At 41.8% G+C, this 144,179-nt stretch overlaps 1 long non-coding RNA gene, 1 other non-coding gene and 1 pseudogene across 4 annotated transcripts; 2 read left to right on the forward strand and 1 right to left on the reverse strand.

Annotated features, from left to right (window-relative positions):
• Positions 1–40,480: 40,480 nt before the first annotated feature.
• LOC147343188 (cytochrome c oxidase subunit 6C pseudogene) lies at positions 40,481–40,891 on the forward strand (annotated as a pseudogene). The gene has a single exon (XR_015156554.1). The product of XR_015156554.1 is annotated as a cytochrome c oxidase subunit 6C pseudogene (transcript).
• A 7,588-nt stretch (positions 40,892–48,479) lies between these two features.
• On the forward strand, positions 48,480–96,197 carry LOC147343189 (uncharacterized). Of its 2 annotated transcripts, none has more exons than XR_015156555.1 (5): positions 48,480–48,552; positions 80,119–80,166; positions 80,745–80,852; positions 95,250–95,350; positions 96,095–96,197. It is a non-coding gene; the product is annotated as an uncharacterized LOC147343189 (long non-coding RNA). The 2 variants fall into 2 exon arrangements; XR_015156556.1 differs by having other exon boundaries at positions 95,250–95,306.
• A 12,613-nt stretch (positions 96,198–108,810) lies between these two features.
• Positions 108,811–108,912, reverse strand: LOC147343190 (U6 spliceosomal RNA). The gene has a single exon (XR_015157253.1). It is a non-coding gene; the product is annotated as a U6 spliceosomal RNA (small nuclear RNA).
• Positions 108,913–144,179: the final 35,267 nt, after the last annotated feature.

Below are 144,179 nucleotides of genomic sequence, written 5' to 3' on the forward strand. Positions count from 1 at the left end.
CAGCTATAGCACGGTCTGTCCAAGAGCTGTGATGCACCGAGGGTTTAATGTCCGTCACTTCAAATCTTTGTTGTGACGAGGCAGAACCTAGGAGATTACGCTCGCCTGACAACAGTGCTTCTTCTATGTGCTTGCCACTGGATTAAGTCCTGTACAGATTCTCTTTCAACCCTCACAGCAACTCCATGAAATTATTGATAATAAAACTAACTTGGATAAGTTAAAACATATACAAGTATGAATTTATGCAACAATTAAGTGGAGAAGCTGGCATTAAAATTCAGTGCTGCTTCTCTGAAGGAGAAAATAAAAGCTTATCTTCATCCCAATAAACCCTTTCAGCTCATTCATCTCTGCTCAAAGAGGGTATTAATATAACAGAAAACGGACACTATCCAATTCAGAAATGCATTTTGATACACAGAAACAGTGAAATAATACCACATGGAAATGAAGAGGCAAATGCAGGATGTGGTACATTATATGAGAAAACTGACCTTGTATAAACAAGTCAAGGGCACAGAGAAAGGAGGAAGAGAAGGAGGCTGTTACACAACGTGGATGGACCTAGAGATTCCCATACTTAGTGAAATAAGTCAGACAGAGAAGGAGAAATATCTTATGACATCGCTTAAATGTGGAATCTAAGAAGACTTGATATAAATGAACTTTTACAAAACAGATGCACAGACTTACAGAATGGACTTAATGGTTACAGGGGCTAGGGAGGGCAGATGGGAGGAGGGGTAGTGAGGGAGTTTGGGATGGACATGTACGAACTACTATATTTATAATGGATAACCAACCTACTGCATTGCACAGGGACCTCTACTCAATGTTATGTAGCAGTCTGGGTGGGAGGGGAGTTTGGGGGGAGAATGAATACATGTGTATTTATGGTTGTGTCACTCTGCGGTGCACTTCAAACTATCACAACGTTGCTAATTGGCTATACTCCAATATAGAATAAAAAGTCAAAAAAGAGAGAGAAAGAAGGTGGCTGCTCTAAATTAAGAGTTTAAGAAATGTAACCACCAATGTCAAGACTGGACCTTCTTTAGATTCTTATTTAGGCTATCTAAGAAATAGATATGATGGATAATATTCTTGAGGGTCCCTTGGACAGCAAGGAGATCCAACCAGTCCGTTCTAAAGGAGATCAGTCCTGGGTGTTCATTGGAAGGACTGATGCTAAAGCTGAAACTCCAATACTTTGGCCACCTCATGTGAAGAGTTGATTCATTGGAAAAGACTCTGATGCTGGGAAGGATTGGGGGCAGGAGGAAAAGGGGATGACAGAGGATGAGATAGCTGGATGGCATCACCGACTCGATGGACATGAGTTTGGGTGAACTCTGGGAGTTGGTGATGGACAGGGACGCCTGGCGTGCTGCGATTCATGGGGTCTCAAAGAGTCGGACACAACTGAGTGACTGAACTGAACTGAAGAAATAGCATGTTTAACACAATAGGGGCAATTTGAATATAAATGTCTATCATTTAGATGAAACAAAAGAATGATTGTTGACATAGTGTGAATCTCATTAAGATTATTTAAGAAAATATTCCTGTACATGAGAGATGCCAACTGAATTGTAGGAATGAAAGAATGATGCCTGGAACACTTTACAATGCTGCAGGATTTTTTCTAAAAAATGGAATAGGCAAAGCAAATGTGCCAGTCTTGATCATTAGTGAATCTATGTGAGAAATGTATGCGGGATTATTATTTTTGATACTTTTGTGTATGTTTTGAATCTTTTGCAATTAAAAATATTAGTGAGTTTTGTTTCCCGTGTTTCTTATCAGATCAGCCCTGTGATCTATGAACCTCTGGCAGTGTAGTGGTGAGTCTTCAGGACTGTAGGAATTAACCACGATGTATAATAATGTTTCTGGGGGAAATTTCTCTGCGTTGCTGCAGTTGTGAGCTTCTGGACAGCTCAGAATTAAGTTGTGATGGCTGTCCCAAGTAGCACTTAAACTAAGGAGTATTTGTAAGTAGGTTATGTATAAATAGCAGGCTTCCTATTTATAGATCTTAAAGGCCAAACGTGTTTGCAATTCCTTCTGACCTTGCCTTATTTCTCAATGCCAGCTGCATAACTACAACAAGAAATGCCCTCCCCACCTTTCCTGTGTATGTATATATTATATCTTAATTTACTGCTGTAACTTTCCACCAGCTATCAATATTTTAAGGTAACAAGCACAATTTACATTTAAAAGTTTATTTTTCCTTAAAATATGGATGTGTTTATCATGTCTTGAGCTGGAACTTCAAAAGGGAAATTTCACTCTGTAAGTAGGTGTATATGTATCAATCACAAAATGCTGAGTGCACGGTGACATTTCCAAATTTTAGATAAAAACATGGGAACCTCTAAGACCAGATCCCAACCAACTTCTCACCTTTATTTCTGCCATCCAAATTGAGCCATTTATAGTTACTCTTTTATACACAAAGTTTCCTATTCTCAATGCTGGATTTATGGTCTGCTTTCCTTCTGCCTGGAATATTCTCTCTCCTTCTCCACAAGCCTCAAACTTGAGCTCTCTTTAAGTCTAACTCAAATACCATGTCCTTTTTGAAATTCTTTTCTGGTGGTGCTGGCTGGATGTGGTCTTTCTTATCCCAAAGGCTGGATTTCTTTTGCCAACTCTTTCTGTCTTGGAGTGATCGTCTGACCCACATGAGTTGCTGACCCTCATTCCCCACATGCTGCTCCATAATGGTCTTTCTTTCAGTGAGCATAGAGCTTGTTTCTGTACATTGGACCTGGATATATTTGACATATGTCTAAATGGAGAATATAATTTTTTAAGGTTTTTAAAATAACTTTTATTTCTTAAAAGTTAACATGTCAATAGGAAACCAAAAAACACAAGAAGCAAAAAACAAAGTCATTCATACTCACAAGCAGTTGATGGTTTGATGTGTCCTTCTAGATCTCATCTGTGTATTTTCACAACCAAGCTTCTATTTTTATGTAACTAAATCATACAGTTATGTATCATGGTCTTTCACACATCACGAATATTTACCATTCCAAAGTCCCAAAGATACGAGAATTTTTATAAACAAGTATATACTGTATCTATATTACTTACTTGTGCAGAGGACAAAGTCTGGAAAATATCCTGAGCTAAAAACTTAAAAAGCAAATATTTAAAAGAAAGCTCCAATTCCTCTCAATTTGCAGTGTTCTTTTGTATGGAATAGTGTTTTCTAGACACCAAGGACAACTTCACAGAATGTGTGGACCTTTTCAAAGAGACCCTACTGCGTTCAATTTGCCTTAGATTTTGAAGTCATGGTTGACTGAATCCAAGGCCCTAGGTTTTAAATGAAAGTAAACAGGATTAAGCACTCTTCTCTCCATGCCAGTTTTATGATACCCAGGCTTCTCTGCAGGTTTCCTTTCTGTCGAGGCACCGGGTGTGAACCTTCTCTGAAGACTGCTCAGTGCCCGCCTGACAGCAGGAGGGCCAGGACTCCTGCTACAGCTGCTGCTGAGGCTGTAAATGATACCAAGCACGGGTGAGCTCTGCCTTCTTTGAAAGGACTACTCTTGATGTATGCAACGACCTAAGGAAACTGTAATCCAGCCCAGTTAGAAACAGGCTCCTTGTTCAGTTAGCTCAGATTTTCTTAAATTACTCCTCCCTTTCATGGAAATGTCAGTTTTCTCCTCTGTTTCTCCACTCCCCACCTTCAAAGCCTGGCATATCAGGGAAATACTACCTGCCATAAATACAAAGAATTCAATATATAAGTGTGGCTACTCAGCTTATCTTCCCCAGGCCCCACATAAAGGGGCATGGTCACACGTCACACCCATGGCTACAGTAAAAAAAAAAAAAAAAAAAAGGAAGGAAAAGAACAAATGTCTGCCAGGGCATGTAGAAATTAGAACCCTGTGCACGGTGCGTGGGATTGTAAAATGGTGCAACCATTATGGAAAAGGGTACGGCAGTATTATATGGACTGAATTGTGTCCTCCCAAAATTCATATGTTGTGGACATAACCCCCAAAGTCACTGCTTAAGACAGGACCTTTAAGAGGTAATTAATGTTAAATGATGTCATTAAGGAAGAGCCAAAATCCAATAGGATTGTTGTCTTTTTAAGGAAAAGAAGAGACACCAGAAGTGTGTACACACAGACAAAACCCCCCAAGAAGACACTGTGAGAAGATGGCCATTTGCAAGCCAAGGAGATAGGCCTCACTGTTACTGAGTTCAAGCTTGCTCTGGTCGCTGCATGATAGGCCAATAAATCCGAGAGATGAGGTGTTGAGGCAAGGGATATGATTTTACATGAAGAGCCATCTGACTGAGAAGATGGCAGACTAACGTCTTAAAATAACCATCTTGTCGGGGTCTGGATGCCAGGTTCTTTTATGGATCAGAGATGGAGGGGAGTGAGGAAACAAAGCAAAAAGCCCATTTAATATTTTGCAAATATCTCCTAGAATGGCAAGCCTCAGGCAGGGGGATGTGCTAGTAACTTAAGAATGTGACAGTCATTCACAGGTGGGCAGGGTCAGGGTATCTCCCTGCAAGCTAAACAAAGGCACTTTAGTTTAAGGGTCTTGCAGAGTAGGGCAGGGTTCCCTGATGCAGGCCATTGTGTATGCTTAATAACAAAAGTGAGAAAGCAAAACAAGGATTAAAGTGGACATGAGTTTGAACAAATTCTGGGAGATAGTGAAGGACAGGGAAGCCTGGAATGCTGCAGTCCATGGGGTCTCAAAGAGTTGGACACAACTGAGCAACTGAACTGAACTGAAAGTCACAGAAACAGATCCAATATGGTTCTTGATAAAGGAAAAATTGTCATATGGCAAGACGTATAAGGCCTCTCATCCTCCATGTCCCCACAGCATGCAGAGTTCACTTACTATGATGTATCATCCTAACCGCACCCCCAACCCTGACCCACACTGCACCTCCATGCTGCCTCCGTTCTTTCCCTTGTTTTCTTTGTCTCACTCAGAGCTCATTAGCTCTGCCAAGCCTTTAGATTTTTAGAGTAACTAACATTTAATTTGGGGTGCTTATGAATGATGACTATTATTATAGTTGCAGGAAGGGGGACCCTTTCCAGAGCCCAGGAATGGACTTTTGTCCAGAAATAAATTGTCCAAGGAGACACCCATGCTGACAAAGCAAGAGACTATTGGAAGTCTTACCCAATAGTCTGGAAGGGATGCCCAGGTGGAGTGCAGGAGGGTAAGGGAAACTAGGAGAATGGCTCTGCCACCTGGCTCACAATCTCAGGTTTTAATGTGATGGGATTAGTTTCTAGGTTGTCTTTGGCCAATCATTCTAATTCAGGGTCTTTCCTTTCCTTGCTCGTCTAAGATGGATGTCAGCAAAAAGGATTCTGGAAAGTAATAGGACACGTATGTGTCTACTTTTGACCTTTCCCAAATACTTCTGGTTGGTGGTGGCTTGTCAGTTCTGTGTTCCTTACTAGGACTTCCTGTTGTAAAATAACTCATGCAAATGGTTACTATGGTACCTGGCCAAGGTGGGCAGTTTCAGTGTGTTTCCCTAAGGTTATTATTATGACTATTAAAATAGTCTGCCAATGTATGAGAACTAAGAGACGTGGGCTGATCCCTGGGTTGGGAAGACTCCCCTGGAGGAGGGCACCCACCACATTCTCTAGGCAAGAATACTGGCAACCCACTCCAGTATTCTTGCCTAGAGAATCCCATGGACAGAGGACCCTGGTGGGCCAGGGTTGCAGAGTCGGACGCGACTGAAGCGACTTAGCATGTATGTTATACGTATGTCATTAAGAAAACTTTGGGCTTCCCTTGTGGCTCAGCTAGCAAAGAATCCGCCTGCAATGCAGGAGACCTGGGGCCAATCGCTGGGTTGGGAAGATCCCCTGGAGGAGGGAAAGGCTACCCACTCCAGTATTCTGGCCTGGGGAATTCCACTGACTGTATAGTCCATGAGGTCACAAAGAGTCGGACATGACTGAACGACTTGCACTTACACTTTCATGAAAACTTTGTTGTAAATTTGTTTTATAATTTATATTTCTCATGATCTTAGATTTTATGTTACAACTAACACCTAAAGCCTGATGACTTAAAGAGCATTAACTTAATCAATGTATACTTAGAGGGAAGGGGAAAGATATAATTTAGGATCTTTTTCTTTCTAAATGTTACCAACTCAACTATCAAATGCTTAGTTGAATAAAAATCCCAGTCTGAGTTTACATTGATTGATGCTTACTTGTATATAAACCAGGAAGCCTGAGTCCTTTTATATTGTCGTTTCTCTTAACAATTTAGTATATATTGATAGACGAAATTGTCCCAAAGACTTTCCCCAAATAGTAACTCTATTAGGTTTTAAGATATAAATGATAATCAATGCAAAAATCATTTAACTTGACACTTTTTGCATATTAAATGAGTATTAGTACTCTGGAAAGACATCCTGATAAAATCTAAATTTGTAAAGTGAACATATTCTTGAAACCTGGGGGTTGTAAACATATAAAGAACTTCACATTTTATAATTGACTTGTTCTCCTTTATTTTAAATACCCAGCTCCTTTCCTGTCATCTTCTATTGATCAGAGCTTGTGGGTTTCTGATCTGTGTGCAACATCACAGCCAGTGAAGTAGTTTGATCACTTTTTATTCTGAAATGAGGTCAGGTTCCATCATCACTTTGTAGGAGTGTTAGAAATAACAATAGTCTTTTGTTTGCTTGTTTGTTTTATACATATGTGGAATCAGTTCAGTTCAGTCATTCAGTCGTGTACAACTCTTTGCGACCCCATGAATGGCAGCACGCCAGTCCTCCCTGTCCATCACCAACTCCTGGAGTTCACTCAAACACACGTCCAACGAGTCAGTGATGCCATCCAGCCATCTCATGCTCTGTCGTCCCCTTCTCCTCCTGCCCCCAGTCCCTCCCAGCATCAGGGTCTTTGCCAAAGAGTCAACTCTTCCCATGACCTGGCCAAAGTACTGGAGTTTCAGCCTCAGTGTTACTTCCAATGAATACCCAGAACTGGTCTCCTTTAGGATGGACTGGTTGGATCTCCTTGCATCCAAGGGACTCTCAAGAGTCTTCCCCAGCATCACAGTTCAAAAGCATCAATTCTTCGGCGCTCAGCTTTCTTCACAGTCAAACTCTCACATCCATACATGACCACTGGAAAAACCATAGCCTTGACTAGACAGACCTTTGTTGGCAAAGTAATGTCTCTGCTTTTCAATATACTAACTAGGCTGGTCATAACTTTTCTTCCAAGGAGTAAGCATCTTTTAATTTCATGGTTGCAGTCACCATCTGCAGTGATTTAGGAGCCCAAAAAAATAAAGTCTGACACTGTTTCCACTGTTTCCCCATCTATTTCCCATGAAGCAATGGGACCAAAAGCTATAATCTTCGTTTTCTGAATGTTGAGCTTTAAGCCAACTTTTTCACTCTCCTCTTTCACTTTCATCAAGAGGCTTTTTAGTTCTTCTTCACTTTCTGCCATAAAGGTGGTGTCATCTGCATATCTGAGGTTATTGATATTTCTCCCAGCAATCTTGATTCCAGCTTGTGCTTCTTCCAGCCCAGCATTTCTCATGATGTACTCTGCATAGAAGTTAAAGAAGCAGGGTGACAATATACAGCCTTGACATACTCCTTTTCCTGTTTGAAACCAGTCTGTTGTTCCATGTCCAGTTCTAACTGTTGCTTCCTGACCTGCATACAGATTTCTCAAGAGGCACGTCAGGTGGTCTGGTATTCCCATCTCTTTCAGAATTTCCCACAGTTTATTGTGATCCACACAGTCAAAGGCTTTGGCATAGTCAATAAAGCAGAAATACATGTTTTTCTGGAACTCTCTTGCTTTTTCCATGATCCAGCGGATGTTGGCAATTTGATCTCTGGTTCCTCTGCTTTTTCTAAAACCAGCTTGAACATCTAGAAGTTCACAGTACACATATTGCTGAAGCCTGGCTTGGAGAATTTTGAGCATTAATTTACTAGCGTGTGAGATGAGTGCAATTGTGCATACTGTGAGCATTCTTTGGCATTGCCTTTCTTTGATATTGGAATGAAAACTGATCTTTTCCAATCCTGTGGCTGCTGCAGAGTTTTCCAAATGTGCTGGCATATTGAGTGCAGCACTTTCACAGCATCATCTTCCAGGATTTGAAATAGCTCAACTGGAATTCCATCACCTCCACTAGCTTTGTTCATAATGATTCTTTCTAAGGCCCACTTGACTTCACATTCCAGGATGTGTGGCTCTAGATGAGTGATCATCCCATCGTGATTATCTTGGTCTTGAAGATCTTTTTTGTACAGTTCTGTGTATTCCTGCCACCTCTTCTTAATATCTTCTGCTTCTCTTAGGTCCGTGTCATTTCTGTCCTTTATCGAGCCCATCTTTGCATGAAATGTTCCCTCGGTATCTCTAATTTTCTTGAAGAGATCTCTAGTCTTTCCCATTCTGTTGTTTTCCTCTATTTCTTTGCATTGATTGGTGAGGAAGGCTTTCTTATCATGCCTTGATATTTTTGGAATTCTGCATTCAGATGCTTATATCCTTCCTTTCTCCTTTGCTTTTCACTTCTCCTCTTTTCACAGCTCTTTGTAAGGCCTCCTCAGACAGCCATTTTGCTTTTTTGCATTTCTTTTTCTTGGGGATGGTCTTGATCCCTGTCTCCTGTACAATGCCACGAACCTCCGTCCATAGTTCATCAGGCACTCTATCTATCAGATATAGTCCCTTAAATCTATTTCTCACTTTCACTGTATAATCATAAGGGATTTGATTTAGGTCATACCTGAATGATCTAGAGGTTTTCCCTACTTTCTTTAATTTAAGTCTGAATCTGGCAAGAAGGAGTTCATAATCTGAGCCACAGTCAGCTCCTGGTCTTGTTTTTGTTGACAGTATAGAGCTTCTCCATCTTTGGCTGCAAAGAATATAATCAATCTGATTTGTATGTTGACCATCTGGTGATGTCCATGTGTAGTCTTCTCTTGTGTTGTTGAAAGAGGGTGTTTGCTATGACCTGTGTGTTCTCTTGGCAAAACTCTATTAGCCTTTGCTCTGCTTCATTCCGTATTCCAAGGCCAAATTATCCTGCGTTTCTTGACTTCCTGTTTTTTCATTCCAGTCCCCTATAATGAAAAGGACATCTTTTTGGGGTGTTAGTTCTAAAACATCTTGTAGGTCTTCATAGAACCATTCAACTTCAGCTTCTTCAGTGTTACTGGTTGGGGCATAGACTTGGATTACTGTGCTATTGAATGGTTTGCCTTGGAAACAAACAGAGATCGTTCTTTTGTTTTTGAGATTGCATCCACGTGCTGCATTTCGAACTCTTTTGTTGACCATGATGGCTACTCCATTTCTTCTAAGGGATTCCTGCCCACAGTAGTAGATATAATGGTCATCTGAGTTAAATTCACCCATGCCAGTCCATCTTAGTTCACTGATTCCTAGAATGCCGACGTTCACTCTTGCTGTCTCCTGTTTGACCACTTCAATTTGCCTTGATTCATGGACCAGCTGTGACAGACCACGCGGCAGAAGCGTGCCAGCTGGGATGGATTGCGAAGCAGAAGCATGTCGGCTGCGATGGACTTCGCAGGATCATGGCCAAGAGGAGCTACCCCACGTCTGAGGTCAGGGGCTACGGCCAGGAGGAGCTACCCCACGTCTGAGGTCAGGAATGGTGGCTGAAAAGAGCTACCCCACGTCCGAGGTCAGGGGCGGTGGGCGGGAGGAACTACCCAACACCCGAGGTCAGGGGCAGCGCCCGAGAGGAGCAACCCACATCCAAGGATTGGTAGCTGCGTGGGCACAGGAGGGCCTAGAGTAGCTACTCCACGTTCAATGTCAGGTGGGGCAGTGGTGAGGAGATACCCCTCATCCAAGGTAAGGAGCAGCGGCTGTGCTTTGCTGGAGCAGCCGTGAAGAGATACTCCAGGTCCAAGGAAAAAGAAACCCAAGTAAGACAGTAGGTGTTGTGAGAGGGTATCAGAGGGCAGACACACTGAGCCCATAATCACAGAAAACTAGTCAATCTACTCACATGGACAACAGCCTTGTCTAACTCAGTGAAACTAAGCCATGTCGTGTGGTGCCACCCAAGACGAGCGGGTCATGGTGGAGAGATCTGATAGAATGTGGTCCACTGGAGAAGGGAATAGCAAACCACTTCAGTATTCTTGCCTTGAGAACCCCATGAACAGTATGAAAAGGCAAAATGATAGGATACTGAAAGAGGAACTCCCTAGGTCAGTAGATGCCCAATATGCTACTGGAGATCAGTGGAGAAATAACTCCAGAAAGAATGAAAGGATGGAGCCAAGGCAAAAACAATACCCAGCTGTGGATGTGACTGGTGATAGAAGCAAGATCCGAAGTTGTAAAGAGCAATATTGCATAGGAACCTGGAATGTCAGGTCCATGATTCAAGGCAAATAGGAACTGGTCAAACAGGAGATAGCAAGAGTGAACGTCCATATTCTAGGAATCAGCAAACTAAAATGGACTGGCAGGGGTGAGTTTAACTCAGATGACCATTATATCTACTACTGTTGGCAGGAATCCCTTAGAAGAAATGGAGTAGCCATCACGGTCAACAAAAGAGTTCGAAATGCAGTACTTGGATGCAATCTCAAAAACAAAAGAATGATCTCTGTTTGTTTCCAAGGCAAACCATTCAATAGCACAGTAATCCAACCAAGTCTATGCCCCAACCAGTAATGCTGAAGAAGCTGAAGTTGAATGGTTCTATGAAGACCTACAAGACCTTTTAGAACTAACACCCATAAAAGATGTCCTTTTCATTATAGAGAACTGGAATGCAAAAATAGGAAGTCAAGAAACACCTGGAGTAACAGGCAAATTTGGCCTTGGAATATGGAATGAAGCAGGGCAAAGGCTAATAGAGTTTTGCCAAGAAAATGCACTGGTCATAGCAAACACCCTCTTCCAACAACACAAGAGAAGACTCTACACATGGACATCACCAGATGGTCAACACCGAAATCAGATTGATTATATTCTTTGCAGCCAAAGATGGAGAAGCTCTATACAGTCAACAAAACCAAGACCAGGAGCTGACTGTGGATCAGATCATGAACTCCTTCTTGCCAGATTCAGACTTAAATTAAAGAAAGTAGTGAAAATCACTAGACCATTCAGGTATGACCTAAATCAAATCCCTTATGATTATACAGTGAAAGTGAGAAATAGATTTAAGGGACTATATCTGATAGATAGAGTGCCTGATGAACTGTGGACGGAGATTCGTGGCATTGTACAGGAGACAGGGACCAAGACCATCCCCATGGAAAAGAAATGCAAAAAGCAAAATGGCTGTCTGAGGAGGCCTTACAAAGAGCTGTGAAAAGAGGAGAAGTGAAAAGCAAAGGAGAAAAGGAAAGATATAAGCATCTGAACGCAGAGTTCCAAAGAATAGCAAGGAGAGATAAGAAAGCCTTCCTCACTGATCAATGCAAAGAAATAGAGGAAAACAACAGAATGGGAAAGACTAGAGATCTCTTCAAGAAAATTAGAGATACCGAGGGAACATTTCATGCAAAGATGGGCTCGATAAAGGACAGAAATGGTATGGACCTAACAGAAGCAGAAGATATTAAGAAGAGGTGGCAGGAATACACAGAAGAACTGTATTAAAAAGATCATCACGACCAAGATAATCATGATGGTATGATCACTCACCTAGGGCCACACATCCTGGAATGTGAAGTCAAGTGGGCTTTAGAAAGAATCACTATGAACAAAGCTAGTGGAGGTGATGGAATTCCAGTTGAGCTATTTCAAATCCTGGAAGATGATGCTGTGAAAGTGCTGCACTCAATATGCCAGCACATTTGGAAAACTCAGCAATAGCCACGGGAGTGGAAAATGTCAGTTTTCATTCCAATATCAAAGAAAGGCAATGCCAAAGAATGCTCACAGTATGCACAATTGCACTCATCTCACACGCTAGTAAATTAATGCTCAAAATTCTCCAAGCCAGGCTTCAGCAATATGTGTACTGTGAACTTCCAGATGTTCAAGCTGGTTTTAGAAAGGCAGAGGAACCAGAGATCAAATTGCCAACATCCGCTGGATCATGGAAAAAGCAAGAGAGTTCCAGAAAAACATCTATTTCTGCTTTATTGACTATGCCAAAGCCTTTGACTGTGTGGATCACAATAAACTGTGGAAAATTCTGAAAGAGATGAGAATACCAGACCACCTGATCTGCCTCTTGAGAAACCTGTATGCAGGTCAGGATAGACAGTTAGAACTGAACATGGAACAACAGACTGGTTTCAAACAGGAAAAGGAGTATGTCAAGGCTGTATATTGTCACCCTGCTTCTTTAACTTCTATGCAGAGTACATCATGAGAAACGCTGGGCTGGAAAAAGCATAAGCTGGAATCAAGATTGCCAGGAGAAATATCAATAATCTCAGATATGCAGATGACACCACCCTTATGGTAGAAAGTGAAGAGGAACTGAAAAGCCTCTTGATGAAAGTGAAAGAGGAGAGTGAAAAAGTTGGCTTAAAGCTCAGCATTCAGAAAACTAAGATCATGGCATCTGGTCCCATCACTTCATGGGAAATAGATGGGGAAACAGTGGAAACAGTGTCAGACTTTATTTTTCTGGGCTGCAAAATCACTGCAGATGGTGACTGCAGCCATGAAATTAAAAGACACTTACTCCTTGGAAGAAAAGTTATGAGCAGCCTAGATAGCATATTGAAAAGCAGAGACATTACTTTGCCAACAAAGGTCCGTCTAGTCAAGGCTATGGTTTTTCCAGTGGTCATGCATGGATGTGAGAGTTTGACTGTGAAGAAAGCTGAGCGCTGAAGAATTGATGCTTTTGAACTGTGGTGCTGGAGGAGACTGTTGAGAGTCCTTTGGACTGCAAGGAGATCCAACCAGTCCATTCTAAAGGAGATCAGCCCTGGGATTTCTTTGGAAGGACTGATGCTAAAGCTGAAACTCCAGTACTTTGGCCACCTCATGCGAAGAGTTGACTCATTGGAAAAGACTCTGATGCTGGGAGGGATAGGGGGCAGGAGAAGAAGGGAACGACAGAAGATGAGATGGCTGGATGGCGTCACTGACTCGAAGGACGCGAGTCTGAGTGAACTCCGGGAGTTGGTGATGGTCAGGGAGGCCTGCCGTGCTGCGATTCATGGGGTCGCAAAGAGTTGGACATGACTGAGCGACTGACCTGAACTTAACTGAACTTAACACGACTGAGCGACTGACCTGAACATTATTGGCCAATATGTTCCTGTATTCTTGCCTGGAAAACCCCCCTAACAGAAGCCTGGCAGGCCACAGACTACAGGGTCACGGAGTTGGACACGACTGAAGTGACCCTGCCCACATAGACGCAAGTCTTTTTCTGCCTGTGGCAGCTCTGCCCCAGTTAGAGTTGAGCATGAATGTGGTGCAGCTGCTTGGCTTGCAGGGACCCTGGTGGCGCCAAGTGTGCAGGGACATGGACTGCCTCCACAGCAGGAGTTATGGCCCTATCATAGTCTTTTTTCGAGCCTCTTGTAGCTGGCAATCAGAAGACCTCTTTGGCCAGTCTTTCTCCGTAGCTCCACCCAATTTGGCACTTAGGGGGCTCCCTTGCCTGGGGTCCTTCTCTGTTGTTTGGTGCATCAGGCCCATAGAGGGCCTCCCCTGGGTGGGGTCCTACTCTGTAGTTCAGTGCGTAAGACGTTTGATGGGCCATCCTCTCTATTGTTCAGCTGCTTGAAGCTGGCATATGGAGAGAGAGAGGCTATGGTGGTAGCTCCACCCGCTACGGGTGACTCAGCAGTATCGCTTTGCTTCCATGGCTGCCTGGCTTTCCTCCTCCAGCATTTCCCACCACAATCTCCTCCCTCACATCCCTCAAACCGTGTTTCCACAGTCAGTAGCAGCCCTCACCCTGGGATTGCTCCACAATCTCTAAACTCCAGTTCCCAGCCACTGTGCCTTCCAGAGGACCTGTGTCCCTGTCCAAGGTATGTATGGCTGCTGCAAGGACTGTCTGATTCTCATTCCATTTAGGCTGCCACAGATCGGCTGTTTCAGTCCTAGCCTTAAATGTTTCTCCTCTGACTCAGAGAATTGCCCTGATGTGGGGGATCAGACCCCTGCTTCAGTTCCCCCACCCACCGAGGGCAGGTCCAGTCCTACTAACACTCCTGTTTTTTCCCCCTAGTTCCATCTTCCTACTGAGTTTTGCATGGTTCTATATATTCTTTCCGCTGGTCAGGTACTCCTGTCTGCTCTCAGCTGGTGTTCTGCATGCACTCCTGTGTCTGAAGGTGTATTCCTGATGTATATCCATGGAGAGATGTACTCCACATTCACCTACTCCTCTGCTATCTTCAGCAAACCCACTCTTAATCAGACTGTGATGTGTGATGAAAAGTGGACTTTCTAGACAACCTGGAATGACTAGCTCAGTGGTTGTACCAAGAAGAAGCCCCAGAACACTTCCCAAAGCCAAGCTTGCACCAGAAAAAGGTCATGTTCACTGTTTGTTGGTCAACTGCCGGTCTGATCCACTATAGCTTTCTGAATTCTGGTGAAACCATGACATCTGAGAAGTATGCTCAGTAAATCAATGAGATGCACTGAAAATGCAATGCCTGCAGCCAGCATTGGTCAACAGGAAGGGCCCAGTTCTTCTGCACAACAATGCCTGACTGCATATCGCACAACCAGTGCTTCAAAAGTTGAACGAAATGGGCTATGAAATTTTGCCTCATCTGCCATATTCACCTAACCTCTCACCAACCGACTACCACTTCTTCAGGCATCTCGACAACTTTTTTCAGGGAAAACGATTCCACAACCAGAAGAAGGCAGAAAATGTTTTCCAAAAGTTCATCGAATCCCAAAGGATGGATTTTCTTGCCACAGAAATAAACAAACTTACTTCTTGTTGGCAAAAATATGTTGATTGTAATGGTTCCTATTTTGATTAATAAAGATGTTTGAACTTAGTTATAATGGTTTAAAATTGATGGTCTGAAACTCCAATTACTTTTTCACCAACCTAATAGTTCCCTGTGTCCTATACAGTAGGTCTTTTTTTTTTAATATAAATTTATTTATTTTAATCGGAGGCTAATTACTTTACATTATTGTATTGGTTTTGCCATACATCAACATGAATCCGCCACGGGTGTACACGTGTTCCCCATCCTGAACCCCCCTCCCACCTCCCTCACCGTACCATCCCTCTGGGTCATCCCAGTGCACCAGCCCCAAGCATCCTGCATCCTGCATCAAACCTGGACTGGTAATTCGTTTCATATATGATATTATACATGTTTCAATGCCATTCTCCCAAATCATCACACCCTCTCCCTCTCCCACAGAGTCCAAAAGACCGTTCTATACATCTGTGTCTCTTTTGCTGTCTCGCATACAGGGTTGTCATTACCATCTTTCTAAATTCCATATATATGCGTTAGTATACTGTACTGGTGTTTTTCTTTCTGGCTTACTTCACTATGTATAATAGGCTCCAGTTTCATCCACCTCATTAGAACTGATTCAAATGTATTCTTTTTAATGGCTGAGTAGTACTCCATTGTGTGTATGTACCACAGCTTTCTTATCCATTCATCTGCTGATGGACATCTAGGTTGCTTCCATGTCCTGGCTATTATAAACAGTGCTGCAATGAACATCCATTTATGATAAAAACTCTCCAGAAAGCAGGAATAGAAGGAACATACCTCAACATAATAAAAGCTACATATGACAAACCCACAGCAAACATTATCCTCAACGGTGAAAAATTGAAAGCATTTCCTCTAAAGTCAGGAACAAGACAAGGGTGCCCACTTTCACCACTACTATTCAACATAGTTTTGGAAGTTTTGGCCACAGCAATCAGAGCAGAAAAAGATGTAAAAGGAATCCAAATTGGAAAAGAAGAAGTAAAACTCTCACTGTTTGTAGATGACATGATCCTCTACATAGAAAACCCTAAAGACTCCACCAGAAAATTACTAGAGCTAATCAATGAATATAGTCAAGTTGCAGGATATAAAATCAACACACAGAAATCCTTTGCGTTCCTATATACTAATAATGAGAATTTAGAAAGAGAAATTAAGGAAACAATCCCATTCACCATTGCAACAAAAAGCATAAAATACTTAGGAATATATCTACCTAAAGAAACTACAGTAGGTCTTTATTTATTTTGTAGATAGTAGTGTATATCTCTTAATCCCAAACTCCTAATTTACCTCTCTCTTCCTTTTTCCCTTTGAAAGAAAGTGAAAGCAAAAGTTGCTCAATCATGTTCAACTTTTTGCTACCCCATAAACTGTAGCCTGCCAGGCTCTTCTGTCCATGGAATTCTCCAGGTAGGAATACTAGAGTGGATAGCTGTCCTCTTCTCCAAGGGATCTTCCCAACCCAGGGATCAAACCCAGGTCTCCCGCATTGCAGGTAGATTCTTTACCAGCTGAGCTACGAGGGAAGCCATAAATTGGCTTTCTCTATCTATGAATCTGCTTCAGGTTTGTAAATAATATAATCTTTTAAAGAAATATGCCAGAATTATTATTCAAAAGGGCCTAATCAATTTACACTCTCACCAACTTCAGATAGTATCAGTATTTTTATTTTTTCAAAATTAGAGATACCAAGGGAACATTTCATGTGCAGATGGGCTCAATAAAGGACAGAAATGGTATGGACCTAACAGAAGCAGATTATATTAAGAAGAGGTGGCGGGAATACACAGAAGAACTATACAAAAAAGATCTTCATGACCAAGATAATCATGATGGTGTGAAGAACTATACAAAAAAGATCTTCATGACCAAGATAATCATGATGGTGTGATCACCCACCTAGAGCAAGACATCCTAGAATGTGAAGTCAAGTGGGCCTTAGAAAGTATCACCATGAACAAAGCTAATGGAGGTGATGGAATTCCAGTTGAGCTATTTCAAATCCTGAAAGAGGATGTTGTGAAAGTGCTGCACTCAATATGCCAGCAAATTTGGAAAACTCAGCAGTGGCCACACGACTGGAAAAAGTCAGTTTTCATTCCAATCCCAAAGAAAGGCAATGCCAAAGAATACTCAAACTACTGCACAATTGCACTCATCTCACACACTAGTAAAGTAATGCTCAAAGTTCTCCAAGCCAGGCTTCAGCAATATGTGAACCGTGAACTTCCTGATGTTCAAGCTGGTTTTAGAAAAGGCAGAGGAACCAGAGATCAAATGGCCAACATCTGCTGGATCATGGAAAAAGCAAGAGAGTTCCAGAAAAACATGTATTTCTGCTTTATTGACTATGCCAAAGCCTTTGACTGTGTGGATCACAATAAACTGTGGAAAATTCTGAAAGAGATGGGAATACCAGACCACCTGACCTGCCTCTTGAGAAACCTGTATGCAGGTCAGGAAGCAACAGTTAGAACTGGACATGGAACAACAGACTGGTTCCAAATAGGAAAAGGAGTTCATCAAGGCTGTATATTGTCACCCTGCTTCTTTAACTTCTATGCAGAGTACATCATGAGAAATGCTGGACTGGAAGAAGCACAAACTGGAATCAAGATTGCTGGGAGAAATATCAATAACCTCAGATATGCAGATGACACCACCATTATGGCAGAAAGTGAAAGGAACTAAAAAGCCTCTTGATGAAAGTGAAAGAGGAGAGTGAAAAAGTTGGCTTAAAGCTCAACATTCAGAAAACTAAGATCATGGCATCTGGTCCCATCACTTCATGGGAAATAGATGGGGAAACAGTGGAAACAGTGTCAGACTTTATTTTGGGGGCTCCAAAATCACTGCAGACGGTGACTGTAGCCATGAAACTAAAAGACGCTTACTCTTTGGAAGAAAAGTTATGACCAACCTAGATAGCATATTGGAAAGCAGAGACATTACTTTGCCAACAAAGGTCCGTCTAGTCAAGGCTATGGTTTTTCCAGTAGTCATGTATGGATGTGAGAGTTGGACTGTGAAGAAAACTGAGTGCTGAAGATGTTTTTGAACTGTAGTGTTGGAGAAGACTCTTGCAAGTCCCTGGGACTGCAGGGAGATCCAACCAGTCCATTCTGAAGGAGATCAGCCCTGGGATTTCTTTGGAAGGAATGATGCTAAAGCTGAAACTCCAGTACTTTGGCCACCTCATGCGAAGAGTTGACTCATTGGAAAAGACTCTGATGCTGGGAGGGATAGGGGGCAGGAGGAGAAGGGGATGACAGAGGATGAGATGACTGGATGGCATCACCCACTCGATGGACATGAGTCTGAGTGAACTCCGGGAGTTGGTGATGGACAGGGAGGCCTGGCGTGCTGCGATTCATGGGGTCGCAAAGAGTTGGACACGACTGAGCGACTTAACTAATAGATAAAAAATGGTATCCCGTTTGTTTCTAATTTGCATTTTTATGATTACTTAAGGAAGCTAACAACTTGTGGTTTGTTTATTATCTTTGTCTACCCTTTTGACTATCTTCCTGCAGGTTTTCTTTTTCCTATTAATTTATGGTTGTTTTTTATAAACATATATGTGTTTATGTGTATGTCTGCATGTGTGTGTTTGTAATATTTTCAGTTTGCAGATTATGTTTTAACTTTCTTTATAGTAAACTTTTATGGACATCTGTTCTCAATTAAAATATAATCACATTTATCATTCCTTATGTTTTTATTAGTGTTTTCTGTGTCATGTATAATAAATCTCTACTCTGAGGTCATAGATATTTTATGCTGTATTTTCTTTTTAAATGTTTTAAATTTTGACTTTTACACATGGTTATACCTAGAAGTGATTTTTGTGTTTAGCGTAAAATAGGGATCAAATTTTATTTCCTTATAGCTGGTTGTTCTAGTGCTGTTTATTTAAAAGTCTTTCTTTCCCCCCCAAACTTGTAATGCTATCTCTGACATATATCATTTTATTGCACTCGAAGTTCTGTTTCTTAATTTTCTACTCTGTTTTGTAATTTATTTTGATCTGTTGTGTTGGTACCAATACTGTCTTAATTACTAAAACTTCCTAAATTTTTTTTTACTATCTAATAGGGAAAATTACATTTTTTTTCTTCTTAATAGAATGCTTTCTTCAGATTTCCCTGGTGGTCCAGTGGCTAAGACTCCACACTCCCAATTCAGGGGGCCCAGGTTCAATCCTTGGTCAGGGAACTAGAGGCCATGTGGTGAACTAAGAGTTTATATGTCTCAACTAAGACTCAGTGCAGCTAAATAAATAAATAAATGCTTCTTTAAATGCTTTCTCTGATTTTGGGCTTCTCTCTTGCACAAATATTTCAGAGTGGATTTAAGTCCCTGGAAAAGCATTATGGAGATTTTTATTGGAGTCTCTGCACCAGCTTGGGAAGAAGTCATGACATCTCAACTTTACAGAATCTTTCCATTTAATAGCATGCATTATCTCTCCATTTATGTAGGCTTTCTTTAATGTCTCAATGATTGTCCATAAGAACCTTTCACAGCTTTTCTCAAATTTATTTCTAGGCCCCCTATTTATTTGTTTTTATTATAAATATTAACACTTTCTTTTAATAAATTGTGCTTTTAACTGTTGCTGATATGTAGAAATCCAACTGGTTTTTGAATATTGATTTTATATCCAACAAGACTTGCTAAACTCTCTTATGAATTCTAATAATTTATTTTTTATTACTATAAAATAATATCATCTACAAAATAATATTTTTGTTACTCCCTTTCTAAGCCTTGTACTTTTTACTTTTTCTTGTCTTACTGGATTTGATAAACCTCCAATAAAATGAGAGATAAATAGACAATTGTAGGTATATAACAATAGTTCTTACGAGATTATAGTCTTTTTAAAAAGGCAAAGATATTCCATCTGCCCACAAGCTAAGTAAAAAAAATAGTAATATTACAATACCATGAATGCATGTGTCTTCCCCCTTTTTACTTCCTCACAGTTCTCTCTTAACCTGGAATATTACTTCTCAGAGGCTATAAATTATAGAACCCTGTAGAGGGCAAAGTAGAGCTCCCCCATTGGGATTTGAGGTACCTGCAACAGATTTCCTGTCTAGAATCATGGGAGAGCCAAACATATTAATTTTTTTAACTGTCCTATAGAATTTTTTTTTCTTTTTTAAAAAAGTAAAATTAGAGATAAGTATTTTACCATGAAAACCTAGGAAAGATAATTCTCTAGAGATAGAAAATTGTCTGGCAGAGTAAGAGTCCAAGATTGCATTTTACTTGTGGTTCCAATATAGTTTTGCCTGGAGGCAGTGCTGACTCTCTGGTCCTTAGCTTTCTGGGGTACACACAGGACATAATAGCACACAAGATCATCTTACTTATGAATATGATGTGAAAACCAGTGACCTAAAGTTTGGAAAGGATTTCAATTCCCCAAGAAAGTGAGTATAAAAAAAAAAAATAGTGGTTATTATTACAGCAGTTATAATGATATATAATATGGCAAAGGCTATGCCATAGACTCGTGGATACTTACTAAATATTAATTGAATGAATTATTGAACAAATACAAGATTCACATTTAAAAAACAATCTATCACATCACCTTATTGTTTCCAAGGTTCAAAAGTATCACATTTATGTTGCTGTTTTTAAAATAGATGTGCTTTCACACAATCTGCTTAGCAAAATTTCTGAAATACTACCTTTGGGATTATGCTGTGAATTTGAGGGCCTTACCATTGGCTAAGCTAATAATAGCTGTTCTCCCTTTTTTAAAAAAAGTCTAAGTCTAAACACACTTCAGTATATTATCCTTTATGTATCCATTCTAGGCTCCAATTAATAACCAAGGAAAGCAACACTGGGTTTGTAGTCAGGATCCTGTCGCCATAGGTACTTGACCACATATGGGTAACAGAGTCAAGCCTGGCTCAGAGAAGATGAGAAATGCATGATACTGGAGAAGCCATGACAAGATTATCTAGCTGGTGTTCTGCAAGCTTATCAAATTTGGAAACTCTTGTTTATCATGTGGAAAGATGTACTATACCCCTAGTGACAGCAGTTGTTATTTCACTTAAGAGGTCATATCATGAAGCGCAGTGGAGTCCCTGAACATCATCAGCATCATCACCTGGAAACTTGCTGGAGACGCAAATATTCCAGTCCCATCTGAGATCTGCCACATCAAGAGTCATACGAGGGGCAGTCCTCTGTATGATACTGGTGCACCTCAGAGATGGGAACACTGACATGGTGATCAGTATTGTGGACTCTGAGGTAAGACTGCCTAAATTTAAACCCTAGCTCTACCAACTCACTGTCTGGTTACTTTTTATGCCTCAGTTTCCTCACCTAAAAGAACTGGAGTAATAATAGTATTAACAATAGGGTTGTGATGAATTAATTCACATGTGTGTGTGCTCAGTTCTTCCGTCATGTCTGACTCTATGACCCCATGGATTGTAGCCTGTCAGGCTCCTCCCTGCATGGGATTCTCCAGGCAAGAATACTGGAGTGGGTTGCCATTTCCTTCTCCGGAGGATCTTCCCAACCTAGGGATCGAACCTGAGTCTCTTGAGTCTCCTGCATTGGCAGACGGATTCTTTACCACTGAGCCAGGAAAGCCCCGTTAATTCACAAATAGTGTAAATTTAAAACAGTACTCACCTCATAATAAGCACTCCATGCTGCTGCTGCTGCTAAGTCGCTTCAGTTGTGTCCGACTCTGTGCGACCCCAGAGACGGCAGCCCACCAGGCTCCCCCATCCATGAGATTCTCCAGGCAAGAACGCTGGAGTGGGTTGCCATTTCCTTCTCCAATGCATGAAAGTGAAAAGTGAAAGTGAAGTCTCTCAGTCGTGTCCGACTCTTAGCGACCCCATGGACTGCAGCCCACCAGGCTCCTCCATCCACGGGATTTTCCAGGCAAAAGGACTCCATAGATGTAGGGCATTATAAGTTTTTGAGGAGAAGCACAGTACTTATAAGTCTACTCATCTGAAAATGCTTCTTGCTCTCTCTGTATCCCAGAGATCTGCATCTGGGAATCCTTGAGCAGAGTATCTCAACGAGGCATATTGGACTGAGGAGGAAGTAGCAGGGCTGTCTAGGTGGCCAGGCAGGGTCAGCACACAGTGAGTGAGGCAGCCAGGAGAGCATAGGCAGTCTCCAGGCGCAGGCACTGAGGGGGAGTTAGGGGTGCAAAGTGTTTAATATGACATCAAACATGTGAGAGGAAGGGGGCATGTCTATTCTGCTACCATTGCTAAAACAGAACACAAGAAACTGGGTGGCTTATGAACAGCAGACATTCATTTCTTATGGTTCTGGAGGCTGGAAGTCCAAGGTCAAGCTGCCAAAAGATTCATTGTCTGGTGAAAATCCCCTTCCTGGTTCATACATGGCTGTCATCTCCCTGTGTCTTCACGTGGTGGCAGAGGTGGGGGAGCTCTCTGGGGTCTCTTTTATGAGAACACTAATCCCATTCCTGAGGACTTTGCCTTCATGACCCAAAACTTCCCAAAGGCCCACCTCCTAAGACGACCCCGCTGGGAATGAGGTTTCAACATAAAAATGGAGAGAGGACACAAACAGTCCATAACAAAGGAAGCTGGCAGGGGCAGAGGAAGGTGTGAACTGTGATGCAGATCCAGTGAATCTTATTTAAATTAATTTTGATTGGAGTATAGTTGCTTTACAGTGTTGTATTAGTTTCTTCTGTACAGCAAAGTGAATCAGCTATACATATACATGTATCCTCTCTTTTTTGGATTTCCTTTGGCTGACTTGCCAGGGAGCTCCCCTCACAGTGTCTCTGGCTGGTCAAAATGGTCACTAAGGGCAGGATATCCTAGGAAAGCCATAGTCCTCGGGCCAGACAGGCTCTTTGACAGACTCTACATGAGCTGGCTGCTGGGCAGCAAGTCCTTCCTTCTAGGAACATCTGGACAACCCACTCCCTGTCCACCATGGTCAATATCTGGAGATTCAGAGTGAATGGAGAGACAGAACTGAGAACCAGGGATACAATGAGTAAAACTAGGTTCAACTCAAGTGCTTTTCTGCCTTCTAGCAACTAGACCATACATAGACCATTGTGTTCAGTTCTGGGAGCTATATGTAGGGGGGTTGGCATTCAAAAGCCAAGATACTTGCCCTGCTTTCCATCCTGGTACTCTTGAGGAACATCAGATAGTTCACTGAATGCAGATTACTGTGGCAGTGGTTCTCAACATCCTTTTGGAGAATGTGTCTCCTAAAAGGCCATTTCAGAATGCTAGGGGCATCTTCGGGGCTGGACAAGGCCCCTTGGATGATTCTAATATACCTCCAAAGAGCACCACCCCCCATTTGGGAATCCTGAGTCCAAAGAAACTCAGAAATCTGATCATATGAAAGAAGACTGAGAGAATTACAGTGTTTAGCTTTGAAAAAGAGAGTGGATCTCAGATGAAATGGATAAGATAGCAAGGCTTCTCGAAACTAAATATTGTATGGATTCTCTTATATAGAAAGAATAGTCAGGCATAGTATTGGTTAAAATTATTTTTACTATAATGTTGGCACATAAGCCATAAACCAAGTATGCAATTGCCTATGAAAGAAAGTGAAATTGTCAGTCACTCAGTTGTGTCTGAGGAGAAGGCAATGGCACCCCGCTCCAGTACTCTTGCCTGGAAAATCCCATGGAGGGAGGAGCCTGGTGGGCTGCAGTCCATGGGGTCGCTAAGAGTCGGACACAACTGAGCAACTTCACTTTCACTTTTCACCTTCATGCATTGGAGAAGGAAATGGCAACCCACTCCAGTGTTCTTGCCTGGAGAATCCCAGGGACGGGGAAGCCTGGTGGGCTGCTGTTTATGGGGTCACACAGAGTTGGACATGACTGAAGTGACTTAGCAGCAGCAGCAGTTGTATCTGACTCATTGCAACTCTATGGACTGTAGCCTATTAGGCTCCTCTGTCCATGGGATTCTCCAGGCAAGAATAATGGGGTGGGTAGCCATGCAATTACCTAAGAAATATATTAATAAATCAAAATGTTTACTTATTAAATACAGAAAGATCCAGTAAAAACCAACAAATCAACAAATAAATTGAGCAAACATTAATTTAACGTGGTGCTGATAGACTTTTAGTGGAACTACTAAAAGTCACGTTAGCAGTATGATTATATTGTGGTACTGATGCTGTAAAGGCGTTGTTTTTAAAGCTGGCATGCTAACATGTGCCATGAGATCATAGTTTTACCACCACTTCTTTTTATTCAAACTACTGCGAAACCTTTAATTATATACCATGCTGCAATGCCATCTGGCATTCATTTAGCTCAAATGCATCACTTCTGATTTGTCTGCTCTGGTTTCCTTTGCCTGTGGTACAGACCAATGGCTGATTCTTTTCTGAGTATCCCTTCTTTTACATAACTCTCATTGCCCACCTCTGCCCAAGGATAAGCAGCAAAGCTCAGTGACTCAGCCTTCAAAGGAGAGCCCATGTGATCTGGATTTCGATCCTAGTACTCGACTTTCTGGCCCTGTGGATGGAAAATGACCCAAGCAGGTTAGAGCCCTACCCAGTATCACTGTCGTTTAGTTGCTAAATCATTACCAACTCTTTTTCGACCCCATGGACTGTAGCCCACCAGGCTCCTCTGTCCCTGGGATTTCTAGGCAAGAATACCAGAGTGAGTAGCCATTCCCTTCTCCAGGCAATCTTCGTGACCCAGGGATCAAACCCACATCTCCTGCATTGGCAAGTGGAGTCTTTACCACCGAGCCACCAGGGAAGCCCCACCCTGGTATCATATATGGATTCTCAAGGGACAGGCTCTTTCCTTCTTCTGAGGTGGCTTCAGGTGGCTGTGATAAGTCTTCTGCTATTTTTTTTTAAATTATTGAACTATAATTGATTTACAATGTTGTGTTTAATTTCTGCTATACAGCAAAATGGCTCAGTTAAACACACCCACACAAACACACACACACTCTTAGCTGCAGTCATAAATCCAAAGGCAAATCCAGGCACATGGTTGTGTGCACTCATGCTAAATCACTCAGTCATGTCTGACTCTTTGTGATCCCGTGGACTGTAGCCCACTAGGCTCCTCTGTCCCTGGGATTATCCCAGCAAGGATCCTGGAATGGGTTGCATTTCCTTCTCCAGGGATCTTCCTGACCCAGGGGTCAAACCCATGTCTCCTGCATTGGCCAGGGATTTCTTTACCATTGAACCACCTGGGAAGCTGGTGATATTTAAGTTTAAGATGACCATTCAGATGGTCCAGAATATGCAGAGCTCACAAATATGGTTCTGATTACCTGCTGTGAAAGCATGAACAAACACCAACAAATACACATACACACAAAAGCCCTAAAGAGAGCTCAGAGCCCTACGACTATAACTATATGCCTGGTTTGAGAAATCCTGAGCTAGAAGGAAGAGAACACACTGTGCCTGGAGTTCTAATGAAAACATTCAGTCACACTCATCCAAATGTCAAGATAATCATGGTCCATGCACTTACACCTTGTCGCTTTTTTTTTTCCCCCCTTAGCTCATTTTCAAGTATAAATGCTTTCATTTTAGAGCATTCAGTTTAGGAGAATTCTGGTCGTATCAAGCTAGATAGATCTCAAAAGTTCACTTTATGAGATGGTAAAGTTATTTGCAACTGTAGGGGGATTTGGATTAGGAAAATACATTTTTTCTTTTTCAAGGGCAAGAAGACAAAAGTTATGTTCTGAAAGAAATGTCTCTGTGTTATAATTTTAGGATTTTAAAAGTTGCCTTGTGTCTGGGTAGGAAGTGCTTTCTAAGAATAAACTGCAGGTTTAAGCCAAAGTTGGACAAGACTGGCAGGAAATTAATAATCTGAAACTTTCCCTTTGACATAACCTTAAAATCAGTTTGGGGGAATTTTAGGTTAACACCAATGTACCTTTAATATTAGCCTGAAATCTAAAGTTCAGTTATTTGTGGAAACAAGATATTTCTAAGTATAAAGTTTACAAGAGTGGAAGCTATTAACCTAGTCAATCCTGGCCCAATTCTAACTTGAGGATATATTCGGAAGGAAAAGGTCAATGTAGTAGCAGTAAATGCAACTTGGAGTTAGAAAACCACAATTATATTCCTCTTTCACCTCACACGACTGTGGACAAGTCAATTAAATTATTAAGCTGATTATTTCAAAGTGGGGTTATTTATATGTCCTTGGGATGATGTTTTGGGGTGAGGAAGAACAATATCAGTATCTCTAGTTAGATCCAATTCCATTGCATCATTTGAAAGTTTAATATGTGTGCTGTGTTTTATAAAATACATTAACTTTAATAAGTAGAACATGAATATGATTCAGAAATATTATATACATACCCATTTTTATTAAGATTGTGAAATAAAAAAATATTTAGAGACTATAGTCCTAGCCTCAATTTCTTCCTTTGTAAATTAAGGGTGTTTCATTAAGGATCTTTAATATTTGGAAAACACACACACACATAGTCATATAATAGTATATTTATAAAATACACTTATATATTCTACTCTTTTTTCTTTTTAAAAAATTTTTGGCTGTATTGAGCCTCCACTGCTGTACGTGGGCCTTTTCTGGCTATGGTACCCAGGCTTCTCACTGCACTGGCTTCTCTTTTTGCGGAGCACGATCTCTAGGAATGCAGGCTCAGCAGTAGTGGCCCACGGGCTTAGCTGCCCTGTGCGTGTGGAATCGTCCTGGATCAGGACAAATCCATGTCCCCTGCATTGGCAGGCAGATTTCTTGACCACTGGACCGCCAGGGAAGCCTTACATTCTACTCTTTTCATTAGCAAGAGAACCAGGGATTCTGTGGTCATAATATAATGTACCACATAACCAAAGTTACTTTATGGTTCACCCACAACCGTATTCTCACCAGTAAAAACTGATTTTACTTCACGATTTTGTAGCTGACAAGAAATATAACTTTAAGATGAAGCTATTGATACTGAAATTAAAAAACAAGTGGAGCAGCATTGTTTTATATATATTTTTTCTCACTTGAAAGGCTAAAACCCAGGACTTCTTCATATGTCTGAACTTCCTAGATTTCAGTATTTTGAGAAAATAGTTTCCAAATGATGAAAAAAAATTAGCCCTTGTGGTTTCAGTTAAGCCTGGGCTTAAGGAAATATACTCATTTTTTGTGCTTTTGATAAATTCTGTAAACTAATTTAATTCTACTTCTTCCTACAATTTTAAACTTGAATTGAAAATCTTGATTGCCCAGACTTGCTTGTGTACCCTTATCCACACGGCAAGAGGCCCTGGTACAACAGACAACTTAGAAACATAAAGTTGACCTATAGCAAACACCCAATAAACTGTATATAGGTTAAAGGTGAAGCCATAAAAGTATTAGTATTTGACTATGCAAGAATTTGGCAGTTTTTTTTTAATATATTCTGACAAGTCCATTGGGAAAATGAGCAAAATACAAAACAATTCCCCAAAGAAGCAATAATAAGTGATATTTTATGATATATGAACATGTTCAATCTCATGGTAATTAAAGAAACAAAAATTAAAACAAGATTCCATATTTGCCAATATAAATGGCCAATTTTAAGAAGCTCTAACTTATCCAAAGTTGGTAAAGAAAGGGAGTAAAAGCTATCTCACATATCTCAGGCAAAAGTATCTGTGCTATATTGTTAATATCCCTTGATGAAACCTTAGAAATACCTAACACACTTTTATGTATATACCTTTGATTCAGCTACTTTGTCTTTAAAATTTTATTTTAATCAGGACATCATAAATGCACACAAAAATTTATCTACATGTATGTTCACACCAGTATATTGAATAAAATTAGCTACTGTTGATTCTTGGAGAAGGAAATGGCAACCCACTCCAGTGTTCTTGCCTGGAGAATCCCATGGACAGAGGAGCCTGGTGGGCTACAGTCCATGGGGTCACAAAGAGTTGGACACAACTAAGCGACTAAACAAACAAACAAACCATTCATTCAGGACTTACCATGTGCCCAAGTGTTATGCTAAGACTTTTATATACATCATCTCATTTGAGCCTTGTAAAAACTTCATGAGGTGCTCTGTATAACTTCCATTTGACAAGAGAACACTTAGTTTTCAAGGTTAAGTGAGTTAGCCAAGAATGCACTGGTAGTAAGTATGCAAATTCAAGCCATGAATCTCAAGAGCCTGACATAACAACAAAGAACAACCGGAACAGGGACTTCGCTAAAGGAATTCTGGCATATCCAGCAATGGATGACTAGGAAGCACTGACAAATGATAATGCAAAAAAGCAGTTGGGAACATTGGAAAAACATTCACAGTGTGTCCTAAATGTGTTACAATGTGAAAAAAGATGATTCAAAATAATATATACTCTGTAACCTTGTTGTGCTCATTCATGTTCTACTCTTTGGGGCCCCATGGACTGTAGCCTACCAGGCTCCTCGGCCTATGGAATTTTCCAGGCAAGAATACTGGAGTGGGCTGCCACTCCCTTCTGCAGGGGATCTTCCCTACGCAGGGATGGAACCCACGTCTCTTGTGTCTCCTGCATTGGCAGGTGGATTCTTTACCACTAGCACCCCCTGGGAAGTGTTGCTAAAATATGCAATAAAATGCTACTCCAGATGTGCTACTCCAAATGTTCTAGCTCCAAAAATGTTTATAGGGAATTTTACTATTTTCTGTACAGTTTTCTATATTTCACATTTGCTACAATTATACTTTGGTTTTTATAATTAGATACAGTGTTACTAAAAATAAGATGAATGAATTTGTAAATAAAGTACAAAAAGCATTTATTCCCATGGACTTTCTCCTGGGATACCTTCTAAAGTGGCACATACTAATGCAAAATGTGGAATGCTGAAGTTCAAAATCTTCATACCCAGACTTTTCTTCATATTTGACTTGTGCCTTTTTAAAGGGATATTCAAATCTTTCTTGGCTTCTTAAAAATGTGTATAATTTTTTGTTATTTGAAAAGAAATAGATACACATCCTAAAATTTTGACAGAAGGGGGCAAAATCAGGTTAGAAATTGTCCCTTCAATCTCACTACTGATCAATCTGTTTTCACTTCTCTGGTTGGTTACCTGCACAGCCCAGATAATATGCTCCTGTGTCTTTGAAGCATTTTACCACCTTCAAATAGGTGATAATTCTTTTGATTCTCTAATGTGAAAGATGAAGAAAATGGCTGATCCAAAATAACCTATGCTTTGTAATCTTAGTTTTTGTAAAATATACAACACAATTTTCATAAGTGCTGTCTCCAGATGTGGAAATTTACTTTTTCTTTGGATACTGCTCTCTATTTCCATTTTTTTCTATGATAACCAGGCCCAGACAGTTTTATAGGTATATTTCGAAACTGGAAAAACTATAGTTGATGTTGAAGAAGTTATTGTAAGTTATCTGAGCTAAACTGCATAAAAACACACAAAAACAAAACTAATTCCCCACCCCACCCCCCCATCTATCTATCTGGAACCAAAACTGCCACAAATTAAAATAGAAACACAATTACTGTAGAAATAAAATAAAATAGAAATACACAAAATAAAATAGAAACACAGTTCATCATATTGATATATCAAGTAGATTTAAAAAAACAGGATGTTGAATATTTCAACATATTAATATAACATTAATTATATATATTTGAGGTAAAAGCCTGAATATTTAATGACTGATGAACATTGGCTAATCAACACAGAAGCCAGTCCAATCAAAATGATGCCAGCCGGGACGTCTTCACCAGGTAGGCCAATTAGAATTCCGGTTTGAGTTTGGCTATAGGTCCCACTCCAGTGTTCTTGCCTGGAGAATTCCAGGGATGGGGGAGCCTGGTGGGCTGCCGTCTATGGGATCACACAGAGTTGGACACGACTTAGCAGTAGCAGCAGTTAGAGGGGCTTCCCTGGTGGCTCAGATGGTAAAGAATCTGCCTGCAATGCGGGAGACCTGAGTTTGACCCCTGGGTAGGGAAGGTCCCCTGGGGAAGAGCATGGCAACCCACTCCAGTATTCCTTCCTGGAGAATTTCATGGACAGAGGAGCCTGGTGGGTTACAGTCCACAGGGTCGCAAAGAGTTGGACACCACTGAGTGACTAAGCAGACATAGGTCTAGAGACAGTGAAAGGTGGTAGAGGCAGTCCTGAGGAAGTTTACCCCTCCTCTCCTCAAGGCAGCTGTCTCCAAGGCGGTCATTATGCATTCCTCAGGGAAAGAGAGCCTAACCTCTTTAAAGCATAATCATAACCTCCTACTGTTACTCATTAAGAAGACTTGGCAGAGTTTAGAGGTTCAAGAAGGATGGAAACCAGAGTGTAGCACCTGCTTTGGGTGCAAATTTTAAGAGGGCAGGAACAAGACAAGGGTGCCCACTTTCACCATTACTATTCAACATAGTTTTGGAAGTTTTGGCCACAGCAATCAGAGCAGAAAAAGAAATAAAAGGAGTCCAAATTGGAAAAGAAAAAGTAAAACTCTCACTATTTGCAGATGACATGATCCTCTACATAGAAAACCCTAAAGATTCCACCAGAAAATTACTAGAAATAATCAATGACTATAGTAAAGTTGCAGGATATAAAATCAACACACAGAAATCCCTTGCATTCCTATACACTAATAATGAGAAAACAGAAAGAGAAATTAAGGAAACAATTCCATTCACCATTGCAACGGAAAGAATAAAATACTTAGGAATATATCTACCTAAAGAAACTAAAGACCTATATATAGAAAACTATAAAACACTGGTGAAAGAAATCAAAGAGGACACTAATAGATGGAGAAATATACCATGTTCATGGATTGGAAGAATCAATATAGTGAAAATGAGTATACTACCCAAAGCAATTTATAGATTCAACGCAATCCCTATCAAGCTACCAACAGTATTCTTCACAGAGCTAGAACAAATAATTTCACAATTTGTATGGAAATACAAAAAACCTCGAATAGCCAAAGCGATCTTGAGAAAGAAGAATGGAACTGGAGGAATCAACCTACCTGACTTCAGGCTCTACTACAAAGCCACAGTTATCAAGACAGTATGGTACTGGCACAAAGACAGAAATATAGATCAATGGAACAAAATAGAAAGCCCAGAGATAAATCCATGCACATATGGACACCTTATCTTTGACAAAGGAGGCAAGAATATACAATAGATTAAAGACAATCTCTTTAACAAGTGGTGCTGGGAAATCTGGTCAACCACTTGTAAAAGAATGAAACTAGACCACTTTCTAACACCATACACAAAAATAAACTCAAAATGGATTAAAGATCTAAACATAAGACCAGAAACTATAAAACTCCTAGAGGAGAACATAGGCAAAACACTCTCTGACATACATCACAGCAGGATCCTCTATGACCCACCTCCCAGAATATTGGAAATAAAAGCAAAAATAAACAAATGGGACCTAATTAACCTTAAAAGCTTCTGCACATCAAAGGAAACTATTAGCAAGGTGAAAAGACAGCCTTCAGAATGGGAGAAAATAATAGCAAATGAAGCAACTGACAAACAACTAATCTCAAAAATATACAAGCAACTCCTACAGCTCAACTCCAGAAAAATAAATGACCCAATCAAAAAATGGGCCAAAGAACTAAATAGACATTTCTCCAAAGAAGACATACAGATGGCTAACAAACACATGAAAAGATGCTCAACATCACTCATTATCAGAGAAATGCAAATCAAAACCACTATGAGGTACCATTTCACACCAGTCAGAATGGCTGCGATCCAAAAGTCTACAAGTAATAAATGCTGGAGAGGGTGTGGAGAAAAGGGAACCCTCTTACACTGTTGGTGGGAATGCAAACTAGTACAGCCACTATGGAGAACAGTGTGGAGATTCCTTAAAAAACTGGAAATAGAACTGCCTTATGATCCAGCAATCCCACTGCTGGGCAAACCAGAAGGGAAAGAGACATGTGTACCCCAATGTTCATCGCAGCACTGTTTATAATAGCCAGGACATGGAAGCAACCTAGATGCCCATCAGCAGATGAATGGATAAGAAAGCTGTGGTACATATACACAATGGACTATTACTCAACCATTAAAAAGAATACATTTGAATCAGTTCTAATGAGGTGGATGAAACTGGAGCCTATTATACAGAGTGAAGTAAGCCAGAAGGAAAAACATAAATACAGTATACTAATGCATATATATGGAATTTAGAAAGATGGTAACAATAACCCGGTGTATGAGACAGCAAAAGAGACACTGATGTATAGAACAGTCTTATGGACTCTGTGGGAGAGGGAGAGGGTGGGAAGATTTGGGAGAATGGCATTGAAACATGTAAAATATCATGTATGAAACGAGATGCCAGTCCAGGTTCGATGTACGATACTGGATGCTTGGGGCTAGTGCACTGGGACGACCCAGAGGGATGGTATGGGGAGGGAGGAGGGAGGAGGGTTAAGGATGGGGAACACATGTATACCTGTGGTGGATTCATTTTGATATTTGGCAAAACTAATACAATTATGTAAAGTTTAAAAATAAAATAAAATTAAAAAAAAAAAAAGAAGAAGAAGGATGGAAACCAGAGTGTAGCACCTGCTTTGGGTGCAAATTTTAAGAGGGCACCAACAATTCAATAATAAAAATAAAGAACATTTTAATGTAATATTTAAAATACCAAAGCTGATGCAGAATATCTATGATGAATAAAATATCAAAAGTTTTAATAAAGACAGAATCAATATAAATGACTTCATCCTTTTGCTTTAAGCTTCAAAATAGCTCAGCATGGCACTAGATTCAAGGTCTCCAGGTGCATAAAATTGTCCGTATTATCCCAAACCAATATTCAGTATACCACATCTTCCCAAGCAATACTCTGACTTGGAAATAAGAGATCCTGCTAGATTAGGAAATAAATGTGAGTTGTAATTCAGCCACCTGATAGATTAGTCTTCAGGTTTGGTTTTCAGAAATGATAGACCACTGGCTATAGGAGAAGGGCTTCCTTTAGGGCACTCATGAAACATGCAGGGTCCCCACAGAGTCCTTAAAGCACAAAGTTAAAGCTCTGACATCATTATTTCCTTCCCCTAAGTTCTCCACAATACTTTGGACCAACCAAGCAACCCCATTATCCTCCTGTTTTCACCACAGTGCTCTATGGCAGCAATTACTTGGTGCTCAGAGTCTTATCTTTTCTAGGCACCTGATTTCCAGTCCAACAGCCAATAATTTACATAAGTGTTTTGTCACCCCATGCCATGGCCACCAATGTCCTCTTCCCATTGGAATAAGGGCCAATAATAACTTTAATTCAGATCAGAAGATGAATTCCACAGAACCCAGAATTAATTCCATTAACCCAGAGAACTCATCCTTAAAGTTCTTTTCTTCTGGAACTACATATATGCCAAGTTGCTTCAGTGGTGTCTGACTCTGTGTGACCCTATGCACTGTAGATTTTCAGCCAATAAAGGAAAATAATACAGAGAAATTAGTAATGAGAAAAAAATTAGCCTCTCCATCTGTGGGAGAGGTGTCTCCAGTCCTGGAAGGCTCAGTCAGATAACCTGAACTTTCAGCTATCATTCATGGATACTTCTACTGGTTTCTCATATTTTCTTTTTCCAAAATCACCTACCTATGTTTACCTGCTTGTGTTTTCTGATAGACTTTAAACAAACAGTTTTACATTTCAGTTCAGTTCAGTTCAGTCGCTCAGTCGTGTCCGACTCTGCGACCCCACGAATCGCAGCACGCCAGGCCTCCCTATCCATCACCAACCCCCAGAGTTCACTTAGACTCACGTCCATCGAGTCAGTAATGCCATCCAGCCATCTCATCCTCTGTTGTCCCCTTCTCCTCCTGCCCCCAATCCCTCCCAGCATCAGAGTCTTTTCCAGTGAGTCAACTCTTCACATGAGGTGGCCAAAGTACTGGAGTTTCAGCTTTAGCATCATTCCTTCCAAAGAAATCCCAGGGCTGATCTCCTTCAGAATGGACTGGTTGGATCTCCTTGCAGTCCAAGGGACTCTCAAGAGTCTTCTCCAACAACCACATTTCAAAAGCATCAATTCTTAGGCGCTCAGACTTCTTCACAGTCCAACTCTCACATCCATATATGACCACTGGAAAAACCATAGCCTTGACTAGATGGACCTTTGTTGGCAAAGTAATGTCTTTGCTTTTCAGTATGCTATCTAGGTTGGTCATAACTTTTCTTCCAAGGAGTAAGCGTCTTTTAATTTCATGGCTGCAGTCACCATCTGCAGTGATTTTGGAGCCCCCAAAAATAAAGTCTGACACTGTTTCCCCATCTATTTCCCATGAAGTGATGGGACTAGATGTTTTCTGAATGTTGAGCTTTAAGCCAACTTTTTCACTCTCCTCTTAGCTATTTAACCAAGACCTTAAAATATTCATACCTTGGAGTAATAGGCAAATATATTTATATCAATGGATGATATAAGGAATTCAGTACTAGAGCCATGTATGAGAATTATATTAATAAGTGCTAACATTTATTAAAGATCTACTTTGAACCAAGATTATTGCTATGTCCTCTACTTATATTACCTAATTTAATTCTAGAACCTGGTTTTGAGGTACTGCTATAGTATCCCATTTTATTGATGTGGATATGGACTAAGAGAGGTTAGGTAACTTGTCTGAAATCACAGAGGTAGTAGATATTTGAATTGTGATTCAAATCACAATCCAGGTCTTTCTAACATCAGAACCCTAGCTGTTGATAAAGTTCAGTTCAGTTCAGTCACTCATTCGTGTCTGACTCTTTGTGACCCCATGGACTGCAGCACACCAGGCCTCCCTGTCCATCACCAACTCCCGGAACTCACTCAAACTCATGTCCATTGAGTTGGTGATGCCATCCAACCATCTCATCCTCTGTCGTCCCCTTCTCCTCCTCCTTTCAATCTTTTCCAGTGTCAGGGTCTTTTCAAAGGAGTCAGTTCTTCACATCAGGTGGCCAAAGTATTGGAGTTTCAGCTTCAGCATCAGTCCTTCCAATGAATATTCGGGACTGATTTCCTTTAGGATGGACTGGTTGGATCTCCTTGCAGTCCAAGGGACTCTCAAGAGTCTTCTCCAACACCACAGTTGAAAAGCATCCATTCTTTGGCACTCAGCTTTCTTTATGGTCCAACTCTCACATCCGTACATGACCACTGGAAGAACCATAGCCTTGACTAGACGGACCTTTGTTGTCAAAGTAATGTCTCTGCTTTTGAATATGCTGTCTAGGTTGGTCATAACTTTTGATAAAGTTAACATTTTACATTACTGGGGAAAGGATGGGTTTTTAATGCATAGTGTTAGGAAAACTGACATTTCATTTAGAATAAAATTACCTCTTACACCAATGATTTGTAATAATTTTCAGTTCATGAACCACTTAAAGCATCTGATGAGATATTGAAACTTTTCTCTCTTTCACATACATGCATACACACACCACAAACACATCTATATACAAAGACATGTATGTATATACAGATTCTTCTATGTAGTTCCAATTGGTTTTAGAACCAGGAAGCCATGAACTTGAAAAGAACTCCTATCAAATGGTAATGTGAATTCCAGATGGATTGAAAATTTAAAACTAAAATTAAACATAAAAATAGCCTTTGTGTGCATGAAGAGATAAGACACCTAAATCTCCAGCCTTGGTTCCTTAACATGCAAAAACTCAAATGAAATTTTTGGCCAATGCAATATGTATTCTATAAATATTTCCAAATAGACATATGCATTGGTGAAAATAACTTCATACATTTGGAGTTATTAATGAATTTCTATTCATAACACCAAAACAGACACCATGGGGAAAAGGTGAATAGATGTAAGTATTTTAATTGTTTATTTGTTTTAATTTTAAAATTATTTTTGTAGATGAATAAGTATACATTGTGTTGAATTTCTCATTACTTAATATGACTAATTACCTAACTGTGTGATTAATGGAATTATTTTTAAATGTACATTTTTGTTGTTGTTGTTAATAACATAGCACCCCAGCACGTCTACTTTTCTCCTTTGCTGCTGCTAAGTCGCTTCAGTCGTGTCCGACTCTGTGCGACCCCATAGACGGCAGCCCACTAGGCTCCTCTGTCTCTGGGATTCTCCAGGCAAGAACACTGGAGTGGGCTGCATTTCCTTCTCCAATGCATGAAAGTGAAAAGTGAAAGTGAAGTCGCTTAGTCGTGCCCAACTCTTAGCGACCCCATGGACTGGAGCCTACCAGGCTCCTCCCTCCATGGGATTTTCCAGGCAAGAGTACTGGAGTGGGGTGCCATTGTGAGCATTGACTATCTTCTGAGCTGCATTCTAGACATGATGGTCAATAAGCTCAGGTCGACCTGGGGTAGACAGGCACACATCGGATGGCCGAGCCTGAAACCTGCCCTGTGCCCAGTGAGTGCAGCGAGGATACCTGCCGACGATTCAGATCGGGCAGAGGACGGCTCTTGGGTTTATCTCTAGAGGGTGCTGAGGGGTGAGTCCCCACAGGGAGAGCAGCAGAGAGAATTGAAACACAGAGGAGACAGAGTTGCAAAGTGAGGCAAGCACAAGCCAGTGGGGTGGTGGGGGCTGACTGTAGGGTCTGTGCTGTGGGCACAGAAGCAGACAGTGGGCAGGCCCAGCTCTCAGAAGCACCTGCTTCCTGAAAGAGGCTTATGGAACGTTCTGCTCAGAGGAGGGAGGTGTGGGGTTAGAGTAAAGCCATCTGCTGCTGCTGCTGCTGCTGCTAAGTCGCTTCAGTCGTGTCTAACTCTGTGCGACCCCATAGACGGCAGCCCACCAGGCTCCCCCATCCCTGGGATTCTCCAGGCAAGAACACTGGAGTGGGTTAGTCCTGGGTAATAAACTCGGATTTCAGATGTGAATGTGCTTGGGGCCTGAAATTTACTTGTTACAGGAGTCATGTCCTTGGAAGAAGGTGGGAAAATCTTTATGTGAGCCTTAATGAGTTTGGTTATATAGGAGTTTGATTTCCATCTCATAAATAATAAACAGCCCTCAATATGCTAATTTCAACTTCCTTTCAATTGCTCGTGTTCATCTTGCAAAAAAAGTAATCAAGAAAAATATGGGAAATGCCATCTCCCTGTTGGAATGAAGCATCTCTTGGTTGGTACAATATATTTGCTCCAAGGCTTCTAGAAGCTTATTAACTGTCTCTGCCTCATTGGTTTTTCTATTTAGACAATTCCTCCCCCATAATCTAATCAATGTTAAAGTGAAACATGACTTTAATTGAACAACACATAATAAGATTTGTTAAATTTGAAGTAGAATAATATGACTAAGTTCGAAAGTGAGAAACAAACTGAGAAATTATTTCTCCGTATTTCCTATGCATGCCTGTGCTCAGGAACTCAGTCGAGTCTGATTCTTTGCAGTCCCATGGACTGTACCAGGCTCCTCAGTTCATGGGATTTTCCAGGCAAGAATATTGTAGTGGGTTGCCATTTCCTACTCCAGGGGATCTTCCCAACCCAGGGACCGAACTCGGGTCTCCTGTGTCTCTTGCAGGAGGATTTCTTAGCACTGAACCACCTAGGAAGCCCCTATAGTTAGTCACATATCTTTATTGATAATTTTTTAAACATTTCAAGCATTTTTAAAATTGAAGTAGAGTTCATTTATAATGTGTTAGTGTCAGATGTACAGTAACGTGATTCAGTTATACATGTATATATTCTTTTTCAGATTCTTTCCTTTTATAGATTATTACAAAATATTGACTATAGTTCCCTGTGCTATACAGTAGATCCTTGTTGTTTAGCTATTTTATACATAATATAGTGTGTATCTGTTAATTCCAAACTCCTAATTTATCCCCCATATCCTCTATGGTAACCATAAGTTTGTTCTCTATGTCTGTGAGTCTATTTCTGTTTTATAAGTAAGTTCATTTGTCTCTTTCGATCATTTTTACCATGGTATCTTTTATAAGAAAGATATTCAATGTGTACAAGGGATAGATTAACTTTATCATGTCACTTGGGAATACAATGGAGATGGAGAAACAGGAAACCACTAGGTTTTATTTATTTTTTATTTCCACAGTGTTTGACTTGGTCCTTTTCTCTTCATCCCATTTTAACTGCCCAAGGTCAAATCTATTGTAAAACTCCCAAGCTGGTTTTCTGTTCAAGTCCTTGTGATGCGACTCCATCCTTCTTGCTGGTCATGTTGTCCACAGTTAATTCACCTGGACTCTTGCTGAGCTATAGGGCTTCTCTGGTGGCTCAGTGGTGAAGAATTCAACTGCCAAAATCAGAAGATTCCCTGGAGGAGGAAGTGGCAACCCACTCCAGTATTCTTGCCTGGGAAATCCCATGGACAGAGGAGCCTGGCGGGCTACAGTCCATGGGGCAGCAAAAGACTCAGACACAACTTAGTGACTAAACAAAAACAACAGCTGTGGGTTCATGGAATACTCACAGCTCCTCAAGCAGGATTTGCTCTGGTATCCTGTTTGTATCTGCATGTACTTTTTTTTGTTTTTTTTTTTTAAGGCTTTATTGAATTTGTTGCAACTTTGCTTCTGTTTCATGTTTTGGTTTTTGGTTTTTGGCTGTGAGGCATGTGAGATCTTGGCTCCCCAAACAGGAATCAAACCCCCAACCCCTGCACTGGAAGGCGAAGTCTTAACCACTGGGCCACCAAGGAAGTCCCACACTATTTCTGCTATCTGAAATTCTCACCTGTCTCCTCTCTGTCCGTCTCATAGTGTAAGAATTAAGAAGATGTTAATTTTGCAGCTGACGGGGTCATTATTCAAATCCCTGGACTGCCACTGCTGAGCTCTGGATGCTTGCTGCTGCTAAGTCACTTCAGTCGTGTCCGACTCTGTGCGACCCCATAAACAGCAGCCCACCAGGCTCCCCCGTCCCTGGGATTCTCCAGGCAAGAACACTGGAGTGGGTTGCCATTTCCTTCTCCAATGCATGAAAGTGAAAAGTGAAAGTGAAGTCGCTCAGTCGTGTCCGACCCCCAGCGACCCCATGGACTGCAGTCCACCAGGCTCCTCTGTCCATGGGATTCTCCAGGCAAGAGTGCTGGAGTGGGGTGCCATTGTGGATGCTTAGGCACGTTCATCTCTCTGGGTCTCATTTTCTTCATCTGAAATTGGAATAATGAAAAGATTCACTTCACAGAATTATTTTGAAAGTGATATTAGACAATGCATGTGATTGGGTCAGTGCATAATGCATTCTAAATAGCCAATACTGTTTCACTCTTAGAATAATTACAATTATTATTGCTATATTTAAAAATTAATTTTTTGTCAGAATATAGTTGATTTACAATGTTGTGCTAGATTCTGCTGTACAGCAAAATGAATCAGTTATATAATATATATATATATATATAAATATATATCCACTCTTCTTTAGATTCTTTTCCCATATAGGTCACCACAGAGTATTGAGTAGAGTTCCCTGTACTATATAACAGGTTCTTATTAGTTACCTATTTTATAATAGTAGTGTGTATATGTCAGTCTCAATTTCTCAATTTATTGCCATTTATCAATGATCATTTTATTTCTCCTGTGTATCCATTTTGTTCCCTAGGTGTGCTCAATCGCTCAGGCATGTCCAACTCTTTGGGACCCCATGGACTGTAACCCACAAGGCTCCTCTGTCCATGGTATTTTTCAGGCAAGAATACTGGACCGAGTTGTCATTTCCTATTCCAGGGGATCTTCCCAACCCAGGGATCAGTGGTAATAGACTCAGGAAGAAGGGAGATAAGATGTCTTTGGAAGGTTGGTTCATCCCTGTTCAGTCCCTACAGCAGCCCTGAAATTCCTAGAGATGCAGAGACCATTTTGGTGGTAGGGATGACAGCTGATATCGTATCATATCATTTATGTCTCTCATAGCATTTCTCTGGGGCTTGGGTTCTCACACTTGTCTTAAATTCAAACAAGCAACATCCTGCAGTGATGGAAAGCTTCCATACTGAAGGAAAGGAAGTTTGACCACAAGCTTTAACTCATCAAAAATCAGGTGATATCCTTGGACAAATGACTTCATCTCCCTGAGCTCAGCTCCTGATTTATTAAAAAAAAAAAAAAAAAAGAAAGCAAAAAACAAGAGGATTACCTTATGTGGTCTCTAAGTATCTTTCCAGTCCTAGGGTTCTGTGGTTCTACATGGGGAAACTCACTGTTTCTGCTGTCTGCATACTCAGGCGGCTTCATGGTGTGTGCTGAGTCAGACCTACTCCATCTGGGGGCACACTGAGGCCACTGGTATCACTTCAGCTCAGCAGAGGACAGTGGCTTCAGAGTCTGTGGGAGAGAAGGCCTCAAGCTTTCTAAGAGGCTGTCTTTCAGATGTCTGTGTGTACAGACATATATAATATACCTGTTTTAAAATACAGTTCAGAGCCTAAGAGGACGTCGCGGTTGAGCCATTGAGAAGAAAAACTGCCATGTCCACTGCTTTGGCAAAACCTCAGATGTGTGGCCTCCTGGCCAAATGTCTGCAATTTCATATTGTTGGAGCATTCATGGTCTCCCTGGGGTTTGCAACTTTCTATAAGTTTTCTGTGGCTGAAAAAAGAAAGAAGGCATATGCAGACTTCTACAGAAATTATGATTCCATGAAAGATTTTGAGGAGATGAGGAAGGCTGGTATCTTTCAGAGTGCAAAGTGATTTGGAATATAAATAATTTCTTTGGGTTGAGTTCCCTGGAAGTTTGTCACTTTCCTGTGTTCCTGAACTAAGAAACTATGACTATCTGGGGTGAGAAATAGTCGCTCAATAAATAAACAATTAACAAATACTGTGGACAAAAAAAAAAATAATAATAAAATACAGTTCAATACTATTTAACTAAGGTTGAATATTTATCCTCTATAGAAGTTTCCAGAATCTTTTTTTTTTTTTTAAAGGAGACTCTTGAGAGTCCCTTGGACTGCAAGGAAATCAAACCAATCATTCCTAAAGGAAATCAATCCTGAATATTTGTCGCAAGTACTGATGCTGAAGCTCTAACACTCTGGCCACCTGATATGAAGAGCTGATTCTTTGGAAAATACCTTGATGCTGGGAAAGACTGAAGGCAAAAGAAGAGAGGGGGCAGAGGATGCGATGGTTAGATAGCACCACCGATTCAATGGACAGGAGTTCGAGCAAACTGCAGGAGACAGTGAAGGACAGCTGCAGTCCATGGGATCACAAAGGGTGTCACACAGCTTAGATACTGAACAACAATAACGCAATACAGGAGAACACCAATATCTTTTATATTTAATTCAATTTTTATTTTACTCTGTACTTACTTGGCAGTCCCTCCTCAGAAGAGACAATAGAAATGTTTTATCATGCTATTTAAGACATAAGGAATCAAAATAAATGAACACAAACATATAAGAATAACAAACAACTTCTAGACACACTTTTAAGCATCCAGTAAACTACGTTTCTTGAAGGGTACAGAAGCTTTAGGAGGCGTGAATTTCCCATCAGAGTTCCTTGATGTTGGTTTTCTTGATTCTAATAAAGAAGAGTGAAAAGCCCGAAATACAAAACCACTTTGAAGACGCTCAGGGGTCCTAAGTGCTGGTCCCCTCTTAAGACGTCTTTATTAACACTCAAAATCCTCCCAGGTCCCTCTCCTACAGACATGACAGATGCCTTTGACCATCTCCTCACAGTGGGGAGACTTCTGTAGATTTCTTTCTGCACTTCGTGGAGTTCACAGAAATGACACAAGTAGCTTCCACTGTATTTATCAAGCAAAAAGTAATTGAAAACAGCGGGTAGTGCCTTAGTCCCTGAAAGAAGTCTGTTTGCCAATTGATCCATGGAGTGCTGAGGCTGGGAGCTTCCATTATGTCTCCTGGGTGGTATTCACGTTCAGTAAACCCCAGTGTGTCTGGGTAACTGGATTCCTAAATCTTAAAACTATTTTCATTTGCTAACGAAAGAATTGAAGTAGAATGGAATCTACTTAGAAAATGTGTTTTGCTTCTAAACATTTGTGAAATTGAACATTATTGGTGTGATTCTCAAAGGTCTTACTTAACTTTACATTAAAAAAAAAATCCTCTTTCTTCCTTAGGTAGTAAGATTCGAAATGAAACACTCCAACTAAAAATCTTAATTTATCTACTTAAAACAAGAAATTGTAATATATAGTAGAACTGTAACTTGGGTCTATATTTTCCAAGTCACCTGTAAATGTGTTATCATATTTTCATACTTTAAAAAAGAAAAAAACCCAAAATGAAACATAGCAAAATGCAGCAATTAGGTTCAGAAACACAGCTGGAGTAACATGTCTAAAATTTCCTGGCCAGTCCTATTTCCATTTACAGGATTGGATATTGCAGTCTCACAAATTCTTATAATAGCCAAGGAATTCTAATATAACAGCATCTAGACTGATTTTGGCTGCCTCTTACATACAAATATGATATATAAATTCCTTGTTTAACCTTCTTCTCTGATATGAGAGTCAGAAAAATATGGTCACCACAATGGGAGGCCAAGAAAATGACTTTGGCTAGTCCCCTAAAGGTACTGACCAGGAGAACTAAACCTTATCCCTTTGAGACAGAATGGATACATATGTATGGCTGAGTCCCTTTGCTGTTCACCCAAAACTATCATGACATTGTTAATCAGCTATACTTCAACACAAAATAAAAAGTTAAAAAAAAAAAAAAAAACACCTTAGTCCTTATGGGTCATCAGTTCAGTTCAGTTCAGTTGCTCGGTCGTGTGTGACTCTTTTCAACCCCATGAATTGCAGCACGCCAGGCCTCCCTGTCCATCACCAACTCCCGGAGTTCACTGGGACTCACATCCATCGAGTCAGTGATGCCATCTAGCCATCTCATCCTCTGTCATCCCCTTCTCCTCCTGCCCCCAATCCCTCCCAGCATCAGAGTCTTTTCCACTGAGTCAACTCTTCACATGAGGTGGCCAAAGTACTGGAGTTTCAGCTTTAACATCAGTCCTTCCAAAGAAATCCCAGGGCTGATCTCCTTCAGAATGAACTGGTTGGATCTCCTTGCAGTCCAAGGGACTCTCAAGAGTCTTCTCCAACACCACAGTTCAAAAGCATTAATTCTACTTAAAGCAAGGAAGAGGCAAAACTAAAAAAATTTGAAAGATGATTCTAAGCAGAAAACATCTTTGGGATATTTAATCTAGAAAAGAGGATATTTTTAAAGATATGTAATAATTTCCATAAACAAATATTGTTGACAATGAAACCTGTTATATTGATTATTAGCTTGATGTTTGGTCGGCAACATTAACACAGTGATGGATTCATGCAAATTCATACTCACGCGCTCAAGCTGGTTGCTTTACGACTATCCATTTACCATAAGGGTTTAGCTGAGGGGTAGGGGCTCTAACTCTGGAGCAGAGGTACTGGCCCTTCAGATGCTGGCTTCCAGCCTTACAGACAGCGTCCTAATCACACAGGCAGTGGATCTTCATTCACATGTAAGTATAGGGAGAGAAGTTATGGGATTCACTACAGCAGAGAAAAGTAGTGTAAGTGTTAGGAAGAAATTCTTGGCCATAACGATAGCAAAGTGCAGTTCCAAATGTGACGGGGGATTTCTCACAGAGTACTTGTCCATCACACAGGAGGAGGGAACATACGGTGCTGGGGTAACCTCTAGCCTTATGTGCTGTGATATTTTGAGGAAGAATAATACAACTTGGGACAAAGGTCACTTAACAAACAGCAGTTCTTGATAATATTGCCTTATCTGTGGCTGATTTTGTGGAGAAAGGACAATTAGAATCGAGCTCAAGAGAACAGGATTGGGACTTCCCTGGTGGCCCAGTGATCAACATGTCACCTTCCAATGCAGGGGGTGCTGGCTCCATCCTTGGTCAGAGAGCTAAGACCTGCAAGCCTCGGGGCCAAAAAACCAAAACGTAAAACAGAAACCATATTGTGACAAATTCAATAAAGACTTAAAAATAGCCCACATCAAAAAAAAAAAAAAAATCTTTTAAAAGAAAAGAGAGAGAGAAGAGGGTCATGGGAGAAATATAGCCTTAACGCCTGACAGAGCTGAAAAATCAGGCTCGCCTGGACTAGAGGAATTTGAAGAGCAAATACTGCTAAGAGTCCAAATCTGAATAGCCCATATCATTAGGGCTGTGAACCAATATTGACAGTCTGGTGCCAGAAATGCCCATGGGAATACATAGGCACTTATACGCCATACATTAAACATAAACAGTGTTTTTAAGCAAGGTTACTAACCTTTTCAGGTGGGACATGCATTTTTTTAAAAGACACATATGTAAAAACTTAACTGCAATTCCTGATGTTTGCTTTTCTTCAAAACCACCTGATTTTGGAAAGTTCTCCCCAGCCTTTAGCCTGTCCCAAAGCCTGGTGCCTACTTTTTATGGCTCCTGCCTTTCCTAAAACTTCTAAGACTTATGGCTTGGGGCTGTGCCTGGGGTGTTCTTACTTCCTGCTGGTGATAAATGCTCCCTGAAGACCACAGAACCATCTTCACAAAGGGGCAGACAGACTCCCAGGACCTTGCTGCTCTTGCCCTGGGGCTGAGCTGACGGCCCTGCGGCTCAGAGAGTGCTTTGCAAACAGCTATTGCAACCTGCTTAGCTGCTGGCACTTTAAACCACACAGTAAACCAAGCAAAGAGTAAGTGATTTTAAAAACTTTAATTTCACTAAACTTCTTTACAGATATAGGTATGGGGACATTTTAGAAACTTTTGGGAAGGAAGAATAGAAACTAACTCCATTAAATGTGTCAAGGAAAAACTAGGTGAAACCTTTGCTGCAGACCCATTGGCGGTGACCCTTTTTTTGCCTTTTGGATCTGTGTATTGCTTGAAACTCAACATTCAAAAAACTAAGATCATGGCATCCAGTCCCATCATTTCATGGCAAATAGATGGACAAACAATGGAAACAGTGATAGACTTTATTTTCTCGGGCTCCAAAGTCACTGCAGATGGTTACAGCAGCCATGAAATTAAAAGATGCTTGCTCCTTGGGAAGAAAAACTATGACCAACCCAGACAGCATATTAAAAAGCAGAGACATTACTTTGCCAACAAAGATCCTTCTAGTTAAAGCTATGGTTATTCCAGTGGTCATGTATGGATGTGAGAGTTGGACTGTGAAGAAAGCTGAGCACAGAAGAACTGATGCTTTTGAACTGTGGTGTTGGAGAAGACTCTTGAGAGTCCCTTGGACTGCAAGGAGATCCAACCAGTCCATCCTAAAGGAAATAAGTCCTGAATATTCATTGGAAGGACTGATGCTGCAGCTGAAGCTCCAATACTTTAGCCACCTGATTCGAAGGACTGACTCATTGGAAAAGACCCTGATGCTGGAAAAGTTGAAGGCAGGAGGAGAAGGGGATGACAGAGGGGGAGATGGTTGGATGGCATCACTTGATGGACTTGAGGGACATGAGTTTGAGCAAGCTCCGGAAGTTGGCGATGGACAGGGAAGCCTGGTGTGTTGCAGTCCATGGGGTCGCAAAGAGTGGGACACGGCTAAGCAACTGAACTGAACTGAAGACCTGTGTTACTGACCAAGGAAATGAAACCATTCTGGACCCCTCCAAAGTTGGACTTTTCTTTTCTGCCCCCTCTTGCTCCTCTGACCAGGCCCTCTGACATCTTGCCCAGCCTGACACACAGATCTGACTGGACTTCTAGACCATCTGGGCAGCCACCTCTTCCCCAGCTCTCCCCAGTCGTAAGTCCTTAACTGGTCCTTTGAATTACAACAGCTTTCTAGCTGGGTCTTTCTGTCTTGCTTTACAATGAGTCTAATAACTCCCCTTGGAGACATTCACTCCTTGAGGCTCTGGTCTGGATTCTGTTTGATTCATTCTGTACCTTCTCAGCTTCCCAGCGCTCCATGAAATATTTGTCATGCAAATTAATGTGCCTGTGATATCCTACTTGTGGATGTCCTTAAAATAAACTGTTGGGGATAAGCAAAATGAAAAAGAATGCATCTCACTCTAGCAGGGACCCCATTTGTCCAGAGGATGTTTTGTTTTCTCTTGTTCAGAAGATTTATTTTCGTTTAAGAGCCAAGGTATGTTTTCTTTCCTGGGTAAATTATGTGTGTGGTTCCTGCAGCAACAGCTCCAGTGGATGTTGACTTACTGCTGAGAGCAGGAGAGGAGGAAGGGGGACAAGCCCAGAGGAATGTCACAGTCAGCTGGGTGCCCAGAATCTGCCACTGCCCCATGGGGTGGGGGGTGGGGTGGGGATGTGACCAAAGGCTGAGATCACCAGTTGAACCACACAGGAGAGGGCTGATTTGGGTCAAATAATACTCTAGTGGAAACATGAGCCAGAAATGCATGGTGTTTTAAAACAGCACCATGGGAATTCCCTGGTAGACCAGTTGGTTAGGGGCTTTCCTGGTGGCCCAGATGGTAAAGAATCTGTCTGTAATGCAGGAGCCCTGGGCTTGTTCCCTGTGTTGAGATGATCCCCTGGAGAGGGGAATGGCAACCCACTCCAGTACTCTTGTCTGGAGAATTCCGTGGACAGAGCCTAACAGGCTACAGTCCCTGGGGTCACAAAGACTTGCACATGACTGAGCAACTTTAACTCTCCAGTGGTTAGGGTCCTGGGCTTTACTGCTGTGCGCCAGGGTTCTATCCTTGTTTGGGGAACTAAGACCCCGCAACCTGCATAGTCAAAAAAAAAAAAAAAGGAGGAAAACTTCAGCACCACCACATCTGGTAAATGATGAAGCTCCCTGAAAACTCAAGAGTTTTTCTCCACAGTGATTCCAACACAGGCCTTTTCCATTCAAATCTCTTCATATTGAATAGTAAATACAAAAGAACTCAGCACAAACAAGGAGTCAGAACAGATCTGTATAGGAAGGAAAGGGAGAAAGATTTTTAACAAAGAAAGATAAAGGGACTTCGAGCTATGACTGGAGCCTGAGATTTGCTTCTGGCCCCATCCCCTATTTCTTGTTTGTTTCTAGAAGCTCTGCTTCCTGAAAACAAGGTTCTTTATTATTATATTATCATCTGTGACTCAGGCTATAGACTGGACGACTTTTAATATCCCATGAAGGAAGTGGGCTGGTAAAATCTGCCACTTACCCATGTCACAGAGGTAAGGAAGTGGCTTAGAACTCTTCCAGGCCTCAGGGTGCCTGTTTGTGAGTGACTTAAAAGTACTTAATGGCATCCTAGCAACCTGCTCATTTTCCAAAATAGGAAATGAATTCTTGAGAAAATCCTTCACATTCAGTTTTCTTGAGGAGAAAAAAATTCCTCTAAAAATGTTCAGTTTCAGCATGAGACTCGCTGCTTTCCCTGACAGCTGGAGGTCACTCTAGTGATTCATTGGGTGCATTAAGTTAATATGTAACTTGAATAGCAAATGATGCCCAATGGCTGAGGTCAAAATGTTCTGTTTGCATGAGCTAATTTGCTGTAAGTTAATAGTTAAATCATTAGAAAATTGATACCCACTAAGAGACCTGAAAGAGAAGGTCCCGTTTCCAAAAGGTCACCTTATTTCTCCAAGTCTAGAGTGCACACTGGAGAAACCCGCAATCTCAGAGGAACAGGAAATGCTGTGGGCTTTCAGCTTTCTGCTTCAGTAGGCTTTACAGCAGACACTCAGGAGTTAACTGTGAGGGTGCTCGAGCTAGCTGAAAGCAAAGCATGGCTTGTTCCAAAAAGACACAGTGGATGATGCCGAGGCTGGGTGATATGAGGGCAGAATGAACACCATTCAGCAATATGGTATTGCTGCAATGATGATAACCCGTTTGTCTGTACAAGTGCCTTCTGTTGGTATGAGATCATTAAGCTCAACTGTATCGATATGTTCCCAATCATGTAACTAGTAGAACTGAAGAATATCCTGCCACCAAGAAACATGCTGGAGGTTCACACCTGAGAGGGTCTTCGGGAAAGCTCCAATCCTAATAACCCAGTCTCAATGCTTACAACCACCCAAGGTGCTGTAAAGAGAGCTGGAGGGAAGGCTGAGAAACCCACAATTAATAAAATAGAAACTGAACAAGGAACTCTGCACTCAGATCTTGCCAGACTAAGCCTCAAAGTCAACATCCAATCACATATATTTGAATAATTAAAAAGCAAAAATAAACCTCATAGAAAAACAGCTGAAACTGCCAAATAAGAACCCTGAACAAACTTCCTCATACTTGGTTCCCATACCAAATTGGGAATTTTCCCCAGAATTTTTTTCAAAGCCAAGATTGGTGAGGGTAAGCCAACCTTTTAACATAGGCAATTTTTACCTGGTTTTGGTTGACATTGCTGCAATAACATACAAATGGTATCTGGCAAATTGGCAACACATGTTTAAAAATTAGCTTTCCAAAGAACAGCCTGGATAATTGTTAAATACTTCATTATATAATTGAAAGGGGACAGTCTCGGGGTGTAACTGTCTCTGCCTGCATGGATAAGGGGATTAGACATCGACAGAAATGGACCAGGTAGGAAAATTAAATGGCAATGCAATCTAATATGTTTTTTTTTTCTTTTTCTTAAATGTTGCAACAATATAAAAAGCCTTTTGGTGTTAGGGTTCTTTCCTTGTTCTTGAACTTTCTGCCTTCCAACTTCCTAGAACAGAAAGGAGGAGATGCAGGAGGAGCAGCATGATGTGAACATGGATCTGTGATCTTCTGAAGATCCTACTTCCCCATAACTGGCTCTGTGTCTATTGATGATGCAAATACACTCTGAACTTCAGTTTTTATATCTTGAAAAATCTCAGAGATTAGATGAGGTGATCCAAATCCTTTCTTTTTGTAAATTTCTCCCAGCGCTGTCTTTAAGAACATTGATGGACAAGCAGGCAAGTTCTCAGACAGAAACCAAGGTCTCATCCTAAATCATCCTTTCTCAAGTTACAACTTCCTCCACTTCTTTGTTATTTGATTCAGGAATAGAGAGTCTACCTTGTGATTTCAGGATCAGCTAAGAATTTTTGAAGAAGCTTGGGGTAAAAACAGGCTGTCTGCACTGAGAATGACCTCACCTTAGGAAATGGTGACTAAAGAGATCACTCTTTTTGTATATGTACATATACACAATGGAATATTACTCAGCCATTAAAAAGAATACATTTGAATCAGTTCTAATGAGGTGGATGAAATTGGAGCCTATTATACAGAGTCAAGTAAGCCAGAAAGAAAAACACCAATACAGTATACTAACACATATATATGGAATTTAGAAAGATGGTAACAATAATCCTGTATGCGAGACAGCAAAAGAGACACAGATGTATAGAACAGTCTTTTGAACTCTGTGGGAGAAGGCAAGGGTGGGAAGATCTGAGAGAATAGCACTGAAACATGTATATTATCATATATGAAACAGATCGCCAGTCCAGGTTCGATATATGAGACAGGGTGCTCAGGACTGGTGCACTGGGATGACCCAGAGGGATGGGATGGGGAGGGAGGTGGGAGGGGGGTTCACGATGGGGGACACATGTACACCCGTGGCGGATTCATGTCAATGTATGGCAAAAACCACTACAATATTGTAAAGTAATTAGCCTCCAACTAAAATAAATAAATTTTAAAAAAAGAGAGAAAGAGATTACTCTCACTTGAGCACTTTAGTAAATTCTTTAAAATTTTTTTCCCTAGAAATATCTTGTTGGTTTGCTGGTAAAACAAGAAGAGGTACTAAAGTCTGCAGAGAAAAAACAAAAGGGAAAAGATGTCAGGGAACTTAGTCTTATGGTTGAGGTTTAGTTTTGAATCTACCTGATGGCTTTAGGAGAATAGGCTTGCAGCCTGGAGATATTCCGGGAGTTAATGATTTACCTATTTAATTTCATCTCTGCCAGCAAAATGAGGAGGTTAGTTTCAGATTGGGAGCCTAGGGGTAGCAGAGTTATTCCATCTGAGAGTTATCCTTACTGAGATACCAGTAAGGAATGAGCCTGATGATTGGTTTGTCCAATATGTACATTAGTTAAGTTTTGTATCAATAGTTTTCTTCAAGTATATACTGTACATTTTTACTTAAGACTCTAGGTCTCTTATAGATTGCTAATATGAATGGCATCCATCTAAATGATAATTTCTTTGTTCTCAGCTATTTTTTGGCTTTGCCACTGGATTGGAGGACAGAGGGCAATGAAGTAAGAAGAAAATAGCAACAAAGAAAATGCCATATGATCATTTCCATCTTTTATCTTCTTTATAATTTAATATTTCCTCCTAAATTTTGTATCCCATTTTTTATTCTTGATGCAGTGTATTTGTTTTTTCTCTCTTTTCATTGATGAGTCCTTAGAACTTACGAGTGTTATACTTTTAAAAATTAATGGAAAGAGTTTTTTTTCATACTTAAAAAATTAGAAAGTTATTCTTTTGTTTTTGGGGTTTTGTTTGTTTGCTTGTTTTTGTCTGCATTATATAGCTTGTGGAATCTTAGTTCCCTGACTGAGGATTGAATGGGGGCCCTTGGCAGTGGAGTCCTAACCACTGGACCACCAGGGAATTCCTGAAAGTTATTCTTTTACATTCTCATTGATTTTCTTGCCAACCAGTATATATAATGTTACTCATTGACTGTAAGTCCATGATCTTAAATCTAATTCATAGAAGGAAAGGAAAAGAGAAGAGTTCTTGAATTTCCACAAAATTCTTTCAGGAGCTGGCTGGAAAGGTGAATGGAATGGAGTAAAAACGGTTAAGTAAATATGTAAATGTGGTTTAAGCTAACATAGCTTTGGGTCCCAAATTCTTGTTTATGGACAAGAACCCACCTGTAGTGAAATTCTGTCAGCACCATTGCCAAGAATAAGGATATTATGATGAGTTTTTAATAAATGTAAATGTATTTGCATTAAAGAACTGTCCTTTTAAAGTATCTTTGTATTTTAAAAAAGTCCTTTTTATATGAACTAGTGATAATAAATGATAGTTTTTTTTTTTTCTTTCATGTCATTTTGGGAATAAAAATCGAACAACCCAGTGTCAGATCATTTAAAAATGACTTAAAATGTTAGATAATTTTTTGAAATTTCACTCGGGGATAATCCAGAATCTGGAGACCACTGCCACAGCCACAGATAGGGGGATTACATGGGTTTATGTAGTATGTATTCATCTACGGTAGAGGTTAGAGGTGTTGTATCACACACTTCCATGGCTGCTGTAACAAATGACCATAAAGTTGGTGGCCTAAAGCAGAACTGTATTCTTTTGTAGTTCTGGAGGCCAGAAGTCTGAGATGGAGATGCCAAAGGGCCATGCTCCCTCCAGAGGCCCTGGAGGGGAACCCTTGCTTGCCTCTCCCAGTGATACAATGCAGGGCTCTGTGGGGCTCTTGGACACAGAGACTTTCTGTGTCCCCATTTCTTTGATTATGGGTAACAGCCTTCATTCATCCTCCATGACCTTCCCTGAGTTCCAATGGGCAGATTCAAGTAGTTGTTAATTAGGGAAGGAAGGGGATGGGAGACTAAGGAGAAGCAAACAGTCAAGAACAGCCTTGGGGCAAGGTCCTGTTTCCCCATCAAAGGATACACACAATGATATCTTTGAGTTATTTTGCAAATATTGAAAGCCCCTCCAGGTGGGAGACCTTAATGATTAACAGTGGTATGCTGCCCATAAGACTGTAGACCCCAGACCAGGTGGGTCTGAAGTTTGATGATGTTGATCTCTGCTTGCCTCATCACCAACCCATGAGAAAAATGTCAACGGAATGATCAGTCCCTCTTTGAACGATTACTATAAAACTTCTCACTACCCTCCCCAGGATTTTGAGGGCATGAGCCCTCTGTATCCCTCTTTGCCTGAGAAAGCAATAAAACTATCCTTTCCTTCTTCACCCAAAACTGTCTCCTAGATTTGATTCAGCAGCAGTGTACAGAGAAGCTGAGCTTTAGGCATCACCAGCTGCTGGGGGTCACCGTATGCTAGACTTCCTCCGTGTTCTTCATCCTCTGCCTCCATCTTTACACTGTTGCCTCTTCTGTGTGTCCCCTTGGGTCCAATCTCCCTCTACTTTTTTTTTTTTTTAATTTTTTAAGTTTCCACATGTGCCATGTGGCAGGTAGAATCTTTTTTCCCGGACCAGGGATTGAACCCACACTCGTTGCATTGGAAGTACCAAATCTTAACCTCTGGACCAGGGAAGTCCTAACTCTCCCTTTTTCTTACATGGCTAATCTTTCTGCATCTAATCTCCACTCTCTCATAAGAATACTTTCCATGATTTCCCTTGTCTTAAGATCCTTAACTTAATCACAACTGCATAGATCCTTTCTCCAAACAATATTTATACATTCCAGGGATTAGGGTGTGAACATAGTTTGGGGAACAACTTTCAGCCTACCCCAGGCATCCAACTTGACTTATTCTAGCCAAGCTCACTCCCAGGTCACCTGGATGTGGCCTGGACTAGAGAGAGGCAGATTTAAGTGCTAGGATGGAAATGTCTTCAGGTGGTACCATAACCGGTTTTTTAAAGGTCAAGTTATGAATTTTCTATTTTGGTTATTTCTGGATGATAAAATTATAGAGGGTTTCTTTTCCCTTTCTCAAAATATTTTTACTTAATATTTTAAAATATTAAAATCAAATAAATACTATTAACAATATTTATTATTGACTATTATTAGTAAACAAATATTTAATAAATATTATTAAATAAATAATATTTTAAAATTAAAAGTTTTTCTGTCACTTAAAATTTTAACCTGGGTCTCCTGCATTGTAGGCAGATTCTTTACTGTCTGAGCTACTAGGGAAGCATCATTAAATATTATTAAGTAAATAGTATTTACATTATATTGTTAAATAAAATTAAATACAAACACCATATTAGCAATAATATACTACAATTAATGTATTTTTGTGTGTTTTTTTGTTTTTTTAATTTTATTTTATTTTTAAACTTTACAATATTGTATTAGTTTTGCCAAATATCGAAATGAATCCGCCACAGGTATACATGTGTTCCCCATCCTGAACCCTCCTCCCTCCCCATACCATCCCTCTGGGTCGTCCCAGTGCACCAGCCCCAAGCATCCAGTATCCTGCATCGAACCTGGACTGATGACTCATTTCATACATGATATTATACATGTTTCAATGCCATTCTCCCAAATCTCCCCACCCTCTCCCTCTCCCACAGAGTCCATAAGTCTGTTCTATACTTCAGTGTCTCTTTTGCTGTCTTGTACACAGGGTTATTGTTACCATCTTTCTAAATTCCATATATATGCGTTAGTATACTGTATTGGTGTTTTTCTTTCTGGCTTACTTCACTCTGTATAATAGGCTCCAAAGAACTAAATAGACATTTCTCCAAAGAAGACATACAGATGGCTAACAAACACATGAAAAGATGCTCAACATCACTCATTATCAGAGAAATGCAAATCAAAACCACTATGAGGTACCATTTCACACCAGTCAGAATGGCTGCGATCCAAAAGTCTACAAGCAATAAATGCTGGAGAGGGTGTGGAGAAAAGGGAACCCTCTTACACTGTTGGTGGGAATGCAAACTAGTACAGCCACTATGGAGAACAGTGTGGAGATTCCTTAAGAATCTGGAAATAGAACTGCCTTATGATCCAGCAATCCCACTGCTGGGCATACACACTGAGGAAACCAGAAGGGAAAGAGACACGTGTACCCCAATGTTCATCGCAGCACTGTTTATAATAGCCAAGACATGGAAGCAACCTAGATGCCCATCAGCAGATGAATGGATAAGAAAGCTGTGGTACATATACACAATGGAGTATTACTCAGCCATTAAAAAGAATACGTTTGAATCAGTTCTAATGAGGTAGATGAAACTGGAGCCTATTATATAATGTATTTTTGTGATAGCAGCAGTTGATCATTTTAAAGATTATGTTTGAAACATGCTCCAAATAGTCACCATACTAACTTCAGCTTGTGGATGAAAATGGTAAATTAACCAGATATGAAGCAGAAAGAACTCTGTGTTTGTCTAGGCTAAGGGAATATGCAGGAGATGAGGGTGGAGCTAAGCTGGCTTAAAACTCAACATTCAAAAACTGAAGATCATGGCATCCCATCCCATCACTTTGTGGCAAATAGATAGGGAAACAGTGGAAACAGTGAAAGACTTTATTTTCTTGGGCTCCAAAATCACTGCAGATGGTGACTGCAGTCAGGATATTAAAAGATGCTTGCTCCTTGGAAGAAAAACTATGACAAACCTAGACAGCATATTAAAAAGCAGAGATGTTACGTTGCCAACAAAGATCCATCTATTCAAAGCTATGGTTTTTCCAGTAGTCATGTATGGATGTGAGAGTTGGACCATGAATAAAGCTAAGTTCTGAAGAACTAATGCTTTTGAACTGTGGTGTTGGAGAAGACTCTTGAGAGTCCCTTGGACTGCAAGGAGATCCAACCAGTCCATCCTAAAGGAAATCAGTCCTGAATATTCATTGGAAGGACTGATCTTGAAGCTGAAACTGCAATACTTTGGCCACATGATTCGAAGAACTGACTCATTCGAAAAGACCCTGATGCTGGGAAAGTTGAAGGCAGGAGAAGGGGATGACAGAGGATGAGATGATTGGATGGCATCACCGACTTGATGGATGTGCGTTTGAGCAAGCTCTGGGAGTTGATGATGGACAGGGAAGCCTGGTGTGCTGCAGTCCATGGGGTTGCAAAGAGTCAGACACGACTGAGCAACTGAACTCACTGAGGGTGGAGCTGGAGAGAGGTGGAGAGAAATAAGCTGTTTATGAGCCATACAATGGTTGTACGCTAACATTCCTCAATTTTTAAAAAAACGTATAAAATAGATGACTGTGGTCCCCATGTGTAAAATGCAACATTACAAAAGTCCCTGTCAACTTTTAACCCCTAGCTTTCATTCCTATGCCCTCTGATTTCCAAAGATACTCTCTATAAATAGCCCACTCTACCGTTTCAAAAATTTTCAAGGCTTTACACATGTACAAAATTTGAAAATGTTTGACATTTAGCCTATCTACCTTTATTATAATTTCTAATTTGTGATCTTATTTTATATTAGTTTTTACACCATGATTTCTTATTTAATTTCCCTTTTCCTCCTTTTGTTAGATGGCTAAAATTGTGGTACTATTTTTTTTTCCCTCTAGGAGGTTTAAAAGTTATTCCATCTTTTTTCTATTGTGTTAGTTATTATTCTTACATTTTTATCATGCCCATTTCAACACATATTAATCTAAATTAAGTTTTATCTCTTTCTTTACTAAAAGGACAAATTCTTAGCACACCATTATTTTCCCTTTCTCTCCCATTACTTTCTATGTCATATCACTCAAGACTTTAGTTTTAGATTTGTGAACTTTATTATTTACTACATATTTCAATTTATCTATATTTTCCTGGGTTCTTTGCTTACTATTTTTTAGCTTACATTATATGTGGGTTCTTCCTTGGGTTGAATTTTTATTCCATTGTAAATAATCCTTGAACAAGCAACTCTAGAGCAGGTTTATTTCTGAGGGCTTCCATGTCTACAAGCTTTGAGAAATCGCTATTCTACAGCTCTGATGATTCATAAAGATACATCTTGGCAATTTATATTTCTCTTACATGATACTAGTGACCCATCCTATGTAAAAATCTGTGTCTTTCTTCAGTTAAGATAAATTTTCATTTATTTTTCTTCATATTTTCCTCCATTCAGTCTTCTCTGTTTCTGGAATTCCTATTAGAACCCACAATAGAACTCTTGAAATGTTTCAACTCTTTTCTTTAACTCTTTTGACTCTTAACTTTCAACTCTTTAAACCCTTTTAACTCAACTTTCAGCTTTTTCCTCAGTCTGACCTTTTATGGAAAACCTTTGCTAGCCTGCATTTTAGATCATTAATTTGTCCATCACTGTGCTCATTTCTCCATTCACTCCTTCCATTATATCTCCTGTCTTTATAATTTTAGAACCTCCAGAATTATTACTTGCTGTTTGGTTGTTTTTCCTAACAGCATATTCTAGTTATACTGTGCAAGATCATCTCTCTGATGACATGAATTTTAATGCTTATAAGTTCATTTCTTTTTCACAGATTTTCCCTTGAGTCAAGGTTCTGTCTCTTCTTTTTGTATTTTAATGGTTTTCTCCTGAACTTCTGGTGTTCTGACTACCTCTAATTACACCTAAGGAGGAAGAACTAGATGAACCAGTGCCCCACGAATAGCTAGTTTGGATTTGCTGTTCTGCCTGGAGAATCCCAGGGACGGGGGAGCCTGGTGGGCTGCCGTCTATGGGGTCACACAGAGTGGAACACGACTGAAGCGACTTAGCAGCAGCAGCAGCAGAGGAGAGAGTAGCTATAACTGACCAGAGTAGTTCTTTAATTACCCTGATGGTCACCGAAGAACCCTCTGCTCCATTTGCTTACAGTGAGCTTGGGTTTCTCTGTCTGCTCTTATCTTCCTGCTCTTCTCTCTGTGCGTAAGCTGGGCTGTGGTTTCATTAATTCTTGACAATTTAATCCATGTGCTTTCTATCTTTTAGAAATTCCTCACAATTTCAGGACCCCTTCGTGTTACTCTCTAGTCTCCCAGTGCTGTCATGAATTTAGTCTTTAAAAGATTTATTTTTCCTGTCTTAAAAGGATTTGCGGGGGAGGTGTGGGTCGATAGACAGGCGCAGTCAGCCCTTCCTCTTCACCCACTCCACCATATCTGCAAGATGCAGATAAAAAACATTATATGGCATAAGCTCTTTTATTCTTCAGTTTTAGGAAATGTTACTTTCCATCAAAGAATTTTATAACTAATTAAATTATACTATCCAAAAGTCAAAGCTTTAACAATTGAACCACGTGGTTGTAAATTGCATTGAAACACACATTCCTTTCTCTGGTTTGGTAATTGAGGGAACTTCCACGGAACCAACCACGTGTTTACACGGATGGCTGTGGAATGTGTCCTACTTTCTGGGTGGCTCTTTCCGGGCCTCCTGTTGTTTCTGTTGCTTGGTCCCTTTGGCCACATCAAGCAGTGTTCCGCTCTTAGTTTATGACTGCTAGCACGTTTGCTCTTCTTTCAACTTCCCTCTCAGTTTTCTGCGGTATGGAAAACCATATGACAAAGCATCTTCCAAAAGCACATGCTGTAGATAATGGACTTTAGGGCCAGGTACTGAAGAAAAGGTGGCTTTTTGTACACCATTTCAGAGATGCAGAAAGGTTTTGCTTGTTTCTAGACCCAGGATTTTTCTCCAACTACATTGTTTACTAGAAGTATGACTTACAGAGATATTTCTGTGTGAATAGCCTTGTCATTAAACAAAAAGATCACCGTATATATGTGAAAGTGTTAGCCTCTCAGTCATGTGCAATTCTTTGAGATCCCATGGACTTAGCCCACCAGGCTCCTCTGTCCATGGAGTTCTCCAGGCAGGAATACTGGAGTGGGTTGCTATTTCCTTCTCCAAGGGATCTTCCTTAACTGGGGATCAAACCCAGGTCTGCTTCATTGCAGGCAGATTCTTTGCCAACTGGGCCACTAGGGAAGCCTCTAGTGGCTCAGTTACAATAAGTGCCCATTTACAATTCCGAAAAGACTTAAAACAAAAGGGCTTATGGGATGAGCCAGTGGCAGGAGGCAGCAGTTGGGCTTGAAACCGTAATTAATATTCATCCACTCCTTTTTCTCCCACCCGTATGTTGGATTCTTCTCACCCTCCAGACTTTCCTACTGGACTAAGTTGACTTGTCCAGTGGGACCCAGACCTGATCCCTGAGGAGTCTGAACTCAGGTCACCTCGTTCCTGTGTCAGGCTCTTGTTGCCATGGTTATCAGCAGACATGGAAACTGCAGGAAGTACCCCAGTGTGTCTGTTGAGCTCCAGACACACTCCTCCCTGTTTGTGTGTCAGCATTTCTAGTTTCTCATGATAACCATGGCCATCACTAACATGAGAGAGTAACTGTTTTCTTTGCTGCTGTGAGCACAGAGGTCCAAATTAACCAGGCCACAGTGCATCTTGGAGCTCAGTAAGACCCTTACTGGTTTGCCTAGTGGAAACATTCCAATTTCTAACACAACAGACCTTAAAGTTGTGGGGGCTGATGCACAAAGTCTGAGAATGGTGATAGGACCCCACCCTACTTCTCCTTGATTTCCGGACTGTGGATTCTTGCTGTTGGGGACATGGCATCTTATGATTTTTGTTGGGTCAAAGTATACCATGTCTTGGAGGAGGGTGCTCCAATCCCATCTGAGGTCATCCCAGCTGGTCCTTTAGCTGAGCCTCTTGGAAGTAATTCCAATATTCCATCAGGTGGACGACTTCTGAGGTAACAGAGTTCTTGATAGTACCAGTGGATTCCATGGTGATGTGCCCATTGTCAAACCTCCTTCTATGTAAAGTGGATCCTTGGGTACCAGGCAGTGTTACTTGAGATTCCCACATTGGGAAATGACCCTGCAATCCTCAATTAATGGTACTGAAAGAAGTAGGGCAGGCCATGAAGCCTAGCCCATGCCTGGGATAGAGCTGAACATCAACGACAAAAATACAGCCCCCTTCACTAAGGGTGGAAGTAAATTTGGGGGATAGTGCCAGATTGTACTGTGAGTGCCTGACATGAAGCTTTCAATTGCTGAGGCACCTATTCAAAGACATCCATCTCAATTATAGGCATTGCCAGCTGCACAGCTAGGTAAAAAGCCAGGTGGCCTCATCCTTAAAGTTCCCCTTTCGAAAAGCCTTAAATAACTGACCGCTTGACCGACACCACCTCACTTCCTGGGCTTTAATTCCCACTCTTAAACTCATCCACAAATGGTGAACCTATGGCATAGGCATAGGCCTCTCACCCTCAGCCCTAATCAAGGCAGAAACCCAGGTAAGGTGCTCTCTCTCCCTCCAAACCCACCATGTGGTCCTGACTGTGCCGTGTACCCTTCAGTAACTGTGAGTAATAAATCTTGATCCTTCAAGTTCCCTGATAGTTGTTGCTGAGGCTCATCCTGCCATTATACTAAAAACCACAAGGGCAGGTCCAATCATAATATTGACTCTGAAAGGAGAAATGTCCATAGTGGGCGGGGGTTGGCAGGGATGGAGGCAGGTGAATACTTCAGGCATTGCTAGCTGATAGCATCACTATCAATAGGCTGGAACTGTTGCAGTCACAGGCCTAGGGCTCAACTGGGCTGAATAAGAACAAGGTCTTTGGTGACATTAGAAGCAAAACTCTAACAGTGACCTGGAGGGTACAGAAGCCAGAGTACAGAGTGCAAGAGTGGTCAGATGAAGGTGGCAGAGGGCAGACAATTCTGCATGATGGCGAAGGAAATGGGAGAGGTACTGAGGGTGTCTCATGAGGAGAGTGATGTGATTGAATTTTTTTTAAGACAGGTGTGCCCAGAACACATTTAAGTATTGATGAAAGTAGTTTAGAGCCTTGAGGGAAATTGAGCATTCAAGAGAAGAGGAAGATAGATGGAAAGATATCATTGAGGAAGTACACAAGATCTAGAGTGCGGCGGAAGGACTCAACTTAGATGGAAGAGAGATCTAGGTTGCAGGTGATAGAGACACTAAGTGGGTGCAGATATAGAGGAACTTGTGGGGAGACAGTTATGGACACAGCCTTAATTGAGCCTGTAGGATGTGAGGATTCAGGCCTCAATAGGAATCGTGAAGTAAAGAAGTTCTTGAAGATTCCTTTAAATTCATGAATACAAGAGCAATAGGTGTCTTGTTAGCTCAGTAGTAGGGACTTACCTGGTGGCTCAGATGGTAAAGCATCTGTCTACAATGTGGGAGACCCAGGTAATAGTAGATTTTTTTTTTTCACCTTAGCAGAAGTCAGTTAATTATAATAATAGGCACCATTTACTGTGTTTACTGTATGCCAAGCACTGTACTCTGCATTTTGTATTTTTATTCCTTTCATCCTCACCGTAACTCTAGGAAGTAAGCTTGTAGACGTTATTATCATCGTTGACAGACAAGAAAATTCACAGAGCCGTTGTCATCCCACCACACCAAGCCCACGGACCGTCTCTCACTTGGACTGTTCTCTGTCCCCTTGGTTTTGTTCTTGACTCCCTGACTCCTATTCTGCACGCAAAAAAAAAAAAAAAAAAATATATATATATATATATATATATATATATATATATATATATAAAATTTATCTCCCACACTGTGAAATCCTCTAGAAAGCTACCACTGATGACTGAATAAAATTGAATTTCCAACAAGACCCTACTTGACCTGGCCTGCTTATTGCTTCGATTTCATCTCATTTCCTGCTGCTCAGCTCAACATGCTCCAGTGTCCAGGCCTCTGGTGTTCCTCAGACTCCTTGAGTTTATTCTTGCATTGTGGAATTTGCACTTAATGTTTTCTCTGCCTGAAATGTTCTTTCCCTAGGTTTTTGCAAAGCTGGCTCTCTCTTGTCATTCCAATCCAGCTCAAATGGCATCTATTTGAAGAGGCTTACCCTGCTTGGGAAGAGAGAAACCAAGGATAATTCCCAATCAGCAACCTAAGCTGTCTCCCTAACATTGCTCTGTTTTAATTTTATTAAAGCTGTCACTCACAGCTATTTTTTTGTCATTTATTAACTGCTTTTCTCTTACTAGAGTTAAAGCTCTGTAAGAACAAACGCAAAAAAGCAAGACTTTCTTACTTTCTGCTATATAATGTTGGGCTTCCCTGGTGAGTCAGATGGTAAAGAATCCGCCTGCAATGTGGGAGACCTGGGTTTGATCCCTGGATTGGGAAGATCCCTGTAGGAGGGCATGGCAACCCACTCCAATATTGGAGATGGAAGAATCTCTTGCCTGGAGAATCGCCATGTTCAGAGGAGCCTGGCGGTCTAACGTCCATGGAGTTGTAAAGAGCCAGACTCGACTGAGCAACTAAGCATAGCATACAACACAGCTATACATTATCGTTAGAAGCTGGCCTGACACATAACAGGCACTGGGTAACTGTTGCTGAAAGAATGAAAGAATGAACTCAGTGAATGAATTAATCAAGTTGCATATTCTGCGTATCTTTTGATGTCAGCACCCCTTTCATAAATGACAAAACTAGATCCCCTCCCCTTTTTAAAATTTTTTTTTATGAGAACCATTTTTAAAGTCTATATTGAATTTGCTACAATATTGCTTCTATTCCATAATTTGGCCTTTTGACCATGAGGCATGTAGGATCCTAACTCCCTAACTAGGGATGGAACCTGCACCCCCTGCATTGGAAGGTGAAGTCTTAACCGCTGGACCACCAGAGAAGCCCACTAGAGCCCTTTTTCACTCCATGACTTTAGTGTCACGTGCCTCTAGTCAGGGCAAGTTCCACCTCTGTTATATTAGGAAGATCTGCAGAGTCCACTGATTGCCTACCAGTCACACTAAGGCTCGTTTACAGCAGATATTATCCTTGGAGCAAGCCGCCTTCCCAGGTGGTATTTTGTCAAGGTCTGCTGGGAGTCAAAGCAATGGAGTGGCAGCACATAGAGAATACCTCTGTCATGCCCTGAGAGACTGATGTCATTACTTCCACGCCACAGACTTTCACTGGCCACATAGCTGGTTCCAGCTCCTGTGGGTCTCTCTTTCACAGGCACGAACTTGACTGTAAGAAAATAAAGATTTCTGCTGAGAGAAAAATAAAAGAAATTCTTTGAAGAAAAAAAAATAGTATGCAGGAGACGTAATGGAGGCCAAGGGAATTAGAAATGGTCCAAGTTCTTTTTTGATTTCTTGATATATTTCTTATCTGATGAAGCCAAGTGATTGATAACTGCTGAACACTTCTTTATGATCTGAGATGGATGTCGTATCTGCTTAGAATTTTAAAAGAACAGTTAACAATGATTATTTCCTCATATTAGTGGGCCTGAGGATTTTTCTAAAGTGAATGGATGCCCTTTAGCAGCTCTTGTTTTGGAGGGGGAAAACATCTGTTCTGATTCTTTAGCTGGAAAGACTCAACACTACCTTCTTTTCCTCTTTAAATTAGTATCTATAAGGAAGGAATCAGATCAGATCGGATCAGTTGCTCAGTCGTGTCCAACTCTTTGCGACCCCATGAATCACAACACGCCAGGCCTCCCTGTCCATCACCAACTCCTGGAGTTCACTGAGACTCATGTCCATCGAGTCAGTGATGCCATCCAGCCATCTTTTCCTCTGTCGTCCCCTTCTCCTGCCCCCAATCCCTCCCAGCATCAGAGTCTTTTCCAATGAGTCAACTCTTCTCATGAGGTGGCCAAAGTACTGGAGTTACAGCTTTAGCATCATTCCTTCCAAAGAAATCCCAGGGCTGATCTCCTTCAGAATGGACTGCTTGGATCTCCCTGCAGTCCAAGGGACTCTCAAGAGTCTTCTCCAACACCACAGTTCAAAAGCATCAATTCTTTGGCGCTCAGCCTTCTTCACACTCCAACTCTCACATCCATACATGACCACAGGAAAAACCATAGCCTTGACTAGACGAACCTTTGTTGGCAAAGTAATGTCTCTGCTTTTGAATATGCTATCTAGGTTGGTCATAACTTTCCTTCCAAGGAGTAAGCATCTTTTATTTTCATGGCTGCAGTCACCATCTGCAGTGATTTTGCAGCCCAGAAAAATAAAGTCTGACACTGTTTCCACTGTTTCCCCATCTATTTCCCATGAAGTGGTGGGGCCGGATGCCATGATCTTCGTTTTCTGAATGTTGAGCTTTAAGCCAACTTTTTCACTCTCCCCTTTCACTTTCATCAAGAGGCTTTTGAGTTCCTCTTCACTTTCTGCCATAAGTGTGGTGTCATCTGCATATCTGAGGTTATTGATATCTCTCCCGGCAATCTTGATTCCAGCTTGTGTTTCTTCCAGTCCAGCATTTCTCATGATGTACTCTGCATATAAGTTAAATAAACAGGGTGACAATATACAGCCTTGACGTACTCCTTTTCCTATTTGGACCCAGTCTGTTGTTCCATGTCCAGTTCTAACTGTTGCTTCCTGACCTGCATACAAATTTCTCAAGAGGCAGATCAGGTGGTCTGGTATTCCCATCTCTTTCAGAATTTTCCACAGTTTATTGTGATCCACACAGTCAAAGGCTTTGGCATAATCAATAAAGCAGAAATAGATGTTTTTCTGGAACTCTCTTGCTTTTCCCATGATCCAGAGGATGTTGGCAATTTGATCTCTGATTCCTCTGCCTTTTCTAAAACCAGCTTGAACATCAGGAAGTTCACGGTTCACATATTGCTGAAGCCTGGCTTGGAGAATTTTGAGCATTACTTTACTAGCGTGTGAGATGAGGGCAATTGTGCGGTAGTTTGAGCATTCTTTGGCATTGCCTTTCTTTGGGATTGGAATGAAAACTGACCTTTTCCAGTCCTGTGGCCATTGCTGAGTTTTCCAAATTTGCTGACATATTGAGTGCAGCACTCTCACAGCATCATCTTTCAGGATTTGAAATAGCTCAACTGGAATTCCATCACCTCCACTAGCTTTGTTTGCAGTGATGCTTTCTAAGGGCCACTTGACTTCACATTCCAGGATGTCTGGCTCTAGGTCAGTGATCACACCATCGTGATTATCTGGGTCGTGAAGATCTTTTTTGTACAGTTCTTCTGTGTATTCTTGCCACCTCTTCTTAATATCTTCTGCTTCTGTTAGGTCCATACCATTTCTGTCCTTTATCGAGCCCATCTTTGCATGAAATGTTCCTTTGGTATCTCTGATTTTCTTGAAGAGATCCCTAGTCTTTCCCATTCTGTTGTTTTCCTCTATTTCTTTGCATTGATTGCTGAAGAAGGCTTTCTTATCTCTTCTTGCTATTCTTTGGAACTCTGCATTCATATCTTTCCTTTTCTCCTTTGCTTTTCACTTCTCTTCTCTTCACAGCTATTTGTAAGGCCTCCCCAGACAGCCATTTTGCTTTTTTGCATTTCTTTTCTATGGGAATGGTCTTGATCCCTGTCTCCTGTACAATGTCACGAACCTCCGTCCATAGTTCATCAGGCACTCTATCTATCAGATCTAAGCACTAAATCTATTTCTCACTTCCACTGTATAATCAGAAGGATTTTATTTAGGTCATACCTGAATGGTCTAGTGGTTTTCCCTACTTTCTTCAATTTAAGTCTGAATTTGGCAATAAGGAGTTCATGGTCTGAGCCACAGTCAGCTCCTGGTCTTGTTTTTGCTGACTGTATAGAGCTTCTCCATCTTTGGCTGCAAAGAATATAATCAATCTGATTTCGATGTTGACCATCTGGTGATGTCCATGTGTAGAGTCTTCTCTTGTGTTGTTGGAAGAGGGTGTTTGCTATGACCAGTGCGTTCTTTTGGCAAAACTCTATTAGTCTTTGCCCTGCTTCATTCTGTACTCCAAGGCCAAATTTGCCTGTTACTCCAGGTGTTTCTTGACTTCCTACTTTTTCATTCCAGTCCCCTATAATGAAAAGGACATCTTTTTTTGATGTTAGTTCTAAAAGGTCTTGTAGGTCTTCATAGAACCATTCAACTTCAGCTTCTTCAGTGTTACTGGTTGGGGCATAGACTTGGATTACTGTGATATTGAATGGTTTGCCTTGGAAACGAACAGAGATCATTCTGTCATTTTTGAGATTGCATCCAAGTACTGCATTTCGGACTCTTTTGTTGACCATGATGGCCACTCCATTTCTAATAGGAATATTTAAAAAACAAAGAAACAAACAAAGAGACATGCCTCTTCTCTCAGTGTATCATCTAGGTTTGATCAAGAAAACAATGCACAACCCAGGGAACTCAATGGAAAAAATTTAATACAGGGAACTAGTTAAGAAGTTGCTGGAAGAGCAGAAATGGCCAACAGGGGACAGTAAAGGAACACAGAAATAGAAACAGCTGTTGGCTACCACCACAAAGGAAGAAGAGTGTTATGGATTCAACTGTGTTTCCCCAAAATGATATGTGAAGTCCTAACCTGCAGAACTTTCAGTTCAGTTCAGCTGCTCAGTCGTGTCCGACTCTTTGCGACCCCATGAATCGCAGCACGCCAGGCCTCCCTGTCCATCACCAACTCCCGGAGTTCACTCAAACTCATGTCCATCGAGTCAGTGATGCCATCCAGCCATCTTTTCCTCTGTCATCCCCTTTTCCTCCTGCCCCCAATCCCTCCCAGCATCGGAGTCTTTTCCAATGAGTCAACTCTTTGCATCAGGTGGCCAAAGCACTGGAGTTTCAGCTTTAGCATCATTCCTTCCAAAGAAATCCCAGGGCTGATCTCCTTTAGAATGGACTGGTTGGATCTCCTTGCAGTCCAAGGGACTCTCAAGAGTCTTCTCCAACACCACAGTTCACAAGCATCAATTCTTCGGCGCTCAGCCTTCTTCACAGTCCAACTCTCACATCCATACATGACCACTGGAAAAACCATAGCCTTGACTAGATGGACCTTTGTTGGCAAAGTAATGGCTCTGCTTTTCAATATGCTATGTAGGTTGGTCAGAACTTTCCTTCCAAGGAGTAAGTGTCTTTTAATTTCATGGCTGCAGTCACCATCTGTAGTGATTTTGGAGCCCCAAAAAATAAAGTCTGACACTGTTTCCACTGTTTCCCCATCTATTTCCCATGAAGTGATGGGACCAGATCCATGATCTTTAGAAAGGAATCATACCTACGTGTAGGGTTATTGAAGATATGACTAGTTAAGATGAAGTCATCTTGGAGGAGAGATCTGAAGTTCTTATAAGATGAGGAGAGACCCAGAGACACACCCAGAAGGAAGGAGCCATATGATTGCAGCAACAGAAACTAGAATGATGCAAATAAAGGAAGGCACAGGATTATGGCTAGCCCCAGAGGCTAGGAGAAGTTAAGAAGGATTCCATCCAGAGTCTCAGGGAGAGAGTGTCTCTAATAACCAACACCTCGATCTCAAGTGTCCAACCTTCAGAACTGTGAAAGAAAAAGGTTTTATAGTTTTAAGTCACTCAGTTTGTGGTTCTTCCCTAACAAAGTTAAAGGAACTAATATAAGGGGCTTCCCTGGTGCTCCAGGGGTTATGAATCCACCTTGCATGCAGGGGACACATGTTTGATCCCTGGTCTGGGAAGCTTCCACATGCTGCAGGGCAACTAAGCCCACGTGCCACCGCTACTGAGCCCGCACCGAGAGCCTGTGAGCTGCTGCAAGACAAGCAGCTGCAACGAGCAGTCCACACTCTGCAACTGGAGAGTAGCTCAAGCGCTCCACAAGTAGAGAAGCCCGTGCAGCGACAGAGACCCAACACAGCCAAAGATAAACAGATAAATAAAAACTTAAAAACAAGCAAACAAAAATAAATCAGTGTAGCGATCAAATGTAAGAAATCACACCACGGACAAACCAATATGGGCTTAGCAAATATTAAGGCTCAGGAGGAAGCCTTTGACATGCATGGAATCTTAGTGAGTTCACAGTCACTACATCTAATGGGTTTTGGCCTTCCTGACTGAAGGGCAGATTAGAGGTTATTATAAATAGAGTTCTCTGTTGTGAATGCTTGAGTTGCTTGAACAAATTCAGCTGTGCCCTATTCAAACCACAACAAACTAAACGTGAAACACGGAAACTTGCAAAGAGGCCTTGAAAGACCCTACAGGCCTGCGTGGAAATGATGCTAATCACAGCTCCAAACAGCCCAGCTCTGCACAGAGCACAGCAGGACACACAGTTGGCCTCTGTGCATGAGAAAAACCACTCTATGTCTACACTGCTTACTTGTAAACTAAGAGAAGGGAGAAAAAGACAATCTGAACTGGTAGTGGCCCTCAGGAACAGAGTGTCAGGAATACAGTCTTGAACGGAACCTTCAAAAAGATCGGGAATCTAAGAGGAGGAGAATAAATAAATGTGGTTGCAAATACAACAAATGTAAGCCAAGAGAGCAGACTTGTTTTGTAGGTATAATAAGGTAAATGTGTATTTCTCCCTGGGTGTCTGTAACTGTTTCCCCTGGAGAGTGCTATGGACACTTGCTTACACACCCCTGTAAGCTACGTAGCAGGCAGTGTATTTTAGTGGTCAGATCAGCATAAGGTAGGTAAGTGTTTTCCCCAAAACAACCCAACAGGTTAGCCACGGAGCTAAGACGAGCCTTCTCAGGACTTTGATCATCTGTTTGAGCCACGCTGCAGCTCTCGAGGGGCCCAGAGCATGTTATCAGCCTCATGAGGGATGCGGCCAGAACGCAGAGACTACGTGTGTGCAGCCCCTGTTCCTCAGGGTCCCCGTACAACTATCGTACATTTTTATTGCTAAGAGATGGAAAGGGAAGAACTGACACACATGAAAAATCAAGTTGTCAGAGCACTGCCTAGGTACTTAAAAACATATATATTCCTAGCATTTAATATCTAAATGCCTTACTGCATTTGTCTCTTGAGAAAACATTTGAGTATAAAAGCCACATAAAAGATATCCTGGAGATCCTTATATAAAATAAGAAGTCACAGTTACCATCTCTTAGAAAACACAGAAGCAGAGGCACTTCTATTGGGCGGCATGCTCCCCACTTAACTAGAAGGATAGTGAACTCATTTATGATTTCCAAAGGGTATGGAGCAGATACATCCTACAGACAAACTCATGAAATCTGAAGACCAAATACTGTGATAAAATAAAGGCAGTATTAACCTTTATTATTAACCTAATAACCAATATTAGGTTTCATGTGAAATAAAGTTTGAGCAACAGGGTGGAGTTATCCTGTGGACTGGTAGAAGACCCTGTAAACGTTTGTTGACTATTTAGAAGGGAGACCAATGGAAAATGGTTACCTATTTTTTAGTACATCTGAGAGTTTCGTTAGAAAACTCACGGGTAATTCATTGACATTCTCCCACAGTTGTGGCGGAGAAGGCAATGGCACCCCACTCCAGTACTCTTGCCTGGAAAATCCCATGGACGGAGGAGCTTGGTGGGCTGCAGTCCATGGGGTCACTAAGAGTCAGACACGACTGAGAGACTTCACTTTCACTTTCATGCATTGGAGAAGGAAATGGCAACCCACTCCAGTGTTCTTGCCTGGAGAATCCCAGGGACGGGGGAGCCTGGTGGGCTGCCGTCTATGGGGTCGCACAGAGTCGGACACGACTGAAGGGACTTAGCGGTGGCAGCAGCAGCAGCAGCACAGTTGTGGCCGTTGTGCTGTAGTCACTGCTGGGGAGTGGCCTGGAAACAGGAAGTGAAATCAGACACCTGTTGTCAGGTTCCATTTCTACTACATAATCCAACTAACCGTCCCACTTCTGTGTACATTTTTTCCCATTTTTAACACAATAGGATGTTACTTTTCCCATCTCTACATTCTTGGAATGTTACTACTGTCATGCCCTTTGTAGGGCTTCCCTGGTGGCTCAGGGATAAATAATCTGCCTGCCAATGCAGGAGATGTGGGTTTGATCCCTAGTCCAGGAAGATCCCATATGCCATGGAGTAACTAAGTCTGTCCTCTCTGTTTCTTAATGAGGAATCCCTAGACACATAATATGCTTCCATAAAGAAAAGAAAAAACCTTTGCAGTTATGTGAAAACACAGGATTATGTAAACAAAAAATAAATCTTTTTGGAGTGTTTAAAATAGTTACTTAGCTATATAAAGGTAAATTATTTCAAGTGATTCTAAAATAAAGTAATTTTGACTGATATTCCCTAGCAAGATATATACTAAAAGTGAAAAGAAACCCCAAAGACATTAACTGTATTGAATACTTATTTTGTTACTAGTAACATTGGCATTGTTTTTTTGAAACAGACACACATAAAATGAAATAAAAAAGTAATTATGTTAACATCACTAGGAACAAGATTTTCATTAAAAGTGATCAGAGTTACTAATATAAAATCATGAAATAAAAACTCCTTAACTTCTATTTCACTATGCTATACCATTATGCTCATGGGGTAGTCTTTTTTTATTTTAAAAATGCTTATTTTCTAGTTCTGTCTATTGAAAGAGCCAAATAAATACACCTAGGAGCAATGAGTAGGTATGATCTCTAGGTTTTCCTCTTGCAAATCTCACTGGAGAAACAGCTACTTCCCATCTGGTCTAGGAAATAGACAAGATGAGCCGGAACAACTTATCTCTTCAGGAAATACAAGAATCTAAGACCACTGAGGTTGGGTCTGCAGGGCTTAAGATTCAACCTGACAAGATCCCCACTCACCAAGGATGGGCCACTTTGTTTTCAAAATGAATAATGCTTTTAAAAAAGGTAAACATATCACATATCTTATTATTCATGAATTCAAAATGATACTGAAAAGAAAAACCACCATTGGTTGTTGCTGAGAGGTGCTAGGAAATTGACTTACCCTTTTAAAAGTTTAAGAGTCTAACATGTATCTTGTTTTTCCTGTATGGTCCTGATCTTTCAAGACAAGACTGGGACAGGAAAAGATCAGGATCAGGGCAGCATTTAGTAAGGTCTGTAGACAGTCTCCAGGAACCAAACAGATCTTTCGTCTTTCTCCAGGAAGACTCTGATCATGGCAGTTATTGTGAAAAGTAAAAAATGATCTATATGTGCATGCTAAGTCACTCAGTTGTGTCCGATTCTTTAGGATCCTATGGACTGTAGCCCCCTAAGCTCCTCTGTTCATGAGATTCTCTGGGCAAGGATACTGGAGTGGGTTGCCATGCCCTCCTCCAGGGGATCTTCCTGAACCAGGTATTGAATCCTGTCTCTTAAGTCTTCTATATCCGCTGGAGGGTTCTTTACCACTAGTTCCACCTGGGAAGCCCAGAAAACAATCTATGGTTCTACCATTAAGCCTCAAAAATATCTAGAAATTATAATCCTGGAGACCCCAGTTTGATTCCTGGGTAGGGAAGATCCGCTGGAGGAAGGATAGGCTAGCCACTCCTGTATTCTTGGGCTTCCCTTGTGGCTCAGCTAATAAAGAATCTGCCTACAATGAGGGAGGCCTGGGTTCAATCCCTGGGTTGGAAAGATCTCCTGGAGAAGGGAACAGATAACCACTCCAGTATTCTGGCCTGGAGAATTCCATGGACTGTGTGGTCCATGAGGTTGCAAAGAGTCAGACATGACTGAGCGACTTTCACCAGGATGAGGGAGAGCCCTGCTCTCTCCAGGACTTCTAGTGTTTTTTTCAGCATCCACTGATGTATCCCAGAAATTCCACTCTGACAATGTTACATTCTCAGATAAATATTTTTTTTTTTAGGTTTGGGTTTGGTGGCAAAGCTACAATCATGATCAAAGTCCCATAAAATGTCAGGATGAGAAAAGTGGCCCAAGCAAGCATCTATTTCAAATCATTTTAGCACTGCAGAACTCTTTGAATACATGATAGACACTGTGGAAAATAAAAACACATAGAGAACAAATCACACACAGTTTTAAGGGGTTTGAAGAATCCCTGCTATCCATGGATCTATTTGGGGGTCAATGGATTTCCGACCAGGACTTTCAGGTCCAGGAAGTCATGTAAGATGTGCTTTAACTAGCGAGGCCATCTGAGGATGAACAGCATCTTTCATGCATCACCTTCCAAGATATCCTGATCATGGACAAAATTACAGGAAGGGGTGTTCATATGGAGCAGTTCCAGGAGCTCAAAGATCCTCAGGAGAGAGTAATCATCTAGCTCAGGTGGAGATGGTAGGGAAAGAATCAGAGTCACCTTCTTTAAAATCCTGAAGGTCCCCAGGAGCCTTAAGGAAGAAGGTGAAGCATAAGCTAGGTCCCAGGTACTAATGTGCTCACAGAGTTGCTAGGCATCAGCTGGGTACATAAAGAGAGCACCCACCTGGAAGGGATTCACACTTTGGCTTTGTGTAAGTTCTCTGGCTTTCTGTAGGACCTCTCTCCATCTGAGAATTTGCCCTGAGTGATGTTCTTGCCAGGACCCCATGGCACAGAGGCTGGAGGGTCCTAGGAAGTGCTGCTGACAAAAATCCAAAGTGAAGCTGAAAGGGACTTCAGTGGTTCCCTGCTGATGGTCATGGACTGGACTTGGCAATGAGCAGGACATCTTTGCACTCTTGGGGATGAACCAAAATACAAGACCAAGTAAAGGAGAGTGGAATGCAGAAGAAAAAAAAGGCTTTTATTAAGATGTACAGGAAGGAGCCAGTAAGGGCTCCAAACCCCCTTTTTCAGAAGAGGAACAGGATTGTACTTCCTTCTCACCAAGCGATGCCAGGAAACCCATGAGGTCATGCCAGAGAGAAGAAAGTGAACTCTTTCTAAGGATTACTTCTGAAAGCCTTTCACAGTGCCAGTGAACTAAGACTGACCCTGGTGGTTAAATCATTTCAAGCTTTATGACTTACTTCCAGGTAAACCTGCTCACTACTTTCTCTGTGCATTTCCCAGGGAAGGAGCATCCTAGAAAAGTTCAAGCTATTTACAAATAGTGTGCACATGCTTTGTTGTTTCCCAATCCTTTAAGGAGCACACAGAACTACAGAACACATGACTTAGATATTCACGAAGCAACACGGATCTTGCAGGTGTAAAATGCAGGATAGGATAACTTTTTACTGAACTTTAAGGAGAGCTAGTTAATTTTTTGAAATAGTCGCCTTTGATGAATGAGAAAATGGAAACTCGGGCCTGGGTAGGATGGGATTCTAAATTGAACTTTCTTGGACAATGAGAAGTTGTCTGTGGTGAAGATGCATTGTGGTGGTACAGTTTGGCCTCTGTGAATGAAACTAATGTACAGGACTTTGGATCACTCTGATTTACTACAGAAATGAATCTGGACCATCTTTCTTATGCCCAATCCTTCAGTTAAATGCACATTGAAAATACCTTTCCTCCTCTTGGCCAGGGAATTTAGGAAGACATTGTCTGAGGAACTCATTCACAGCTTCACAGCCAGGAGAGGTAGCAGATAATATAGGGGTGAAAGTGTAGGCTGCAACAGGCAATGCTAGGGTTATGTTGAAACCAATGGGAAAAAAGGTTTTCTGTAGCAAAAATGAAACATCATTTTATTTTACTGCTCTGTTGAGGCCCCTTCCTGAGAAAACAAGCCAGGTCTGTGATTCTGGAACTGGGTAGTTCCTGAGAAATGTGTTCATCCGGGGCCTAAATGAGGAGGTGAAGAGCAGAGGGTGTTGCCAACTCACATGCTTTGTTGTTTAGAGCTGCCTGGGGAGCAATTACAAACATACACCTGCAGATTACAAGGCGAGAACTCCCCCAAGTGATGTGTGGTGGCACGCAGGACCTGCGTTCTCAAGAGTCCGCTTCCTAGGAATACTTCCAGGTAGAACATTGCCTCCCTGGGAGGCCCATGACTCCAGCTTAGAGAGTTGGTCCACAGAGTGTGTATGACTCACCTTAAGGACTAGAGACATTTAGAGGCAAGAACAATGAGCCTGTGAGTGTGAGAGAAAGAGGCAGGTCATCTGCAAATCTGGATCCCATGCTTCCTACAAGTCCGAGAGCTTCTGACAGTTCAAAGCCTTCCTTTCAACAGCTCAGGATGGAAGGCATAGTGTGTGTGGAACCACTCTGTTCTCAGGCAGGGAGAGGCAACAGAAAGTTCTGTGTATCCCAGCAACACAGATTGTCTTCAGTTCTTCCTCCAGATTTGTATAAAATGCGTACATTCAAGGGAACAACTTTGAGTGTCCACCATGTCTGAGGCGATGTGCCAGGTGTAGGTGAATTGGTGGCCCATGAAGACAGCCCGAGTGGCCACAAGAAGGCACGTGGATGTAGCTAAGCTGCTTCTTCTCCCCAGCCATGGCCCTTTATAGCCCTGCAATTCTGACCTTGGAGAAAACTAATGCTCAAGAAGGAAGGTGGGGACCAAGGTCGCCCTCTGACTGTCCCCAGGACAGTTCCATGGAGAGCCATCTTGAGCCATCACTACAGGAAACCTCCACTCAGGAGGGCAAAGCACACTTGTCACAAACATTTTGATAATCAGCTTCAAAGAACCAATGACCTTAGGGGAAGCCACATGATGAGAACCTTGCAGACTTGGGTGAACTTGATTCCCTGGCTGCCTTTCCACTCTGCTGCCTTGATGGTCACTGAATGCCTCCCCATCACCACCACTCTTGCTCCAGGGGGCTGTCTTCATGTCCTCGACACCATTGCAGGGGGCCCTGTAACCATCTGACAGGACCCGTTTTTCCAGACCTCTTGTCAGAGTCGGTCAGCTGTGAACAGGGCTGGCTGAGCAGAAGAAAGGAGAGTGAAAAAAGTTTTGGAATTGCTGATTTCCTCAGAAGTCATCCAAGATTCTGTCTGGTTTCTTAAGAGGATTTCAATGACTACACACATTTATTTTAAGCACTTTTTTTTCAAGTTTATTTTTGCAGATCAGCATATTATCTTAAGATCTCATTTTTACACAGTGACAGAAAGTAGTAAATGGAAAAATGACCATAAAATCAGAAAAAACAGAGGATGCCAAAATTCACCACTTTCTTTTGCTAGTGTTTGTCCAGCTCATATGATATCTTGACATCATTATAGAGTCTATAATTTCAAGAAATGCATGACACACGGTCTTTCATTGCTGATTATTATTTTTATTCATTTTGTTTAAATGTTTAAAGACAATATATAATAGTAATATGAGGTAAATAGATAATCAGTACTACTATACAGTAAAGGAAACTCTACTCAATATTCTATCTTATCCTATATGGGAAAAGAATCTGAAAAAGAATGGATATATGTATGTGTATGCTGAATTCCTGTGCTATTGTAAATCTACTTCAATATAAAGTAAAAATTAAATTAAAAGTAAGTACAGAATTTTTTAAAAAAAGAAGATGGGAGATAATCTAAAATCCCACCAACTGTGCTCTACAATTTCCAATCTTTGTCTTTCTTTCCACATATGTTATTTAGACACAACTGTAGGCTATGCTTGGTGCTTCACTGGTGGCTCAGATGGTGAAAAATCCACCTGCAATATAGTAGACACAAGTTCGATCCCTGGGTTGGGAAGATCCCTTGTAGAAAGGAGTGCCTACCCATGCCAGTATCCTTGCCTAGAGAATCCCATGGACAGAGGAGCCTCGTGGGCTGCAGTCCATGGGGTCACAAAGAGTAGGACACAACTGAGTGACTGACACAAACACAAAAGTTATGCTTGACATTGTAATCATTTATTATTTACTTAATATTGTAACAAATTACACTACAAAAAGTCCTATATTGCCTCATCAGTTCAGTTCAGTTCAGTCGTTCAGTCATGTCTGACTCTTTGCAACCCCATGAATTGCAGCACGCCACGCCTCCCTGTCCATCACCAACTCCCAGAGTTCACCCAAACTCATGTCCATCAAGTCAGTGATGCCATCCAGCCATCTCATCCTCTGTCGTCCCCTTCTCCTCCTGCCCCTAATCCCTCCCAGCATCAGGGTCTTTTCAAATGAGTCAACTCTTCACATCAGGTGGCCACAGTATTGGAGTTTCAGCCTCAGCATCAGTCCTTCCAATGAATACCCAGAACTGGTCTCCATCCTAGGACTGGTTGGATCTCCTTGCAGTCCAAGGGACTCTCAAGAGTCTTCTCCAACACCACAGTTCAAAAGCATCAATTCTTCAGTGCTCAGCTTTCTTCACAGTCCAACTCTCACATCCACTGAAATCCATAGCCTTGACTAGGTGGACCTTTGTTGGCAAAGTAATATCTCTGCTTTTTTATATTTAATATGCTATCTAGGTTGGTCATAAATTTCCTTCCAAGGAGTAAGCACCTTTTAATTTCATGGGTGTGATCACCATCTCCAGTGATTTTGGAGCCCATCCCCCAAAAGTCTGACACTGTTTCCATTGTTTCCCAATCTATTTCCCATGAAATGTTGGGACCAGATGCCATGATCTTTGTTTTCTGAATGTTGAGCTTTAAGCCAACTTTTTCACTCTCCACTTTCACTTTCATCAAGAGGCTTTTTAGTTCTTCTTTACTTTCTGCCATAAGGGTGGTGTTATCTGCATATCTGAGGTTATTGATGTTTCTTCTGGCAATCTTGATTCCAGCTTGTGCTTCTTCCAGCCCAGCGTTTCTCATGATGTACTCTGCATAGAAGTTAAATAATCAGGGTGACAATATACAGCCTTGACGTACTCCTTTTCCGATTTGGAACCAGTCTGTTTTTCCATGTCCAGTTCTAACTGTTGCTGCCTGACCTGCATACAGGTTTCTCAAGAGGCAGGTCAGGTGGTCTAGTATTCCCATCTCTTTCAGAATTTTCCACAATTTATTGTGATCCACACAGTCAAAGGCTTTGGCATAATCAATAAAGCAGAAATAGATGTTTTTCTGGAACTCTCTTGCTTTTTCCATGATCCAGCGGATGTTGGCAATTTGATCTCTGGTTCCTCTGCCTTTTCTAAAACCAGCTTGAACATCAGGAAGTTCACATTTCACGTATTGCTGAAGCCTGGCTTGGAGAATTTTGAGCATTATTTTACTAGCGTGTGAGATGAGTGCAATTGAGCGGTAGTTTGAGCATTCTTTGGCATTGCCTTTCTTTGGGATTGGAATGAAAACTGACTTTTCCAGTCCTGTGGCCACTGCTGAGTTTTCCAAATTTGCTGGCCTATTGAGTGCAGCACTTTCACAGCATCATCTTTCAGGATTTGAAATAGCTCAACTGGAATTCCATCACCTCCACTAGCTTTGTTCAGAGTGATGCTTTCTAAGGGCCACTTGACTTCACATTCCAGGATGTCTGGCTCTAGGTGAGTGATCACACCAGTGTGATTATCTAGGTCATGAAGATCTTTTTTGTACGGTTCTTCTGTGTGTTCTTGCCACTTCTTCTTAATATCTTCTGCTTCTGTTAGGTCCATACTATTTCTGTCCTTTATCGAGCCCTACTTTACATGAAATGTTCCCTTGGTATCTTTAATTTTCTTGAAGAGATCTCTAGTCTTTCCCATTCTGTTGTTTTCCTCTATTTCTTTACACTGATAGCTAAGGAAGGCTTTCTTATCTCTCCTTGCTATTCTTTGGAACTCTGCATTCAAATGGGAATATCTTTCCTGTTCTCCTTTGCTTTTTGCTTCTCTTCTTTTCACAGCTATTTGTAAGGCCTCCTCAGACAGCCATTTTTCTTTTTTGCATTTCTTTTCCATGGGGATGGTCTTGATCACTGTCTCCTGTACAATGTCACGAACCTCTGTCCATAGTTCATCAGGTACTCTATCTAGTCCCTTAAATCTATTTCTCACTTCCACTGTATAATCATAAGGGATTTGATTTAGGTCATACCTGAATGGTCTAGTGGTTTTCCCCACTTTCTTCAATTTAAGTCTGAATTTGGCAATAAGGAGTTCATGGTCTGAGCCACAGTCAGCTCCTGGTCTTGGTTTTGCTGACTGTATAGAGCTTCTGCATCTTTGGCTGCAAAGAATATAATCAATCTGATTTCGATGTTGACCATCTGGTGATGTCCATTGTAGAGTCTTCTCTTGTGTTGTTGGAAGAGGGTGTTTGCTATGACCAGTGCGTTCTTTTGGCAAAACTCTATTAGCCTTTGCCCTGCCTCATTCTGTACTCCAAGGCCAAATTTGCCTGTTACTCCAGGTGCTTCTTGACTTCCTACTTTTGCATTTCAGTCCCCTATAATGAAAAGGACATCTTTTTTTTGGTGTTAGTTCTAAAAGGTCTTGTAGGTCTTCATAGAACCATTCAACTTCAGCTTCTTCAGTGTTACTGGCTGGGGCATGGGCTTGGATCACCATGATATTGAATGGTTTGCCTTGGAAACGAACTGAGATCATTCTGTCATTTTTGAGATTGCATCCAAGTACTGCATTTCAGACTCTTTTGTTGACCATGATGGCTACTCCATTTACTCTTTGGGATTTCTGCCCACAGCAGTCGATATAATGGTTATCTGAGTTAAATTCACCCATTCCAGTCCATTTTAGTTCACTGATTGTTATAGAATGTCGATGTTCACTCTTGCCATCTCCTGTTTGACTGCGTCCAATTTGCCTTGATTCATGGACCTAACATTCCAGGTTCCTATGCAATATTGCTCTTTACAGCATTGGACCTTGCTTCTATCAGCAGTCACGCCCACAACTGGTTTTTGCTTTGGCTGCATCCATTCATTGTTTCTGGAGTTATTTCTCCACTAATCTCCTGTAGCATATTGGGCACCTACCAACCTGGGGAGTTCCTCTTTCAGTATCCTATCATTTTGCCTTTTCATATTGTTCATGGGGTTCTCAAGGCAAGAATACTGAAGTGGTTTGCCAATTCCTTCTCCAGTGGACCACATTCTGTCAGACCTCTCCACCATGACCCGTCCATCTTGGGTGGCCCCACATGGCATGGCCTAGTTTAATAGAGTTAGACAAGGCTGTGGTCTGTGTGATCAGATTGGCTAGTTTTCTGTGATTATGGTTTCAGTGTGTCTGCCCTCTGATGCTCTCTGGCAACACCTACAGTCTCACTTGGGTTTCTCTTACCTTGGACGTGGGGTATCTCTTCACGGCTGCTCCAGCAAAGTGCAGCCGCTGCTCCTTACCTTAGATGAGGTCGCCCCTCCTGACCCTGAACATGGAGTAGCTCCTCTTGGCTCTCCTGCACCCGCGCAGCCGCCGCTCCTCATAGTAATTCTTAATTCTATATTGACTCATAGTAATTTCTTAATTCTAATTTTATTTACACTCACCTGTGTTGCTCATGTGTCATTTTCCTCTAATGGGATGATGCTGCACATGCAGGGTGTTCTGAAAGCTGACTTTCACCTTCTCTTTTCTTCTCTTCCTCTTCCTGTCTTTGTCCAACTGCTGACCCAGTGACTTGCTTCAAATTTAGCTTTCTTACCAACATGATGTGCATTCCTCCCTGCTTTCCTCCAGGCTCATAAAATATAATTGTACTCACACATAGTCCTCTGGCTTTGTTTTACAAAAATGGAACCATATTTCTTTGCATCTTTTCAGTAGAGCTCTAATTCATTATTTGTGATGGCTTTCTAGAACTCCACGGACAGGGTGTCTCATAAATTATTCAACAATTTCTCTACTCATAGTTGTACTGTTCATGTTTATATTTTTTAACTCTACAAACACCTTATACAAGCATTCTATACATCTAGCCTTATGATACATTGATACTTTTTTCCAGTGGAAAATATTGCCATGGGTGGGATTGCAATTTATTTTATTTTTAAATAGGTATTGCCAACTGCTTTCCCCAAAAGGCTATAAATATTCACATTTCCACTATCAAGTTGGAGAGTATGCTCTTTTCTTCGTTCCTGTCAGCAAAAGGCTCCTCTTTAAACCTAGCATTGTGGATGTAAGTCATATGTCACTGCTAATTTAACTTGCAATTTTCACGCTAGTGAGTTTGAAAGTTTGTATAACTTACACATCTAAAATATTTGGAGTTGCTTTCCTGTGAATTGCTTGTTCATACACTTTGCCCATTTTCTATTGAGTTGTAGGTCTTTTCCTGTCAATGTGTAAGAGCTGTTTGTATAGTATAATTTTTATTTTGCCATCAGATTTCAAGTATAATTTCTCTTTACCTACATTCTATCTTTTCCTGCATAAACTTTCATGTAAATATATCTGTTTTTCCTTAACAGCTTCTGAACTTCCTGCCTTGGTTAAGAAGGAACTCTCAGTTTTGAACGTGATCTCTTAGATTTTTTTCTGAAGGTTTTTATGGTTATATATTTATAGTTCAGTCTTTGGTCCTTTTGGAATTTTGATGTCCATGTGATTTGAGACGGGGGTGCAGTTTTACTTTTTTTCATGTAGGTAGGCAGTTGTTGCAGTTTATTGACTAAGTCAAACATTTTCCACATGTAACTAAAAAAAGTGACATTTGCTTATTTTGCATTCTTACGTAAACTTGCTTTTCTAGCTTAACTACATTGTTTCACTGATCTGTTTCTATCCCCAAACCATTGCCATATTTATTTAATCAGATGCTTTATATACCTTTTCAGTTTCTTTTCTTCTTTAAAAAAACAAAAAAGGTTTTTCTACTTTTCTATTGGTATTTATTTTCCCGTTTAAACTTGCATATGATCTTATGTAATGACTTGAAAAATCATTGAGATTTGCTTGCTGTAATTAAGAGCAAAAGTAACTGTGACTTAAACAAGATAGGAGGTTTAGTTTTGTCTGTGCTTTTCTTACCAAACATGAAAATATAAGCAATCTACGGTTGGTGTCTCAGATTTAAGTGTAAAAGACCAAGTTTTTTTTTTTTTTACCATCTTTCATTTTACTACTTTGTATACAAGATGGTGTGCTACTCGCCTACCTTCCAGCAGAAAAGACAAAATGGGAAAGAAGAGGTCAAGCCACGCCACCCGCTTTTAAGAATGGAGGCTGCGCAAGCCGTAGTTCCACATTACCCAGAGGGGATATGTTTCAAGACCTCAGTGGATGCCTCAAATTGCACCAAGTACTGAACCGTATACATACCATGTTTGTCTCTGTACATACATGCCTATGACAAAGCTTAATTCATAAATCAGGCACTGTAAGAGATGAGCAACAGTAGCTAATAGTAAAGTAGAATGATAACAACGTACTGTAGTAAAAATTATGTGAATGTGTACTCTCTCAGAGTACTGAACAAATTTAATGCCTTTTCTATCTTAACCAAGCACTTATCAAGCACCGTGGCTGTAACTTTTGTGGTTTGAGTATGACAGCAAGCCTAACACTAATTTCTTCTTCCTTCTTCACAATTTCATAGAAGTTTCATTCTTACTGTCGATCTTAGCCACCTCAGCATATGATTGTTTTGTTCCTTTTCTTATTAAGGCAGGAACTTCCACTTTTTCACTTAAAGGAAGCTTTCTATAGCTTCTCTTTGGCATATCTGAATTGCCTCCATCATCACACTTGCACTTTGGAGCCATTATTAACTAAAATAAGGGTCACTTAAACACAAGCCCTGTGATAAGGTGACACTCAATCTGATAACCCAGACGGCTACTCAGAGTCTAATGGGTAGGGTCCACCAGGCAAAAGGACAGTCCACATCAAAATGGTGAGAAATTTAAAACTTATGACTTGTTTATTTCTGGAATTTTCAATTTATTTTCAGACCTCAGTTGACAGTGAGTAACTGAAAGCATGGAAGATGAAACGACAGGTAAGGGAGGACTACTGCATAACTTCTGTCTGCACCCCACTGGCCTCAACTTGATCACAGAAGAGTGTCCTGTTGCAAAGGAAGAAAAAGATACTATAATACTGTGATTTGTAATAAGAAATATATATTTGATCTCTGTCCCCAGTCCCTGACACAAGGCTTCTAAAACTCTTGTAGGCTCCTAAGTTCTAAGAGCACTAGGAGCATTGTTCATTGTTTGAGGTGACTCTGGGTGGGCTCCTAGTTGGCTCCTGGAAGGGGGCTGGCCACCAGCAGACAAAGCCAGAATTATAAGCTTGGAATTTTCAGCCCCAACCACTTACTAGAGAGAGAAGATGGGATGGAAAAAGCGTTAATGTTTGCTCATGCCTTCGTGAGGAAGCCTCCACAAATCCCAACAGTATGGGGTTGGGGAAGATTTCATGGGGTGAACACAGGCATCTACCAGGAGATGTTCCATGTTCCAGGAGGGTAGTGCACCCCAACTCCATGGGAACAGAAGCTCCTGTAGTCAGGATCCATCTAGACCTCACCCTATGTATCTCTTCATCTGGCTGTTCATCTGTATTTTTTGGCAGATCCCTTAATAAACTGGTAAATGTGTTTCCCTGAGTTCTGAGAATTGTTCTAGCAATCAACCAAATCCAAGGGCAGAAGAAGTCAAGGGAACCTCAGACTTGTAGCAGGTAGGACAGAAGTTGTGAGTAACCTGGGGACGTACTACTTGGGGTGACATCTGAAATGGGGGGCAGTCTTGTGGCACTGAGCCCTTAACCTGCGGGATCTGATACCACCCCCAGGTAGATCACGTTAGAATGGAGTTAAATTGTAGCACACCCAGTGAGTGTCACAGAGAATCACTAACTGGTGATTCTAATCACTAACTAATCACCCTTAGTATGGGAAAAGTTCCTATACTTTTAGTGACCCAGAGGTGTCAGAAGGGAAGTGTTCTCTGTGAAAGTAGAGGAGAAAGAGGAGAGAATCATGGGTTTTTCCAGAACACTGGCAAATACAGTGTTGTTACAAATAGCCCTGGGTACTTATTAAGACAGGAAGAAGCATGCACACTAGAGAATGAATTCCTCTCTACCAGAGGATTTTGTTTGTTTGTTTTTTGAATGTTGAGTTTTTTATTTTATTTTATTTTTAAACTTTACATAATTGTATTAGTTTTGCCAAATATTGAAATGAATCCGCCACAGGTATACATGTGCTCCCCATCCTGAACCCTCCTCCCTCCTCCCTCCCCACACCATCCCTCTGGGTCGTCCCAGTGCTCTAGCCCCAAACATCCAGTATCGTGCATCGAACCTGGACTGGCATCTCGTTTCATACATGATATTTTACATGTTTCAATGCCATTCTCCCAAATCTTTCCACCCTCTCCCTCTCCCACAGAGTCCAAAAGACTGTTCTATACATCAGTGTCTCTTTTGCTGTCTCATACATAGGGTTATTGTTACCATCTTTCTAAATTCCATATATATGCATTAGTATACTGTATTGGTGTTTTTCCTTCTGGCTTACTTTACTCTGTATAATAGGCTCCAGTTTCATCCACCTCATTAGAACTGATTCAAATGTATTCTTTTTAATGGTTGAGTAATAGTCCATTGTGTATATGTACCACAGCTTTCTTATCCATTCATCTGCTGATGGACATCTAGGTTGCTTCCATGCCCTGGCTATTATAAACAGTGCTGCGATGAACATTGGGGTACACGTGTCTCTTTCCCTTCTGGTTTACTCAGTGTGTATGCCCGGCAGTGGGATTGCTGGATCATAAGGCAGTTCTATTTCCAGTTTTTTAAGGAATCTCCACACTGTTCTCCATAATGGCTGTACTAGTTTGCATTCCCACCAACAGTGTAAGAGGGTTCCCTTTTCTCCACACCCTCTCCAGCATTTATTATTTGTAGACTTTTGGATCGCAGCCATTCTGACTGGTGTGAAATGGTACCTCATGGTGGTTTTGATTTGCATTTCTCTGATAATGAGGGATGTTGAGCATCTTTTCATGTGTTTGTTAGCCATCTGTATGTCTTCTTTGGAGAAATGTCTATTTAGTTCTTTGGCCCATTTTTTGATTGGGTCATTTATTTTTCTGGAGTTGAGCTGTAGGAGTTGCTTGTATATTTTTGAGATTAGTTGTTTGTCAGTTGCTTCATTTGCTATTATTTTCTCCCATTCTGAAGGCTGTCTTTTCACCTTGCTGATAGTTTCCTTTGATGTGCAGAAGCTTTTAAGGTTAATTAGGTCCCATTTGTTTATTTTTGCTTTTATTTCCAATATTCTGGGAGGTGGGTCATAGAGGATCCTGCTGTGATGTATGTCAGAGAGTGTTTTGCCTATGTTCTCCTCCAGGAGTTTTATAGTTTCTGGTCTTACGTTTAGATCTTTAATCCATTTTGAGTTTATTTTTGTGTATGGTGTTAGAAAGTGTTCTAGTTTCATTCTTTTACAAGTGGTTGACCAGTTTTCCCAGCACCACTTGTTAAAGAGATTGTCTTTAATCCATTGTATATTCTTGCCTCCTTTGTCAAAGATAAGGTGTCCATATGTGTGTGGATTTATCTCTGGGCTTTCTATTTTGTTCCATTGATCTATATTTCTGTCTTTGTGCCAGTACCATACTGTCTTGATAACTGTGGCTTTGTAGTAGAGCCTGAAGTCAGGTAGGTTGATTCCTCCAGTTCCATTCTTCTTTCTCAAGATCGCTTTGGCTATTCGAGGTTTTTTGTATTTCCATACAAATTGTGAAATTATTTGTTCTAGCTCTGTGAAGAATACTGTTGGTAGCTTGATAGGGATTGCATTGAATCTATAAATTGCTTTGGGTAGTATACTCATTTTCACTATATTGATTCTTCCAATCCATGAACATGGTATATTTCTCCATCTATTAGTGTCCTCTTTGATTTCTTTCACCAGTGTTTTATAGTTTTCTATATATAGGTCTTTAGTTTCTTTAGGTAGATATATTCCTAAGTATTTTATTCTTTCCGTTGCAATGGTGAATGGAATTGTTTCCTTAATTTCTCTTTCTGTTTTCTCATTATTAGTGTATAGGAATGCAAGGGATTTCTGTGTGTTGATTTTATATCCTGCAACTTTACTATAGTCATTGATTAGCTCTAGTAATTTCCTGGTGGAGTCTTATCAGAATCCAACAACACATTAAAAAGATCATACACCATGACCAAGTGGGCTTTATCCCAGGGATGCAAGGATTCTTCAATATCCGCAAATCAATCAATGTAATACACCACATTAACAAATTGAAAAATAAAAACCACATGATTATCTCAATAGATACAGAGAAAGCCTTTGACAAAATTCAACATCCATTTATGATAAAAACTCTCCAGAAAGCAGGAATAGAAGGAACATACCTCAACATAATAAAAGCCATATATGACAAACCCACAGCAAACATTATCCTCAATGGTGAAAAATTGAAAGCATTTCCTCTAAAGTCAGGAACAAGACAAGGGTGCCCACTTTCACCATTACTATTCAACATAGTTTTGGAAGTTTGGGCCACAGCAATCAGAGCAGAAAAAGAAATAAAAGGAATCCAAATTGGAAAAGAAGAAGTAAAACTCTCACTATTTGCAGATGACATGATCCTCTACATAGAAAACCCTAAAGACTCTACCAGAGGATTTTAACTGTAATTGCACATCACTTCATGGCAAAGAGATGGGGAAACAATGGAAACAGTGACAGGCTTTATTCTCTTGGGCTCCAAAATCACTGAAGATGGTGACTGCAGCCATGAAAATAAAAGACCCTTGCTCTTGGAAGAAAAGCTGTGACCGACCTAGACAGCATATTAAAATGCAGAAACATTATTTTGCCAGCAAAGGTCCATCTAGTCAAAGCTATGGCTTGTGTAAGTGAGATGTGAGAGCTAGACCATAAAGAAGGCTGAGCACTGAAGAATTGATGCTTTTGAGCTCTGGTGTTGGAGAAGACTCTTGAGAGTCCCTTGGACTGCAAGGAGATCAAATCAGTCAATCCTAAAGGAAACCAGTCCTGATTATTCATTGGAAGGACTGATGCTGAAGTTGAAGCTCCAATACTTTGGACACTTGATGCAAAGAGCTGACTCATTAGAAAAGACCCTGATGCTGGGAAAGACTGAAGGCAGGAGGAGAAAGGGACGACAAAGGATGAGATGGTTGGATGGCATCACCGACTCAATGGACATGAGTTTGAGCAAGCTCTGGGACATGGTGAAGGACACGGAAGCCTGGGGTGCTGCAGTCCATGGTGTCACAAAGAGTTGGACATGACTGAGTGACAGGGGAGCAACAAATGCAGTATAGTAGTAACACAGAACTGCAAAGATGTACTTCATATGGAATTATGTTTTTCTAATTCAAAAAGTTTATGCCTTCTCATTACTCAGCATTTATCTTCTCCAACTGGTTTTATAAGTTTCTTTATTTAGACCTCTGTCTTTCATTTTACATTTATTCCTAGCTCATGCAAATTTTGGGGAACTATTGTAAATAAAATAATCTTTTTTTTTCTATTTTCATATGCAGGTCTTCATTGCTAATATAAATAAAAGCTGTTGAATTTTGTATTTTTAACATCCATCCAATTTTCTAATTTTTCTCTTTTATTAAAGCAATTTCTTAAGGGATCTTTTGGGTTTTCTAGGTATGAAATTCAGTGAATAGAGATATTATTATTGCTCCTTTTCTAAGTTCTTGTGAAGTATTCTATTGCCTTGTTACTGCACTTACTAGAACCTACATCATATTGATTAATAACATAGATAGAGGGGATTCTAGTATATTTATGATTTTAACTGAAATGGCTTTCTTTCATTATTTGAAATATTTTCTGTTGGTTTTGATAGGTCAGTTTTTCAAATCATCATCAAGTGGTCACCATTTATTCTTACTTTATTCAAAGCTTTTACTAAGAATGCCTATTAGATTTTCTAAATGCCTTTTTAGGATTTATTAATGTGATCATATTTTCCCTTAATTTATCAATGTTATGAATTTTGTTGATAGATTTTGTAGCATTGAAGCACCCATATAAGGCATGTATAAATCCCAATTGGCCATAGCATATTAATCTCTGGAAACATGGAAGATATTGAAGTGTGTTTGGTGTATTTTGGTTATAATTTTTGCCTCCATAGTTATATATGATATTGGTTGAGATTTTGAAAATATTAGTTAACATATTTAAAAATACTTATCTTTACCAGAATTTGGTACTGAAATTATGTCAGCTTCATAACTATAGTCATGACAGCCTTTCCATTCTTTTCTTATGGTTTAGAGTTAGAAGTTTAAGGAGCAGTAAAAACATCTGGACATGGAACCTTTAGCGATGGTAACTCTCTTTAAACACTTTTCCAAGTCTTCTGTGGCAATTACTCTGTCTGTTCTCTATCTTGGGTCAATTTTGGAAATTTATGGGAATGCCAGACCCCCTGACCTGCCTCTTAAGAAACCTATATGCAGGTCAGGAAGCAACAGTTAGAACTGGACATGGAACAACAGACTGGTTCCAAATAGGAAAAGGAGTACATGAAGGCTGCATATTGTCACCCTGTTTATTTAACTTATATGCAGAGTACATCATGAGAAATGCTGGGCAGGAAGAAGCACAAGCTGGAATCAAGATTGCCAGGAGAAATCTCAATAACCTCAGATATGCAGATGACACCACCCTTATGGCAGAAAGTGAAGAGGAACTACAAAGCCTCTTGATGAAAGTGAAAGAGGAGAGTGAAAAAGTTGGCTTAAAGCTCAACATTCAGAAAACAAAGGTCATGGCATCTGGCCCCATCACTTTATGGGAAATAGATGGGGAAACAGTGGAAACAGTGACAGACTTTATTGTTTTGGGCTCCAGAATAACTGTAGATGATTATTGCAGCCATGAAATTAAAAGATGTTTACTCCTTGGAAGGAAAGTTATGAACAACCTAGACAGCATATTAAAAAGCAGAGACATTACTTTGCCAACAAAGGTCTGTCTAGTCAAGGCCATGGTTTTTCCAGTGGTCATGTATGGATGTGAGAGTTGGACTGTGAAGAAAGCTGAACGCTGAAGAATTGATGCTTTTGAACTGTGGTGCTGGAGAAGATTCTTGAGAGTCCCTTGGACTGTGAGGAAATCCAACCAGTCCATCCAAAAGGAGATCAGGCCTTCAGGGACTGATGCTGAGGCTGAAACTCCAATACTTTGGCCACGTCATGTGAAGAGTTGACTCATTGGAAAAGACCCTGATGCTGGGAGGGATTGGGAGGAGAGGGGACAACAGAGGATGAGATGGCTGGATGGCATTACCGACTCAATGGACATAAATTTGGGTAAACTCCGGGAGTTGCTGATGGACAGGGAGGCCTGACGTGCTGCGATTCATGGGGTTGCAAAGAGTCAGACACAACTGAGCGACTGAACTGAACTGAACAGATGGTATATAGGAAGTATTTCCTCTAGATTTTCAAATTTGTTACTGAGAAGTGGTATGAGGTATTACATTGCTGCTCTTTTTAAAAGTTTCTTCTCTGTCTATGGTTGTTATTTTTTTCCCCCTTATTCCTAATCAAGTATACTTTTCAGTCATTTTTATTTCAACATTAAAATTTTTATCATAATTACATCCAAAAGTGTTTGTTTGATATTTTCACAAAACTAGCCCTTGGGTTTAGTTACTCTTCAGTTATTTAGTTATTCTCCTATTTTTTATTGTTTATGGTTATTTTTATTTTCACTTTTATCTTTATTAATATCCTCCTCATAATTTCCTTTGGTTGCTTTTATTGTTATTCTAATCTTCTGTAATACAGAATAAGCTCATTCCTTTTAATCTTTCTTTTTAAATAAAACATTTAGGTATTTAACATTTCATTTAGTACAACTGGGAGAAGGCAATGGCAACCCACTCCAGTACTCTCGCCTGGAAATCCCATGGACGGGGGAGTCTGGTAGGCTGCAGTCCATGGGGTCGCTGAGAGTTGGGCATGACTGAGTGACTTCACTCATTTTTCACCTTAGTAGAACGGGGCTTCCCTTGTGGCTCAGCTGGTAAAGAATCCGCCTGCAATGCGGGAGACCTGGGTTTGATCCCTGGGTTGGGAAGATCCCCTGGAGAAGGGAAAGGCAGCCCACTCCAGTAGTCTGGCCTGGAGAATTCCATGGACGGTATGGTCTATAGGGTCGCAGAGTCGGACACACTGAGTGACTTTCACTCAGTACAACTTACGCTATCTTCAGTTTTGATTGTCTCTTTGTTCTAAAATTTGTCTGAGATCATATTCCTTCATTTCTAGGTAATAATTGTGTTATATTTTATTATTTATTCTAACTCTGTTGAATAGTGATAAGAAACCTGGACTTTAAAAAACTCTTCTTTCTTTGTTCCATTAATTTAGAAAATACTTTTTATTATCTATATGCAGAGCTATGGATTCATAAATTTCTTTATGTTTTCAATTTTTTTTGCCACTTATGACTGATTTTTAAAGGGTTTGATTAAAATCTCTCACAAATATACTGTTTTATATAAATCTTCTTCTAATAGGTTTTGCTTCATAGATTTAGCTGCTATTTTTGTGTGTGTGCACAGAGGTTTATGAGTTATTATAAGCTTTTTAATAGTTTGTCTGGGTTATCTGAGAAGCAGACACCAAGACAGAATTAAATATGGCAGAATTCTATTAGGGGAAATGCCTGGGAGAGAAAGTAGGAGGGAGCTGGGAAAGCCTGGAAGATCCATCAGATCCTGCAAGTCTGACCCCCAGTACAGGAGAGACTGAGGAACCTTCTAGACTGCCTGAGTCTGAATTATCAGCTCAGCAAGCCTGTCTGAGGAAATCCCTGAGACAACGTTGTCAGTCAGGAGAGTCTTGTGTTTTCCAATAATGAGCCTACCTCAGACCCTGTTCTCTGGGTCAAGGTCACTGTCTGGGTGCCGCCTTGGGGACAACGGGCCTCATCACATGTGGAGGATAGCTTTGAAGGGCAGCAGTGCAGGCTCGTGGTCAGTTATGCTCTCTGTAGTTGGAGGTCAGCTAGGTGTATTCTAACAACACCCAGTTTTAAGAAGTACATTTATTTAAGAAATACATTTAACTTTTTATTAACTAAGTGTTTTATTATTTTCTAAATCTATTTGCTCATAGAATCATGTTTTCCCCACCAAGCCCGTGAAGCATACTCCGGGAGATGTTCTTCCAATTGCATGTCTTTATGCATTGTCCTTGGTCATGTCTAAAATATCTTACCAGTGATATTTATGAAGGCAGAGAAAGCATTTATATCAAGTTTGCAGCCAATATAGAAAAAATGGAAAACAAATTCAATCGATTCACAGATGTTCCTCTTCCTATGCACCAATCCCATTCTAAAAGGCATTTTGAAAAGCTCTTTGCTCATAAATTCACAAGGAGGGAGGCTGTTTTAAATTTTAAATCCCTGGATCCATCCCTACCGAAACAGGCAAGGAACATGCCTCTGAAGCATTATAATTAGGCATCCGTTTTCTCCTAGCTGATACTTGTTCTGTGGGCATTAAAAGTTTTAGAGGCAGTTAATATCCATTCTAATCCCTGAGGATCTTTGAAAGTGGTTCTGTTAACTCCTTAGATGCCACAAAACATGTATCTGCCATGGCTGTCATTGCACACCTTGCTTTTGTGCAGATTCAAGGGGCTCTTAACTCACCCAACCATCCATGGCTTGTGGCAGAAGTTTTCTTGGCAGCATCCCCACCGTGCTTTCCCTTTAAGTCCTTTAACTTCGGACGATTTAGTCAAATACAGTAAAGCTAAAAAGCCTACTCGGTCGACTAATAGCATCTGATCTTTCAACAACATCCATCTTTTTTCTTCATCTTGCCTGTTACCGCCAGTGACTCACTTCATCCCCGAGAATCATTTCTCCTGTCGATGACTCACCCCAGGTGCCTGTGTTCTGCGTTTGTCATTTCCTCACCACTTTCCATTTCTAAAAGTCCCTTCCTCTGTTTTCCTTGTAATTGTGAGTCTCTGTTATGAACCCTTTTGATATTTTCTCAGTGATGCTTTAAAAATATTATGGTTTAATGATGTTCTTAAAAGAGCTCAATAAGAAACAGACTGCTGAACAGCATGGTGTCCGAGTTGAAAAAGAGTATGCAGATAACTAATGTTGTTTGTTGGTGGCACTGGGACTTGAAAAACTAAATAAAGAGAGATGATTCTGTATTCATTTATATGGCTAAAGGATATATATAGAGAACGTCACATATGGCTATCTGGTCCCTCTGAGAAACAGATCCTTTTAGAACAAAAAGAGGGGAAATGACACCTATGGACTTCAGACAACAAACTGGTTCACCCTTAAAGTCTCTTTTAAAACACCTTTAGTCTGCTGGTCCTGGTTAATTGGTAACCTGGATCTTATTTCTAACTTGATTCAGGTAGCTTTAGCCTTTAACTGAAGGGCACCAATTCACTACTGCTGGTCTGACATTGATACATGCAATTCCTGATTTCATTCTTGTGGACAAATCATAAATCCTAACCTCAACTGGGTTGGTGATATCTAGCCTGAGGTCCTGGATCTTCCTTACTAAAAGGCAAGAATTTCATGAACAGATAATAATCTTAACCTGGGTTCCTAGTTCTTCCAAGACCTACATTTGGTTGTATGGTCCTTTCAAAAAATAACAATAAGAAGAAATATTTATTTAACTGCATTTTGTCATAGTGGCTTGTAGCAGACTCAGTAGTTGTGTGTGGGCTTAGTTGCTCCATGGCATGTGGGATCTTAGTTCTCAGACCAGGGATCAAACCTGTATCCTCTGCATTGGAAGGCAGATTCTCAACACCTGGAGCACCAGGGAAGTCCCCAACTGTATGATTCTTAGGTGTCTCCTTGAGTACCTGGTGGGATTATCCCAGATACTTCTTACCACTTGAATAGTGGTTCAAACCTCTTAGAGAAGAAATGAAACTAACTTTTGGTCTTCTATATATGACTCAATAGAAGAGGCTTAAATAAGTCTCAGTCCTGGTGTCCTTCCTTTTTCTATTCCTGGGATCAGCTGTGTGTGTGTGGATGTTCAGTCATGTCTTCTGTCTGCGACCTTATGGACTGCAGCCCACCGGGCTCCTCTGTCCATGGGATTCTCCAGGCAAGCATACTGGAATGGGTTGTATTGGGGAAGGGAATGGATCTTCCCAACCCAGGAATTGAACTCTCATCTCCTGCGTTGGCAGGCAGATTCTTTACCACTGAGCCCCCTGGGACGCCCCCCTGGGATCACTTGACCGCCACCTAGTCTCTATGACAAATAAGTACTCTAAGCAGGAAAACATTAAGTGTCTCCATTCCCACAACATTCCCCTACCCTGGGGCTCAGCATCCACCCCCTGATACAATCCTTGGCCTTGTGTGTCTGTCCCGACAACTGGGCTCTGGTTCTTTTGCCATGACTCCACCTATGCTTTGCATCACTTCTGTAAATAATCCTCTAAAGAGACCATTCAAAATAGTGTCAGGAGTCATAGGACACTGTGATCAGAGTTAAAGAATGACCTAAGGAATGGGAGAAAATATTTGCAAATCATGTATCTGTTGAGGATTAATATCCAAATATATAATCTCATTACAATAAAAAATCACACAATCAATTAGAAAGCGGGCCAATGACTTGGATAAACACTTCACCAAAGAAGATATGAAAATGACCAACAAGCACATGACAAGATGTTTCATACTACTAATCATTAAGGAAATGGAAATCAAAGCTACAGTGAAATACTACCTCACACCCATTAAGATAGCTACTATCAAAAAGTAGAACAGTGTTGGCTAGAATGTGGAGAGATTAGCTCTATTGTGTACTGTTGGTGGGAATGTGAACTGGTACAGCTGCTATGGGAAAAGTATGGTAATTCTTTAAAAAATTAAAAATATGATGACCATGTGATTCAGCAGCTCCACTTCTGGGTATATACCCCAAAGAATTGAAAACAGGGACTCAAAGAGATATTTGCACACTCATGTTCACAGCAGCATTATTCACATTAGCCAAATGATAGACCCAAGCAAGTGTCCATCAACAGATGAATGGATAAACAACATTTGATGTATACTTATGATTGTAATAGATACAGATGATTGACTATATACACAGCAAAAGGGAAGGAAGTTCTGATATACGTTACGACTTGAATGAAACTTGAAGACATTATGCTAAACGAAGTCAATAACAAGAAGAAAAATAGTGTCTCATTCAACTTACATAAGATACTCAGAGTAGTGAAATTCATTAAAATACAAAGTGGAACAGTGGTTGTAAGAGGCTGGGGGGCAGAGGGAATGAAGAGTCATTTAATTGGTATGGAGTTTCCATTTTGTAAAGTGAAAAGACTTTTGGGGATTGGTTGCATGACAATGTGAACTTATGTAAGGCAACTGTACACTTAAAAAACAGTTAAAATGATAAGTTGTATGCCATGTATATTTGCCACAATTTTTAAAAAGTACCAAATTGAATAAAAAAACCTAAATAGATGAACTGACTCTGGTCTTATTGTGCATTTCACTAAATTCTTCAGAACTTAAGTGCTTTATTATAGAATGGGGAGCCAAATTTATTCCTAATCATATCCCAGGAACATGGAGAGAGTTAAATGAGACAGTCTATGAAAATTACCTTGTAAACAATTTAGGATTATTTTAGTGTGAGATATCAGTTAGTAAAGTATAAAGTTGGGGATGTTTAGGATGTCTCTAAGAAGCCAATGGAATTTGAAAGAAATGTATAGAGTTAAAAGAATCCAAGGGACCGGAAGTACAGCATGGATGTGCAGCTTGAGTCAATACATTTCACCGAGGACTTACCCTACATCCAGCTCATCCTAGACACTACTTGGAACAGCCTCTGTCTTTGCTGAGAGTATTGAATTAAAGATGAAAACCCAAACATTCATAACACACCATATTAAGGAGGAAACAGTGCGGTAGGGGCAGGCAGGGGAGCTTGAGAGAATGCTGGCTTGCAAAGGAGGCAGACAGACTTCTCAGAAGAAACATCTGAACAGAGGTCAGATGTTTGTTTGTTTGTTTCAGAAAGTTGAGCAAAGAGAAAGGAAAACATGTTCCAGGAAGAAAAAATAACTTGTGAAAATGTGTGAAAGTAAGACAACACCTGATGACAACACCTGAGGTGCTAGAAGAAATTCCTCAAGGAGTTTGGGATGGGAAAAGCTAAGGGTCAGCAGGGATCAGATCACCTGTGAACTGGTGAGCCATGTTAAGGCATCAACATTTAATCCAAAGGGTGATTAAATGCCACTGAAGAGTTTTAAGTAGGTAGTGGCATCATCAGATATCCATTTTATGAAGATCACAGGTTATAGGGTAGAAAAGTGTACTGGGGTGAGGGTGGAGGAGATGCTCAGACAGGGCGTAGAAAAATCATGCAAGAATCCAGATAAGGATGGTAGAAAACAACACAGACCTTCAAGGCAAATTTAGGAAGTAAATTTGACAGAACACCACTTTACATTGGAAGCTGGGGAAGAAAGAGGAGCGTCAAGGTAATAGGCTGGCAACTGTGAGGTTGGTGATACCATTCCTGAAGCAGGGAAACACAGAGCAGATGTTCAGTTTAGGGTACACTGGGTTTGAAATGACCAAAGGGCATGCAGAGGTGTATGATCAGGAGAGGAATTAGAGCCAGAGATAAGGATGCGGCAGTCTATATGTGCCTATATATACCTATGCGGCAGTCTATATATACGGAGAGTAGTGGGAGCCATGATGTATAAAAAGACCGTGGAGAAGTGAAGATGATATAGGAAGGTCAAAAACGAGGTATGTGATATGGAAACTATATAATGGGAATCAAATACACATAACCGTTCATGAGCAATAATACAAAATATGTATAAAAGGGAATGAAGAAGAAACAGAAATACTGGGAAAAGGGAAGGACATGGTTTCTTAAGAAGTTAGGTGCAAATAATTGCTTATGTTTTTAGTTGGGAGAAAATGCTGCGTAGCTAGTACAAAATAGGAAATAAAGGAAAAATATTAAAGGTATAGTAAATGGGAAAATGTTAAATATGGTGACAGGAATATGTTCTAATATAGTTCAAATACATAGAGTGAATGTAAATGGATAGAAAACATCTACTAAAATTGCCTCTGGATTTTAAAAACTAAAATCTAATTTGTTGTTAGCAATAGACAAACTTGAAATAAAAGCAAACAAATGTTTGAAACACAGTGTTTTTTTTTCTATAGCTTCTTACTTCTGCAGCACTTACTATGTGCCAGGCACTGTCCTAAGCACATGGCAAGAATTAACTCATTTAATCCTCATAATGGTGTTATGAGAGAGTTGTTATACTATTAATATCCTCACTAATGGATCATTAAATCGTGGAGGTTAAATAATCAATCCAAGTTGAAATAACCAGCAAGTGTCAGAGCTGGGATTCAAACCAAGTGATAAAGCAAGATCAAGAAAGTTATGCAGATAAGGATGGAAAGAAAACAGTGTTCAAATTTTAATATCTGACAAAATAGAATTCAAGACAAAAAATATCATACTAGCCAAAAAGGAACATCAGATACAAGTGAAAAGAAAAACGATTATATGTATCTTCAAAATAAGAGCTCAAAGACAAATAAACAAGCATATAAAGATACGTTTAAATATCACTTTCTCAGAAAGATCTTCCTGACCCACCCGTTATGGATTACCTCTTGTCTTGTACACCCTAAATTCTCTATCACCCTCCTGCTTTATTTTTCTCCAAAGCATTTATCACTACTCTGTGGGTGTGTATAAGTTGTTATTGTTTATTTATTATTAGCTACCCTAGAATATAAAGTCCATGAAAGGCAGGGATTTTGTTTTGTTTAACACGGTATTTCTGATGCCTAGAAGTGTGTCCAGCAAATAATACAGTGTGGAATAAATGTTCACTGAAAATATAAACAAGCAAATGAATGTAAATAACACAATTAATAAGATTGAAGTACTGCATATATAGGGGATTCCCAGGTGGCACATTGGTAGAGAATTTGCCTGCCAATACAGAAGATGCAAGAGATGCGGGTTCTATCCCTGGGTGGGGAAGATCCCTTGAAGTAGGAAATGGCAACCCCCTCCAGTATTCTTGCCTGGAAAATTCCACGACAGAGGGGCTTGGCAGAGTACAACCAATGGGGTTGTGAGAGTCAGACATGACTGAGCACACACACACACACACACACACATACACACCCTGTGTATACAGCTTACTATGTGTACATATCCACACCCAAAGGATGCAGAGTAGATACTCTTCTGAATCAAAATGGAATAGTCACAAAAATTGACCATATGTGAAGTCATAATGAAAGTTTCAAAGAAAATTTCAAAGAAATACATGATGTTTTATAAAACTAATGTAATAGTAACAAAAACAATCATTATAAGTCAATATAAAGAATATTCAAACATTTAAGCAATGTACTAAAAAATGACACTAAATAGTAAACTAAATAATCTTAAAATCTAAATAACTAAAAAACTGAATAAAATAAAAAGTAAATTGGTAACCAACTAAGAAGTAATCTCTGGAGCAGGAACTGGCAACCCACTCCAGTATTCTTGCCTGGAGAATTTCATGGACAGAGGCGCCTGACAGGCTATAGTCCATGGGGTTGCCAAGAGTTGGGCACGACTGAGAGACTAACACACACACACAAGAAGTAATAGTTAAACTATACTAACAAGCTAAATGAATATACTACATGAAAAGAAATTAAATAAAGCTAAATGACTTGGCTAATAATAATGATGTAATCATATGTTAGTCATCTGAATGTAAACTTTCAATCTTGATTTGAACAAAGTAAGAATATAATTGGGTGCAGGGACAGTAGGGTGTGTGTGTATGTATGGGTGTGTGTATGCGTGTATATATGTATTGGGGTGTGTGTATGTATGTATGTGTGTTTGGGGGACATGAGAGAGACCCAAGCCCCATTTTTGTAATAGAAGTTTAATAGGCAATATCTAAACTTGAAAATAAAAAGACAACTTTTTCTTATAGGATGCTGTTTTGAAATAGCGAGATAGAAACCAGAAGAAACAGCCAAGAGAGTATAAAGTGAGTCCATCTGGGGAGTGGGAACTAGAGAAAAAACAATCATGGTAAGGGGACTGCTCTTTTATGATAAGCCTTATGGTACTGTTTGACTTGCTGAGCTGCTTCTGGGTTACTTTGATAAAAAATTAAAAATTTAATTACAATTAGATGAAATTGTGGACTTACTGATAATGAATCATAGTCATACTCCTAAAAGATCTACCCAAATTGGTTCCAACTTCTCGAATGAAGAAAATAAAATAAGCCTTAACAGTGAAGTAATATGTGACATATTCGGAGAGAGTGATGAACTAGGTCTTGAAAAAGAACAGCTAGGCAACTCTGTCATGTTCTCCACCCACACAGGGACTAGCCAGTCATTACACATGTCCTGTTTTCCTAAGAAATATTGGCAGAGGAAACATTGATTTATCACTATTTTATGAGGAGATAAATTGGCAAAGGCTATGGAGCAAAGAGGATACAGAATATAGGTCTGAAACTGGAAATTTTCCAGCTGGATTTAAAGAGAATTGTTGTAGCTAAAGGGGATAGTTATGCATTCAATAAGAACGTAAGAGTACCTAAGTAAGCATAAAGCACTGGGCTAGACTTTGGGTGGGGAGGTGTTTGTAGAGATGGATGGGTTGCAAACTCAAGTCACTTAACAACCTACTGAGGATGATCCGAACACATGAAAATTAAATAAGATGTCACAGTCAGTATATCAAGTCACTTTGGCAGGGTCTCAGGAGCAGCTTAGTGGGATATATTACACAGTGATGCGTTTTTACATTTTCAATATGTAGGTCTCAAGGAAAAGACAGTGGGAAAGAGTGAAGATACATTCTGTAAAGTTGAACTGAACTGCTTGCATGGAAGAAAAGAGAAAGAAAGTCGAAATCTAAAACATGGAAGAGGAAGAGGAATCAAAGGGAGAGAGAGACCTTTAAGACAAGAATAAGAACCCTGAGCCCTAAGGTTGATAAACCAGTGGTTACAACCCACAGAACCAGTTTTAGGAAGTAAGTGGATGGAGGGGCTGGACTGCCATGCCTGTGTGTGTTGATATTTATTTCTACAAAGCATCACAATGCACCACAAATAAAGTCCTGGCATGATGGACAGCTGCCAGGGTGGTCTCTCCATACCCTGAAATCTTCATGTACTGACTTTTTGCTTAAAATAAACAGGCTGTATATGATGCTAGCGTGGGATTGCTAGGAACACATACCAAACAGGCTGTATATGACCTAGCAATCCCACCTAGCGTGGAACCTAGGAATACATACCAAGTAAACCAGAATTGAAAGAGACACAAGTACACCAGTGTTCACTGCAGCACTGTTTACATCAGCCAGGACATGCAAGCAACCTAGATGTCCATCGGCAGATGAATGGATAAGGAAGTTGTGGTACAGATACACAATGGAGTATTACTCAGCTATAAAAAAGAACACATTTGAGTCAGTTCTAATGAGGTGGATGAAACTGGAGCCTATTATACAGAGTGAAGTAAGTCAGAAAGAGAAACATCAATACAGTATATTAATGCATATATATGGAATTTAGAAAGACGGTAATGACGATCCTTTTGAGAAATCTGTATGCAGGTCAGGAAGCAACAGTTAGAACTGGACATGGAACAACAGACTGGTTCCAAATAGGGAAAGGAGCACGGCAAGGCTGTACATTGTCACCCTGCTTATTTAACTTCTATGCAGAGTATATCATGAGAAACGCTGGGCTGGAGGAAGCACAGGCTGGAGTCAAGATTGCCAGGAGAAATATCAGTAACCTCAGATATGCAAATGACACCACTTTTATGGCAGAAAGTGAAGAAGAACTAAAGAGCCTCTTGATGAAAGTAAAAGAGGAAAGCGAAAAAATTGACTGAAAACTCAGCATTCAGAAAACTAAGATCAAGGCATCTGGTCCCATCACTTCATAGCAAATAGATAGGGAAACAGTGGAAACAGTGACAGACTTTAATTTTTTGGACTCCAAAATCACTGAAGATGGTGACAGCAGCCATGAAATTAAAAGACGCTTGCTCCTTGGAAGAAAAGTTATGACCAACCTGGACAGCATATTAAAAAGCAGAGACATTACTTTGCCAACAAAGGTCCATCTAGTCAAGACTATGGCTTTTCCAGTAGTCATGTATGGATGTGAGAGTTGGACTTTAAAGAAAGCTGAGCACTGAAGAACTGATGCTTTAGAACTATGGTATTGGAGAAGACTCTTGAGAGTCCCTTGGACTGAGAGGAGATCCAACCAGTCCATTCTAAAGGAAATCAGTCCTGAATATTCATGGGAAGGACTGATGCTGAAGCTGAAACTCCATCAGGTGGCTGAAACTTTGGCCACATGATGCAAAGAACAGACTTATTTGAAAAGATCCTGATGCTGGGAATGATTGAAGGTGGGAGGAGAAGGGGACGACAGAGGATGAGATGGTTGGATGGTATTAGCAACTCAATGGACATGAGTTTGGGTAAACTCCGGGAGTTGGTGATGGACAGGAAAGCCTGATGTGCTGCAGTCCATGGGGTCTCAAAGAGTCGGACACGACTGAGCTACTGAACTGAACTGAACTGAATGATGATCCTGTATGCAAGGCAGCAAAAGAGACACAGATGTAAAGAACAGACTTTTGGACTATGTGGTAGAAGGCAAGGGTAGGATGATATGAGAGAATACCACTGAAACATGTATATTACCATATGTGGGATAGATGACCAGGGCAAGTTCAATGAACGAAGCTGCTGCTGCTGCTGCTGCTAAGTCACTTCAGTCGTGTCCGACTCTGTGTGACCCCCTAGAAGGCAGCCCACCAGGCTCCCCCGTCCCTGGGATTCTCCAGGCAAGAACAGTGGAGTGGGTTGCCATTTCCTTCTCCAATGCATGAAAGTAAAAAGTGAAAGTGAAGTCACTCAGCCGTGTCCGACTCTTCAAGACCCCATTGACTGCAGCCTACCAGGCTCCTCCGTCCATGGGATTTGCCAGGCAAGAGTACTGGAGTGGGGTGCCATTGCCTTCTCCGAAATGAATGAAGCAGGACACTCAAATCCAGTGCTCTGGGACAACCCAGAGGGATGATGTGGGGAGGGACAACCCAGAGGGAGGAGGGAGGGGGCTTCAGGATGGGAGGACACATGTACACCCGTGGCTGATTCATGCTGATGTATGGCAAAAACCAACATAATATTGTCAAAGTAATTATGCTCCAATTAAAGTAAATAAATTAACATAATAAATAAACAGGCTGTAAATGGGTGCTTGCCCGCTTTGATGTTACTTTCATATTTTTGTTGCCACAGATATTTTAATCTGGATTTTCTTTAATATTTGAGTTGTATTTGGAAAAAAAATTTTCAGTTTTTTACTTAAGTAAAAAGATAAGTTAAATGTGGCTTTCGGCAAAGGAGAGAAGACTCTTAAAATTGTAGCTTTAAAATCACAACATCTGAAGATAAAAAATGGTAATCAAGATGACAATCTTTAAAAAGGAAAAACAAATGTAACCACATTTGTGGGACTGGGTAAGAAGTAGTGCTGGAAAGCCTTGAGAATTTGGGAAAATATTTGTTTGACCAAGAATTATCTTGGTTTGGGGGTGAGAGAAAAAGCCAGGCTAACAGGGTGACTCAGAAAAGGGTCACAGAATGTGGCTCCAGGAAGGAAAGATTTGGTCAAAATACCAGGGAATTTCTAACATAGATTAGAAAAAGGCACCTGACAACTATTTAGCTAAAGACTTTATTCAGCAACAACAATACAAGCATGTATACAGCAATTTCAAGAAAGAAATGCCGTTAACTTCAAAAATCTAAATAGCACTCTTTCCTGGTGGCTCAGATGGTAAAGAATCTGCCTGTAATGTGGGAAACCCAGATTTGATCCCTGGGTCGGGAAGATCCCCTGGAGAAGCACTCCAGTACTCTCGCCTGGAGAATTCCATGGACAGAGAGAGGAGCCTGGCAAGCTGCAGAATCGCAGGGAGTCAGACATGACTGACAGACTAACATGTATACACCCACATCTCTCAAGGATAACTGGAATTACAGAGCTTTTAAAAGTCACAGCCACAGGGGCCATCAGTTTACCCAAAGTCAGAAATGAATTAAGAAAAACAATAAACTTGTCAATCAGTACAAACCAAGCAGTCATGATAGTAAGAAAAAAAAAAAAAAAAGGCAGTGTTGGGGAAGTGCTTCGTGTTATTGTTTTTGTTTTGTTTTCCTGTTGTAGCACTTCAGCTTTTCTCTGTGGTGTAGAGAATCTCAGAACAAAAATATGTGGTCATTGGAATCAATATAAAATTCATATCACACTGATAGGGACTAAGTCACTTTGAAGAGTAGTGTAGGGTTGCAGGTGCCTTAGTGGTAAAGAGTTTGCCTGGAATTCAGGAGATGAAAGAGACACAGGTTTGATCCCTGGGTCAGTAAGATGCCCTGGAGGAGGGCATGGCAACCCACTCCAGTATTCTTGCCTGGAGAATCCCACAGACAGAGGGGCCTAGTGGGCTATAGTCCATGGGGCCGCAAAGAGTCAGACACGACTGAAGCGACTTAGTATGCATGCATAGCACGCTGTTAACCTGATTTGAACCATCATTTTATGACTACGTTTAAAGGCCTGATCGATTAACAAAATCCAGTTTCATGGGCTCCTCCAGTGGAGCAGCTGAGTGGGCACCGGATGTGAGGTCAGGCTGGACCAGCAGATTCTACTTTAACATCAGAGCCTCGGAAATCAGGCACATAGTTGGACTAGGATGCAAAAGCTCCAGGAAGAGCCCAAAGTAACCATTGCTGATGGCCTGAGAGAAGGGAAATCATCTCTCGGTTTCTCAGTGTCCTTGCTTGGCTTCCAGGGCTTTCTGCTTGCTTCTGTCTCTACCCTCTTCTCCCCGCATCTCATCCCCTGATCTGGAAGCTCCCATCCTCACTGTGGAACTGATTCAGGGTGCAGCTGCGCCTCCCAGGGCCGCCGTTGCCCCGGGATGCACCTGGTTGCAGTTATCCAACAGTCTTCCTGGAAGAGGTCCCTAATATTTCTCTCACTCCCCCAACTGTGAATTTGTCCAGGAAGCCAGGAAATGCCCTGTGGAACTTGAACTGAACGATCAGATGAAGCAGGTCGCACAGGTCAAGTGATGACTCATGCTTTGGAACTCATTTCATCCCAAAGGGAAAATCCATACTCTTGTCCTGAATGCTCTAAGATAAATTGCAAAGGTTTAGAAAGGCTAAAAATAAATGCTTCCCTGGTGCAGAGTTGTCGCAAGGAGCAAATCCCTAGATTGGTTTTAATTTCCTATCTTGTAACACTTTCTAAATTTGTGAAACCCTCTGCCATGGTCTTCAAAAGCTGCCAACAAACCTTGCTTTGTGTTTAATGAAGAGACTGAGTCATAAAAGGTCAACTGATGTTTCCAGGGTCACACTTACATAAGAAAAGGGACTGGAATTTTTGCTCAGGTCTCTCTGCCTCTTTCCTCCTTCTTCAAGCCACCTTCCCCTGATTTCTATCTGCATTATCCTTTGGTTCTTAGAATGACTAGACACTTACAGCTCATACCACCCAATCTGGCTTCCAGTGTCTGTGGGTCTATGCTTTTTCTTTTGTTTGACTTTGGTTTTCGCATCCTTCCCATGGGGGATCAAGAAGGACGCAGCCTGAGGCCTTAACCAGAACCTAAGTTAGATGCAGTTGACGGGTCTGAGACATTACCTGGCCCAAATCCAAAAGAAGAAGCAGACTAGGGGCAAGTGACTGTCTCTAATCACTTGAACCCTAGTCCCCTCAAGGGCAAGAATCACCGCTTTCTCTGCCACTAGACTCTACTTGGTATACATTGCAGTGCCTGGCTCAATGGGCTCAGGTGGCTCACTGGTCAAGAAGCCACCTGCCAGTGCAGAAGACAGGTTCGATCCCTGAGTCAGGAAGATCCCCTGGAGGATGGCGTGGCGACCCATTCCAGTATTCTTGCCTAGTGAGTCCCATGGACAGAGGAGCCTGGCAAGCTACCATCCATAGGGTCTCAAAGAGTGAGACACAATTACTATTCTAATTGCTTTACTACTCTAAATACAAATACAGTAAAGTGACCTACATATGAACGAGTTCTGTTCCAAGAGCATGTTCATAAGCCCAATTTGTTCATAAGTCCAATGAAGTTAGCCAAGGCATCCAACTAACACAATCAGCTTTATACTACTGTACTGTAATAGGTTTATAATACTTGTCACTCAAATAATACATAAAAAGCAAACACAAAAAGTAAAGGAAATGTTTTTAATCTTACAGTACAGTATCTTGAAAAGCACAGTACAACAGCTGGCATATAGGGGCTGGCCCTGAGTGAACAGGCAAGAAGAGTTACAGACTGGAGGAGGGAGAAGAGGCGGAAGATGGTAGAGAAGGATCGCCAGCAATAGGAGACGGAGGGCAAGCTGCAACGTCCTTCACACCTGAAAGAACGCATCACATCTTGATAGAATGGACATCCGCGCTTTTGAAAGTTCACACCTTGAAGTTTCGTATGTAGGGGACTTACTGTAAAGTCCATTATTGCTCTCATTTCAAATACACTTTGACTATTTTAAAAAATGGTTGTTCTGTTCAAGATGCTGGACTCCTTGAGGAGCTGTGTTTCAGAACGCGGGCTGCTGTCTCGTAGAAGGCACTGGGGTCTGTTTCTCTGCCGGCAGACAGAACACGGGAATGCTGGTGGGCTTGGTGCTGGCTGGTGTGCTGAGTGCATCACACCACCAGCTACGTACACAGTATTTGCAGGATTCCCAGAGTGAGAGCCCCCAGGAAGCTCTGCCTGCCTGGCCTGGTTCACCAGATAGGGCTGTGGGAGAGAGAATGCCCAGAAAACGATAAAAGTTTCAATCAAACTTTGAAAACTCTGTCCCAAATATTGGCAATTATATTTCCTTTTATGTATTTTTAAAAATTTATAGTAATTTTTATATTTCCTTTTAAATGGCAATGGAAACTTTTCTTTTTCACGGTGCTACCAATAATTCTTTCAATAGGACAATGTGCAGATCCTTTTCTGCTTCCTACTTTCATCATTCAGAGCAGACGTGTGAGGCATTTGATGGTCAACAGACTTCATTGCTTTTTAACGCTCTAGAACTGTCAAATCACAGTCTGATTGAGGGCAAGTGCTGACCGTGGCAACTGGCTACAGACTTCTGATCATCAGTGTACTAAATCTGTGATGGCCCTAAGCTGCTGTGCTTTCCAGCAACCCCCAGGAACCATCAGCAGGCCCTCAGCATAGTTCTGATACTCTGTTCTGTCCCCTGTAGGGGTCGTTACATTTTTTTGCAGACATTTGATTTTGGAAAGGCTTGAGATCTCTGTCTTAGTTCCTCACCCATAGGTGCTTTTTTTCTTTCCCTGGCTTGTTGGTATCCCCACTTCAGTTTCCAAGAATGTTCTCACTTTCCACGTCTCTTTCTTTTCATATAAACTTTGCTCTTACAAGAGATGGGGCACTGCATAAGGAAAACTGGATTTTAAGTGCCAGCTTGCCACTTGCCAGCCAGTGTGCCTAGCCAAGTCAGCTTACATTTCTGAGTCTTGATTTCCTTGTCTACAAAGTAAAGATCAAAATATGTTTCTGAGAATACATTAGCTCCAGTTCAGTTCAGTTCAGTTGCTCAGTTATGTCTGACTCTCTGCAACCCCATGGACTGCAGCACTCCAGGCTTCCCTGTCCATCACCAACTCCCAGAGTTTACTCAAACTCATGTCCATTGAGTCGGTGATGCCATCCAACCATCTCATCCTCTGTCATCCCCTTCTCCTCCTGCCTTAAATCTTTCCCAGCATCAGGGTCTTTTCCAATGAGTCAGTTCTTCACATCAGGTGGCCAAAGTATTGGAGTTTCAGCTTCAACATCAGTCCTTCCAATGAATATTCAGGACTGATGTCCTTTAGGATGGACTTGTTGGGTCTCCTAGTAGTCCAAGGGACTCTCAAGAGTCTCCTCCAACACCACAGTTCAAAAGCATCAATTCTCTGGTGCTCAGCTTTCTTTATAGTCCAACTCTCACATCCATACATGACTACTGGAAAAACCATAGCTTTGACTAGATGGACCTTTGTTCCAGTGATGTACTATTTGAGAGTGTGTGTGTGTGTGTGTGTGTGTGTTAGTTGCCCAGTCATACCTGACTCTGAGATTACATGGACTATAGCCCTCCAGGCTCCTCTGTCCATAGAATTCTCCAGCCAAGAATACTGGAGTGAGTAAGCCATTCCCTTCTCCAGGGTATCTTCCCTATCAGGGATCAAATCCAGGTCTCCTGCATTGCAGTCAGATTTGTTACCATCTGAGCCATCAGGGAAGCCCCACTATATATGAATACCTTTAAAAATTATAGAGTGACCTACAGATGGCATGAAACATAACTTTATAAGATCTTATCCTCTGTGTGTGTGTTAGTCACTCAGTCGTGTCCGACTCTTTGCGACCCCATGGATTGTAGCCCGCCAGGCTCCTCTGTCGGGTTGCCTTTCCTTCTCCATACTTACCCTGCATGAATTCTTATTAACAACAGTCTCCATGAGGGTCGTCGGTGAGACCCTATTGGGCGTGTTAGGGATGAGAAAATTCCTCTGCTTTTCTTGTTTCCTCTTTCACTTCAACTGTTAATCTTATCCTCTTCAACCATATTCATTTTTGTGAGCTAACACAAATCTTTTGTCTGTTGGGGGTGATAAATTACTTAATAAATAAGTAATTAGTAACATAAATATAATTAGTTAATGATAGAAGGCACAATCCCTGCTTGTAAGTGGTATATATAGGGTTGGCCAAAACGTTCATTCAAATTTTACCATAACATCGTATGGAAAAATCCAAACAAACTTTTTGGCCAATCCAATATATCATAATGGAAAGACATCTAATGACTCTAGCGATGTTTTTTGAGGCTCTGAGTGAGTGGGAGAGATGGCAGGTGATAAGGGTGGGATGTGAGAGATCCCCAGGCATGGGGAAAGAGAGAAGAAAGGGCGGCAGGAAGACCTCCCTTGAAGAAGTCTTGAGGCCAAAGGGAAAGAGTGAAGAGGGGCTTTGGGGCCAGGGAAGGAGATGAATGAAGTTGCAAACACAGGAACTGGGGAACATGTTTGGGAGAAAACAAGGTAGCTTGGTCTGGCTGGAATTGAGAAAAAGAAAACTGAAGTACAAGACAAGGAAGTGACTTTTTAAAATTTTTGATTTATTTTTAATTGAAGGATAATTGCTTTACAATATTGGTCTCATTTCTGCCATATATCCACATGAATTAGTCATAGGTGTACATATGTACACTCCCTCCTGAATCTCCCTCCCACCTCCAACTCTTTCTCACACCTCTAGGTTGTAACAGAGCCCTGCTTTGAGTTCCTTGGAGTCACACAGCGAATTTCCATTGGCTATCTATTTTACATACTGTGCATTAACACATGTACATGGAACCAAGAAAGATGGTACTGATGAGCCTATCTGCAAGGTGGCAATGGAAATGCAGACATAGAGAACAAAGGCATGGACACGGGCAGAGGGGAGGAAGGAGAGATGTTGAGATGAAGGCAGAGAACGTCATGGAAGCATATAGACCACCGTATGTAAAAGAAAGGGACTTTTCAGAGTCGGAGCTTCTTGAAACCGACGTGCTGCTGGTCCCTGTGTCTGTGTAAAATCCGTGGCGCTTGGAGACAAGACACTCAGGTTGGAGTCAGCAAGTCTGCTTTCCTTTCTAGCTCTGAGTCATAAAGCATCCTTGAACTTCAATTGCTTTTTTTCCCCCAGAAAAAGAGTTCTCACTCAACATCAGTGTTGCAACACATTAGAGGGCTGTATAAGTAACTGGTGGCTATGGTGATGGTTTAAAGTTTGTGGATACTTTTATTTCATTAGAAATCGCTTGTTCCAGTATTTCTTGGGTGAAAGGAAAGGGATGACCCACAGACAGAGAACAGATTTTGGTTGCCAGCAGGGAAGAGAGGTTGGGGAAGGATGGATTGGGAATTGGAGATTATCAGATGCAAACTATTACATAAAGAATGGATAAACAACAAAGCCCTACTATATAGCACAAGGAACCATATTCAATATCCTGTAATAAACCATAATGGAAAAGAATATAAAAAAGAATGTAAATATATGTATAACTGAGTCACTTTGTTGTACAGCAGAAATTAACACATATTGTAGGTCAAACTATCCTTTAACGAAATATTTTTTTAACACGGTGCTTGACATCATTTAAAGGGACCCTTTTACCATGTAAAGCATCTTATTGGTGATAAGATTAACCTTTTGCTAACTTAATAGTTGTGTGTACCACACTGAATTTTCTTTGAGAGCAACATGTCAGAAACTGCTTAGCATCCATTACATAGTAAGATTTCCACCAACGCTGACTGTTCAGCTATTCCTGACTTTTTTATCCCACCACTGGGGTCCCCTGTGTGGCTGTGGGTAAGTCCCCAGCCCCAGCTTACCCAAGCCTAGCCATCTTCTGTGTCTTTTACCAATGGAAGGCAATACACAATGACACATTTTACACAAGAAGGAAAATGAGACTTTTCAAGTTCACCAGACAAAATCCAGGTGTGAGCATTGTGAAGTGAGGAAAAAAGAAAAACAAACACCAAGAACTTTGACCATTCCTCTTGGTTTCATAGTAGTCAACTACCAAAGACAACGACTCTACTAAAGTAGACTGAGTTCTTTTTTTTCCCCCAGCTTAATTGAGATATTTTTGATCTGTGCATATGTACATTTAAGGTACATATGCACCACATATGTGTGTAGCTCATATGCACCACACTGTGGTGAGCTACACTCATATTGATTGTGAAATGATCACCAAAACAGTATTAACACCTTCATTCCTTCACATAATTATCATTGTGTGTGTGTGGTGATGACATTTAAGATCTATTGTCTTAACAGGTTTAAAGTATGTAATAAGCTAATTTTAGTCACCATTCTGCCCATTAAGCCCCTAGAATTTGTTCACCTCTTGAGGGAAGGTGTGCATTGCTTCATTTCCCCACTCTACTCCCCAGACCTCAGCAACCCCTATCCTACTGCCTATTCCTCTGAGTTCAACTTTTTTAAATTTATTATTATAAATATTTTATCTTGAAGAAATTTACAGGAAAGCTAGAAAGAGCACAGACTTCCTTATATCCTTCACCCAGATTCCCCCAAGTTTAATACCTTATGTAACCATGGAACATATATCAAAAGCAAGAAATTAACATTGGTGCAGTACTATTTGCTGAACTACAAACTACTTAGACTGCACTAATTTTTCCACTAATGTCCTTTTTCTGTTCCAGAACTCAATCCAGAATACATATTGCGTTTACCACACATGCACACACACACACACACACACTTTTACTGTATCTCTCCATTTCTTTCAAAGAAACCCAAATCCAAACCTTTCTCTCTCTTCATCTCCATATCCCTCTATTTCTCTACTTAAATTGATTTCATCTTTTATTTTCTATTGGAGTAGAGTTGGTTAACAATATTGTGTTAGGCTCAGGTGTGCAGCACTGTGATTCAGTTATACATGCATGTGTCCATTCTTTTTCAAATTCTCTTCCCATGTAAGTCATTACATAATATGAGCAGAGTTCCCTGTGCTATACAGAAGGTCCTTGTTGCTAATCTGTTTTAAATACAGTAGAGCATACGTGTCAATCCCAAACCCCCAATTTGTCCCTCCCAAGTTCAGCTTTTTTAGACTTCACAGACACGTGAGATCAGGCAGTATTTGTCTTTCCCTATCTGACTTACTTCACTTAGCACAACACCCTTAAAGCCCAACCAGGCTGTTGCAGGAGGGAGGTTCTTGAAGGTGGGATGCTTTACAGAGTGCGCTAGGTCACGAGGTCTCAGCAGGAACCAAAAGGGACAAACCCTCAAACCATGGCATCATTTTCCTCCAGCAGATTCAGGGAGGAGTGGGTCTGTCTTCTGACTGGAGCAATGCTGAGTCACTGAGAGGCTGACCCATGTGCAGCCATGAGCCAGCCCAGGCCTTCAGAGAATGAGGACAATTGTACAACCTTCAGAGAAAAGAACTTATAAATTAGGATTGGCAGCCAACCTGACAGACCTAGGACTATTATGAAACAGAAAGACCTTCTGCCTGCTGACTGTTTAGGAGACTTGAACCCAGCAACGTGAGTGTTTACACCCAAGAAGCTATTGGTCACCATGGATGGTCAAACACGTCTCCTTTAAATTGATGTTTCTTTGTCTCTTTCTCTGTTTGCGCCTCATGTGAGACTATGCAATTATATACATGTGCTAGGCAGACAGTTGATGTTATTTAGCTCTGATTTCATTTGGCCTCTTAAACAACAGCCTATATACCAATAGGATGATTTTAGTGCACATCGACTCTCTGTGTGTCATGTCAAAACATCAAAAGCCGTGGGAGACACCAGGCTGAGCACACATGGCCGGGTAGGATCCCAGAAAGGATGTCTTTCATTAGGGGGCAGTAAATGAGAGCCACAAAACCAGCTTAAGTTCTGTCTGACCCTTGCTTTTGGAAGCGTGAAGTCCTAGCCTGAGAATCCCTAACTCTTCATTCTTCTCTCTCTGGGGCCAGCTTTTACTTGATCCATGCCTTCCCTCGTGTTGGAACTTTCCTGGCAATTAGTCAGTTAGATTTCTGGCCAGTTCTGCCCCTACCTTGGTACCCCCTCTCCCCCAGCATCTGCTTTCCTGTCTGGTCGCTTGGGAGCTCGTCTGCCTGGCTTTGATCCTGACCCATCTCTTATCAGTCTTCCCTGGTAGCTCAGTGGTAAAGAATCCACCTGCCAATGCAGGAGATTTGGATTTGATCCCTGGGTCAGGAAGATCCCCTGGAGAAGGGAATGGCTACCCACTCTAGTATTCTTGCCTGGAGAATTCCATGAACAGAGGAGACTGGCAGGCTACAGTCCACAGGATTATAAAGAGTTGGACACGACTCAGTGACTAAACAACAACAACGTCTCTTATCAGCCAAATGACCTTGGACCAGTCAACCTCTTTAAGGCTTTGTTTCTTCATCTGTCCAGTGGAGAGACTACTAACTGCATCAGTGTTGTTGTAAGGGGTGAGCGAGTTACCACGTCTGCACTGATGGGCCCAATGATACTTGCCAACCATTACTCAAAGTGTTATAGTTATTGGGCAGTCGGCATCTGCCTTTCTATAGTACAGCCTGTGACTGCAAGACAGATGTCTCCTCCAGCTATGTTTTAACCAGCACCCTGACTTTTTTTGTAATGATAATAATACATTTTATTTAATTGAGTATATCCAAAATATTATCAGTTTAACATGATACTTTTATTGTGGTAAAATACATATCACACAAAATTTACCATTTTCACCACTAAGTATACAACTCAGTGGCATTAAGTATAATTCACACTGTTGGGCAGCTGCCACCATCATCCATTCATAGAACTTTATTCCTCTTTTCCTCAAAATATAGAATGCTTCACAAGTTTGAGTGTCGTCCTTGAGAGGAGTCCATGCTAATTTTCTCCACATCATTTTCAATTATCCCCTGCTACCCGAAACAGCGCAGCACATGGAGGTTTGCTGATGACCTGAAAGTGACCAATGTGTGCGAAAGCGCCTTCCAGAGTAACTACATTTAAACATAATGCAATTCCTTTGCGACAACACACCTCTTCAGAAATGCTGCACTGTGAATTCTGTGGCCACCCATTTTAGAGAGACAACTGCAGCTGCTAAGTCGCGTCAGTCATGTCTGACTCTGTGTGACCCCATAGACGGCAGCTAACCAGGCTCCGCCGTCCCTGGGATTCTCCAGGCAAGAACACTGGAGTGGGTTGCCATTTCCTTCTCCAATGCGTGAAAGTGAAGTCACTCAGTCGTGTCCGACTCTTAGCGACCCCGTGCACACTACCAGGCTCCTTCACCCATGGAATTCTCCAGGCAAGAGTACTGGAGTGGGGTACCATTGCCTTCTAGAGCCTGAATATTTTAAATGTGCTTTATCACCAAGTAGATTCTTGGTTAGTTGGAGGCACTGGTTAATAAATTCTTCCCAAACAAAATAATGCCATTTGCAGCCTCGTGGATAGACCTAGAGATTATCATACTAAGTGAAGTAAGTCAGAGAAAGACAAATACCAAATGACATCACTTATATATGGAATATAAAACAATGATACAAATGAACTTACTTACAAAACAGAAATAGACTTACAGACATAAAAAATTAACTTATGGTTACCAAATGGGAAAGGGGGAGGAATAAATTAGGAGTTTGGGATTCATTTATATATACTGCTGCTGCTGCTAAGTCGCTTCAGTCGTGTCCAACTCTGTGTCCGACCCCATAGACGGCAGCCCACCACGCACTCCCATCCCTGGGATTCTCCAGGCAAGAACACTGGAGTGGGTTGCCATTTCCTTCTCCACATATATATACTACTATATATAAAATAGATAACCTACAAGGATCTACTTATAGCACTGGGAACTCTACTCAGCATTTTGTAATAACCTAAAAGGGAAAAGAATCTGAAAAAGTATATCTGTATCTATGTGCGTGCATGCTCAGTCACTTTAGTCGTGTCTGACTCTTTGCAACCCTATGGACTGTAGCCCTCCAGGCTCCTCTGTCCATGGGATTCTCCAGGTAAGAATACTGGAGTGGGTTGCCATGCCCTCCTCCAGTGGATATTCCTGATCCAAGGATCAAATCCATATCTCTTATGTCTCCTGCATTGGCAGGCGGGTTCTTTACCACTTATGCCACCTATCTATATCTATATCTATATCTATATTTATATCTGTATCTGTACCTATATCTGTCTGAATCAGTGTACTGTGATTCACCTAAAACTAACATGACATTTTAAATTAACTATATTCAGATACATAAATAAATAAATTCTTTTTCAAACAAGCATATTCTTTCCATAGATTTTAGACATGTGTCTTTTGTAGAGGACACTTTAACTCTGTAGTGTAAATATGGTTGTTCAGCTTCAGGTCAGATTTAAAAAATGGTTATTTAATGCCATTCTTCCAAATCTTTCCCTCCTCCCTCTCCCACAGAGTCCAAGACTGTTATATACATCTGTGTCTCTTTTGCTGTCTCACATAATATCATATAAGAAACGAATTGCCAGTCCAGGTTTGATGCAGGATACAGGATGCTTGGGGCTGGTGCACTGGGATAACCCAGAGGGATGGTACGGGGAGGGAGGTGGGAGGGGGGGTTCAGGATTGGGAACACGTGTACACCCGTGGCAGATTCATGTTGATGTATGGCAAAACCAATACAATATTGTAAAGTAATTAGCCTCTAATTAAAATAAATAAATTTAGAAAAGAAAAAAATAAATAAATGCATTAGACTTTTAAAAAAATGGTTATTTAGATGAAGTGCAGAAACCTTTGGTTTTGTTTCTTTCTATGCCACATGACTATTTGGCACTCATCTCAGGATAGAAAAGAATGCAGACATCCTTTGGATGCAGACAGGATTTGGGGATTAAATACCACCCAAGGTATCCCTGCCTCTCTTGATGCTGAGTTTGGCCACGTGACTTTCTGTAGCTGAAAGGAATGCAAACAGAAATGACCTCACTCCAGCCAACTCTGAAAATTGTGTGAAGCTGACATTGTCAGGAAATGATGAAGCCCCCACCAGCCTGGGTCCTTTGGCAATTCTGAAGATCAGAGACCCCTTCTAGTCAGTGGTAACTGTAGTATAAGCAGAAATACACTTTTATGGCTTCAAACCGTTGCAATTTGGGAATTATTCATTACAGCAGCACAACCCTATCCTGACTAGTACTCATTTTAAGTAACAAATATGAGAAATTCACTAAATCACTGAAGGTTTTCTTCCCTTCCTCCTGTATCTCCAAATTCTCCCCTAGCCATCACCAGAAACAACTGAAAAACAAAAACAAAAACAAAAACAACCAACAACCTTTGGAGCATAATTCTAATATTACTAGTTCTTTCGTTTGTTTCCCAGCTCAGAATCCGTGAGGTAATGAGCATTTTAAAGTGACTATTTTAGTGATCCTCCAAGGTAATATAGTTACGGTGGGGATTATTATATGGGAGCATCTGTCTTTCAATAGTCTTCATGACATTCCCTGTCATTCTCACTTGACAGATATATTTTAGGGCTGAAAAGTGATTTTCTTTTTTTTTTTTTTTCAAGTTAGAGAAAATGCACTCCTAAGTGAGTCAATTCTCCTGATTTGAAAGTACAGGTTAGACACCTTCCAAAGGTGGAGATGTGAACACAAGGAGGTCTTGGGCATTCTATCCATTCAGAAGAGAGGGAAGGAGACTCATTTGAGACCCAGGGAGCCTCTCCCTAGAATATGTACACGCACAAAATATGCATTCAACTTCAAAAGATTCACGGTACTCCTGAACTCAGCTGGCACATTTCCACTTGCCCGAGAAAGATGTCCTGTGGCACAACCACATCATGTAAAGAAAGTCACACCCAATTAGAAAACCTGAGCCCGGGCTCCAGCGCCACCACTCACTAGTCGTGAGATCAGAGCCCCACGCTCTTTTAGAGAGGAGAAACCTCTCCTGAGGGCACCGTGTGTCACACAGCCGTCAAACGGGGCCGAGGCTACAGAGGTGCTTAAGACTCCAGGCTGCCCTCTGCACCCTTCTGGGTTAGTGTACAGATTTCCCATCTCCCTCTCCCCAGTTCTAGTCCCAGGGGGCTCGTTTCCAGGACACTGACCAGGCCTCCTTTGCCAGTGGGTAGGGCCACCGGGTTTTAGAAAGTCCCATATGGGCCGCCCTCTGATCCTTCCTGATCCAAACTCATTCTGCCTCGCTCAGTGAGAAGGAGCTGAGAAAGAAAGGCAGAGCCCGCCCTGCTAGGGTGGAGTCTCTTATTCTCTTTTGTCTTCTTCACCAATCAACGGGCTTTTTGCTTGGAGTTAAACACTAGGTTTATGTTAGGAAGTAGAAGAGGTCCTCTCTTCATGCTGCAGGTTCATCCGTGAGCTGGAGCTCCACCGGAGCTCAGCTGAAAATAGAGGGGGCCTGGAGTCCCTCATCTGTTACATCTTATCTCTACTTCTCCCTCCGGGGATCAGGAAGGAGGAAGGGTGCTTGGAGATCCATGTTAGGTATTCCCGAGTTCTCCAGCCAAGCGTCAACATGCCCCAGCCCCACATGAGTGCTTTAGGAAAAGTAGCCAGAGCACAACCTGGGCACTGCTCTGGAGGCAGCGATGGGGGAACCATTCACTGTGGGATTATGGTGAACCAGCCTGGTTCACCTCCCTGCTGTGTGAGGAGGGCATGAAAGAAGCTGTGCGCAAGTGTTTTACAAACCGCAAAGACAAAAGGGAGACGGTGCTGTCATGCTCCAATGATGGCGGTGGTCACCCCAACTTATCCCAAGAAGGATGGGGCTGTCTTGGGTGCCTGCTCCATTCCCTCCCCACATCTGAGGTTCTGCAGGGCCTACCCTCTGTCTGTGAGGACTGTTCTTCTGTGCAGGGAAATAATTCCCTGATCTCCAATATGCTTTCCAGGCCCCTTTGAGATTTTGCTTCTTTCTTTTCTTTTGGGAGTTAAGAATCTAGGTCAGAACATCTTCTAAATTTAAAGAACTTACTTGAAGAATGTCTTCTTTCTTTGCTCAGGCTAAAAGCAGGCCCGAACACCAGTGCTGGGTCATGTTTGGAAACTTCCCCTGAGTGGGTGGGATAGGAGGGACTAACTTAACTGGAAGTAGATTTTGCTCAAATGGTATGCAAACTCTTCAAGGCAATGTGTAACTCAACTACAAGTTTTCCTCATCTTTTCTCCCTTCCTTGTCTGTTCTCCTACAGATTCCCTGGGCTGTTGGGTTATATGACATTGGAAAAAGTCACATCACGTCACAAACCAAGATATGCCTTCTCTTTAGTCACTTGTGACCCAGCCAGCACTCCCTGACTCTCACCTCCTGCTCCACAGAGACCAAGGAATTTGCACCTCCTCTCAGCTCTTTATCTTTGGCATGGCTTCTAGGATTCACTAGCCTCTGATTTCCCAGATCAAGGGGTTCATCATTTACATGCTTGCGTGTTCTTGCCTGGAGAATCCCAGGGACGGGGGTGGAGGGGGGGAGTTGGGGAGCCTGGTAGGCTGCTGTCTATGGGGTCACACAGAGTCGGACACGACTGAAACGACTTAGCAGCAGCATGTATGCTAAGTCATTTCAGTCGTGTCCGACTCTTTGTGACTATATGGACTGTAGCCCACCAGGCTCCTCTGTCTATGGGGATTCTCCCAGCAAGAACACTGGGGTAGGTTGCTATGCCCTTCTCCAGGGGAAATTCCCGATCCAGGGATTGAACCCATGTCTCCTGTGGCTCCCGCATGGCAGGTGGGCTCTTTAGCACTGAGCCACTGGGGAAGCCTCATGCTTTACATACTTGGCCTTCTATTAATACTCTCTAATGAGTTCTTATGCATCAGTGAGAAGCAGCCCTGTTTATTCATGTGTCAGTCTGGAGACCTAACCGCAAATAATTTTAGCACATGTGCAGAATTCTCTGAAGCCTGTATGTGAGCCTAAAGACTCCTCGGATGATTTTCTAGTAGAGTCTGCACTCTTGCTCCCAGCAGTGGAAGCCCTGATTTCGGGACCCAGCCGGGTGGCATTGCATTCCACCCAGAGCTGATGGCACAGGGAGAAGAGGAAACAGCTTTGTTTTTTTGTTTTTTCATCTCATTCTGCAAAACAGGACTATGTCTGTTCCTGTCCTTTTAAAATTAGAGAATTTGAAAATTTACATTGGTTTGCAAATTGATTGTCCAGAATGTAAATAGAAAGCTATATATATTAGGCATTTCTGAAGGTGGACACAGAAGTTTTGTGAGTATGAACACAGCTTAGGAGGGTACGAACTCCCTTGTGTGTAAAATGATTAAGACCAAAAGCCATCTTGGCTCAACTGAGAACCTTAGTGCAAGCCCAAGACCCCCCTCTATCATATCAAACATGGTGTCCATTCCTTCATTCATTCAACTAAAACTTTAGCACTGACTTGTGCATGCCAAACTGATAACAGAGTACTGCCAAGAGGTTCAGTCACCTGGAAGATCTAGAAATGTGGATAGAAAATCACAATATAGTGAGATAAGAATCAGATGATGAGCAATCAAGAAGGACAACAATTTTGAGACAGGAACAACACTACTCATTTTTATAATTAGAAAAATTCCAAGGCAAAGAATCCATAGACTATTTATAGAATCCATGAAGTTAAATGTATATCTGTTCACACATGTGATGTATAGATATCTGTTTCTCATGGATTATTACTTACGTGTTTATCAAAATGTTCATAAAAGCAAATGTTAAAAAGCAGATGCTAAAACAGACTTTTGAGGTTCAGAGTGGTGCTCTGCTTACTACTAGTGACATCATCTCCCATTTATTCAACACTATCAACAATCCTGCCCCACCCAGGCATTTCCAACCAAGTATCTGTAATAACATGCAGGAGGCTTGAGTGGGGATTAGCAAAAGTGGAGCCTTAACTGGAGGAAGAAGAGATTGCCAAGTGGATTTGACCACACACTCCAACCACTATGTGGTTGGTCCTATAAAATGTTCCATGTTCACTTGAAAGGAATGTATATTCTGGTTTTTTTGTTTTGCATGTGATGTCCTGAAAATATCAATTAAGTCTAATTGTTCCATTGTATCATTTAGGATCTCTGTTGCCTTATTGATTTTTTTTGTCTAGATCTGTCCCTTCATGTCAGTGGGATATATAGTATTCTACTATTATTGTATTCCCATCAATTTCTCCCTTTATGTCTGTTAGTATTTGTTTTATGTATTTGGGTGCTCCTATTTTGGGGGCATGGGGTTTTCCAGGTGGCACTATTGGTAAAGAATCTGCCTGCCAATGCAGGGGATGGGGGTTCAACCTCAGGGTCAGGAAGATCCCCTGGAGGAAGAAATGGCATCCTACTCCAGTATTCTTGCCTGGAAGATTCTGTGCACAGACTATAATCCCCTGGTGGACTATAGTCTATGGAGCCACAAAGAGTCGGACACAACTGAGCGACTGAGAACGCATACACCCATATTGGGGGCATACTTGTTGATGAGTATAATAGCCTCTTCTCTAACTGATCCTTTCATTGTTACACAGTGTCCTTCTTTATCTTTCTTTATGTCCTTTGTTTTAGAGTCTATTTGGTCTCATACGAAGTTTGTGAGCCCTGATTTTTCATCATTTCTGTTTTACACCCAACCACTATGGACGGTCATATATTTGAGTCTCTATTGCCTGCTGGGAGAGAGATGATCCCTGATTGGGCAATGTGCCGTCCAACACACCAAAGTGAGCACTAGAGCCCGTGGGCTCTGGCCAGGGCAAGGTGTCCCTCTGCCCCTAGGTCTCCCCAGAGTCCGCCCCACAGCTCCCTGGTTGATGTGATCATGGTCACATGGTGGATTTTCATATTTTCTCAACACCTCCTGTTCCTTGGAAGAAAAGCTATGATAAACCTATACAATGTATTAAAAAGCTGAGACATTACTTTGACAATAAAAATCCGTATAGTCAAAGCTACGGTTTTTCCAGTAGTCGTGGATGTGAGAGTTGGACCATAAAGAAGGCTGAGCACTGAAGAATTGATGCTTTTGAACTGTGGTGTTAGAGAAGACTCTTGAGAGTCCCATGGACTGCGAGGAAATCAAACCAGTCAATCCTAAAGGAAGTCAATCCTGAATATTCATTGGAAAGACTGATGCTGAAACTGTAGCTTGAACACTTTGGCCACCTGATGTGAAGAGCTGACTCACTGGGAAAGATCCTGATGCTGGGAAAGATTGAGGGCAAAAGGAAAAGGGAGCAACAGAGGATGAGATGGTTGGATGGCATCACTGACTCAATGGACATGAGTATGAGCAAGCTCTGGGAGATGGTGAAGGACAGGGAAGCCTGGTGTGCTACAGTCCATGGGGTTGCAAAGAGTTGGACACAACTGAGCAACTGAACAACAGCACCTCCTGGGAGTACTACAGGGTCTGAAAGCTATACTCTAGCACTTTTTTCTTTACTGGGTCGTGGTGAGGAGCTCCTGTTTGAAGAGGTAAACTCTCTGCACGTTTACCTACGAAACGCTTTGGCCCGCTTCCTGCTGGTTGGTCCTCTGAGCACCCCTGAGGTCTCTCCATAGCGCTCCTACTCGGCACAGAAGCAGGCTGCCTTCGCACTTACAGTTCAACTGCAGGCAGGTGATTCTGCTCAGCGACAACACGGAGAGTGAGAGAACAAAGGCGGGATTAGTTTTTCTCTTCTGGGGCTTCAAATCTAGTTTTAGACACCAAATATTTCAAAATTAAAGAAAGGCAAAAATGCAAAACCAGTTCCAACTCATAAGGAACGGAGTCATCTTCTCTGCTGCCATGGCTCTTTCTGCTGCCCTGAGACCCTGGTGGTAATGTTGTCACCCTGGAAGGCTTAGCTCTTCTGTCTTGACTGTAGATTCTCTCCATGAGATTAGGAACCAGGTATTTTCTTAAAGATTTTTTTTTTTTAATGTGGATCATTTTCAAAGTCTTTATTGACTTTGTTACAATATTGCTTCTGTTTTATGCTTGGCTGTGAGGCTTTAAGGATCATAGTTCCCCGCCCAGGGATCAAATCTGCACCCCCTGCATTGGAGGGTGAAGTCTTAACTACTGGATGGCCAGGGAAGTCCCCAGAACTAGGTCTTTTCAATTTCGCATCCCCAAGGCCTGTCATGGTATTTGCTACTGCTGGGTGCTCTACATGTGTTTGAGTGCACACATGCTAAGTTGCTTCAGTTGTGTCTGACTTTTTGTGACCCCATGGACTGTAGCCCGCCAGGCTCCTCTGTCCATGGGGTTCTCCAGGCAAAGAATACTGGACTGGGTTGCCAGGCCCTTCTCCAGGGATCTTCCTGACACAGGGATTGAACTCACATCTCTTGAATTTCCTGCATTTACCACTAGTGCCATCTGGGAAACCCTCTATATGTGTTTGCTGCTGCTAAGTCACTTCAGTCGTGTCCGACTCTGTGCACCCATAGACGGCTGCCCACCAGGCTTTCCCGTCCCTGGGATTCTCCAGGCAAGAATACTGGAGTGGGTTGCTATTTCCTTGTCCACTATATGTGTTTACTGGGTGCTAAATTTTCTAAGGGCTAAATTGGTGGAGCCATCTTCTTCACATTGACTGCCATGGAGCAGTCAGGGTTTCACTATTCAGTTACCTAATGATTCAGAAGTCCCTGGCATGATGTTAATAAAGCAGAATCATATGAGCATCACAAAGTGAACGTCAGCCAAGATTCCCTCACTCTCCAGAAAGCATCACTTGTTCAGGGTAGCAAGATGGCAAGGACAGTTCTCCTCATTAACCATGAGGTGGCATATGTATTATGCACATTTGTGTGTGTGCCTGTGTGCAGAGATTACTGTGCCAAAGTACAGTCAAACATATGCACATGTATAGCATGATTTTGGGGAAATACTGAGACAACCAGTCATAAAAACACATTTTGTGTATTTTAAATATAATTTACCTCCCCGCAGTCAAGGGGTAAATGTAAGGAGTGGTTCATATGAGGAAGAGAGGTTGATATAGAGAGCCAGGAGATGGATGCTCAGGAGCGGAGACACCATTCTAGGAAAGAAGAACAGGGAGGACGGGACTCCCAGTGAGGACAAATCCTCGATCTCTTGCCCTATATTCTAGGGATCCAGTGGTGAGGGCTGCCAGAAGTCCTGTGTCTGTAGAGGTTCTTTGAAGAAGAGAGTCAGAGCGGACCCCTCTGTGGGCCACTGAGGGGCTCAGGGGCCTCCTGCATCTGCTCACCATCAGCTCCCGCTGCTGGGTGAGAACCACAGCTACCCAACCAGGCTGGGCTGTCAGCAGAAAGCAGGCAGAACCATCAAAAGCGTGTGGTCTGGCCCTCTGTTTCTGTGAAACCAGCTCTGCCATCCATCCACAGGGGGGAGTTAACCACTCTCAGACTTCCCCCTTCATTTCCAAGATGGAGCTACTAACAGGATTTCCCTGGCAGTCCAGTGGTTATGGCTCCTCCTCCCAGTGCAGTGGGTATGGGTTTGGCCCCTGGTTAGGGAACCAAGATCTCACATGCCATGCAGCATGGCCAAAGTAAAAACAATAAAATGGAGCTACTATTTGACGTCATGGTCTTCAAGAGAATGCACGCAGTGCAGTGCCTCCCATGCAGACAGAAAAGTGATCCGCGGCCATCCTTGCTAGAAGTTATCACTGCAGGGAGAGGCTGGATTCTCACTGAAAACAGCTGAGATGGGGGTAGGCCTGGGCCAGGCAGAAAATTTCAGGAGATGAAAATTTCAGGAGAATTTCAGACACTTGTTCACATTCAAAGACTCCTAGGAAGAATAACGTGCAAAACTTCACATCTTGGTTGGGAAGGACCTGAGAGCTGTTTTGTGTTGTTGTTTCAGATTTTGCTTAATTGAAGTATAGTCGATTTACAATGTGGTGATCATTTCTGCTGTATGGCAAAGTGTCTTGGTTATGCATATATATATTCTTTTTCTTTAATATGTATATATATTCTCTTTCTTTTCTTGTTCATTGTGGTTCACCCCAGGACATTGAATATAGTTCCTTATGTTACAGCAGGATTTTGTTGTCCATCCATTCTGTAGATGGGACATGAAGTATGAGAGGTGCTGGTCACTGGAGGGGGTGACATCATAGGAGAAGGGTTAAAGTACAGGATGTGAAGGGTGGTCAGAAGAAAAAGTAAGCTGCAAATGAGCTCCTCCTCCCTGATCATTTAGGGGTGGAGGAAAGGGGGGCTAGCCAGTGCCTCCCCTGCCCCCATCCCACTGCAGTCTGCCCAGTAAACAACTCAAAGCAAGACTTATTCTTGTGAGGCCCATACCATCAGTGCCTGGATGGCTTGGTTAAACCCACCCTCTGCTGTCTTCTGTGCCCAGATGTGATGCAGAATACCTCAATTCCCCCTCACTCTCCTGTCCCAGGCTGGAATTAGGACTGAACAGATGGAATGCAACCAATTTGAATCTCTGCCAACTTGGAGGTCAAATCTTATGATATTTTCTTGGAAACGGTGTGAAAAACCCAAAATACTCAAAAGACAGTTTTTCTTGGGATATTTCTGATTTATCTAGAGCCAGAAAGTTGAAGACATTTACAAAAGGCAGATTTCTATGAGGAAAAAAGAAAAGACTTTTATTTTTTTCATCATGGCTTTACCTGAAAGCCAGACTCTTTTCAGAATGTGCAAATTGGAAGCAGATTGGGTAAGTGCTGCTGTTTACCGCTTGGGCCTTTTGAAGTTGAGAAAAAGCCCAAATATGAACCAATCGATTTGTCTGCTCTTAGGAGGCTTATCTGTCAGGAGCTATTATCTTATATTGTAGTAATAAACGCGCCTTGCCTACTGATGAAAGAGGAGTGGAGCTCTGCACGCTTCCAAGAGGATATACATCAGGGCAACATTGCCCAACAGATGTATTAAGAGAAACCAGTTCCCTGAGATGAAAGTACATTATCTGTGATAACCAAGCTTGGACACAAACCAGATTAAACAAAATCAACTTGGTCGCTTTTCCTTGGGGAAATTCAGTTTTTGGTATAAGCTTAATATTATATATATGCTGCTGCTGGGGCTAAGTCGCTTCAGTCGTGTCCGACTCTGTGCCACCCCATAGACGGCAGCCCACCAGGCTCTGCCATCCCTGGGATTCTCCAGGCAAGAACACTGGAGTGGGTTGCCATTTCCTTATATATATATATATTCCATATCTTTCACTATGATTTTTCAAGGGTGAGAAGTCAATACTTAGCATTTCCTAAACTTATTTGATGACATTTTTCTCTGTAAATAATTTTCACAGAACACATATTGGGAAATATTGCACAAAAAATCACTCATCAATTTACTGACAATTGATGCATGGTCAGATATTTAAAATAATAAATTTGGTAGCCTTCTGTAACCTTTAACCTTCAAACTCTTTTGGAGACAAAAGCCCATCACTAATTCTAACCAAATTAGCTGCCACTTATTGAAGCTGTGTGTGTGTGTGTGTGAGCTTAGTCACTCAGTTATGTCCGACTCTTTGTAATCCTATGGACTGTATAGCCCGCCAGGCTCCTTTGTCCATGGGATTTTATAGGCCAGAATGCTGGAGAACACTGCCATTTTCTTCTTCAAGGGATCTTCCTTCGGATCAACCCAGGGATTGAACCCTTGTCTCTTGTGTCTCCTGCATTAGCATGTGGATTTTTTGCCACTGTGCCACCTGGGAAGCCCCTTATTGAGGCTAATAAATATTAGCCTCAAATATTAAGGAAATATAAAACCAACATGATTTCTGCATGGAAGAGATATAAAATAAATACATGAAATATACAAGGTATATAAAATAAAATAGAAACAACTCTTGTTTTGGTCTGTGGACGGGGTGTGTTAACCAGGCAGTTATGAACTGAGCAGTTGTAGATGATTTCATCCTGTAGAGACATACGATGTGCCTGTGCTTAGTCACTCGGTCATGTCCGACTCTTTGCGACCCCACGGACTGTAGCCCACCAGTCTCCTCTGTCCATGCGGATGCTCCAGGCAAAAATACTGGAGTGGGTTGACATATGATAGATAACTTAAAATCCAAAAGGCAGGAATTTTTTTTTATATCGATTAACATTCATTTCAACTCTAAAGGAGAAATGGAGGGTAATATCTATTCCTGATTGAACCAAGAAGTATACAGACTTACAAGCCTCCAAGATGACAGTTGTTGGAGTAACACTGCTCAAAGATAAAATGCTCTCAGATCACCATTGTATAGTGGGAAACTGAGCAAATGCACAGATGGGCACACATGCATGCAAGTGCACGCGTGTGCACACACACAGACACACACACACACATGCGCCATTCCAGGCTGAGAAAAGTAAAACTTAAACATCCTGGCCATTGGAGTAGAAAGAGATGGGATTTTAAGCTCAGTACATCTGATTCTCATTCCAGTGAACGCAGAGTGTTTCTCTTAGAGATAGCCATCTCACAACAAGTCAGAAACATTAAAAGCAAGAAAACCTCAGTGTTTTTCTTTCTTTCCTGCTCAGTGGATTGCTCTGCTCCAACTCAGTTGTCAGATTCCATTCACAGGAGATGCCACTGGAGGAAGAGAAGTGGATAATGTTTGCTCTCAATGAGATCCACACTCCGAGGTAAGTTATGTGCAGGACTAAATCATGTCATAGAAACAAACCAATCCCTGGTCTGGAGGAGAGAGGGAGCAAGCCAGATATGGACAGCGAGTTTGTCTTGAAAGTTGGGTTGAGTACAAGATGTGAGAGAAGAGGGTGCTAGTTTGGCAGCTGCCCAGAAGGGCACTAAGTCAGAAAAGAAGTGTTTTCTGCATTTAAGCTTGGAACATCACTAGGGACTGACCAAACTAGCCTGAGAGGCAAAAGAAGGTGCCCTGTCCATCCCCCAGCACTTAAGTGAAAGCTAAGAGCTGGTGTGGGGGCAGGAACAACCTTGATGGCTTGGGAGTGAATCCCAAGTTACAAATGGCTTAAGAGCCGGGAGGCAGAGGAGACGAGTACATGGGCAGGAAGGTGATGAGGGCCTGGGGGTGGATAGCTGAAGAGATCAGAGAAAGAGAAGGCCACCCGGCTGGGTTCCTGGCTTGGTCTTGACTTTAAGGAACTGGCTGCTCCTTCGCTCTCTCTCTCTCAGGCTCCTTCAAGCCAGCCCTGGGGAACGTCTGGGACAAAGGTATATTCAGAGATCTAGGAGTAAACTACCACGCTGGGTCCTCCTCTGCTCTAGAAACAAACAAACAAGCGGCATGTGTCTCTAAGAGAAAATAGTGAAATTACAGACCAGAACCAGCCTCTGCCGAGACAACGACCCTCTCAGATCTCAGACCTCTCTGACTCTAAGCCAGGCGACCCCAAATACCTTCTCCCCGACGAGCCTGCACCAGAAGCCAGCTGCCTTCATGGTGCCATGGATGACCATCACACCTGGGCTCTGAGTCATTTTGGAGAAGTGAATGCCATTATTTAGAGTAAGAAAGTCCTGAGGGAAATTAAGAACCCCTACCCGGCCACATGGGTGTGAGAAGCCTTGGAGAACAAGCCCGGTCTGCCCCAGCTGTCGTCTCTCCCAGCAGAAAAGATGTGACCAGTGGACTCACCGTGAAATACTGGTCGTGGCTTAGGAGAGCCTCCTCTCAGCACTTAGTGTGGAAAGAGAGCAGGAAGAATTCAAAGGATGAGTAAAGAGACTTCAGACATCTGACTCAGGGGTAGGAGTGGACTGATGGGGTCAGAGTCATTCCAGTTGCCCAGTGAGAGCTCGGCCAGCCTCAGGACAGTCCTGCTCCCCCAACACTTGGGCACAGGGGCCAGGTGCCCTGGACTCTGCACACAGGCTCAAAGAACGGGGAAGAGGTGATGATCAGAGTTTAGCTAATGTTGCCTTTGAGCCACAGTGGAGGCTGCTGAGCTGAGTCACAGCCCTGAAAGGAGCATGGGGCTGACAAGGATGGTCTTCAGGACAGAACTCCTCCCCAGGTCTGCATTTCCCTGTCAGCACTGATTCAGGGACAGGTGGCCCCTGGGGAGGCCTGGAACATCAGGACCACAGTTTCCTCTTTGCTCTGAATTATTGTGGATAACTCTTATTGAGTGTGCTCAGTGTGCACAGAACAGCACCAGTCAGCCCAGATCAGCTTCCTAAGGGAAGAATTCAGGCTTAGAGGAGAACATGGGGAATCCAGACTCAGCACTCTGCCTACCAGCCAAGAAAAGTGTTCTGGGTCTCTGGGCTCTGTGGGTTCCTATTCTATAGAGATAATGTGTTTCAGTCATGTCTTAACCAAGAGACACGACCATCAAAAAGACTTGCAACCAGGCCACCTGGACACATGGTTTCCTTGAGGTTTGTTAATGAAAGGAGGCTGGAAAAATCAGCACGTGGCTGGGACATCTGGCCACCACTCTAGAGTCTTGAAAAGGACAGCCTGTAATGACTAGTTGTTCCTTGCAATTACAGTCACGTCTCTGCCAAGAAACACCTCTCCTTTCTGGAACGTGTCATGTCCAGAGCCATTTTCCAAGGCAGTCAAGTTCTTTCTTGTGAATGCCTATTGTGTTCTATTTGGGGGCACAGTGGCCTGGGGTCCACATGGGAGAGCTTCCACAGTCCCCTGATGACATCATATGGATGTGAAGCACTTGCACCCACCTTTGCCTATTGATTCTAGGTCTTGGACCAGACGGAAGCTTTCTACGCATTGCTACCTTGACAAAAGGGAACCCCTTAGAGGGGGCCCTGGAAATCCCATGGGCGGCTGAGTACCCTGCAACACCTGTGTCTGATTTCTTCATTCATTCACTCAACATACACGTGGCAAGCACCCACTGTGTGGGTAACTGTTCTGGGTGGTAGGAACTCAACAATAAATAGAACATAGTCTGTCTTGAAACAGCTTGCGCTTGTATACTTTAAAAAAGTAGTGAAGTCTTTCCAGTGAAGAAGGTATTTGATGATGCCAACCAGGGCTGGATTTAGAAACTGAGAAGCATGGTATTCACCCTGCAACCAGCATAAACTCCCAGGGTTAGGAGCCAGCTCTTTCCTTTTTCAAAACAAGGTCACTGGACTATACGTGATCTCCCTCAGACCTTCAGTCTCTTCAGACCCACCTGTGCCCCTGGGAAGGGGCACTGTCAAGGAGGGACTGTCATCCCTTCAGGAGGAAGACCCCGGGGTGGCACTGGAGTTTCCTGTCATCTCAGGAGTCTGGCTGGGCACCTGCCCTCTCCTTACATGAAGAGAGACTCATGGGTGCCAAGCAGGCCTCAGACACCTGAGGGGCTGGCTCCTTAGGAAATGAAGAAGTTTATTGAACCCCTCCTATGTGCCAACCAAATTCCTTCTTCCCTTGGCTTATTTACATGAACATCAGAGACAAGAAAGCTGAGGCCAGAGGGGTTAAGTCACCTGCAGAGAGTCAGGCAGAGCTGTGAAGCCCTAGAGACAGGGATGGGCTTCAACCACTGCAAGGGAATGAGTGAAAATTTCATTAGTGAATGAATGAGTGAACTGTGGGTGACGGGACAGACTGCGGACTGCTGGGCTGCAGCTACTGCCATCGAGTCCAGCAACGCATCTGCTCTGGGTGAGGGTAGAGATGACAGGTGTTAGAACACCAGGTTGGAAAAGCAGATGAGGCTAGGCTGAGACACCAGGTTGGTTTTGAGTTTCTCCATGATCGTTGGGAGCTGCGGAGGGTTGTGAGTGTGGGAGCCGCAGTGGTGGTTAGGTCACTGTAGGGTCTAAGAAGCTCACCTGGCAGCACTGGGTGTGAGGGAGGTGGAGAGACGGGGAGAACGCTTCTGAAGCTGGAAAAGAGGGGCTGAGTCAGGGACAGAAGGGTGGCCAGAGAAGCATCCAAAGCCAGACATGTTATGGGTCATTCATTCAGAATTCATACTTGCTGTGTGCGTGCCTGCTCAGTTGTCCCCAACTCTTTGTGACTCCTTGGACTGTAGCCCGCCAGCCTCCTCTGTCCATGCAATTTCCCAGCTAAGAATACTGGAGTGGGTTTCCATTTCCTACTCCAGGGGATCTTCCTGACCCAGGGATCAAAGTCACGTCTCTTGTATCTCCTGCATTGGCAGGCAGATTCTCTACCACTGCACCACCGAGGAAGTCCTTTCTTCTGTATGTCCTGAGCAAGTAGGAAATACAGGGGAGAAAGTGATCAAACCTAGCTGGGTGGTTATTTCTTTCTTCTTTTTTAAAGGTTAATTAATTTATTTTAACTGGAGGATAATTACAATATTGTGATGGCTTTTGCCATGCATCAGCATGAATTGGCCAAAGGTATACATGTGTCCCCCTCATCCTAAATCCCCCTCCCACCTCCCTCCCCACCCCATCCCTCTGGGTTGTCCCAGAGCACCGGCTTTGGGTACCCTGCTTCACGCATCAAACTTGCACTGGTCATCTACTTTACATATGGCAATATACATGCTTCAGTGCTATTCTCTCAAATCATCCCACCCTTGGCTTCTCCCTCTGAGTCCAAAAGTCTGCTCTTCACAACTGTGTCTCCTTTGCTGCCCTGCATGTAGGATTGTCAGTACCATCTTTCTAAATTCCATACATATGTTAGTACACAGTATTTGTATTTCTCTGACTTACTTCACTCTGTATAATAGGCTCCAGGTTCATCCGCCTCATTAGAACGGACTCAAATTCATTCCTTTTTATAGCTGAATAATATTCCATCAATATACCACAGCTTTCTTATCCATTCATCTGCTGAGGGACATCTAGGTTGTTTCCATGTCCTAGCTGTTGTAAATAATGTGGCGACAAACTCTGGTGTACACGTGTCTCTTTCAATTCTGGTTTCCTCGGTGTGTATGCCCAGCAGTGGGATTGTTGGGTCATATGGCAGTTCTAGTCCCAGTTTTTAAAGCAGTCTCTGCACTGTTCTCCATGTTGGCTGTACCAGTTTGCATTCCCACAAACAGTGTAAAAGGGTTCCCTTTTCTCTACACCGTCTCCAGCGTTTATTGTTTGTAGACTTTTTGGTGGCCATTCTGACCAGTGTGAGATGATACCTCATTGTGGTTTTGATTTGCATTTCTCTAATAATGGGTGGTGTTGAGCATCTTTTCATTTATTTATTAGCCATCTGTATGTATTCTTTGGAGAAATGTCTGTTTAGGTCTTTTGCCCACTTTTTGACTGAGTTGTTTATTTTTCTGGAATTGAGCTGCATGAGCTGCTTGTATATTTTGGAGATTAATTCTTTGTCAGTTGCTTCATTTGCTATTATTTCTCCCATTCTGAGGGCTGTCTTTTCACCTTGCTTATAGTTTCCTTCATTATGCAAAAGCTTTTAAGTTTAATTAGGTCCCATTTATTTACATTTGTTTTTATTTCCATTACCCTGGGATGTGGGTCATAGAGGACCTTGCTGTGATTTATGTCAGAGAGTGTTCTGCCTATGTTTTCCCCTAAGAGTTTTATAGTTTCTGGTCTTACATTTAGGCCTTTAATTCATTTTGCGTTCATTTTTGTGTATGGTGTTAGAAAGTGTTCTAGTTTCATTCTTTTACACATAATTGACCAGATTTCCCAGCACAACTTGTTGAAGACACTGTGTTTCCTCCATTGTATATTTTTGCCCCCTTTGTCAAAGAAATGGTGTCCATAGGTGTGTGGATTTATCTCCGGATTTTCTATTTTGTTCCAATGATCTATACTTATGTCACCGTCGGGGGGCCTGCCTCTCACCCCCAACACTTCAGGAGCTAAATTCTCCATTGCCCCGCCCCTGCTCCGCCTCTTCGTTTCCCTGTTTGAATTAACACCGTCGTCATGGCCAGAGCCCAGGAGCAATGAGCTCAGAAGAAATGTGCCAGGTGTGTCCTGTCATTGTGTGTCTCTGAGTCAGGCGCTGTGTTAGGTGCCAGGGATACGAGTGTGAAAGGTGTTCTCCTGGCCTTCAAGACGGGATGCTGGGGGACAGCAGACGAGTGTGCCCAGTCCGCTGTGGGGAAGAGACGGGGCAGGTGAGTTTCCAAAGGGGGCCCGGTGCTCCCTATGCTTCTTCTCTGCACTCTGCCCCTTGGTCACAATGGCGCCATGCAGATAAGCTCAGCACTTTCCACCTGCCCAACTCCACCTCCAGTTTCAACTCCTGAAGCAAATACCACTAGAGGTTCAAAAGAAACCTGCTGCTGCTGCTAAGTCACTTCAGTCGTGTCCAACTCTGTGTGACCCCATAGACGGCAGCCCACCAGGCTCCCCGGTCCCCGGGATTCTCCAGGCAAGAACACTGGAGTGGGTTGCCATTTCCTTCTCCAATGCAGGGAAGTGAAAAGTGAAAACTGAAGTCGCTCAGTCGTGTCCGACCCTCAGCGACCCTATGGACTGCAGCCTTCCAGGCTCCTCCGTCCATGGGATTTTCCAGGCAGGAGTACTGGAGTGGGGTGTCATGGCTTTTTAAAGCCTTGAGCAATTCAGTTCCTGCAAAAGTGTTCAAAGAGAGCCACAAATTTGATGAATAGGCAGCTTGGGTTTTAATGCCTTCATCGCTGTAGTGCCTCTGAGAGGCATTCATTTATTTTCCACTGATGCCCTGCCTACTTCCAAAAATGTTAAAAGCACAAGTACAATAAAACTCTTTAAATGACATGTGTGGATTAAGCTCTGAGTAATGGAGTAGGGAGGATGGGAATCTCAGAAATCTAGAACTAAAAGGAAACTACTGAGCAGAGGCCTTAGCTCCAACCTTTCCGGCGGCCAAGACGAAAAGAAGAAAAAGCAAGTTTAAAAGAATCAACTAGGGCTTCCCTGATGGCCCAGTGGTTAGGACTCGCCTGCTGAAACAGGGGACACAGATTTGATGCCTGGTTGGGGGAAGATCTGCCAGGCACCAGGACGACGAACGCCACAACTGCTGAGCCTGAGTGCTGCAACTCCCGAAGCCAGTGCACGTACAGCCCAGGCTCTGCAACCACGGAAGCCACTGCAGTGAGGAGCCAGAGCAGCACAGCTGGAGAGCAGCCCCTGCTCGCCACGATGAGAGAAAACGTGTGCGCAGCAGTAGAGACCCAGGACAGGCAGAAATAAGTACATAAATATTTTTTTAAATAAAAATTAACTAACAGTTTAAAACATTTTTATTATAGTATTCTGGTTCCATCACTTCATGGCAAATAGATGGGGAAACAGTGGAAACAGTGACAGACTTTATTTTTTTGGGCCCCAAAATCACTGCAGATGCTGACTGCAGCCATGAAATTAAAAGACGCTTGCTCCTTGGAAGAAAAACTATGACCAAGCTAGACAGCATATTAAAAAACAGAGACATTACTTTGCCAACAAAGGTCCATCTAGTCAAGGCTATGGTTTTTCCGATAGTCGTGTATGGATGTGAGAGTTGGACTATACAGAAAGCTGCTGCTGCTGCTGCAGTCACTTCAGTCGTGTCTGACTCTGTGCGACCCCATAGACGGCAGCCCCGCCAGGCTCCCCCGTCCCTGGGATTCTCCAGGCAAGAACACTGGAGTGGGTATAGAAAGCTGAGCGTCAGAGAATTGATGCTTTTGAACTGTGGTGTTGGAGAAGACTCTTGAGAGTCCCTTGGACTGCAAGGAGATCCAACCAGTCCATCCTAAAGGAAATCAGTCCTGGATGTTCATTGGAAGGACTGATGCTGAAGCTGAAACTCCAATACTTTGGCCACCTGATGTGAAGAACTGACTCATTGGAAAAGATCCTGATGCTGGGAAAGAATGAAGGCAGGAAGAAGGGGATGACAGAGGATAACATGGTTGGATGGCATCACTGACGTGATGGACATGAGTTTGAGTGATCTTCAGGAGTTGGTGATGGATAGGGAAGCCTGGCATGCTGCAGTCCATGGGGTCGCAAAGAGTCAGACACGACTGAGCGACTGAACTGAACTCAACTGAAGAATTCTTAACATGAGGTGTACCCTCCTAAAAATTTTTAATGTATTTTATTGAAGTATACTTGATTTGCAATATTGTGTTAATTTATGCTGTACAGCAAAGTGAATCAGTTATACATGTATACATTCCTTTTTAAAATTATTTTCCATTATGGCTTATCACAGGATATTGAATATAGTTCCCTGTGCTATACTGCGGGACCTTGTTGTTTATCCAGCCTGTATATACTAGTTTGTGTCTGCTAATCCCAAACTCCCAACCCTCCCCTCCCCCATCCCCCCCATTCCTTGGCAAACACAAGTCTGATCTCTATGCCTGTGATTCTGTTTTTTTCTCATAGATAAGCTCATTTGTGTTGTATTTTAAGATTTTTTTTTTGATGTGGATTATTTTTAAAGTCTTTATTGAATTTGTTACAATATTCTGTCTGTTTCATGATTTGGTTTTTTGATCGAGAGGCATACGGGGTCTTAGCACCCCAACCAGGGGTTGAGCCTGCATCCCCTGCATTTGAAGGCAAAGTCTTAACCACTGGACCACCAGGGAGCTCCCTGTGTTGTAGTTTAAGTTCCACATACTAGTGCTATCATATGGTATTGATCTTTCTCTTTCTGACTTACTTCACCTAGTATCATAACCAGGCCGCTGCAAATGGAATTATTTCATTCTTTTCTGTGGCTGAGTCATATTTCACCTCCTAACAAAAATTTTAATGCATAGTACAGTATTGTTAACATGGATACAATGTCATACAGCAGATTTCTAGAGCTTATCTTATTCATGTTACGTAACTCAAGCTTTCTGCCCATCGATTAGTAACTCCCCATTTTCCTTTCTTCCCAGTCCCTGGCAATCACCATCCTGCCTGGATTCTATGATCCTGACTATTGAAATACCTCGTACATGTGGAATCAGGCAGTATTTGTCTTTCCAAGATTGGCTTATTTCACTTAGCATTATGTCCTCAAGATTCATTCATGTTGCCACATGTGGCAGAATTCCCTTTTTTTAAGCCTGATACTAATTCCATTGCACTTATTTAACCACATTTTCTTTAGCCATTCATCTGTTGGTAGACATTTATGGCTGTTATGAATCATCATACTGCTAAGACTATGGAAGTACAGATATCTCTCTGATATCGTGATTGCATACTTTTGGATAAATATCCAGACGTGACATTGCTGGATCAGATGGCATTTCTAGTTTTAATATTTTGAGGAACTTCAATACCCTTTTCCATAGTGGCTGCACCGTTTTGCATTTCTACCAACAGTGTACAAGGCTTTTGATTTCTTCACATTCTTACCAACACCTATTGTCTTTTGTTGGTGACATCCAACCTGACAGGTGTGAGGTAATATCTCATTGTGGTTTTGATTTTCATTTCCATGATTAGCGATGCTGAGCATTTTTTTCATGTACCTATGGGCCATTTGCATGTCTCCTTTGGCAAAATGCCTGTTTAAATCCTTAGCCCTTTTTAAAATCAATTTATTAGATTTTTACGGTTGAATTGTGAGAGTCACTTATTTTTCTAGATATTAACCCCAATCAGATATGTAATTTACAAATATTTTCTCCTGTTCCTTAGGTTGTCTTTTCATTCTGTTAATTGCTTTCTTTGCTGTGCAGAAACTTTTTAGTTCAACGTAATTCCACTTGCTTGTTTTTGTTGTCTGTGCTTTTGGTGTCTTACTCATGAAATCATTGCCAAGACAAACGTTATGAAGTTTTTTCCCTGTTTTCATCTAGGAGTTTTATAGTTTCAGGTCTTACCTTCACATCTTATCCACTTTGAGTTGATAGTTGAATATGATGTAAGGTTAGGGTTCATTTCAGTCTTTTGCATGTAGCTATCCAGTTTTCCCAAATGGAAACAAGTCTTTGAATCGGTAGAAGCGAATCTTTTCCCAGCTCTGAATCTTAGGACACGCTGTCTCCTTCACTGGTTTTACACCAGCAAAGATATCTGTTCATGTGCCATCTCCTGCCAGACGGGGAACCCCCTGAGGACAAAGACTGTGTCTTAGTTCCTTTTTTCCTCCAGATATTAGTGCATAATAGACATTTGATAGATACTCTGATGAATAACTGAACATATACATTTTTGTATGAGGGTCTTTAAACAGCAAAGGATAGAAATTTAGGTAAGAAATGTTTGGGGAGCTTCCTGGGTGACTCATTGGTAAAGAATTCGTCTGTCAATGTTAGGTCCCTGGGTCAGGAAGATCCCCTGGAGCAGGAAATGGCAACCCACTCCAGTAGTCTCGCCTGGAAAACTCCATGAACAGAGGAGCCTGGTGGCCTACAATCCATGGGGTCACAAAAGAGTCGGACACAACTGAGCACAAAAGAAATATTTAAAAATAGGGACATTGTTAATTTGGCCATATCTGATGTGGATTCTCACTCGACAGCTGAGGAATAACATTAACTCCTAGGTCTTTAATCCCTTTCACTGAAGCCACTGAATTTGATATGCAAAGAGTTATGTTATGCAACTAGATTTTAGTTATGTAACTAAAGAGTTACATATGTCTCAGAAGCTACTTTTGCCAATTATTTTAAAGATTTTTGAATGGCTTTCTCTTCTAGTATGGTGCTTAACCCCATTTTTTCAAAAGAAGAGCCATAAAATTTAGTACCATTTCTGTAGCTAATGCTAAAAAGAAATATTGAATAAATGAAGGAGCATGAGAGTGGTTAGATGAACAACATGCTTTCTTACTTCTCTGGGTATTAGAAAAAAAAACTATTAAAGCTGCCTGAGTAAATTTGTATCCCCTTTGAGAATAAGCCAACCAGACACATGCATATGAAACTGTTATTTATAGTTCCCTATGTGTATATATATATATATATATATATATATATATATATATATATTCCTTTTCCCTATATATTTCCATAGAGCCTGCAGTTGCCCCAGCCTTCCAATAACCCCTTTTCCACAATCAGCCTGGCCCATCCTCTCATTCTGCTTTTTGGGGTTTTTTTGGCCACGCCTCTCAGTATGCAAGATCTTAGTTCCCCAAGCAGGGATCGAGCCCTGCCTTGGAAGCTCAGAGTCCTAACCAATGGACCACCAGGGAAATCCCCATTCTGCAACAGATATGTATTAAACATCTCTTATGTGCCTGGCCCTGTTCTAGATATTTGGTATACATCAATGGGGAAAATGTGGAGCTTATCTCCTATTCTTTCTGAATATTTTCCTGTATGCATGACCACAGCATCCTGAGGCTTTTCAACCTGATCTGCCCCTAGAAGCTGAGCACATGTTGGCCTGGTCCTAGGATGCATGGAGAACTTCAAGATGCTCCAGCCATCTGGGGCATCTGCAGAGCAGGTCAAGTAAAAAATATTCTCTACTGACCATGTGCATCCCCAGATTCTGGTCCAGTCTCTGACCAACTCATGCTAACTTCAAGCAGTTTACTGACCTGAGTTGGATTAGATAAGACTTGAATTTTTAACTTGGATTCATGGTTTCTCTGGAATCATACAGGATGTTTTTCTGCAGCTTTTTCCCAGTGGAATAGGGCTAATAAGTGAGGGGAGAATGAAAAGAGTCCAGATTGACTTGATCTGATGCACACTGAAAACATCAAAGGGTTTTTACAGTGGAAGAGAGTTGAATAGAGCTGATTGGAAGACGGTGGGAGTAAGAAGAAAGGTGGGGCAAATTGAGTGGGTGGACAGCAAATTTGGGGAAGTCTGAGAGAGAAGGGAGATTTTGGTTGGCATTACTGTCTGTGTGAGAAATAAAGAGGCAGTCCAGTAGTTCGTTAAGACTCCATGCTTTCATTGCAGAAGGCACAATCTCAATCCCTGGTCTGGGGACTAAGATTCCACAGGCTGTGCAGCATGCCCCCCAACCCCGCAAAAAAAGAAAGAAAGGGAAAGAGAGATGGTGAAAGGAGATTACTAGATGTTTTCTTGAGTAAAATGAAATTTCTTTTAATATTTGGTGAGAAACCAATAATGAGTTGAACTTATTTATAAAATTCTTTGTTTTCTCAAAGCTTTTATTCCTCAGGTTGAGATTTTACATCAATTCTGGATCAATATATGTGCATCAGACAGGATTCTTGGTTGAAGGTAACAGACCTCAACTCACACTGATCAAGCACAAAAAGGGTTTAATGAAAGCATTTGGGATTCTCATGAAACTGCTGGGAAGACCAGATAACCTGACTTAGGCTAAAATTCCAGGAACATTGGTCACAATTATGCTGTAGGCTTGATGAGAAACCTTTACGACCTCTGCCCCACTGAATGCCAAAGGATGTTACAGTTGTCATCCATGGTACTACTTCTGACAAAAGTCACAATCTTACAAATAATTCCACCTTTGAAAGCTGATGGTTCTGCCTCTGCACTTACAAAACTCATTGACAGTGTACTATTTCTCTGGCATCCAATAAAGTCTACTAGAAGTAGGTCTGATGGGTGAAGAAGATGTCTCACACTATACCTTAGCTTTAAAGAAGTAGATGCAAGGTCTGTAAAACTGGATATTCTCCAAATGTAGCTTCTAGGCAGCCTACAAATGCCAAGACCCACTAGACTCATTGGGGTTTTCCTGGTGGCTCAGTGGTAAAGAATCTGCCTGCAAGGCAGGAAACCCAGGTTTGATCCCTTGGTTGGGAAGATCCCCTGGAGGAGGGCATAGCAACCCACTCAGTATTCTTGCCAGGAGAATCCCATGGGCAGAGGAGCCTGACGGGCTACAGTCCACAGGGTTGCAAAGAGTCAGATACAGCCGATGAGCAACTGAGCACACGCTAGCTTCATTGATCCCTGAAATCCTCTATGGAGAGTGTTACCCTAGACAGATAGTGCGGGTGCTTGCATTAGACTCATAGCTACTGAGGATGCTTAACAGCTGTGTCTGGGCTGAGAAGGCACCAACCCAAAGCAATCTGTGATGGGAATTCCCTGGTGGCACAGTGCAAAGAGTCAGACATGACTTAGCAACTAACCAATAACTATATAACAGGGGAAAGGGCAGCTCTTCTCACTTCGGCCACTGACCTCTAAGCTTAGACCTGAGGTGAGGTTTTAGGAAGTGAGAATGAAGCAGAAGGAAAGAAAGCTCTGGGTGGAGGTCTGGGCTCTGTGAGGCAGTAACAGCCTCTGCTCAGAACTCACCTCCCCCATTGAGAACAGCCTCCTGACCACACTGAGACTCCATCCCTGGGTGCCTTTGACCTTGACACACATCCCTAGAACTACAGAAATTATTTTCCTCATGGTACTGAGACAGGCACCTGCTATTCTTTGATAAGTTTTTTCCCATCACTAAAAGAAAAGGGGCAAAAAGCACTTACCCTCCTTGATTTTCTCCCCAACTGTTTTCTTCCCATCTTTGTGTGCCCAAAAAACTCATTTTTGTTTTGCAAAACCCACTCCCTCGGAATAAAAACCATTACCAACATTCAAAGCAGTTTTTAAAGGGAAACTTTTTCACAAATAGTTTCTGATGACTTTAGCCAGAATTAATTACCGGCTTCCTCTATGCCATCTTAGTACTTTTTTTTTTTAACCTTTGATCACAGCACATTTCAGCATTCTGGCACTTACTGCACTGTCTTAGCTCTTCTCACTGAAGTTCAGGTGTCCCAGGCTAGATAAGCATGGGGGACTGTGTTTACCATTGATGTTACTTTGCAACTCATTAACCTCGGGTCAGAGTCTAACTCCATTATAAATGGTCAAAGAAGGTGACATGGATTTTAATGGCCATTCCACACAAGGAGTTCCAAATTATATTTAGAAAAAGGTCAGCAGTTTGAGATTAACTGGAGAACTCCTCAAGGAGACTCTTTTGGGAGATCCGACATTTGTTGGGATATACAAATTTGGGGTGTGTTTGTGTGAAAAGAAAGAGAAGTCTTCGTACCTAAGGTCCTTACTGTCATTGGACTCTGTTCAATGACAAGTGTGAGGCAGGCCAAAATTCTGACTTTCCTGCTAAAGCATCCATGAGAGACCCCTGAGTGCTTTCTCCACTCCAAGGGGTGGATGGGAGCAGACCACAGATGCACTGAGATCTCAGAGACCACTCTTTTCCTGTTCCCCAAGCACTCCACACCACTTAGCCAGGAGTGAAGGGCAGACAGCCCTCCTGTCTCATTTCTGCTTTCTTCCAAGATAGGAATTCTTCTTAAGCAATGGGTAAATGAAAGGGCAGACCACCTGGGCAGCTCCCCACGGGCAAATCAGAAGAGGACATAGAGCATCACTAAGATAAATTTAAACCGTAGTGCTTATTAACTCAGGTCTCTCTGCACAGCTTCTCCTCCAGCTGGTGAAATAGAAGTTGGTCCTTTGTCACTGAGCTCTGACAGAGCCTTAGGGGAGAAAAATTTTAAAACAGCTTTTTCCGATGCTCCCATGACTACTGAGAATTTTGAGATGAACTCGGGACAAATCAGCTTAAGTTTTGCAGTGAGCTGAAAGCAAGTAATGCCTGGCTTAGCACTGTTTTGGAGAGGGACTGTCTACACATTCGATCACTGTGTCTCTCCAGAAGTACTCAGATGAGAAGAAATCTGAGAATAGATTTTTTTTAGAAAACTGAAAGAAGACTTGACAACCGTTTTGAGATTCTTGATCCGGCTTGGGGCATTCAGAGAGTGCTGATTAGTAAACTAACATGTTTCTATATATATTAACAAAAAAATTTGGCCATGCCACATGACTTGTGGGATGTTAGTTACCCAACCAGAGATGGAACTCGTGTCCCTTGCCACAGAAGGGTGGAGTCCTCACCACTGGACCACCAGACAATTCCCTAAAAGTTTTACTAACGGAAAACGAGTTTCTTTCTGTTCCCCATTCATGAACATTGAAGATAACTTTTACAAATGTCAGGCTCCAAATTGCACACTCTGGCTGGGGTCTCAGTACACCTCCACCCTCTAATCCACAGCCAGGGCCATTCACGTGTGCAAGTGAGAGACGCCCCCTCTGGCAGAGCTGCAGAGCCCAACTCCATCCTGCCAGGCCTTTCCTGTCCCTCATAAAGCCCGCGGGCCTGCCTGTCTGATGCCCACAGACCCTCACCTCTGTCCAGCGTGGCCCTATGGGGACTTGGTCATCCCACCTCAGAGCCCCTCCTTGTCTGCTGTTACTCACCTGTGTCCGTGTCCTCCTGCCTTTGCCCATCCCAGCTTTTTGAGGACAGGGAGGCTTTATTACTTTTCTGTATTCTCCCCAAAATCTAGCACACTGCCAAAAACAGGGTAGACATGTGTATTTTGAATTAAAAAAATAAGCAGATGAATTAGTGGTATAGGTTTCGACCTCTGCCTGCCGACACTTGTAGCATCTGCCAAACCCTCCTACATCTCAGTGACTTCAGTCCTGCTTCCCAGCTACCTACCTGCCTGGCCTTGTCGCCGTCTACACCCTGGATAAACATAGCCTTCAACCGAAGGGAGTGGTGGGCCTCCAGTCATGCCTTCACAGATGGTGAAGATTTGGATGGGATGGGAATGGGGGTAGGGAAGGGAAGTGGGGACAAGCTCCCAGGGTCCTTGACAGGCTTTCTTGGCATTGTTTCCTCTGCTTCTAATGCATTTTCCGTCTCCTCCCATTACCTCTCTGCTTCTTTCCCAACCACCACCAAAAAAAACCCCCAATAGTATTGTTCTTCATAGCTTTTATCAAGTGACAACTCTTTCATGAAGCTTCCCTGATCCCCCAGACAAACTTAGGACTAACCTCCTTCCTTAGCCACCTAAGTATCTTTTCTGAACTTTCCAGCTCTGATCTCAGGGCCTGAATTGTCTGTGTTCATGTCTCAGCTCCACAGCAAGATCACGGCCTTCCTACAAATGGATATTGTTTTTTTATCTTTTTCTTCCATAAGTGCCCAGCACAGTTGATATTCAATAAATATTTCTTGGATTCAATTTAGATTTAGATTTCAATTTAGATTCAGCTAAACCTTCCAGATTGACTATTTTAAGGGACAACCCTTGACTGGACACTGATGTGTTGTTGAAACCCATCTTGATTTGTATACCATGATTTGTTACCCCACTGTTGGGTTATTCATGCTCTAGTTACACCGTCTATCAACTAGCTTCTAGTTACCCCATCTTTCAAGTTTCAAAGAATCTTAAGTATTTTAATGACTTTGCACATTGCATTAGACTTACAAGTGAAACAACTTCTTCCTTTCAAATGCCGAAATGGGTACCTGGCAGCATCAGGAACCCAGGACCCCTGAGTGAACTTCCCAAGCCCTCCCCCCTCCCACCTCCTCTGACAACTGCAGCTCAAGAGGAGTAATAATATCCTCCACTTAGATAGCACCTTGCCCCATCGGCTTTTCACTGAGTTTCATAAACAGTAATTAATGCAGTTTAGACGTTAGTCTCAACTGTTTACCCTGGCTCTCAATTAATTACCTAATTGCCAAGCTAGGAAGACATGGTTTGCATATAATTTTATCAGCATGTGCACGCACATGGGTGACTCAGATTCACGGAGCTGCCCTTTAGTGAAGCAGGAGATACACACACGCTGTGGCAACAGAAACAATGGAAGGGCCAGCCTAGCCTCTCAGGGCCTCGGAAGGCAGGTGCTGTTTATTATAAACTCCCCACTTCACAGTGGGCTGAATGAGTCACCCCGAGGCCAGACAGCTTTTCCAAGGTGTGAGGAAACCTGGCTCTAACTTTGTTTAAAAACTTGTGTTTGTGCAAATGTGCTTGAAAGCTTTCAGAGGAAAGGGCTTGTCCTCTTAAAACAACCTGTTTTAACAGAAAACAAACTGTCTGTTCCGTTCCCTGTGTGGCTGGACGGTGTCCATGGAGCATTCATAAAGGAGGAGGAGTGAGGGGTTGCTAGCTGAGACACCTTAGTCTCAGGGGAGCTGAGACTCCATGGGGTCTGAGGATGTTGGTGTGGGTGGGGGATGTTGGGAGGGCGGGACAGAATGTCAATCAGAGTGCCCAATGGGCTCCAGAACTCATTAGCCAGACCAGAAGGCAAGGCTCTGCCTGAGAACTCTTTTATTTTATTTGTTTATTTTTGGCTGGGCTGGGTCTTCGTTGCTGCCTGGGCTTTCTCTGGTTGCAGGCTTCTCATCGTAGTGGCTTTTCTTGCTGTGGATCACGGGCTCTAAAACTTGGAGGCTTTGTTTTTTGTGGCTTAGTTGCTCCATGGCATGTGGGATCTTCTTGGACCAGAGGTAGAACCCATGTCCCCTGCATTGGCAGGCAGATTCTTAACCACTGGCCCACCAGGGAAGTCCCCTGAAGAGTCTTTTAAAGTGGGGCTGTGCTGAGTGTGTGGGGCAGAGCAGAAGGCTCTGGGCAGGTTGACAATGGGAATCGGGGCCAGTGGAGTGAAAATCAGGGGTGAGGGTGTGGTGACTTTAAATCTTAGCCCTGCATCTGTGTTCTTTTACCATGTGTATTTCATTCACAGTACCAGCGATGACATCAAGCTGATTTTAATATTAATATATTTCACATTGAGCATTTCAGTGCTAACCATTATGAGAAACAAATTATAGATATAAATATAGATGTAGATACAAATATAGATATAAACCGAGAGGAGATGATGAGGATTCTATTATCTTACTGAATTCTTGATTATTGTCTCTAGCTCTTGACAGCATTCTGCGTACAGATTTCGTTCGGTTTCATGCTGTTTCCTTTTCAGAATCAAGCACAAAGAGACCTTCTCAGCTCCTCACTCTTCTGGATCTTACTTCTGAATTGATGGGAGGGATGTTGCTATGGTAAGGACATGTTATTTCATAAATGTTGACAAATCATCTCCCTAATACCCCATTGCATCATCTTCTAGGAGATTTTCATAGCTTTGGCGAGCTCGGCTGTGCTTCAGGGTGCCACCTCACAGGCCTGAGTGGGTAGAGACACAGAGGGAGACAGGGCAGGACTCAACTGTGACGGCAGAATCAAGCCAGCTGTGGGCTTGGCCCTTTAGCTGGAGTCAGTCTAATCTCCATGCCTGAAGCACGGGCGCTTGGGCCTGCTTACACTCGCACAGCATTTAGGGCCGTTCAAGTTAGGGGAGGATCTGGGCAGCACCGGTGGGGTACCTGGCCCTCCATCTCAGGCAGGAAGCACTCTTAGGGTTCTGAGTAAGAAATCTGCCAAGAGCAGGACCTCAGCGGGTGGCCCTGGGTTCAGAGCATGGAACTACGCTGCCCGAGATGGGAGGCTGGCCAGAGTTAGGCCAACTATCGAGAGTCTCATCAAACAGGTTATGGGTCTCAGGGAGACTCATTTGAATCAGAAGCTATGTATACACATGTCCAAGGCTCACCTTCTGGGTCCTGGAGACCAGCTCCTGGGCTCAGAATCTCAACCCACTCACTTCTTTTTTCCTTTCTTTTTTGGCAATGTTACTGTTTTTATTTGGAAATTGAGGTCTGATGGTGCTCTGTGACTCTTCTCTGGTGGCTCAGTTGGTAAAGTATCTGCCTACTGTGCAGGAGACTTGGCTTTGATCCCTGGGTCAGGAAGACCCCCTGGAGAAGAGAATGGCAACACTGTCCAGTATTCTTGCTGGAGAATCCCATGGACAGAGGAGCCTGGCAGGCTACAATCCATGGGTTGCAAAGAGTCGGACACGACTGAATGATTAACACTTTCACTCTCATGGTGCTCTGTATTTTTTTTTTTTTGAAATATAGTTGATTTACAATGTTGTGTTAATTACACATGTTACACATGTTAGTTTCATGTGTACAGCAAAGTGATTCAGTTATACACACACACACACACACACACACACACATACATATATATTCTTTTACAGATTCTTTTCCCTTATAGGTTATTATAAGCTATTGAGTAGAGTTCCCTGTGCTGTACAGTAGGTCTGTATTGGTTATCTATTTTTATATAGTAGTGTGTATGTCAGTCCCAACTTCCTAATTTATGTGCACCCCTCCCCGCTTTGGTAACCTTAAGTGTATTTTCTATGTCTAAATTGGCACACTCACTTCCGATGTCCTGGTCAGAGCTGATAGGGGGTGGAGAGGGCTAGTGGAAGCAGAGGCTGGCAGTGATTCATATCAAGCCTAAATTCTCTGCCCTTTCACTTCCTTGAGAATCCAAACAATATTTAACCTTGCGCAAATCTAATTTTCAGCTGCATCTTTCTTTAACAGTTGTTAAACAAAGACAGCTATTAGTGTTTAGTTAGTGATGTGATCTTAGTGAAGGGTTATATTTTAATAGAGATAGTCATAGTGGTTGAATCAGAGACCACTATTGCTTACCTCTGTGAATTGCACATGAAGAAAACAGATTTGCTGGGTAGATGCATCCGTTAACAGTCCCCACTGGCTGTTCACCTGGGTGACACTCTTCAGAAATGGAATTCCCCAAATTAAATGTGTTTAGAGACAGCAAGTTTGAGTGTTGAGCGTGCCCTTCTTGCTTTTCTCTTCGTTTATGCTTTGCTTCTCGTCTTTCATTCTTTCCCTCTCTCCTTTCCTCCCCTACCCTGCCCTCCCTCCCTTCTGTCCTTCCTTTCTTCCTTCCACTTCCTTTCCTTCTTTCAGTGACTCACATATGAAAACCAGGCACAATGACTTGCCTAATCAAAGCTGATGGAGGGAGCCATTCCCTAAGTAAGACTAGAAAAGGAACAAAGATATCTGTCTCAGTCTGGGGGGTCAACGTAGGCTGATTCTAGGAGAGCTGAACTGTTCGAAGATGTAGGATTTAGCCAGGTGGAGAAGGGTGTTCCCAGTAGCAGGCATCACAGATGTGGAGACCCAGCAGTGTGAGAGAGCCGAATACATTCGAAGACCATCAGGTGTGGGCAAGATCTGGCACAAAACAGTGCGAGGGAGTTGCTCTGGCCATCCAACCTATGATGCGGGGGATCTTAAATCCAGCCCTGACTGAGGCCCCCTCTCTTCCTGCTAGTCTCTGAGTGTTAGCCTCTATGATCAATAATATCTTCTCTGTGTCACATTTACTCATGAACGACACAAGGAAAACGTTCCCAGGACGGAGGACAACTTCTCTCAAGTCCGGAGTTATCCTTATCTGAACAGGGAGCTCTCTGACAAACCTGGTGCGTCTTATGGACTTTGGGTATGATCAAGACACAGTGAGTCAGCAACTTCTTTCCCATGACATGCAGTAAGCTGGCCGCACACTGCTTTCGTGTTGATGAATACTTCCTGCAGGTCGGGGAAGAACAGGCTTGAACTTAAAGAGCACGCTGAGCTCCTAAGGGTCAGGAGTGCCTGGCAGTATTGGCACCTTTAGTCCTGTTGGGTGGTATTCCTGATCTCCAGATGCCAACGGCCCACAAGTGGATAAAGGGAAATCCAGAGGGGAGCACTGAAGTGAACAACCAAATGATGTTGTCTATTATCTCTCTAGACAATAGCCCCCACTCTGTAACTGGGAGTGAGACGTGCTGTGGGCAGGAAACTATGGATTAAGAGGGAATTGCAAGTAACATTATGATGTGGACAAAGATGTCATCTGTAAAATCTCTGTGCAATTTTCCTTCTTCTCAGGCGTGCCTGAGCTGCTGCTGCAGTGTCTGCTCTTTTGATGTTACCTGGCTCTGAAGATCTTTTCAGTTTCCCATAAGTTACCCTCAAGACGTAACAGAAGCGAGGACCACTGAACAGAGGAGACTGACATCACTTACAGAAGGTTTTGGAGCAGGGGTTGGAGCTGGAACGTCATAGATGATTCATTAGGAGACACAGGCAGGGACCAGATCTAGAAGAAGGATTTCTTCTTCTCTGAAAGATTTTTCTTTCTTTCTTTGGTATCATCACAGTTTCAGACTGCTTATAACAAGAAAGAGAATTTGGAGTAGGGATGAAGAGGTTCATTTCCGGGATAGCATTCCAAGGACAATGAGAAAAGAGTAGTTACTGGGATTCATTAAGGTATAATCCCCTCAACATTAATGGCCTGTTACTTTGGCCTAATATTTCTTCAGATTATTATGTTAACTTGCTTTTCAAAAAGAAAAACCAAGAAATAAAACTATAGGTTTGGGTTTACTACTCCAATATTTGGAGAAGGCTATGGCACCCCACTCCAGTACTTTTGCCTAAAAAATCCCATGGATGGAGGAGCCCCGTAGGCTGCAGTCCATGGGGTCGCTAGAGTCAGACACGACTGAGCGACTTCACTTTCACTTTTCACTTTCATGCACTGGAGAAGGAAATGGCAACCCACTCCAGTGTTCTTGCCTGGAGAATCGCAGGGATGGGGAAGCCTGGTGGGCTGCTGTCTAGGGGGTTGTACAGAGTCGGACACGACTGAAGAGACTTAGCAGCAGCAGCAGCAACTCCAATATTTTATTTGAGAAACAAGAAGATTTTGAGAATAATTAGTCTTCCATCGGCCATCTTTGCATTTTCTATAAATTTTCAGAGAAATATTGAAAAGAACAATATAAGATAATGCCACTTTTCATGACTTTTTGTCATCTTTTGGCTCTGATACCAGGAAAAGAGTGTTTATTTTTAAGCTAGTATAAATCAAAATTTTAATGGCATTGCAAATGTCAGGGTTGGCAAGAACAGATTTATGTTACCAGTGGCAGAAAACAAGGCTAAGTTCAACTCCTTTCTGTTTTACTTCCTTTTTAATGATACGAAAGCCTTCCATGGTGGCTCAGATGGTAATAAATCCACCTGCAATGCAGGAGACCTGGGTTCAATCCCTGGGTCCAGAAAATCCCCTGGAGAAGAGAATGACTACTCATTCCAGTATTCTTGCCTGGAGAATCCCATGGACAGAGGAGCCTGGAAAGCTACAGTTCATGGGGTCATGAAGAGTCAGACATGACTGAGCAACTAACACTAATGATATGAAGTCACTCTCAGATTAACTGGATACATAGCCTCTGTCACAGAGAAATGGAAACAATATCTTCCCATCTGCCCATGGAACTTCAGAAATGTGTCTCAGGAGGCTCCGAGGAGCTAGGGGTCTTTATGTCTTGGAGCAGAAATAATTTGGTGAGAGGCAAACTGATAGATAAAAAGTGATTTATTAGAATAGGACGCTTGTGAAGCTTATAGGCAGGTGAGTGAGAGGGTTCTGCACCCAGAAAACTTAGTGGACTAGAGTCTTACAGTCAAAGGAGAAGTGGAGACGGGAAGAAGACCACCTTCTTCCTAGTTCTTGAGTAGATGTCAAGCTTCCATCGTGAGCTCCCCCTCCACGTTGGGCAGGGGAGTTTTCTTGCCCCTATGTGGTCAAGCCAGGAGTTCTCATAGCACAATGGAAATAAGCAAGAATGTGGTGGTAACATGGGAAAACGGTAAATCATCTCAGGTTTCAGCATAATGTCCTTCCCTTATTTTTTTGCTTTTAGTGTGCCCAGAGAGCACGTCTTAGGAATCATTAACTTGTGAGCTCACTGGGCAGGATGTGAGTCTTATTCCACCATTGTTTTATTGTTTGGGGGCATGGCATATGCTTCTATTGCATGGCTTTGTTGCTAAGCAAGCCTGCTTGGTTTCATGATTAAGCAAACCTGCTTTCTTGAGTGATCATTAACTTATGAGGGTCTCCCATACTTTTTTCTCCCCTTACAATCCCCCAGTGGGATTAACTATTTAATTACCTACTTTGTCTTTTTACTCTGTCTGTATCACTCAGGTTAACCAAGAGCAGAAGATATGGATTCTGGTAACTAACTTTTTCATAAAGCTGGCTTGAAACCCACCATCCTTTAATATAAGCATGATTAAGGAGAGGTTTTGAGAACTGTTAGTTTTAATCAACTAACTTCCTGACACTGTTGTTGGTTGGGTTGCCTGGTGGCACATTTTACAGCTAATCGAGGCTGATAGATTCACGACAGACATTTCACAGAAACATTTTTAAAGATTTTCCCAGAGCCCTGGAAGGGACTGATGAGTAAAAATCCGTTTTGAACATTTTCCAAGACAATGTCATCTGAGCCTTGCTCAGCACCACAGCCCTACAGAGACACAATCAAACTCTTGTTCATTTGCTAAAACAGACTCAAGACTGCTTCCTGAAGAAAACTGTGGCCTTACCTGCAGAAAGAAAGGGTAAAGGCATTTGGGGGCAGAAAGCCAGAAGCTCAGAATAGATCATAAATATCAGGGTTGCTAAGAAGTTTAGAGCAGTTAGAGTTTTAAGATACATTTCTCAGAGGAAGAGGTTAGTATTCTGTACTAGGTTTAACACTTAGAGAGTTAGTCAGTCACAGGTGGTAATGGGATTCTTGGTGGTAGATGAGACAGCCTGGAGCAGGACAGATTATAAAATTT

The sequence above is a fragment of the Bos grunniens genome, chromosome 28 (assembly GCF_055505025.1).
Source record: "Bos grunniens cultivar Pamir isolate PY7600 chromosome 28, Bosgru_T2T1.0, whole genome shotgun sequence".
NCBI classification, from domain to species: Eukaryota; Metazoa; Chordata; class Mammalia; order Artiodactyla; family Bovidae; genus Bos; species Bos grunniens.